This window comes from Quercus robur, chromosome 3, assembly GCF_932294415.1.
Source record: "Quercus robur chromosome 3, dhQueRobu3.1, whole genome shotgun sequence".
NCBI classification, from domain to species: Eukaryota; Viridiplantae; Streptophyta; class Magnoliopsida; order Fagales; family Fagaceae; genus Quercus; species Quercus robur.
This window is the reverse complement of record NC_065536.1, coordinates 32196042-32340220: the sequence shown is the minus strand read 5'-3', so window position 1 is coordinate 32340220 and position 144179 is coordinate 32196042. Positions and strand designations below refer to the sequence as shown.

Genomic DNA, 144179 nt, shown 5'->3' with positions numbered 1-144179 from the left:
GAATTGATTGAGAGACCACATATCTTGAGCACCATGTGCTCGCTGCTTGTTTTGTATGAGATACAATACTATGTTTTCCAACAATTGATTCCCTTGCTTTCAACCCCAAATGTCTACTAAACAACATTTCTAAGAAACCGATATTTACCTGTACCGAAATATGTCATTCTCTTAGTCAAACTAAAACAAGTTTTAACACTAAATTGATTCTATTGCTTTCAACCCCAAAATTCTACTAAACAACTTTGACATGTGAAAACTCCTGGGCAAAATCCACCAATTCCTTTGTAATAATGTCTATTTATTATAGGAATTTAATCTTTTCATTAATGGATAAGGAATGCATAATTACTTCTTCAACAAAATAACATTTTTCCTTCCATATAAAGGAGAATCATACCACTGCTCACCCTTGGTGTGGTGGTCACTCCACAAGTATAAATGTTTGTGGGGTGTGGGAGATAAGGGCCGGAATTTAATTCTCCAAGAAAAAGACTCGCACACAAATACATTTAGATTAGCTAGGCTAGAGTAAAAATTCTATCTTGTATCAAGGAAAAAATAATAATAATCATTGTTTTACGCACCAAAGAAAATCTTTGTATTTCATACTAGGGAAAAACCTTTCCATTGATGCTAAGGAAATTCAAATAAAATTATATTAAGAATTTGAGGCAATTTTCAATTGAGACAAAATTAAAGAAATATTTCACATAACTAATGATTCTTGTTATCATACGTCAATCGGTACTCTAAAATTAAAGCAAAAATTGGAAGTGAAAACACTATTATTAAAAAAATTGATTAGTAACAAGCGTTGATTGCAACATATATGTAAGATGGATGTCCTATCTCATGTAAACACAGTCATATATGGTCATGGATCTCTATACACACATGGTCATGTACGTTCCCCACCGTCATGGTCATGTATGTTTGATCACCTGATGATGACTTAGTAGTACTCATCACACCCTGCATGCTCAGCTGATATTCGCCTTCACACATGATCTTCTCCTTATTCACACCCTGATCATCAATTTTGGATCCACAAATAGGGCAGGTACTATGCGCCGAGAGCCAAGTGTCAAGGCAATCAGGATGAAAGACGTGCTTACAAAACGGAATCACCTTCACCTTCACGGCCTCGGCCTCATCCTCGCCATTGTTCTCCTCGAACTCAGTGAGACAAATAGCGCAGATGTCAATTTGGTACAAATTTGCGTAGAGGTCGAGTCCTTCCCCACGGCCAGCACGTTTGGTGGTGGGATCCTGTCCTTCAGAAGAATTGGCAGGCAATGTGTTGAGTCGGCCATGGCCATGATCATCAGTACTCTGAGTCTCCGTAAATATTCTGCGGATTATTAACCAAACGTGACACACGTACCAATAAAATAATACCAGCATAATAAAAGCGAAAACCAAAATTCCACTTTCGTTGTTGTAGCTGTCCGGACGTGGACATGGTGCATTATGGTCGAAGGCTATGTTGTTTTGACAAGGTTCCATTGTTTCTTAGATTTGCGTATGACTAATAAAAGAAGACTAGAAGAGAAACTAATTGAGAGAGAGAGAGAGAGAGAGAGAATTAGGGTTGGGCAGTGTGGGAGTGAGTCTGAGAGATCTCTTTATTATATAGAGATACGCCACAAACCGACTTAGAGAGAAAAGGGCATGCCCTAGTCTCAAGAGTACAAGTAATTTAAAACCCTAGTTTCTAATCCTTTTTGGGGACGGAGAAGGAATTTGCAAGTAACTAAAACTCTAGTCTCTAATCCTTTTTGGGGACGGAGAAGGAATTAAATTTCTTAAATTAAACAATTGTTGTACGTTTGTCCAGTGATCATTGTAAAATTACTTTAGTCGGTGGGATGAGATCGCTAGACAATGTGCCATTTATTATTATTATTATTATAGGATGACACTGTTTTTCTAGATTGTCTGGTTAATTAATTTTCTGCAATTGTTTAACAGTTTAAGCAGTAAAAAAGACAATTTGTATAACGAATTTATTGGAGAATAGATGAATGATGTGGGTCATGTACAGTACAAAGTCTTAGTAATAGTGCATAAGTGCATTATTATTATTATTATTATTATTATTATTATTATTATTATTTGTGTGTGTAAATTGACTTGATTCAAAATAGTCATATTCTATGGAAAAAATATATATCGTAGTGTATTTACTAAGATTTAATAGAGATATATCATCTGATGACTGTTAGATATAAATTTTGTGCTAAGACCGGTCTAGTAATTTACAACTAGAATGTTACTAGATTTTTTTTTTTTTTTTTTTTTTGCTACACTGTTTCTACATTCATTGGGAAGAATGTGAGATAATGAACATACATACATTAAAGGAAGAGCAAATTTCCTTAAAAAATATCATTTATGTCCTTGTATATTGTGGGGATATCATCATAAATTATATTTTTATTTATTATATATAATTGATTAGAAGTTGGACTTTGGTGCGACAACAAGTTCCTTCCACCGAAGGTGATAGGTTTCAGATTTGAGTTTAGAAATCAACTTCTTAAAAAAAAACAAAAACAAAAACAAAAACAAAAATTAAGATTAGGGCTGCCTAACTAGATTTCCCCCAAACTCCACAAAACATGGGAGTTTTATGATCTAGATATAACCTTTTAACTCATCATGTATTTGTGGGTTTAATTTGGTCATTCCATACCATTTGTTCTAGGGTCAAGTTTTTCATTGGTTTAGATGTACATGCATATTGGGAAATGCTTGTTGTTCATGGTATTTTCTTCGGGGCTATAACTATGGCAGAAGGCTCACTCCAGCTAGTCTTATGTTTTGGTTCAGTTCCATCACTTTTAGGCTTGCTATCTTTTCTGTAATTTTTTCTTTGGTGGAAGAGATATGGTCAGTCCCATCAGTTTCATAAACGCTGAACTTTCGCTGAATTTTATTAACATCATTTCCCCATTATTATATTAATTAGTCACAAACCCACACAATGCATGGGAATACATAATTATTTTGTAATATGATATAATCCATAATTTTTTCTCTAAAATTTATTGAAGATAATTCATTCTCCTAAAAAATTGAACTATTTCTAAAAGTATTTTCTAACTCTCTATTTCTACAAATATATCATTCTATTATTTTGAGTTATTTATTTATTTATTTTTAGATATGATATTTGTAACCCAATAATGGAGGGACATGCAACACAACATTAGATTTCCTATTTTTCTTCCCACTATGAGATTGTATCATATTTTAGATCTTCTAAATTTTAGGTGCAACCTTTGTACCGGCTAATAAATCCATAATTCCTAAAAGTGATGTCTAGTTAGTTGCCACCAGAAAAGGATAAGGCCACAAAAAAAGAAGTAAAGTGAAGTTTTACAAGTTAGAATCATCATGTACAAAAACTTATTTAAAATAAAATAAATAAATAAAATATGTTTTTAACAAATCTTACTTCAGCAAAATAATCAAATTTAATAGACCCTCACTTATACTAATTTCCATCAAATACCAAATTGTCAAACGGTAACGTGCCATTGATTCCACCCATGCCCACTATACACATTTATCAATGTGTCCATATACAAATCACCCATTTGCCATTAAATTTGTTTTATCAATGTTCTGAATTCCCACAAAGAATTAAAGTAGTGTGTATACGAATTGTAAGTAAGTCACCTATATTGCCATGACATGGTCAAAGTTGGTGGCAAACTTATTGAACTCGGCCAATTGTTCTTGCCTTGGAGAAGATGACTATTAGCATTCTAGTTGAGGACCATTTTTTCGGTCCACGTGGCATTACTTTATTGGCAACCCATGTCACATCAACATATTATTGATTTTTTGGATAAATCTATTTAAAACCCAAAATAAGCTCATATCTCATTCAAATATATGGATTGGGCTCACATGGCCGCGAGATCCTTACTTCAAGAGGCGGATTCATGGTCTACATTTCCTCTTCAACAATTGGGATCATAACTCTACGACATCATCAACATCAACATATGGATTGGGCTTAAGCAATGAATTAAAGCTCACGGCCCATATTACCTCTCTTACACTCATGGCAAGCGACTTCTTCAACAAGAGCCCATATATATACAAAATAACAACAAAACCCGAGGTACGTCATCTCATCTTCGGCTTATGATCCAAGCTCATAAGTCTCTTTGGGGAAACTTTGGGAGTCGTGGTTTGGAGGGCCAAGAGGTATGTTCAGTAAAGCTCCAGCGGTTTAAAGTTAATAAAAGAGACATGTTTCTTGGCGTGTCTTCTCCAACTCCCTTAACTCTAACGAGTTTGTGTGTAGCGGGTAACATATGGTAAGCATCTCTTATCACATAGCACTTTACATGATAAAATTTCTCATTGCTCTTTTCCTAAAACTTGATATTCATCATGTGACAAATACTCAATATCTCCAGCCATCTAACTGCTGAGAAAATAACTGTTCATTCAATCCCCAGCTATTACCATACAAATTTAGAAACTTCATTATATTATTCTACATAAATCTTATTGCTTCTTTTAGCTAAAATCCAACTCAAACACATGGCCTAATCTGATTGGCTATTTTTTGTCTCCAAATATATACAAAATATTCATGATATCTCTGATACCCAGCTGCTATCTGCCACAATCAGACCATATATTCCTTTGCCAGCTGCCAAAGCAAAGCATTAAATTTTCTTCTTCCTCACCAAGATTATTGCACAACACAATGAGACCTTGACTAAATCTCTAAAGCTTCATTAACTTTCAGCCAATCCTTCTATTACTTGCTAGAAATGTGTTGTAATGGAACCTTGCACAAAAACATAAACACCCGAAAAAGGAAACATTTCCGGCACTTGACACCTGGCTGGAAGTGATATCATCAGCCATTTAATGCTGAAATCCCAGTAACCAGCTGCTATATCCAAAATAGCAAGATACCCTTCAAAGAGATCTTACCATTTTCAGCCAAATCCATAAAATAAATGCTAAATGTCCTCTTCAGTAGTCTAAAATCACCCAACTGACCTCATTTGCTTCTGCCCAAAGCAAACTTCTGTCTTATGACAGCTATGACAACTATCTTAGGATAGTTGTCACAGCTTTTTCTTGACAGCTGGGATAGCTTTTTCAAAACAGCTGTGATAGCTGACCCAACAGCCTGAGCATTACTGATTTTTTCACATTTGGCTAAAACCAAAACCAACTAAAGAAACTACCTTTCTCTTGCTAAAATACCTTCCTTTTCTGCTACTCTTTCCCCAGCAGCTCTTACCCAAAACAGTAAGAACACCTTAAAGCTAAACATACCATTTTTGGCCAAATCTTAAGATGGATTTTCTGAAGATTCATTGCTAGTTGGGATAGATTTTGGCTGATATTCTTTGCTAAAATACCCCTTTAAACTCAGCTCTAAAGGGGACCCTTCATCAACACCTCAAAGGGGGGGACACCAATGGAAGAGAACTCTCTCATAAAACTTCCCTATTCTTTCTCCCTTTAATTATCTTCTTAATCTCTTAATGAAGTACTGAGCTTCTGAGTTTTTAGTTTCCAAATTAGGAACTAAACTCTTCAGCCCTTACCTCATAACTACCCTTCATAAGCCCTCATACATCCTTCGGCAGAAAATCCCAGTAGCATTACTAAACACACTACAACACCATTACTCTACTCATACTCATTCTCTCACTCCCCATGTTCAGAAAATAACATCTATCGTACAGCTCCTATCTCCAAATACCTAAACATATCTCCATACTCTTCTCTTACAAAATCTCTCCTCTTGGAAAGCAATCTCTATAACTTCTCCAGCGGTTATAATTTCACATTTTTACTATCTTTAATCTCCATATCTCTCATACTTCCATATATCATACATATAACAAATACTATATCCCACAAAATATCTATATCTTTTACCATTTCCACACTTCTCAAGAGATATCAAACACTTATACTAAAAATCCTTCTCATGGAAGGCATGAACTTCTATTACTAAAGCCCTTCTCCTAGAAGGCACCAAGATCTTATATCAAAACCCTTCTTTTAGAAGGCACAACTACTTCTTACAAAAACCCTTCCCTTAGATGGCACAAATTACATCTTACAAAAGCCCTTCCCATGGAAGGCAACACTATTCATAACTTCACAATAATTAAAAGAGTATTGTCAAAGGGGAAACTCATTTAAGTGCATGATAAGAGAGGCAAGCTTAACCGGCCCCAACACACAGCTAGACATACTCTCTCTCCCTCTAGTTGCACCCATTTTTCCCCTTCAATCACAAAGTTATCATGGAAAACTGTCTCTCTACCACTGGAGTCATTCTGTTGGAATCCTATCAGCTCATTGATGCTACACAGCTGGAGCTACAAACCATACAAAGATAAGTGACTTTGCTTCCTTATCTTTAAATTTACATCATTGAGTATATGATTACTTCACATTAAAATACATATTACTTTATTCCAACTACTATTACAACTATTAACCAAGGCTTAAACTCATTTAAATGCATGATAAGAGGGGCAAGCTTAACTAGCCTCTACCGCTGGCATTCTGCTAGAATCCTATCAGCTCACTGATGCTACACAGCTGGAGCTATAAACCATACAAAAATAAGTGACTTCACTTCCATATCTTTAAATTTACATCATTGAGTATATGATTACTTTATCTCTAAATAAATACTACTTTATTTCAACTGTTATTACAACTACTAATCAAAGCTATCATATTAAACACATATTATATATTTATTCGACCATTATCATGATTCTTAGACTTTGGCTTTAATGGTTTTGTAGGGCTTAAAAATACACTGGTAGCCATTGGACCATGTGGCCCAATGTTGAGTTCCGGACGCAACTCCCCAAACAGATGCTGGGCCTAGGAAAGTCATCCCTCCAACAGACCACACGTGGCTGAGCAACCAAAAAATGACCCCGAACACCAGGTTATGAACTTTAAATGGCTATGGGAAATCATTAGATTGTATCAGTTACTATGACCAAAAAATAGCAATTGCTTCTGCCTTCATTAGATCACATTAGCTGTATCATATTGTGTTTGATAAGAAAAGAAATAGTAAAATCCAAAAGAAGTAGTATTGTTAATTTTTGTCTAAAACTCATGTACACTATATTCTAGATATTCAAGAGAAAAAAATTATAAAAAGAAAATTCAAAATCTAAAACTAAAAGCTCAACTATTATTCATGTACACAATATTATAGATAAATATTCAAGAATCAAGAATCAACTAGTTTTTCCATCCACATAACAATTAGCTTAAAGCTAGATACTAATATAATTTAAAAAGAATTCAGTTCTTTGAATTTCCTCACTCCTAAAATACCAAACAATTTCTTAGAAGCTAAATAATCCCCAAAGTTATTCCTCAACTAGGCAGGCCAACTAAGGTCCAAAACACAAAAATTATAGCCCCAACACAATAGTCTACTTAAGTTGATGTACTTTTAAGAATTAGAGTTTCCTTTAAAAAAAAAATTAAGAGAAAAAAAATTTAAACGTTTACACCCTAAATTCCATACAACAAAAAAATTTAAGATTCAAACTCTACTCTCTTTTCTCTTCCATTTTTCCACAATTTCTGGGACACCAAACAGTCAAATTAAACAATAAACAACAAATTATTAGTATAAGGAAATGAAAATCTAATATAACTAATGTGTATTGAACCAAAAAAAACAAATTATCAAGCACCACCCAAGAAAAGCAACAAATTTATTCCCCTTTCCTTCAAAAGGTTCTAAGAAAAAAATGGTTACCAATTGATTGGTATCACCTTCAATAGAATAAAAAGCTTCTAGTGATTATGAGGCTTGATCGTTGACATTTGTTGAGGAATTGACAAACGAAACAGAGATAAAAATGAAATTTAGTTCAGCACATAAACAAGGTTTTGAAACCCGGACCGTTCATTGAACCGTAAAAAGGACAGGTTCAAGGTTTTTGAGGTCGAACCAAGGTTGAACCGGGGTCGAATCGTGATGATGTCTGTTGAGGTACGGATTTTCGGGCCCTAATTTCATTAGCCCACTCCTTAAAAAATCCCACACAAGCCCATAAATTATTTTGAGCCCATATAAATATTCCCCATATATTACCCAAATATTCTTCATGTTATTGGGCTCCAATAAATATTCCCTATATAAGCCCCATAAATTGCCTTGGGCCCTCTCACAAATATTACCCATTATATCCCACATATTATCCAAATTGGGTTTTTACAAAAAAACTCACCATATTGCTACCAAAATTGGGCCACAAAATTATGCTATCTCCACAAAAAAGCCCAAAATCATTTAAGTTGTGGGCAAAATCTGAAAAATCCCAACAAAACCCGCTCTAAAGCCCGTTACGATACGGCACCTCTAAAAGCTTGTTACGACACGACACCCCCAAAGCCTAAATATTAATTTGGCACCTATTTTACAAAGCCCAAATACTATTTTGGCAATATTTCATAAAGCCCAAATGCTATTTTGGCACATGCCTATTGTACGACACTGTGATACCCAGGCCCAGCTGGGCCTTGGATCCTGACTCAACAGTGTGGCCCATGGCATCAACCTCTTTCTTCCTAAGGCCACAGCCCGAGCCCACAAAAGTCACTACCCCAAGCTTCACATTGCCCGAAAGCCTGAGGAGTGGATAATTTCAATTAGCACACACCCTCTTCCGCCACCTGGGCATTGCTCGGCAAACCACATCCCGAGCAAGTAGAAAGGCGCTCGGGGACACCATCTCTTGTATGTTGGGCAGTGCCTTGCTGAATATCTCTGCCGAGCATATCTACTGAAGTGGGAACCATTTCCAAAGCCACTCTCACCACACCCCACTCCCACCTAAACACCCACTTACAATTAATGACTTTGGACCTCCTATTGCACTCACGTTGGAGGTAATCATAGTCTCTCCACTAATTATTAGGCTATAAATATGAGAAGCTGAGGATGAAAAGGGGTGGGATGGTTGATAGAAGAAATGGGGAGTAGAGGGAGAGATAGAAAAGAGGTTGTAGTGAGAGAAGAGGAATTCTTAAGGGAGGTTACTATGTTGGGTCTCTGTGCCAGGAACTACCCAAAGTAGGAAATCCAAAGCCCATATCACAAATAGATTGTGAGCCCAAGTGAGGACCAGCCTGCCAACCTCGTTTTTGGCGCGCATACCTACAAAGCCTAAACATTATTTTGGCAACTATTTCATAAAGGCCAAATGTTATTTTGGCTCAAACTTACAAAACTCAAATATTATTTTTGACACTTGTTTTACACATACTAAATCCCTCACTCATGGGAAATATAATTACCTATCTCTCAAGAAATACCTCTCTTACAAGATTTATAAAAGCCCATGTATATCACCCATGGCAAAACTATTCATTCTTGTAGGGATAATCAAGCCCAAAGAAGCTCAATTGTAAGGCCCAATTGACCTAGCCTAGCTTACATGCAAATCCCAGCAACTGAGGCTCACGTGAGCTGACTAGCTAAATTTCAGCACAACTTAATAGTTGGAGCCCATTGCCATCAAGTCCCAGCTTGTCCAATTAGATCAGAAGAAGACATGTGTCCATCAGGGGTTAAACCCTTTCTTCACAAGCTAAAATTCCGTCATTTCTCATGTGACATAAAGCTGAAGTGACATGACAGAAAGTTGAGAAACTTCAGCTAGCTGTCCCTCCTTTCTTCTCCAACCCATTCGATCAATAACCAAGAGCAGCCATGATCAGGCCGTTAAAGCTCCTAAAACAACTTGAAATCAATTCATTTTCATATTAAAAATGTGTATTCTCTAGTTCATGGACCAAACACATGAACCTCAAATGGGAAAACTTAGGGAAATGTTGTTTGGAGAGCACTAAGGGGATCCCAACAGAGTTTCTAGAAAGGGCTCCAAGATTGACACCTGGCTTGGGGTGATACAATCTGCCCTAGGGAGCTTTTATTCTAGCAGCAGCATAACCAAGATCATTAGCCTAATGCATGCTTTAATCCCATCAGCAAAGGCCAATGTTTACAACAAGGCCACGAAATCAAGGGTTTTTGTCAAGGGAGAAATGGTTTTAAAGGCAGTTGATCATATCAAGAGGAATCTCTTAGCACCCTCTAAGTTTTCCCCAAGTTGGGAGGGGCCCTATCTCATAAGGGAAGCCAATGCTAGCGGTTATTATCGTCTAGCTACAGCAGAAGGTGAAGGTCTCACGGAACCTATTAATGGCAAATGGCTTAAGTTGTTCTATGCTTAACTCAAATTTCAAGTATGTACAAAGTAACTCTCTTTTGTATGGTCTTAAACCACTACTATGCGAATAAAGAATTAAACATTGCCTTTTGCCTCAAATATGAACTTCTTATATTTGCAAGTACGCTAATGTTACTTTCCATGCATAAACACACATACTCTAAACTATGAATAAAGTTACAGCCCTAACAGCTGGGCATCTTGAACCAAAATAGTCATGAACACAATAAGTATTTTCAAAATTATGTATATGATTCCCATGACTATATTTTAGCTTGAATATACTATTCTTTGATAAATAAAGCATTTTTCACAAAATAAATTCATGTACTTGTGCATAAACAAAACACAGCTTGTACAACTGGGGAAGTATTGAGTTACCACATAAAGTTCACATGGCTGGTGCACCTTTGCACAAAACACAGCCCGCATAGCTAAATAAACCCAGAATGTGTAACATGTTTCATTACATCATAATTTAAAAACAAACTATCCAAAATACCAAGCTACTAATAATGATAAAAAAAAGCTAGTCAAATAAGCCATCACCAAAGGTTTCCGCTGAGGAAGAAGCACCTCCAGCTGACGAGGACCACATCATTTCATCTCTCTGACTCAACAAAAGTGAAAGCTCAGCTCTCTTTGTTGGAATTTCTCTCTCAAGATCAGCTATCTTCTCTGTGAACTCGTCATCTCGAGCAATACAAGCCTCGGCAGCAACTCGAATCTTATCAAGGATGAATTAAACTCCAAACTTCATGAACAACAAGTCCTTAAGAGCATTTTTCCACTCAAGTGCTTTCTTCAAGTTTGAACTCTCAAGCTTTGTACAATGCATATCCAACAACACTGCAACAAGCAATTGTAGTTTGGATTTCCTAAATGAAGCACCTAGCTTGCATCCAGCCATGAAGTGTGGGTGTTTCCTTACAATTGCTGCCAGCAGTGGCTAAACTTCTGCAGGAATTTCAGACTGCTAGAACATCACTGTATCACTTGAAAGGGGATAGAAGTCAGTTGCCACTTTTTCATTCTCTTCATCTTCTACAAATTTCTCCAAGAATTCTTCAAGGCTCATTCCCTTGATGGAAGCACCAGAAGACTCAACCCGTAGCACTGCAAAAAAAAAAAAAGAGTCGTGGTTATGTCCCCAGCAGTAACAGAAAAGCATTCATACAGCCAAGTATTATTGAACAAGAAGCTTGCTTTACTATTTACATAAACAACTCAAATGCATCATACCTGGAGGTTCTTTGCTTTGGTGAATGTCATGAACAGTCGAAGAAACAACATGTCTTTGGCTGGGCACACTAGCAACAGCTTCCCCAGCAGTAACGGTAATATCAGGGTCTTTGCCAGCAAGCTCTTCACTGGAATCCCCAGCAGCAGCTTCTCCAATAGTGACAGCAGCAGTAGGACTCTCACCAGCCATCTTTATATCTTCATCATTTGGTCCTAGAGAGCAAAGGATGTCAATAGAGGAAACGCGAGAAAAACCGAAGCGAGGAACTGTAGTTTACCGAAGTCAGCAGCCGTATACTCAAAGTCATACCCCTCTGATCGTGTCTCTTCACATTCACCAAACTGTTGCAGCCATGAAAACACATAGTTAGCACCAAAAAATGAAGATAAAGAAGAAAAGAAAAAAGCAAAGAGAGATAGAAAGGATGTAAGAAGATAAGGGGTCTGTGAGGATACCTCTTCTGAAGATTCAAGAGCCTTTATTCTACCAGCACTGGTCTTCCTTCTGTATTGCTTTAACGGTGAGGATGAACTAGTAGATGCAGTAGTTGGGACACTGGACTTAGCAGCTGGAGCTATACCAAAACTAGACTGGACAACAGCTGGGGGCTTAGGACTACGAGCCTTGGACTTCTTCACACTAGCTATCTTTCGTCTTACTTTTTTGGGCTTGTCTTTAGAGGAAGGTGATTTGCCACAAGATCCCTTGGGTGCACCAGTGGCTGGGTTAAACTCGGAGGCTTTTGCTATGACATTTTTCTCACTCTATTCTATGGGAACATTGCCCCTATGAACCACCCAACCATTGAGATCACTCCCACCATTCAGCAAATCCCAAATTCTATCTAGTGACCCATGCTGAAGCTGCTCTTGTATTTGGAATAAGTCAAGTGTTGGAGGAAAGTTCCCTTAAAGGAGGGTTTATCACTATTTGCTCAACCTCTCGATTGTTCATGTAATCCACAAAAGTGCTCATCACTCTTCTCCAATACCACTTCATTTTTGTGGTAGCATACCCCTTACGGTGGCTACTTGGAACCAAGATTCTCTCTACCTTGTTAGCCCAATACTCTATTGTTGTATCATAAACCAGTGGCTTCATTGCATCGGTTAAAGGACATCCTGTGGTATTAATATCCGGAACGTCTTGATCAAACCCAAATTGGCGCAAAACTCTATGGGGACTATATTGTGTCAAATCAAACCCGGCACCACTTGGATACGAAATGAATGAAGGGGATGTAATGAGCAATAAATTGGGAATTTTCTCATGATTGTTCAACCTAAACTCTTCAGATCCGGGTCTGGCATTTGGAAAAGGGTTTGGGCAACAAAACCCAGCTGCAGCATAGGAATAGGGCTTCCAGGCAAAATGAGCCCTATCATCCAGTAGTGTAATTGAAGGGAGATTCCACACCTTCAACCCCATCCATTTCATTAACAAAGGAAGGCCATCTTCAAAGCCAAGAAATTGGAGCTCACCATTGGGACCAACAACTCCGACCACCCAATTGGTCGCTTTCACATCACCCACATCCTTACCAACATCAATGTAATTTTTCGAATGTTCCCATATGAAGGTTTGTAACAATACCACATTAATACTGGACTCAATAATGTGGTATGGCAACCCTTCAAGCTCGTCATTACGTAACCTATCAAGCTCATAATAAAGAGTGCCTAAACATAAAGTACCTAAGGGCAGGGACACACCTTTGTATAATACTACAGCTAAAGGAAAAGTAAAAGGTTTCATAAATTGAATTGGGTCAGAATTGAACACACACTTGCTCATCCACAAGGCTAAGAAAGCAGCTCTTCTTGTATCAACATCCTCAGACTCCCTAAACTCAGAAATCCAAAAAGAAAATCTAGCTCAATTACCTCCCTAAGATGCAGAGATACCTCCGAAAGTCTCCAGTAGCTTTCCGGCAATCACAAACTCCTCATCAGACAACCCTAGCTCTAGCAGGTTCTCGTCTTCCATGCTAGGTAGCAAACAGATCCTTTCTATATCTTCAAGGGTGACCATAGTCTCACCCCAAGGAAAAAAGAAAGTATGGGTATTAGTATTCTAGCGGTGCACCAGAAAGTGAAGCGCTCTCACATCTCTGTATATGTTCCACCCACGAGATAAAACCACAGCTTCAAAAATCTTGGCATCCTTCAAAATCTAACAAAATCCTTCATTAGCAACCTCTTACTCTACCCAATCTGACCAACCAACGATTGTGCCACAAGGACACAAAAACTGAATAGGGGCTGGCAGAAGCTCTTTCCGCTAAAACTGCAGGTCTAGTATGCTAGAAGCAGTCGGGACCCATGCTGTCTCATGACTAGGGGCTTCACCTTTCAATATCCACTTCTTTGGCACCTCGGGTGGGTTGACCTCAAGAGCCCCAACTGCTAGGAACAGAGAAGATGAACAATACCACGGGTCTTGCAGTGGCAACAAGGGCTCTCCTAGCCTAACCTCCACATTGTCATCCCCAGCAACTGCCTCAGACATGCCTCGAGCCGTAGCCTCATTCTCTGGCACAGCTACCCCAACAATACTAGCATCACCAGAACCCAGCGATTCTTCTCCTTCAGCCACAATTCACAGAACTAGAAATATTTTTTTCTCAAGAACAAAAAAGAGGCAGAAGAATACTCACTGCCACCACGGGAAGCAAGAGAAGTTATGGGTCTTTCTCTCACTTGGTTGAAATCAACAAGGGAAGAGAGAAAAAACTTAGTTTCCCTTTCAACCCTGGTCGAAGCTCTCTGTTTTCCTCACTCTAGGCCAACGGCAAGGACAAGGAGAAAGAAGAAGCTCTGTTTCTCTCTCTGTTTTGCTAAGAATCTCTCTCTCTCTCTCTCTCTCTCTCTCTCTCTCTCTCTCTCTCTCTCTCTCTCTCTCTCTCTCTCTCTCTCTCTCTCTCTCTCTCTCTCTCTCTCTCTCTCTCTCTCTCTCTCTGTGTGCCTTGGTTGAAGTGGGTATTACTCTCTCACTCTTGGCCGAAAATAAGAAGAAGAATAAAAGGTGCTCTCTCTGCCTTAATCTCTCTATTTTTCGATCCAAGAAAGAAATAAAAGGAGTAACCAAGGCAAGCCTTTTACTAGTAAACGTGAAAGTTGCAAGTGACAAGACATGGGGAAGAGACCAGCATTTAATACAAGAAACCTAGGGGAATAAATTGAAAGTGCTGGACGTGGGGAAGTTGTAGAAGCCCACTATTCATAACTGCCACCAAAATTTTAAACTCGCACGTGTGACCAAACAGAAACTACTCACACGTGACTCAGGGGGCTAAATATTGAGGTACAGATTTTCGGACCCTAATTTCATTAGCCGACTCCCTAAAAAATCCCACACAAGCCTATAAATTATTTTGAGCCCACATAAATATTCCCCATATATTACCCAAATATTCTTCATGTTATTGGGTTCCCATAAATATTCCCTATATAAGCCCCATAAATTGCCTTGAGCCTTCTCACAAATACTACCCATTATATCCTACATATTATCCAACTTGGGGTTTCACAAAAATACTCACCATATTGCTACCAAAATTGGGCCACAAAATTATGCTATCTCCACAAAAAAGCCCAAAATCATTTAACTTGTGGGCAAAATCCAAAAAAGCCCAACAAAACCCCCCTCTAAAGCCCGTTACGATATGACACTTCTAAAAGCCCGTTTCGACATAGCAGCCCCAAAGCCCAAATATTAATTTGGCACCTATTTTACAAAACCCAAATACGAATTTGGCAATATTTCATAAAGCCCAAATGTTTTTTTGGCACACACTTACAAAACTCAAATATTATTTTTGACACTTGTTTTACATATACTAAATCCCTCAATCATAGGAAGTATAATTACTCATCCCTCAAGAAATACCTCTCTTACAAGATTTATGTAGTACAAATCCTGTATTACAATAAATCATAACATGTGTATATATAGTAGACTAAACCCTAGACTAATAGACTTCTAGTACAAGTAGGAGACTTGGCTTGCACACAAAATAGAATTAGGCTTGGGCCTATGCTAATGGGCTAATATATCTCTAATAGGTTCAATGGGACATGCCTAAGGAAACGGGCAACACGAGTTCAACATATGCGTTGAGATCCACTAGGAACTATGTCAGGGAGTCGAATGATCTCAAGATAGATGATGTAGTGCAACTTGGTCATTCCGTGTTGACAAAGTAGCTTGTGATGATGTTTCTTCCTTTAATACAAACAAAGGCGGACTCTGTTTTGCGCTTGTGTTGGTTCAGAAGGCAAAGGATGAACAATCAATGACATGAAGCTTTAGTGTTCAAATATTGCAGTGGTTTTTCCCTAGATTTTAGTTAAGTATATTGTGTTTCTTCAGTTTGTTTGAGACATCCACTAGGATTGTTTTTATGAATAAGTTGTGTCTGTCACATGTGGTGGCACATAAACTATGACCATTAAAACTGTCTTCTTTTATTTTTCATTTTTTAATTCATTTCTTGAATATAAATCTGTCTTGTTTAAGTTGCCACTATGGGTATGCTTATATAGAGCATCATATGCAAGAAATTTGTTTGATAAGCACTAAATATCCTAGTCCATAAATTATAAGGCTCCCTTAAGGCTTAAGTATTTAAGTATTTAGGCTTGCTTCTACCAACTCTAGCTAGCAATGTTGCAAAACATTTGGCCAAGGATTAAATCAAATGTGAATTAACGTGATTTGTACCAACCATATGCATGTTATAAAATTTGGGAATTTAATTAATTTTGTGATGTTGTAAATTCAATTTTTATTGCAAAATTGTAATTCAATTCTTTTATAAGCAAATTGAGATTGAATAAGCGCTCCTAAAATTTTTTCTCAAAGGTGTTTAAAGTAAGTAAATAGAGAGTCGCATGAATTTGAAGGAATTATTTTCTTTTCTTTTTAAATTTCATGTTACAAAAAAAAAATCAAAATAAAGATAAGTCTAAATATCTATAATCAGTGGTAAAATTAGGATTTTTTTTTTTCAAGTGGAGCTAGGCTAAATATATCAATAATTTTTAAATAAAAAAAATAACACGCACATGCTTGCACATACATGTGTAAAATTTACATTTAACATGATTAAATATATAATTTTCTAGTATATACAAAAACTTCATCAAATCAGTTTTATATAATTCAAGACAAATTCTTTCATTTATTAAGTTATAACAATCCTTTAAATTATGTTTATGATTTATCACATTAATATTCTTTAAAAAATTTAAATCATTAGTGTTGGTTAAATAAAATAAAAATTACACATCGAAGTATAATGATAGGTTTAGAAAACATAAAATGTATATAACAAAAATATGTAGTTTATAAAATATGTAACAACATCATAAGTTCATAAAAAAAAAATAACAATAATAATAAAAAAATCGAAAGTTGCAAAGAATTGCACTATCCGAATTACACAAATCATAGACATTGCATAGGTATTTGATAACTCAAGCCTCAGAAGCATTTTGAGCCAAATACTTTCATATTTGGCTCAAATTATTATCCCATCTAATAATTAATTAATGGTGAGACCACTATCAGAGATAAACAGTAAGGCCCTTTTAAAATGGGAATCAAGTAATGAGCTAAAGATATATTTTAGTCTTTTGATGAAAGAAGAACGCCAAAATTTTAGTATTATTATTATTATTATTATTATTTTTTTTTTTTTATAAACTACGGACAGAGGTGTTACATCAAAACAACGTAAGAGACCGTCTAGGGTTACATGGAGCTATTATTTAAAGAGGTGTTAGAGATGCTCGTTTTCAACTAGTTGATTATATATAGGACATGCAGTAGCAACTACTACTACTCACACTTCAGGGCAGAAATCTGACTAGAATGTAACAAGTAGGAGCTAGCTGACCAGGTGTTGAACCATAAAGGGAAGTGATCGAAAAGGAGCAAGGTCATCCAATGAAAAGCCGAGTTACACTCTAAATTCACAAAGTTTTGCACACTATGTTCAGATGCAACTCAACGGCAATTATAGCACCAAAATGTATGAATGAAGTTCACAACAAAACAGTGAAAACATTACATAACACTTAAACAATAATTATGTACACAGGTATTCTCTCTCTCTTTTTTTTTTTTTTTTTTTTTTTTAAGTAAATACACAAGTATTCTAGTAATGCATCACTTAGAGACAGTGGTGGAGTCAGGAATTTATTTCAGGGTGGACAAGATAAACACTATAAAATTCTTAAATATTAACAAAAATAATGATTGAAAACATTATTTATTTGACAAATTAACTATAACTTAATAAAGATGTGTCATCTTTCATGGCATTAAAACCATTTATAATTGATTTTGAACTAAATTCTTTAGAAATCATTCACTCAAAAACTCAATGGCCATCTTGTTACGAGGCTTCATCCTAACAAGTCTATAAACAATAATTTAATTTAATTATCCAAGCCACTACTATTAATTAAAAAAATAATTTAAAAAATTACTTTTATTAAATTATAATAAGTTCAATTTAGGGGTTAACTAGGCTTCAGTATGACACAATCTGTGGTTGCTTTAAGTATTTTATTATTTAATTTTTGGTTTAAATTAGATTGTTGCTTAGCTGGAAACCATTAAGTGTTAATGTGTTGTGCAATGAAGTGTCATTGGTGGTGGTGTCTTGCCTTTTCAAACTTAAAGTACAAATATTTATTGTATTGTAGTGTGTTAAGTCCAAAAAAGTGAAAAAACTACTCTCATTCTTCTTCTTAGTCTAAAAACAATACAGTTAAATTTGTAGACAACAAAACATAGATAGAGAGAGTGACAAACTCATACTAGACCAAAGATTGTAGCGGAGGCGGAGCTGTGGAGGTGGCGTAAAATGTCGAGTGGGGCTAATTTGTTGGTGGTTGTCATGGCCACTTGCTCGGTTGCAACTGGCAGCGTAAAAGTAATTTTTTTTCCTATACAAACAGCAGTGAGCCTCCTGAAGTTTGGATCTTTTTTTTTTTTTTGGTAGAAAAGGAATTTCAATTAACAACTAAGAAATAGCATTACAAACAGTAACAAGGCGCTCATAACACGCACCAGCTGAGTCCAACCTTAGCAGAAATTCCACCTCTGTAGGAGGATCTAACAAAACAACAAATTCTTGAGAAAGATAAGCTCCCCTTCTAGGAAGGGAGTCAGCGCATTTATTCGCCTCCTGATAGCAGTGCTGGATCTGAACCATAGGAATTTCCTAAAGCCCCGCTTTACAATCACTTACTAAAGCTCCTTTACCATTCGGATTACCTTCTCCTTTCTGCAGCAAATCTACAACGATTTTCGCATCGAGTTCAAAAATCACAGCTGGGATTTTTAAAGCAATACAAAGTCTAATGCCGTCCCGGAGGGCCCACAGTTCAGCTGCCACGCTCGTTGTGCAGCCAATTGCTCTCATGTAACCTCTAATCCAAACGCCCTTATCATTGCGAATCAAACCTCCACCTCCCGCTAGTCCGAGCTGACCAAGAGCCGAGCCATCTGAATTTACTTTGCACTAGTTCAAAGGCGGCCTGCACCACTGGACTTGAATTAGCTGGTGGGTCTAAGTTCTTTTACCGTTGATACCCACATAAGCAAACTCCGTTGCCTTTGAAATCACTTCCTCCCTCACATTTCGATTTGGTCTCACACCCCTAAACACAACTCCATTTCGCCGAAGCCAAAGGGTCCAAATCCCAAAAGAAAACACAATCCCCCAATTCAGATTTGCCGCTACATAATTCTTCATACTACCACAATTCAATCTCAACCAATCAACAAGTTGAGTTTCATAAAAAACAACCGCCAGAAAAGGGGGTGGAAAGGAGTTCCAGAACTCACGGGCAACACAGCAATCTCTAAGAACATGTAAAACACTTTTAGGACCTTTATCACACAACAGAGAGGAAACAAGCACCTCCATTCCACGGCCAGCAAGCACAGACTAGACAGGAATGCTATTGAAGTAGCATTGCCATATGAAGCAGCAAATTTTAGGGATAGTTTACACTTTCCAAATCCACTCACCATTAAACCTACAGGAAGGCTTACCCATTTCCTCCATTCTTGCTAATTTGTAAGCTTCCTTCAGCTCAAAATTTCCACTACGATTGGATGACCAGGTGATCCGGTCTAAGTTCTGAGCAGAGAAAGAGATAGGCGTCACTTTGACCTCCAAAAGAAGTTGTTTAGGGAGGTTGAAAGTACAGCCCTGCCAGTCCCAACCCGAAAAACTCACCACATTTTTCAGCTGGATATGCTCTTCTTCGCGACTTAGGGGACCTTCTATCAAGCTTCTAAGCTCTCCCTTATCCAACCACTTATCATACCATAGAGACAGACAGCTATCTCTCCCAACAATCCATTTTGACCCTTTCTTAAAAATCAGCTCTCCTTTTCGAATGGCTGACCACGTAACAGAGCATGTCCTAAAGGGGATGCAAGGGTTTAAAAGTCTCCGAGGAGTTCGATATTTCTGAGTTAGCACCTTTGCCCACAAAGAGTTGGGTTCTGTAGCAAGGCGCCAATTTAATTTAGCTAGAAGCGCAATGTTTTTTGCTTTTGCGGCCTGAATGCCCAGCCCACCCTCCTTCTTGGGCCTTGTAACCTTGCTCCAACCAACTAAATGAAGCTTTTTCTTGTTATCGAATGAACCCCAAAAGAAGTTACGACTAAGCCTATCCAGATTAGAGGTAATTTTTGCAGGAAGAGCACTACATTGCATAGCATAGTTCGGGATTGTGGTTGTCACAGCTTGAGTAAGAACGAGCCTCCCCACAAAAGATAGCAAGTTGGCTTTCCACCCCGCAAGCCTCCCTTGCACCCTTCCAAATATAAACCCAAAATCCTGTGGCGTGCTTGGGTGTTTAATTGGGAATCCAAGGTACTTACCAAGCATCGGAGTTGACCAAAATCCCAAAATATTACACAGGTCAGACCTACTATCAGCTGAAACATTGGGAGAAAAGAAAACTCGAGACTTCTCCTGATTGACCTTTTGTCCAGAAAGATCACAAAAGGAGTCCAGAACTTCCCTCACAGCAACACAATCTTTCCGATCCGCCCTTGCAAAAAGCACCAGATCATCTGCGAAAAACAAATGAGAAAAGGCCATCCCACCCTGAGAAGCCTTGACCGGATTCCACAACTTGGAACTACATTTTTCAGCTATCATGGCACCCAACACCTTCATACACAGAATAAAAAGATACGGGGACAACGGGTCACCTTGCCTAATACCTTTGGAAGGGAGAAAAGGCTCAAGAGCACCCCCATTGAAGAGAACGAAAATTGAGGATGTGGAAACACAGCTCATAATCAGAGAGACCAGCTGACTTGGAAACCTGAAAAAGTTAAGGGTATCTCGAATAAAACACCATTCCATCCGATTGTAGGCTTTTTCCAAATCTATCTTGATTGCCATGTACCTACACCTCCCCCTTGCTTTAGACATGGAGTGGATAACTTCCTGGACAATTATGGCATTATCAACTCCTTTCCTCCCAAGAACAAATGCTGTTTGGAGCGGAGAGACAAGGTTTGGAAGGAGAGGCCGAATCCGAGCCACAATGATCTTGGAGACAATATTGTAAACTATGTTACACAGACTAATAGGCCGGTAATGATTAAAGGATTCTGGGTTACCACATTTCGGAATAAGAGTGACAATAGTTTGGTTAAGGTACTCGGGCATCCTACCGGAAATAAAAATCTGCTTCACTTCATTCCTGACTGAATCCCCCACTAACAACCAGAACCGCTGGAAGAAACCAGCATGAAGACCATCAAAACCGGGAGCCTTAAAAGCCTTAAGAGACCAAAGCCCTGCTGATATGTCTTCATTCGAAACAGCATGAGTTAGAGAAACTGACTCCTCCTCTTTTAAAACAACCTGCCAATAAGGGAGGTCCCATTTGGCAAGGGTAGAGAGGCTGTGACTTGAGGAGAAGAGATCGACATAACCATTATTAATAAAATCCGCTATTTCCTTATCTCCTTGAATCCAATTACCAAATCGATCTTTCATGCAAGTGATACAATTTCTTCTACGATGCACCAAGGCCGATAAATGGTAGAAGCTGGGATCTTTGAAGTTAAGAAGTTTGGGCTGTGTTTTTGTGTATTTATTCAAATTTTGGAGTCCTAATTTACAAGGGATTTGAGTTTTTTTTTTTCAAAATTGTTTATGGGCTAAAGAATGGGCTGGGTTTTTTAGAACTGAAATTGCTATATGTATTTTTTGTCAAAAATCTTAGGGGGCTGGTGATTAAGTTTTTCCTAATTTTTAAGGTTTTTTTTTTTAATTTTTTTTAATTTTTTTTTATTATTATTACTACTGTTGGAGAAATTTTTGAAAACTCCCAGGATAGCTCCACCCCTACTTTGAGATATAGTTACAATATGGTTAGTCTAGGATTTTATCTCATATATATATATATATATATATATATATATATATATATATATTGTAACGCAAAATTTGTAATACACTCTTAACTAATATTTAACATTAAAAATATTACATATGACTCAAATAATAATTATAGAAGTCAAATTCAGTTAATGCATCTTTAATTGCATTATTACAAGAGAATGTCAACATCCCTTTTTTTTTTTTTCTTTGGTCACTAGCAGTGGTGTTCATCAAACCGTACAAACTGCAAAAACCATATTAGAACCGCCCGCAAACTGGCATAACTGCACTGTACCACAAGTAATAGTGCACTGCACCGCACCACACGGCATGGTGCAGTGCGGATTGTGGTTTTATAATAAGAAAATGCACAAACTGCACCGCACTGCACCCTTTCTATATATTAATATATTTATTTATTAATTTATTTTAATATTAAATATATTATTAATAGTTTAGTAACCCTAATTAACAAAAAATTTGAAAACTCTAGCAAGTTTTGACTAGGAAAGCCAACCCAAAATAAAGAAATAACTACCTTAATAGTTTAAAACTTGGCCCAAAATAAAGGGAAAATTATTTTTGGTTTGGGTAGGAAAAACCCAAAATTTGAAAAATATACTTACTTCAGACTGCATCTTATACACTGCACTACACATGTGATTGCAAAAATGAGGTGCAGTGCGATTATGGTTTTGGCTAAACTCTAAACCGCACCGCACCGCATATGTGACTGCAAAAATAAGTTGTGGTGCAGTTATGGTTCTATCTAAATCGCATTGCAAAGTGCAGTGCTAAAAATAACAAAAAACCACATCGCACCATGAACACCCTGGTCAGCGGACACAAATTTAGGTAAGCATCCAAAAACTCCCTCAAATAACCAATAAAGTGCAAAACTATAGCTAATCATAAAAATAAAATAAAATAAAAAATCGACAATTGCAAAGAGTTGCACTGTCCAAATAACTCAAATCATGGTTGTTGCATTGGTAGTCGATAACTCAAGCCTTAGAAACAGTTTGATATTTTATTTATTTAAATTCATTGACCAGTTGATCCGGTTTGGGTATAAAAACAATGTTGTTCCCTCCCCACAAATTGATCGGTATGGCCTTCAATGGAATAGTTTCTTGAGTGTTTTTTTTGTTCTTTCGGTTATGGCTCAAGTTCGTCTACCAAAACCCAATCAAATGAGTGCAAGAGACAAAGAGTGACTCTAGAGCTAGTAGACAAAACTAAAGCACATGAGAGGTGAATATTAGTAGCCCAAGTCCAAAGGGTATGAAATTAAAATGAGTTTTGTTATTTGTATTATTCTTATTATTTATTTATTTCCATCTTATTGCCAGAAAAAAAAAATGTAATTCAAATTTGGAATTTCATGATGAACAAGATTGAGCTTTCATGGTCTCAAAAATATTAAATTTTATATATTTTTTCTTTTTCAAAATTGATTTGAGTTGGGCATTTGATCATGTTTGTTATAAATTGCTTTATGATTGGTCTTCTCTAGACTATAGGAATGTTACTCTTAATATGTTTGCTATAATGTTTGATAATTAACTTCAATGTGATGTTTTCTTTTTGGTCTTCGTTTTATAGTAAGAGTGTTATTCATTTTCACCAAAGAGAAATTGCTATTGTTCTCTTTTTCCTGTCTTCTTATGTGCATTGTTTTCAGACCCGGATTGGATCTGGAAAACAGGAACCAGATTGAAATCCAGTTTTTTAAGCATAGAGAACTGGGCATATGTGGCAATTTCGTGAACCTCTAAAACCAGGGTTGGACCGCATAGTTCATGTAGAATCGGTGGCAAGAACCGTGAGGTCCAACTCCTTAGAAATTAAAAAAAAAAAACAACAACAACAACAACAACAACTTAACACAATTTTATTCTACTTAATTAAATTATCCATCTCTTAAAAGTAATAAAAAATTTATAATTAAAATCCTTCAAAGATATTCAACTTTACTTCAAAAATTAATCATAAATTTTAATGTTTTCATGGTTATTATTTTATTTTATTAACTTTCTTATTTAATTATTAAATATATGCTTGAAAATCATTAAATTTCCCTCACATATATAGATATATTAGTCAATGTTTCTAGTTTTATAAATTTAATATCTATATTTAGGCTTTAATTAATTATGACATTGTTGAGGGCAAAAAAGTTTTCCTTCCGACAAATGAGATTTATATTGGGTTGGGGGCCTAAACCAAAACTCGACGATGGGCTTGATGCACGACCCAAAGGTTATCGGTGAAGATACAAAGAATTCATTGTATTTTATGACTTGGGCCAAGATTGAGACTAACGAGAATGGCCCATAAACAATCCCTACAGTAGACATGTCAGTATGGTTAAAAAACATACTGTAAGAAATAGCCTAGCAGTAAAATGTTTCTACAGAAAATAGCCCAGCGGTAAAATGTTTCTGCAGAAGATAGCCCAGCGGTAAAATGTCCCAACGGTAAAGTGTTAATGGAGAGTTTCCATTTATAGTTGAGTTTTAGGGGGTAATTAGCAAATAATCTCTACTAAATCTTTGTCAATCTTTAGAAAATTCTTAGAGAATCATTTCTAAGATTTTAGCTAAGAGTGGTAAGCTCAACTTTTAGAAGGTTCTTGCTGTTTTTGGTAATAACAACTAGGATTCTGACTTAGCATTGAATGCTGATTGGCCTTGGCCAATGGGATTAAAGCATGCATTAGGCTAATGATCTTAGTTATACTGCTGCTAGAATCAAAGCTCCCTAGGGCAGATTGTATTACCCCAAGCCAGGTGTCAATCTTGGAGCCCTTGTTGGAAACTCTACTGGGATCCCCTTGGTGCCCTCCAAACCACATTTCCCTAAATTTTCTCATTTGAGGTTCATGTGCTTGGTCCATGAACCAGAGAATACACTTTTTTAGTATGAAAATGAATTGATTTCAAGTTGTTTCAGGAGCTTTAATGGCCTGGTCTTGGCTACTCTTGGGATCGATGAGTCACACTCGGATTTCTTGTTGTGCTCTAAGTTCCTCTTTCTCTTCCTCAATCAAGAAATATGTCCTCACTATTTGCCTCAATGGTATTGAAAACCGACTATTACCCTTAGTTATGTCAGTCTTGAAAAGCTTTTTCTATATCACCAACAGTTTGTCACGCCCACCCATTGCTTCAATCATATCACTGAACTTTAGAGGCAGATCAGGTGGTGGGTTTGGACCCAGTGGAATTGCAGTCTTGATTGGCAATCTTGATTTCCATGATTACTTCTTTTTCTTGGTTTCCAAACACCATTCTTCTTGATCTCCCAATCTTACTCTCTTTGAAACAGGCACAGCAGTGGTCGTGGTCATGAAGGCCTTTTCTTGCTTCACAAGGTTTGGCATGTTATTCTTTGTTTCCAATTCAAAACAATCCAATTCAAAACAACAATCTTGATCATCAATATCTTGGTCTCCAAATCTTGATTGCTTGTTTCAAACAGGCAAAGTCACAACAGTAGGGGTTTCTTCCACAGAGAGTGGCTTCTTGAGAGACTTTTCTTGGAACAGCCTACGAAACTTGTGAAGTTTCTTTATGGCTACGATTGAGACCTCAACCAATGCGTCAAATGGAGTCCAATTGGGAGCAATAGTATGGCCCTCCATATCATGAATACCCATGTTCTCTAACAAAGACAAATCTGTTTTCATCTTCTTCTTCTTCATCTCACAACTTTCCCTTCTTCTTGTTGTTGAACCCATAACTATATAGAAAAGTAAATACTAAAAACAGAGAGAGAAACTATTATGGCTTTCCTTTAATTTTTTTTTTGCTTTCTCAAGAGCAAGAGAGTAACGTTTTGGTATGAGAATCAGGGGCTAACGACTAGCAATATATATAGAGAGGGAGAGAGCAATAAGTAATTATTTCCCATTGAAAATCGGAATACCAATTTCCTAATCCTTTTTGGCAAACGAAAAAGATTTAAACTAAAACCCTTTTAGTCTCAAGTCTAGCCATTGTAAAATTACTTGGGTCGATAGGGATGGGATGGGATGGGATTCCCCAGATGCCGAGATGCTGATTTTGTTATTATTATTATGAAGTTAAAACGACACATTGTTTTATGAAATAGCCTACCTGATCAAGCTGCAATTGTTTAAGTAGAGAAAAACGACAGGTCATAAAGAAACAACTTTACGACTCGCCGTATTGAGGATGAATGATATGGGCGGTGTTCTGTACAAACTGAGACTACAGCAAATGGAGCCCAACCAACTAACAAAAGCTTCTTTCTTTTTCCTCTCTCTCTAGAGAGAACCAACAAAAGCAACTTACAACTCTGTAGCAACAATTTCCTAAGATGACAAAAAACTGAGAGCTATCAAGAGAGGAGGAAGCTGAGCTCTCTGGGAGCAAGAAGAAGGTAAAAGAAGGACATCATGCGGACTTTAATGATGGCTTAAGTGAGAGTGGACACTCTCAGGGAGGCCAGAGCTCGTGGGGGGCTGCTAAGAAATCTTTCAAAGACAAGTTGGTGGGTGAGATTCTAGGAGCCTATGCTAAGGCATTTGATTTCTCGGACCTCTTAAACATGGAGGTAGATTCTGACGAGGAGGTGGAAGATCTCCAAGAAGGGGTTAGCAGCAGTTAAGCTCATGAGAGAAACTAAGCTCCGAATCAAGAAATTGTGGTCCAATGCGCTGATTATTAAACTCTATGGCAGAGCGATAGGTCTTAGTTTCCTTTAGAGCAAACTAAGCTCACTGTGGAAGCTGTCTGAGACATTGGTCTGTGTGGATCTTGGAAAAGATTTTTATTCCGTTCGTTTCTCTTTGAAAGAAGACATGGATGCAGTGCTTAAAAATGGGTCGTGGTTCTTTGGGGGGCACTTTTTATCCATTAGGCCATGGGAGCTGTTCTTCAAGCCGGCTAGTGCAAGTGTTTCGTCTATCGCGGTATGGCTTCGGTTGCATGAACTACCTATGGAGTTATATGAGTTGGAAGTTCTCAAACAAGTTGGGGAAGCTATAGGGAAAGTCCTTAGGATTGATTCCTATACTGGCATGGAGGCTAGAGGAAGATATACAAGACTTTGTATTCAACCAGATGTCACCAGGCCACTTATTGATACCGTGCTCATAGGTAGGTTCGAACAACCCATGGTTTATGAAAGGATTCATAGGCTATGTTTCTCGTGCGGGAGGTTGGGGCATAGGAAGGAATCATGTCCCTTCACCATTAAAAAACCAAAGCCAACGGTGAAGGGTGGTCCGATGAGTGCTGGAGAGGGTAGGGCATCGTACCAAGGAGAGGTGCCGCATGGTTTGCATGATTCGTCCTGCACTGACACAGGTACTGGAACGATGAAGGACAGGGGTGGCATGGAGGAGGACAGGTACGGTCCTTCGATGCTTGTGACACGTAGGAAGCCTGGACAAAAGAAAACAAACCTTGGTGTTATGTTTGGGGACCATCCATTACACAGGCTGGGCCAAGCTAGTCATAGGTTTAGGAAGGAACAAAAGGATGATACAAGGGATTGGGCTTTTTTTGATAAAGGAGCTGAGAATGTTGGGCATTTAAGGGTGGGTCGAGAACCAAATTTTGGTGTAAAAATGCTGGATAAGCAAGTGGAATTCCATTTCAGCCCTTTAATTAAGGGCACAAGGGATTTAGCTAGGAGTAAAGCAACTAAGTGGTTGACTAAAGGGGATACAGGGGGAGTGGGTAAACACCTACCAAACACAACGGCGACTTGGGGTCCTCGGGGTAGAAATGGAGATGGTGAGTGCTCCGGTGAGTCTTTCCAATTCTCAACAGGTGGACGGATTGAGATGGACAAGCAAGCTCGAAGGCTGGATCATGTCTTCGGAGGTGGGTATGGTGGTGATCAGAGCGAAGCAAACGGTTGTGATGCAATGGATCAGAGCGAAGTCAACATGCGAGATGGTGGTCAGCACAAGACTGGCTTTACTACCACTTACCAATCCAAGTCTTCAAATGCTCAAGAGCAACCAAGCCATGGCGAAGGAGATGATGTTTGGAGTGATGGACTTCTTGTTGGGTCTGTGTCCAGGGAAAGGAAGGATAATGAAGTGGTTGGCATTGATGGGATGGAGATGGAAGAGGGAAGCAGAGATTTTTCCTCCTCCGTTTGATTGTACCACTCCTTTTTTCTTTATCAATAATATGAATATCATAGTTTGGAATTGTAAGGGCTCTCTGAAGCCCAATTTTCAAAGTCATGTTAAGGAGCTGGCTAGGAATCATAATCCTGCCATTCTAGTTGTTATGGAAACGCAGGTTGGGGGAGATAGAGCAAAAGAGATTACTAACCCTCTCCCTTTTGATGGTGCTATTTTAGCAGACACGGTGGGTTTTGCGGGTGGCATTTGGCTTTTGTGGAAGTCAGATAGAGTGGAGGTGGTGCATCTCGTGAGCACGGAGCAAGAAATACATGTCGAAGTTAAGGTATTACCCTCTAACCTTTCTTGGATTTTTACTGCTGTGTATGCTAGTCCTAGAATTGTGGAGAGATAGGTGTTGTGGGAAAATCTCTCTAAAGTCGCTGATCTCCATGGTAAACCTTGGATTATTGTGGGTGATTTTAATGAGCCCCTTGTAGGGGCTGAGAAGTTTGGGGGTAGGCCGATTAGCATTAACAGATCACGTTTAAGGACTGCCTTGATAAATGTAACATGGTGGATATGGGTTTCAGTAGGCCTAGATATAAGTGGACGAATAGAAGGGAGATCAGTGTCGCACTTAACTAGATGTCACTCAGATCATTGTCCCGTGTTGATGGAAACCAATCCCAAAAGGCAGCTGCATCTCACAAGGCCTTTCAAATTCCAATCCTTTTGGCTATCTAACCCATCCTTTCCGAGTGTGGTTAGCCAGGCATGGCATCACCCGAGAAAGCTTATGGAAGCAATTGAAGCCTTCTCCAATTAGGCCAGGTTATGGAATAAAACCAGTTTGGTAATATCTTCCAAAAAAAGAAAAGAGTTTTGGCTCGGCTTGATAAGGTGCAAAGGGCTTTGGCCAATCAACCTTCTTCCTCCCTAGTAGCCTTGGAGAACCAGCTTATCAAGGAGCTAGATGTTGTGTTAGAGCAAGAGAAGGATCTTTGGGCTCTTAAATCTAGAATTAATTGGATGATCTTGGGAGATAGGAACACATCCTTCTATCACGTTTCAGCACTTGCTCATAGGAAACGAAACTTTATCATTGCAATTAAGAATGAGGTGGGGGAGTGGTTGACTGAGGAAAGAGAGGTTGCAAATCATTTCAGAGAAGGTTTTAGAAAAATCTACACTACAACTCAGGAGGCAACAACCCGTGACTTTAACTATAATTTGCAGTGGCAACCAAAGCTCTCGAGTGAAGAAAAGAATAGTATTAGCCACATGGTGACAGAGGAGGAAATTAAATCTGCCCTCTGGTCTTTAAAAGCTTTTAAAGTCCCCGGTCCTGATGGGTTGCATGTTGGTTTCTTCCAAAGATTCTAGCTTGTTGTGGGACGATCGGTGAGTGAGGAGGTGCATACTGTTTTTAGAGAGAAAAAAATCCTCGAGTACCTAAATAGTACAAAAATTGTGCTCATTCCGAAGACCCCAGGACTTGAATTAATTGGTAGCTACTGCCCCATAAGCCTGTGTAACTCAGTTTATAAGATTGTGTCCAAAATTTTGGTTGGAAGAATTAGACCCTTGATGGATCAACTTATTTCCCCTTGTCAAGCAGCGTTTGTGCCAGGTTGGAGGGGAGTTGATAATGCTATTGTAGTGCAGGAGATTATTCACACCATGGGGAGAGCTAAGGGAAAAGGTGGTTATATGGCTCTAAAAATTGACTTAGAGAAGGCTTACGACAAACTCGAATGGAGCTTCATTAGGAGTATGTTGATTAGATACAATTTTCTTGAAAATCTTATTGAGATAATGATGACCTGCATATCAATTGTTTCAACATCACTTCTGTTTAATGGAGGGAGCTTCGAACCTTTCAGGCCTTCTAGAGGCATAAGGTAGGGAGATCCGTTGTCCCCGTACATCTTTATCCTTTGTATGGAATTTTTAGGTCAGCTTATTCAAGAAAAGTGTAAGGCTAAAGTTTGGTTCCTGATCAAATCATCTAGAAGTGGTTTGTCCTTCTCTCATCTTTTCTTTGTCGATGATCTTGTGCTTTTCGCTAAGGTGAATGCAGATAATTGCAGTGCTATCAAAGGGGTCCTTGATACCTTTTGTAGGTGCTCTAGTCAAACAGCGAGTGATTCTAAGTCTAGGGTCTATTTTTCTCCAAACATTGATCATGATGATAGGGAGGCTTTCAGCGACATCCTTGGTTTCCGTCAAATAGAGTGCTTAGGGAAATATTTAGGTTTCCCTATTAAACACCAAGGAAGTAATTGTCAGGACCTCGGTTTTGTTTTGGATAGAGTGAAGTGTAAGCTTGCGGGTTGGAAGGCCAACCTCCTCTTTATGGCCGGAAGAGCTGTCCTGATTCAAGCCTCTTCTTCAACTATACCGGCTTATCTTATGCAATGTAACTTGCTGCTTGGGAAGGTGTTGGATGGTATTGATAGAGTAAATAGAAATTTTCTGTGGGGTTCAATTAAGGATAAGGGGAAAATGCATTGGGTGGGCTGGAAGAAGGTTACAAGATCTAAAGAAGAAGGGGGTTTGGGGCTTCAAACAGCTAAGGGCAGGAATACAACATTGTTAGCAAAGCTGAACTGGAGGTTCCATACTGAAGACAAAGCCCCGTGGGCTAAGGTTCTGAGGATGAAGTATTGCAGCCCGCAGAGAATCAATTCGAGAAATGCTAGTAAGCTCCCTAGTTTTAGAATTTGGAAGGGTATGTTGCAAGGTGAAGAAACTTTTAAAAAAGGAACTAAGTAGCTACCAGGCTTTGATAGTAATCTGGATTTTTGGAATGATATTTGGACTAATCATGGTCCTTTAAGAAAGATCATTCAGGGGCCTTTTTCTAGAGAGGCCACCAATCTAAAGATTAAGGATGTGGTGGATTATTCTGGCAGATGGGATTGGTCTTCAATTCAAATGACCTTACCGAAGGAAGTTTACAAAGATATTAAGGCCATTCCAATCCCCTTTTATGTCAGATTAGAGGATAGGTTGACCTGGAAGTATTCGGCCAAGGGTGATTTTGAGTTTAAAAGTGCATATAGGCTTTCCACGAACCTTTGAGGGAAGCTCCTTTGAAAGGGAAATGGATTTGGAAATTGAAAACTCTTCCGAAAATTCAAATGTTTGTCTGGAAGTGTATACACCATAGTATCGAGGTCAAGCATTGCTTGGTGGCTAGAGGGTTACAAGTTGATGCCTACTGCCCTTGGTGTCATGCTGAGGAAGAATCTATTTTACACATGTTGCGTGACTGTCCCTTAAGCAAAAATGTATGGTAGCAGCTGGGTGGGCGGGTTAATAATTTCAATTTCTTTTCTTTGGGCATTTAGGATTGGTTGTTCACCAACGCCACTTCCAATGGCTACCACCGATCTGGTCCTCTGCCTTGGAATCATGTCTTCTTATTTGGTATTTGGCTGCTATGGAAAGAAAGGAACCAATGTATCTTCAAAAAAAAAAAAAATCCAAACCCCAATCTTGACAAAGATGTTGTGGATTGTGCTTCGGAGTTCTTTTTCTGTGCGAACAATGGCCTGGTTACCAAGCAGAAAATCCTGAAGTGCATTAGATGGGAGAAACCGAGGGCTGGTTAGCTCACTTTGAACACTGATGGTGTGCCAACTGGCAACATCGGTCAGGCAGGTGGAGGTGAGCTAATCAGAGAGGACAATGGTGTTTGGGTGACAGGTTTTGCATGAAGGATCGGGAATACAAACAGTTACATGGCGGAATTATGGGCTCTTCGCGATGGTTTGCAGCTATGTCTTCAAATGAATGCTCAATCTGTTTTTATTGAGTTAGATGCTAAGGTTATTGTGGATGCTCTTAACTCTCCCACCTCTTCAAATTCTTTTATTTCCTCTATCTTGGAAGATTGCAGACATATGGCTAACAGGATTTCGTAGAAAATATTTAGGCATATATACAGGGAGGCAAACAAGTGCACTGATTTTTTGGCTAGAATAGGCTTGCTGCTTGACAGTGATTTTGTTGTGTTTTCTAGTTCGCCTGTGGACTTAACTAGTATATTAGAGGCTGATGCCAATGGTTTGTATGTTAATAGGCTCTGTTCTGAGCCTTTGTTTGTTGTTTAGTTTTTTAATGAAATTCCCTTTCTACAAAAAAAGGAAAAAAAAAAAAAAAAAAAAAGACTACAGTAAATGGTAAATACGTGTACCTAGTCTCTCTGCTGTTTTTGGGATTTTTACCCTGGCGGCCCTACTAGTATGTGAGGGTGGTCCTAGGTCCACCCTCACTTGTCAAAAAAAAAAAATTATATATGCAAAAAAAATTTATATAAATAATTATTTTAAATTAATATATTCTGAGACAACCCTAACTTGAAAATATTGTGTATATATATATATATATATATATTTATACACTTTAAAATAATATATTATTTACTAAATTAACCTATTTTGACAATCCTAATAAAAATGTTGAACACTTTTTCTTGAGACTCATAAGAATTTGAGTTCAATAAATATAAGGGCACGTTTAATACATTGTAATGATTATTACATGGGAATAGGAATAAGTATTACAAGGAATACATTAAGTTGAAATATAATAAGTATTACTATTCATTAATTTGGTGACCATTTAGGAATTGAATTCTAAATATGCATCCACAATTTAGTAGAGTATAAAAAGAAGGTGTAATTAAATTATTTTTAAATCAAATTTCCTAAAATACACTTATTTTAGAGTGTTTAAAATTGAGCTAATAATTAATAAGAAGGAAAATTTATTTTCTTTCCTTTAGAAAATGTGGCAACTAATGGTTTTTTAAAAAAAAAAATTTAAAAAGTTATTACATAAGATGAAGAAATAGATATTCAGTACTTTTGATAAGGAATAATTATTCCTCATTTTGAAGAATAACTATTCATAAGGAATAACTATTCATTGTAATAAAAATATAACCAAACATCCGAATAGTTATGTCATAGGAATATCTATTACATTATAGTGTCTATTACAGTTTACCAAACGTGCCCTAAGAGTAATGCTATGTTCACAACATTTTCACAATAAATCTTATGTGATAAGCTATTACTAATTCTAATTCGGGTTCAATGATAACATGTTTTACCTACCAATAACATGCTAACAACTGGTTCCGGCTCCCCTCCTGTTTAAACCCTCTATTTTTCTCCAGTTTTTATTTTGATGAATGACACCTGGCAAGCAAATGATCCAACGGCTATAAAATAAAAGCAAGTCAATCCCATCTTCTTTACCACTTTCCTTCTCTTTTTTTGGATTTTTTTAAAAAAATAACTAAATCTTTCAAACAATTTTATTAGTTGGGCAACTTTCCAAACTATTTGCATTTCTAACAAATCGAGTCTAATAGACTCGATTTTGCCCTTTGAAAATACGCTTGGAAATCGAGTGTGAGACACTCGAGTTTGAAAATCGAGTGTTTCACACTCGATTTCCAAGCGTATTTTCAAAGGGCAAAATCGAGTCTATTAGACTCGATTTGTTAGAAATGCAAATAGTTTGGAAAGTTGCCCAACTAATAAAATTGTTTCGGATTTATAGTTATTTTTTTTAAAAATCCTCTTTTTTTCTGCAACATCACCTTCAGTATGAGAGTAGCCCTTCAAAGCACACCATCGTCACAAATTCTAATGAGCTTCTTTTCAACAAGCTAGTGTAAGTGTTAATTTATGTTTTCCTCTTTTGAAAGCCCCAAAAAAGAATTCTGCTATGAAAAGGCTTTATTGTTTCTTGCTAAGTGCTAAATTGAAATCAGTCTCTCCAAGATCCATTTCTTTGTTTTCTTCCTTCTTCTCATTGTTAGCATTAGAACACAGAGGCCCTTTGTATAGAATTATATATAGATTTAAATTGAAAGTAGTGGGCTTTTGGGATTTGAAAAGTAGTGACTGGCTGGTGGAGGTCAACGGGGTTGGCTCTTGGGCTCTTGGCATTGGGTTTCATTGTGTCGTTACCACCTTATAGTTACCAACTTTTCTTCATCCTCTCTCTCTCTCTCTCTCTCTCTCTCTCTCTCTCTCTCTGTGCAATGAGATTTGAAAATTCTCATTTATGGCATTAGTGACCTTAAATTGCACAATTGATTCAGTCTATTCGTGATTATTTTTTGGGGATGTGCTGGTACAGACTTTTGATGGAATAGACTTTTCTCATGCTCTGGCGGTGATGTTGCGAGAAGAGGACTTGCCTTTATAAAACTATTGGGTTCTTCTCATACTGTTGGTGATGTTGCAGAAAAAAGAGGAGGTCCAGGAGGATAGATTAGAGACAAAAAAAAAAAAAAAAAAAAAAAAAAAAAAAAAAAAAAAAAAAAAGATGAGAATGAGTTGCTTTTATTTGTAACCGTTGGATCATTTGCTTGCCAAGTGTCATTCATCAAAATAAAAATTGGAGAAAAATAGAGGGATTTAAAAAGGAGGGTGCCAAACCCCTAATAACTTGTTACATAAGATTTATTATGAAATTGTTGCGTGGTCACTTTATTATTTTTGTATCAACATTTTCAATTTACACTTCATCTTTTATTAGTCTTTTTTTTTTTTTCTTGTTGTCTTTATTAATAAAAAAAATTGAAATATTTCATGTATTTGCATTTTTTTTTTTTTTTTTGTAATATTGATATATTCAAATTTTATTTTTATTAAATTTTTTATAATTTAAGCTTTTTAGCGACCACCCTAAAAATAATTTTTAGAGTCGCCACTGGATTTTTCCTGAGGGACATTATATATACACAAAAACCCACACACACACACACATATATATATATATATATATATATTACATATTGTATTAATAAGAAACTTAATTTTGAACTTCCAAGAACAACTTTTAAACACACACACAAAGGGTAAGGCTTTGGTTATTTTTCATTTTCCTAATCTAATTGAAGTTCATGTATGTCTTGTGATTTTGTGATCTATGCCTTTCTAACTCGTTAATTTATCTGAATGTCTCTTCAACTTTACATTGACCTCACTACATGCATACTTACTGGTCATCAACAATGGCCCTCAGATCTTCTGCATCAGATGTGATATTTTTGCAGTGTTGAGGATCATCTTGTGTAATTCCCATTAGCTTTGCACTAGTCACATTGCTTATTTTTGACCCTGCAGCATACTCAAGATTCAATGAAAAGTAGCAGTTCAGATGAGGAATCAGAAGAAGATCCGGATGAATCTGATGAAGCAAGTGAGGAAGAACCCTCCAAGAAAAATGTAAATTTACCTAACCTGTAGTTGTGTGTTTCTATATGTTCGTGTTTTGGTTGGATGAAATTGTTGAAATCTGTAGTGAAAGAGGAGAACTTAAGGATATTTTTTGGAAATATTGCCATGCTTGGAGTCCAAACTGAAGCTACATGTATTCATGAACCTCCATGCATGCATGTGTAGCTTACCAAAAAAAAAAAATAATAATAATAATAAAGCAATGGTTAGGGATAATTTGCTTAATTGTAATTGTAGGGACACGATTTTTGCTAACCCGGTCCTGGACGTTCAGGCCTTGGCCCAAAAGGTCCCACACAATGAATTTTTGTAGAGTGTGAGTTGAAGAACTCGGTCCCAGTTGGATCAAACAGTTCATTGCATGGGCTCAGGCGATATAGAAACACGAATCTAGAAAGTGGATGTGAAGGGGGGAATTTTATTCATGGGCATGTATGCGTACAATGAACCTTTGCTCCTCCATTCACTCTCTCTCTCCGTTTTTCCTCCGTCCCCCTCTCTTGAGGGACTCTTACACATTATATTGGCTCTCTTTTATCATCTGGGCCTTACACTTGTTGATCATCCAAACCCCTACTTGAGCACCTGTCCCATCAGACGCCCTTACTAGTTCTTTGTGAGTTGCAGTGACCAAGACAGTACTGTTCAGGGGTCTTCTCTTCATTAATGCGGCCAGAAGAGTAGTTGTGATGCATTTAATGTGGTGGTGACAGCCTTTGCTGGGATATTTTGGGTCTCTTTATTTTTACGTGTTTAGAGTGAGGGCTACAGTAGCTGGGATGCATCGTTGACCTGGGCTTTGGAACATCCGAGGTGGAATTACTCCTCAGACGTGTTCTCCTTGCTCCAGTGGGACTGAGCAGGGATTCTGGACCGCGACGTCTCCTCGGAAAGAATGGTCCTCGGATGGGCCCAAGGCCCAGCCAACCTGTTATTCTGGGCCGGTCCCCACAATAGCCCCTCAAAACTCTGGTTTTGATCTCCTTCCGAGGAGAAAAGCGGGGTTTTGACATTTACAAATGATGGAATTAATGAGGTCTTGGTCCGCGCGTGCGGGCAGTTACTTTTGACGCGCCACAATTTACGAGGCGCGGCCATTTACTCCAGGCAGCTTTATGTCTCCTTTATCCAACGGCGCGATGTAGATCTGACGGCCAGCATTGCTCCTTGAATTTTTGAGCGGGAGGGATTTTTTCTCTCTCCCTCCTGCTATATAAAGCGCCAGAGAGGCTCATTTTTTCTTTTTTATTTGCACATCAGAAGTTCAGAGAACTCCAGAGAACTCCAGTGCCCAGAAGTCCACGAGCACCTCCGTTCTTCAAATTTACATAATCGTTTCCGCAAAGCGTCCTTCCTAGAAAAGATTTTCAATCATCTCACCGGTCATTTGTGAAGATACCCGTAAGTTCCGTTCGTTTCGTCACTTCGAATTTCTCCTCAGATTTTACTTTTCTCCTCGGTCTTTATTTCCATCCCTCTAGTTCAGCTTAGATGGGTAGATTCAAAGACTTAGTAGACACTCCGGTTGCCATGGAGGCCTTTAGGGCAAAATACCATATCCCGCAAGGAGTGGTTCTGCGGTACTGTCCCCCAAAAGGAGTACTGTTAGATAAAGACATGGGTGAAGTGGTCATTCCTATGATTGCCTTTATACAAAGGGGAATGACACTTCCCATACGTAGGATTACCCGGGACTACTTGTTCCACCATAGGTTGACACCACACCAGTACGCTCCAAACATGTTCAGGGTATTAGGCTGCATAGATGTCTTGAACGAGCGAATGGGTCTGGGCCTGACCTGACATGATGTGGTACACATGTACGAGTGCCACTACGTCTAGAAGGAAGGGTATTACCTTAAATCTCGATCCGAGGTGGTTAGGCTAATCTCCTGTCTCCCCATATCCAATAAGACTATGAAGGATGATTTCCTCATTACCTCAAGAGAATGGAGCGATGGTTTTCATTGTCCAACTCGGGTAGGAAATCCAGGTGCGGCGCCTTTAGGCCCATTCCTTTAGGGAAGGGGCTTAGCTCCTCGGATTTTTTTTTTTTTTTTTTTTGCTTGAGTCATAAATTTTGTAATTTAATTCTAATTTCCTTCTCGGCTGTATTGCAGATAGAGCTTTGGTTGCTCCCAGGCTGAGCCACGTGAACGTTCCGACCCTGAACTATCTTCTAAGGTCAGAAATCTACGTTGCCGAGGACGGGCAGCTACGCGCGTGTCATTTGGTTTTGGGCTACCGACCATTAACCCGTGCTTTCCAAGCCATTGGCCACGCCATCAGAGCTGGTAGTCCCAGGTTGGCTAGGATTGACGTGTCCAAGCCTAAGTTTCTGGCCCGAGAAGATCTTAAACCAGTCGTGCTACCTGGTGTTCGGGACCCTCCACTGGCCGTGCAACTGCCTCCACCAAATGACCTTGAAGCTGCTGCGCCAGCTGAAGGAGAGACCGAATCATCTCGTCTTTCCCTTGAGGAGGAAATAGACGAGTTTTATTTTGAAGAGGAGGTTGATAAAGCCTCCTTAATTGAGCTCTCGGACCCTGAAGGAGAGCAGGATCGAAACTCCGTGGCTGGTGCTCTGATTATTATAGCCTGCTCGGAAGACTCTTCGGACGAGGAAGTAGACAACATGGCTGGCAAGGGAAAAACTTTACGAGAATTGATGTACAACCGAGGAAAGGGTCAATCTTCGAAAGCGCCTGCTAAGCCGCAGGCCCAGGACCCTCCCCCAACCGCCCCTCAGGTTCCTTCCGACCTTGGCCTCAAGGTTAACCCGGACCTAAAAAAGAAAAGGCCGGTTGACGTTCCTGAGGAAGGTGAAGTGGCCCCCCGCCCAGCCAAGTAGCAAAAAGCCACTCGGGGGCAGAGGAGTAAAAGGGCTAACTCCGTGGAAAGCCGAGATGAGGAGAATCGGGCTGAAGTGCGCATTAATCCACGCGTATGGAGTCCAAAGCTTGAGTTAGACGAGGTCGCTATCCCCTATACTGCCTCGGTTCGAGAATACAACAGGGGCAGAGCAGGTTACATAGCTGAGGCCCTAGAGCAGCCAGTGCTCCTTCCTCGGGACATGGAGGCCTACAGGCAATTCTCCTAGCCCGAGCTTTTTCTGTCCCTTAAGAGGGACCTCGCAATGGTAAGTCATTCTTCTACCCTTTCGTTAAGTCATCAAACATTGTTGCATTCTTACACAATTTTGGTTTCGTTTTGTTGGTAGATCACTCAGCAGGTGTTTGTGGCTGAGGAATTTTGTCGCAGCAACCGCAGCTTGGCTGAAGTTGAGGTCCAATCTCGGACAGAGGTGGAGAAGACCGTGGGGTCCCTCAAGCAAGAGAACCTTGAACTTACGGAGAAGTTCAAAGAGTCGGAGAAACAATGCCGGAGCACGAAGGCTTGCCTGAAGAGTGCTTAAAACCAAGCGGAGGACCAGCGCCAGAAGTTGTTCGTAACCGAGACCAGGCTTGCTACTGAGAAGCAGAATGTACTGGAACTTAAGGCCGCTCTGCAGAAAGCTGAGGACGAGATACGGCGGGTTAAAGAAGAGGCTCAACTGATTCGGGAGGCTGCAGAGCCTGAAAAGAAAGCCGCTCATCAGCTCGGGATTCAAGAAACGGAGGCCAGGCTCTCCGAGGAAATTCCCAAGGTGTGCAGGGACTACTGCAGCATCTCATGGGCTCATGCCCTTGATGCTGCAGGAATTCCCGCAGATTCGGCGATGAGATTGCCTGAAAAGGTCTTCTATCCTCAGGAGATCCGAGAGAATCCTGATGGCGCCCAAGCAGCTTCTGAGCAGGGCTTAGCTGTGCCTAATGCCATCCCTCTGCTTGATAAAGCCAAGGATCCTGCCAAGGACTCCATCTCCGAGGCTCCTCCTCCTCAGCCAGAGCAGAAAAAGGATCCTCCTGCTGAGGCTTAGCTTTTAGGTTTTTAATTTTTGTACTCTTTTTTTTTTTTTTTGAATGAGAGTTGTCTTGTACCTCTCTTTGTATTGACTTTGGAATATTAATATAGAATGTTCTCTTTGTTTTCTATGGATGTTTACTAATACTATCCCTTTATTTAACGTTCGCAATGATATAAATAAATATAAACGAACGAGAAAGAAGGATGCCGTGCAGGGAATTTGAATAATGGTTGCAATGATGCTAGACTACGCATGCACCTTGAAATTGCACAAGAACTCTAAGTAATAATTTCCCCTAAGTCTATGGTCCGAGGAACCATGCTGGACTTAGGTTCTGTTTAAAACTTGGATAGTTGTCATAAGTAATAATTTCCCCTAAGCCTGTGGTCCGAGGAGCCATGCAGGACTTAGGTTCTGTTTAAAACTTTGAATAGTTGCCATAAGTAATAATTTTCCCTAAGCCTGTGGTCCGAGGAGCCATGCAGGACTTAGGTTCTGTTTAAAACTTTGAATAGTCGGGAATGAACCGGTGGGTACACGATGATCACGGAACAAAACACGGGCAAAGCCATTTTCATTAATAATAATATCTTCTTAGGTTATTTACATTCCACGGGTAAGGTATAGTTTTTTCATCCAAATCTTCTAGATAATAAGCACCTATTCCGGCCACAGATGTGATGCGATACGGTCCTTCCCAATTGGGCCCCAGCTTGCCCCAAGAGGGGTTCTTTACGCTACCGAGAATCTTTCTCATCACGAGATCACCTGGACCTAAAGGTCGCAGTTTAACATTAGCATCATATCCTTGTCTCAGCTTCTGATGGTAATAGGCCATATGGATCATTGTTTTTTCCCTTCTTTCCTCGACTAAGTCTAGGCTTATCTCCAATAACTCGTCGTTGTTGTTTGGGGTAAAGGAGTTAGACCTCAGTGTGGGAAAGCTGTTCTCGATTGGGAGCACGGCCTCAACCCCATAGGTCATCAAAAAGGGGGTTTCACCGATTGACCGTCGCGGCGTTGTCCGATAGGTCCATAAGACGTGCGGGAGTTCTTCCACCCATCTCCCCTTTGCCTCATCCAGCCTCTTTTTCAGTCCATTCACTATGACCTTGTTCACGGCCTCGACTTGTCTATTTCCTTGGGGGTAGGCGAGAGTGGAGTATCGGTTAGTGATCCCAAATTCGCTGCAATACTCCCTGAAGTTCTTGCTATCAAATTGGAGACCGTTGTCCAAGATGAGTGTGTGGGGAATTCCGAAGCGGGTAATAATGTTCTTCCAAATGAATTTCTGGGCATCCACATCCCTAATGTTGGCCAAAGGTTCAGCCTCCACCCATTTGGTGAAGTAATCGGTTCCAACTATTATGTATCGCTTGTTCCCTGCAGCTTTGGGGAAAGGACCGACAATATCAAAACCCCATTGAGCGAACGGCCAGGGGCTGGAGAGGGGGTTGAGGACTCCTCCAGGTTGATGGATATTTGGGGCAAATCTCTGACACTGATCACACTTCTTTGCATATTCTTGGGCCTCTCTCTGCATGTTCGGCCACCAGTACCCTTGGGTGAGCGCCCTGTGTGCTAGCGACCTCCCTCCGGTGTGACTTCCACAAATCCCCTCGTGTAACTCTTCAAGTAAGGACTCGGATTCTTCTGGATGTATGCAAAGTAGGTACGGCCCAGAGTAGGAGCGCCGATATAGTTTGTGGTCCTCCGATAACCAAAACCGAGGAGCATTCCTACGTATCTTCTCGGCCTCCAATTTTCCCTCTGGTAGGGTGTCGTCTTTGAGGAAGTTCTTTATAGGATCCATCCAGCTGGGATTTTTTCTAATCTAATGAACTTGAGCCGGGTCTCTTCTAATGGGACTCACTTGGACTAGATCTTCGACAAGGATCATTCGCGGCAAATCATGCGCCGAGGACGTGGCGAGAGTGGCCAGCGAGTCTGCATGGGTGTTCGCACTCCTGGAAACGTGCGTCAGATTGAAGGATTCAAAACTCAACTGTAGGCGTTTGACTCGTCCAAGATACTCTTGTATTCTAGCATCTCTAGCTTCCAACTCACCCATCACTTGGCCAACGACCAATTTAGAGTCCGAGAATGCTTCCATTACCCTTCCGCCCAATCTTTGAACCATTGTCATCCCTTGAAGTAAGGCTTCGTACTCGGCCTCGTTGTTCATAGCCGAGAACTCAAGTCTCAGTGATTTCTCAATGGCAGCACCGTCCAGCGATATTAAGACTATCCCAACTCCAAATCCTCTTTGGTTTGCCGCGCCATCCACGTAGACCTTCCAACGCGAGGTCCCCCCTGCTGAAATTGTACCAACCGATTTTCCATCCATGTCTTTCTTCTCGGTTATCGTTTCTACAGAGGGTTCAGCGAATTCTGCGACTAAGTCTGCTAGGACTTGACCTTTGATGGAGGATCTGGGCATGTATTTAATATCAAAGGCCCCCAAAAGCGCACTCCATATGGCGATCCTTCATGTGTAGTCGGCGCTTCGAAGCACCACTCGAAGGGGAAGCTGAGTTAGAACGATGACCATATGCACCTGAAAGTAGTGAGGGAGCTTCCGTGTGGCGTGCACTATCGTCGGAATTGCTTTTTCCAAAGGTAAGTATTGCACTTCGGCCTCATGTAATGACTTGCTTACGTAGTAAACCAGTCGCTGCACCCCATTATCATCCCGTATCAGTACCAGGCTTACAGCGTGGGGAGCTACGGCTATGTACGCAAACAGTACCTCGTCTGTCTCGGGGCTGAACATGATGGGTGGTCGCGACAAGTATTCCTTAAGTTGCTGGAAGGCCTAGACACAATCCTCCGACCATTCGAACCCTTTCCACTTATTTATCAAGAGGTAGAAAGGTCGACATCGATCTGCAGATCGTGCTATGAACCGGTTTAATGCTGCGATCATGCCAGTGAGCTTTTGTACTTCTTTTGGATTCCGAGGAACCTATAGGCTGTTAATTGTTTTGATTTTATCGGGACTTACTTCTATTCCCCTGTGGGTTACCATATAACCTAAGAATTTCTCAGATCTGACCCCGAATGACCACTTGGAAGCATTGAGTCGCAACTTGTGCTCCCTTAAGATAGCAAAGATGATTTCAAGGTCTTTCACGTGCTCGGACACCATTTTACTTTTTACAACTATATCGTCTATGTAAACCTCAATGACTTTGCCCAGCTGTGGCTCGAACATCCTGGTCATCATCCTTTGGTAGGTTGACCCTGCGTTCTTTAGTCCGAACGGCATCACCTTGTAGTGATAGTTCCCGATGGGTGTCATGAAAGTCGTCTTCTCCTGATCCTCTAATGCAAGGGGTATCTGATGATAGCCCTGGAAGGCGTCCAAGAAACTCATTCGAGGGTGGCCCACGGTTGCATCCACCAATCGGTCAATTCGAGGTAAGGGAAATGGATCCTTCGGGCACGCCTTATTCAAATCCGTGAAGTCCACGCAGACTCTCCACTTCCCCGTTTTCTTCTTTACCACCACCGTATTTGCCAGCCATTCGGGGTAGAAAAATTCTTTAATAGCTCCTGCCTTCTTCAGTTTCATCACCTCGTCTCTAACAGCACTGGCATGCTCCTGTGAGGGACGTCAGGGTGGTTGTTTCTTTGGAATAGAAGATGGGTTAACATTCAAGTGGTGACAAATAAGGCTAGGGTCAACCCTCGGGGCGTCGTAAGCGTCCCACGCAAACACGTCAACATTTCTTCTCAGGAATCCGACCAGCTCATCTTTTTCTTCAGGAGGCAACTCGGAGCCGACTTGGAAAAATCTCTCCAGGTCGTCGTCAACGATAAACTTTTCTAAACTTTCACACCTTATCTCCTCGGCAGGCTCGTTGTCTTGCCCTGCCGAGGTGGTTGGTTGCTATAAGTTCCCTGGGGTCAAGGACTCGACATGGGACCGATGTGAGATGGCGGCCACCATACACTGCCTGGCCATGGCCTGATCTCCACGAATCTCTTCTACTTGGCCTCTGGATGGGTATTTTACTTTTTGGTGAAGTGTGGAGGATACGGCTTCTAGGGCATGGATCCATGGCCTGGGTACTATCATTGTGTAGGGTGAGTAGGCATCAACCACGATAAAGTTCACCTCCACCACTCCCGATCCAGTCTGTATGGGTAGTCTGATCTGCCTTTTTGGCATAACAGTCTTCCCTTCGAAGCTGATAAGGGGAAAGTCATAGGCCGTCAAATCCTCCGGCCTCAGATTCAGCCCCTTGTATAGATCAGGGTACATTACCTCTACTGCGCTTCTTGGGTCTACCAATACCCTTCTCACATCGAAGCCTCCAATTCTCAGTGTAACCACTAAGGCATCGTCGTGAGGTTAGATAGTTCCCCTCTTATCCTTGTCCGAGAATCCTAGTATCAAAGAGCTTCCCTTTTTAAACCTTTTAGGTTCCCTCTGCCTGTCCTCGAAGGGGAACCGACCAACAGCCAGTACCCTGGAAGGAGATGGCCTAGTTCTTCCTGGTGCGGCGAGGATGACGTGTATCGTCCCGGTGGGGGGTCTTAATGACACATCCTTTCGAGACTCTTGCATTGTCTGACCGGGATGGCCGCTCGAGTGATACAAAAGGTGACGTAACTTTCCTTCTCGGACCAACTGATCTAGGTGATTCCATAGATTCCTGCAATCCTCAGTGGTATGCCCATGGTCCTGATGATAGTGGCAATACAGGTTCTGGTTACATTTTGAAGAGTCTCCAGCCATCTTTCCCGACCATCTGAAGAAGGGTTTGTTCCTTACTTTCTCCAGCACTTGTTGCACTGGCTCCCTGAACACGGCATTCACCGTTTGCATGTTACTCTGTCCAACCTGTCTCGAAAAATCCCTCCTCAGCTGGTTATGGTTATATCGTTTCGACCTGAAATCATTTGCTTTGGGGGGAATGACCTTCTCCTTTCCCTTTCCTTGTAACTGATCTTCTTCCACCCTTTTGTATTTGTCGATCTTATCCATCAACTGATGAACGTTGGCAACTGGTTTACCAGTGAGAGATTTCCTTAAGCCATGCTCAGTGGGGAGACCGCTTTTGAATGTGCTGATAGCAACATCATCATGGTTCTCATCTAACTCGTTATACATCTCCCAATATCTATCCGAATATGCTTTCAAGGTCTCTCCCTCGTGCATGGACAAGGACAATAGCGAACTGAGGGGTCGAGGGACTCTGCTATTTGTAATAAAGCGAGAGCAGAAAGCCTAAGTGAGCTGCTTGTATGAGCCTATGGAATTTGTCTTCAGGCTGTTGAACCACCTCATCGTCATTGGTCCCAAGCTGGATAGGAAGACTTTGCACATCAAGGCTTCATTTTGTGAGTAGATAGCCATTTTCTGGTTAAATTGACTCACGTGCTCCACTGGGCCTGCTCGGCCGTTATAGATGGCAAACGCTGGTTAATTAAAGCGTCGAGGCAACTTAGCCCCTTCAATTCTGTACATGAAGGGTGATCTTGAAATCTGGTCTAGCGCCTTATTCATAGCATCGTTTCCTGAACCCTTGCTAGACGAGCTCTCATATTTTCGTACAAGGCGTGGTTCCCTCTCGTAAGAAAAGGTTTCACTTGGGGGGTTCTCGACCTCCGTCGATAACTCGCGTCCTCCCCATTAGAGGACTCATCTAAGCTAGAGGGAGATCGCTTTCGCTGTACGCGTCGTAACTTCCTTTTCAGGTCATCTATCTCTCGCTGCATGGTCTGATGACTGTTTCGCCTCTGGGACACGTGACTACCTATCTGGGTGTGACTTTGGCTCGTCTGGGTAATATGCACGCTTCCCTCACAATTCCCTCTGCCGCTTGGGTTGGCAGGGTTATTTTGTCGCTAGGACTCAATGGGTTCTGTCTGTTGAGGGTTAGCCTGGTGAGGATTCTCCTGGTGTGGACCTAGCTCTGCCATGCTCGACCGTTGCGCTTACTGATACTTTAGTTCTTTCCCACAGACGGCGCCAATTGTAGGGACACGATTTTTGCTAACCCGGTCCTGGACGTTCAGGCCTTGGCCCAAAAGGTCCCACACAATGAATTTTTGTAGAGTGTGGGTTGAAGAACTCGGTCCCAGTTGGATCAAACGGTTCGTTGCATGGGCTCAGGCGATATAGAAACACGAATCCAGAAAGTGGATGTGAAGGGGGGAATTTTATTCATGGGCATGTATGCGTACAATGAACCTTTGCTCCTCCGTTCACTCTCTCTCTCCGTTTTTCCTCTATCCCCCTCTCTTGAGGGACTCTTACACATTATATTGGCTCTCTTTTATCATCTGAGCCTTACACTTGTTGATCATCCAAACCCCTACTTGAGCACCTGTCCCATCAGACGCCCTTACCAGTTCTTTGTAAGTTGTAGTGACCAAGGTAGTACTGTTCAAGAGTCTTCTCTTCATTAATGCGGCCAGAAGAGTAGTTGTGATGCATTTAATGTGGTGGTGACAGCCTTTGCTGGGATATTTTGGGTCTCTTTATTTTTACGTGTTTGGAGTGAGGGCTACAGTAGCTAGGATGCATCGTTGATCTGGGCTTTGGAACGTCCGAGGAGGAATTACTCCTTGGACGTGTTCTCCTTGCTCCAGTGGGACTGAGCAGGGATTCTAGGCCGCGACGTCTCCTCGGAAAGAATGGTCCTCGAATGGGCCCAAGGTCCAACCAACCTGTTATTCTGGGCCGGTCCCCACAGTAATTTATTCAACCAGTTAGGATCATCAGCTTAGGGCATACCATTTAAAAAGTGGATATAAGTACTTAAGCTCTTTAATATTAATTTTCATTGTAGACATTATTTAGAATTTTATAGTTCTTAAAAACAGCTTTGGTCCTTATTAATGCTCAAACTCATCCACTTCTAGAACAGAACATTGATGTGGAAATGGTGGATGCTATGTCACTGAAGACCAAGCAGAAGATTCAAAATCTGAGAAGAAAACTGTAATTTGCCGTTCAGCTTTTCTTTTTTTGGGAATTGTATTATTAATTTATCATAGATAGATTTTGTTATGATTTCTAATAAATTTGTACAACCCAACTCATGTGCAAAATAGAATTAAATGATCAATTCGAAACTTTTATTACTTGGCTTGACTTGACTCATTTATAGTCTTCAAAAGTTGATGTATGACAAAATTTGCTATTTAATTTTTGTAATTATTTAATTTTGATATTTTTATGTAAAATTCGTTATTTTAGGTTTAGGTTATTTATTTCCTTGTTTTTAGATGCTTTTAATGCTTTTTAAGTCAAATTTGGCTCTTGTTATGGTTAGGTATCAATTAGGAATTATTTTAGAATATATTTTCTTGTCTATTAAGTTTTACGGAGCCCTTAAATAGGCCTCTAAGTCTGTAAACGTTTTTTGATAAATTATTATTAATAAAATTGCAGAGTTTCTCTCAAACTTTTCTTTAGTGGATTCCAGTTTATCTCCTTATGGATTCAGGGAACCCCTTGTGGATTCAAGGTTTACTACCCAGAAACTAATAGTTAATTTAGTTTCTGTCTACCAAAGAAAGTATTGTGTATGCTTTCTTCAGACTTTCGCGACATTAGTTGGCATCAAAGCCTTGACTTACCCTAATCTGATGGCTAACCGACGAGACGGTGACCACCATAACAACGACGTCGATAACACAATCCTCACTAGGGTTGAGTTCCTCAAGTTTCGCAAAGAGGCTCATGATGAGAATCAATAATTTCTTGAAAAGAGTAAGCAAATAATTTCTTGTAGTATATCAATGGCCTAATTTATACACTGGTCAAGAAAAGACAATCAAGACAAATATATATAAAACACAACATAATAAAAAGTAGTCCAAAATAAATTTCATACAACCCATAAAAATCAAGTGTGCGTTTGGGTTATGATGAAAAATGAAAATTATTTCACTATTCAGCTTATATTTGCTACTATTCATGGATCCAAATATACTATTTCAACTAACTTTTACCTTTATCTACAGTATTTTCAGTAATAATTTTTCAATTTCAGCAAAATAAGTGATATCCAAAATAAGCGATATAAAATTAAAAAGTTTTCCAGATCTAAAATAAAACAACCATAGACTAATAAAGCTCATACAAAGAGCCCAATAAAAGTTCTAGTTCTTGCATACAGCAACAATGGAATAAACAACGAAATAGCAAAGCAGCAAAGCAAACCCGGCTTCTGCCTTAAGCAAATAAAAAAGAAATACTAAGAAAAAGTAGATAATAATAATAATAATAATAATAATAATAATAACAAATATTATTTATATACTAGAGTTGTGTTGGTTCAAATTGCAAGCAAGAAATGCGGGACTCCTAATGGCCCTTTAAGTGATATGTCATGTTCTGACTGCAAAAGACACAGAGCTTGGTTGATGAGAGCTTGACATTCCAACCAAGAGTATATGCTAGCTTCAACATAAGACTAATAAAAAATAAGTATGTACTCCCCAAGTGTGAGGGAATGTTGTCCATAGGGATCCTCTCCCATCCCTTGTCGAACTTCTTCATTTTTTGGGCAAATTCGGCATCGTGACTATGATCCAGGAATTCGCTCAGGTTGGCATTATAATGCAATTTTTTTTTCTTTCATGTCTTTTCGAGTAATTCTCTTCAACTACAATATGACAACCGAGGCAAAATTACCGATATTGTAATCCTTGGTTGGGGTAATGTCTAGATGATTTTCAACTGCAATGTCTCATTGACTACACAATACCACACATACATCAGTGGTGGAACCAAAAAGCCAACCACTATTATCAATATTCAATATAAACTAAAATAGAATAGCTTTTATAAGTTACAAGATATCAATTTTTTGGGTTTTGTAATCCTTAATGAATTGTTAGAACAAATCTTATCAAAAAATAGTATCGCAAAATTAGTAGACTCAGAATTAGTGCAACCCAACTGTAAACCATGTAAACCACAAAAGCTAATAGGAACTTAGGTATATTATCTCAACTTCAATGAAATATAGTATACTCACTAAACAGAGTAGTTATTGGATAGAATTCAGCCAAAAAAATACATAGAGCTAAGGGTCCATTTAGTTGGGGTGAAAAGTGGGAGGGTAGAAAATAGATGAGAGAAAACTAAAAATTGATATGTTTGATTGGGAGAGCAGGGGGTGAGAAAACTAAGGACATAAAAGTAATTTTATATAAATTACATTTTCCATTCTCTCACTTTTCTCCTCAACCAAACAAAAAAGTTTTTTATCATTCCACTTTTCCACCCACCCAACCGAATACCATGAGAGAATACTAAAATTTTTTCTATCCTCCTACTTTTCCATCCTCCCAACCAAATGGACCCTAACAGAGGGAGAGAGAGAGAGAGAGGTACCACTATAGGTTGCAGCTAAGCAGATGGCAAAGGCAAGAGGTGAATTTGCATAGAATTGGGGCAAATTTGAGTAGACGACTAGTGGCTTAGGCAATATATAAATATATGGTTTTAGCATGGTTTTAGGCCTTTCTGCTACGTAAGGAGAATTTCTTTCTAGTAATTTACTAAGAATGTTTTTCCCCCTTATTTGGATTAGAGGTGATTTACATTGACCATGAGACCTAAACGGATTTTGTTTTTTTTTTGGTTAATATGGAATTTGTTAATGTTGTTTCTCTATTTATATTTGGAGAGATTATGGACCAAGGAATGAAATCAAAGCCCAAAGGAAATATCTTTGGGTTATTTGTATTTAATTTTTTCTTTCCTTTTTTGAGTTTTTCTTAATTAATTTACAATTTTCGGTTGGTTGCCAAAATGAATTTTGATTAAAGTATGGACAACTCATCAGTATCTTGTTCATTTGCAAAAAATATTTTCTTTGTTAGTGGTGTGTTTTTATGTTAGAACATTTTTTTTTTTGTCCCATGTGTGTGTATGTGTGTTTGTTTCTCAAAAAAAAAAAAAAAAAAAAAATTTGTGTGGCGGTAAAAAATACATGTTTTTTTTGGAGAGAAAATTTCACGAGTGACAAATATCTAACATATTTTCATAATAGTCGGAGAGAGAGAGAGATGTACCACTACAGGCTATAACTAAGCAAATGGTAAGGGCAAAAGGAAAATTTGCATAGAATTGGGGCAAACTTGAGTAGACGACTAGTAATTTGGGTTTTTTTTTTTTTTTTTTTTGGTTAATATGGAATTTGTTAATATTGTTTCTCTATTTGTATTTGGAGACTATTTGGAGAGATTATGGACCAAGGAATGAAATCAAAGGCAATATTTTTTGGATTATTTGTATCAAATTTTTTATTTACTTTTTTTGAGTTTTTCTTAACCAATTTACAATTTTCGATAGGTTGCCAAAATGAATTTTGATTTAAGTATGGACAACTCCTCAGTATCTTGTTAGTTTGCAACAAAATATCTTCTTTGTTTGTGGTGTGCCTTTGTGTTAGAACTCTTTTTTTTTTGCCCCATGTGTGTGTGCGTGTTTGTTTCTCAAAAAAAATATTTTTTATTTGCGTGGCAGTAAAAAATACATGTTTTTTTTGGAGAGAGAACATTTCACAAGTGACAAATATCTAACATATCTCATATATGGCACAACGTTATTAGATGGGAGGACCATTGGATATTCTACTTTGGATTTCTCCCCTCGGATTGGAAATGGATTGGGTCCATCCAACCCTAAGTGGTCCTCTTGCCCCTTTTTTTTTTTTTCCTCTAATTAATATTGGATGAAGCAAACAAAGGCCTTCCATCCCAAACACGATTTTTTTTAATGGGTATGAACATAATTTTGAGTTAATTAATTTGAAAATATGGCACAACATTACTAGATGGGAGGACCATTGGATACTCTTAATGTAGTTATCTTGGTGCACAAAAAAAATATTCAATACTTCTGAGATATAACGATATAGTATCATCTCCTCTCACAATTAGTACCTAGTTGGCAATATTCTGCTGTGAGGGATCCTAGAAAGTGATATCTTTATCACCTTTCATGGTCACTATATATGCTAGTCTTCTCTAGAATGTTGAAGCCTGGTTAGCTAAGACAGTTGAAGCCACAAGAGGTAAAAAATTATGAGTCCGGGATTCATCATCATAAGGTAGTTTTGCTATAAAACTTATGGTTTATAGGTCTATATACGGCTCACAAATTCCAATTTCCGGCAAAGAATCTGTCCGGTAGATTCTCTATCGAGGAAGGAACCAGCTTAATCTGTCTGAGCAGTTACTGGAGCTGTAAACTTGAATGAGTAGATAGAAAAGAGAAAATTACTTGGACAATTGCCATATCTTGCGGTGTTAAAAAGAGCAAAATGGCATAAACTGTTTTGTCAATTCAAAATCAATACCCAAGCATAAGTTTATCTCATGGTTATTGATCCTTGACAGGTATATACCAAAATCATACTAAAATATTATTGGGCTGTATAGACTATAGAGAGTGTACTATGTGTTGTGTTCAAAAAGGGAATAGAATGTAAAGGGCCAAAAATGGCCAAATCCCATCTTTGGCAGAAATGTATGGCGATCTCAATATAATTAGGAATCTATCACTTTTTTTAAAACTCAAGTTTGTCGTGTAACTCAAATTCCTTGAAAAATAACCACCAATTTTTTATGCAACTCAAGTTCCATAAAAAATAGTATGGCAAACTTGAAGGCTATTTTTTCAAAAAACTCGAGTTCCTGGAACTCAAGTTATACGACATTGATTTTCACAAACTCAAGTTCTAAAATAGTGGTACATTGCCAAATATTTCAGCCAACTCGGCCATCAACAGTATTTGGCCATTTTAGCCAAATGGAAAGAATATATGTTTTACTAATGTTGCTTTCTACACTTATTAGTTAACCATACCTGGCCTCCACCGTTTCAGAAAGAAGTTTCAAATTGGCAGTATAAATTCACTTGGATGATAGCACGTAGGAGGAGCAAAAAAAATGCTTTGCACCAGAAAGAAACTCAGTATTCATGACTCATGAGAACAAATTTAGTGATACTCAATTCTGCATCAGATTACGTAGGACATTGGTTTCTTCTCCTTCATAAATTAATTATTCACAAGGGAAAAAAAAAAAAAAAAAAACAACCACTCACACAAGTGGATTAATTAAAATTTAATTCAGCTATTATAATACAGATCATGTCATCAGTTTCATCACATAGAAGGCCTTTAGGCTAGATTATATATATTACATGTGCGCTTATTAAAATACAAAGCTCTGACAAGCAACAGGCAACCGCAACTGCTACAACAAATGAAATACAACCTTTTATTTTTTATATAATTTTTAAATGTAGGCTTTCAAGAACTCTGGCGAAACGAAAGCCTACTTGGTGAATCAATTCTAACTATAATCTCATCCTCAGCTCCGGATTCATCACTTGGGTCATCCACAACACGACTCTCTCTTGGGTAATTAATTTGAAGCAGGGTTGGCGTAATATTTCCTGTGGTCTTTCTCACTTCAAGGTTCTTCCTCATAGTAGCAGATCCTTCTGATTGGACAGAAACAAGGTGCTGGCCGTGATATGAAGTAACTGTTGGAGATGACTGGATATGCGATGGATTCATGAGACTACTTCTTGGAAGACTTCGAGTACGCCCTCGGATATCCACCTTGCAAAAATTAAACAATGGAGTAAGTCAGAGGAGCAGGTTAGACACAAATAATTAAAATAACATTTCCAAAAAACTACAAAGCATAATCAAAAGACAAACCCAGGAATAACTTTCAAATGCCGCTGCCCAGAAGAGGGGACAAAAGGAAAATTAAATGTGCATTGATAATCAGGCAACTCAATTCATTTTTTCAGTTTCTTTTTTTTTTTTAAAGGCAACTGCATAATATATTTAATAACCTGAGAGAGAGAGAGAGAGAGAGAGTCATGAAGGGCTGTATATAATTTATTCGGAGCCAAAAAAGTTCTTTTTTTTTTTTTAACCAAGTTTGCTTCCATGAACCTTCCAAACTCTAAAGACCATGGATGAACTGAACATACCATGCTGCCAAAGATGCTTAGCTGCATTGCCTTCGAAGACAAGCTGTTAGCTTGTCTGTCAATCCCATCAGGGTTCTGCTTATGTCGCATTCGCTTGTTCAAGTTTTCTGGCCAACTCATCAGTCCAAGTTCTCTACTAAGGGTTCTATGAGAATGATCAGCTGAATGGGGTACCGAGGATGATCTTTGTTGGAAAGCATTGTCAGCTTCCAATGCAGACATGTCAAAAATGATTACTCTTGCTCTTGTTTCAACTTGATATGAGGATCCTTGATGAGAAAAACTGGCTCCTGCGGTGCTCGTTATCATCAATAACAGAAAAGTTTATAATTCTTTTGGTCACAGAAGGATCAATAAAAAGACTAGCACTTTTGGAATTCCCCAGTATAACATGCCTCTCACATTTCTAGAACTTTTAGCCAACTTGCCTAAAAACAGAACTATGTTCAGAAAATTAGTTCAATGAAAAGCATATATTTGATCAAATGTTCTGATCACTATCGCAAGCTCACATACTTACAACACAGGATACAGGCCTATGTCAGCTTAAGCTTAAAACTTTCACAATCTTAGTATAAAGATTTCTTAGGGGCCATAAATGAGCCGAAACGACCAAAGCCCAAAGGACTAACTAAGAATAAGAGGTGAAATAAGTGTACTAAGGTTAAATTGCTGTTCTTCAGAGGTTAACAAACATTTATCTAACATGTTTGAGTATTCTAATGCCCATATTAAAAGTTTTATCTTTAATTTTCAAGCCTACACTTCACCTACAAACAAGAGAACAATAAAAAACAACTAGATAGGAGACGATCCCTTCTTTTCATACCTGATGTTTCCAGATTTTGGAAGCTTAGACTCCCATGCGCAGGCAACAGAGCTGCAGGTGATGTAATCAGTTCTTCAACACCTTGGGTTTTGATAAATCCTTCTAATAAAAAGCCAATGGAATGGTGAGGAATGTCTATAGTTTCTCCCCTAAGGTATGGCTTCATTATTGATCTTTCTGCAATAAGAGCCCTTAAATCTTGCATTTCCATTTTCTCAAATATCTGGGGAAGCAACATTTTAACAAGAACAATAGCACTTTCCTGCAAAGCAAGATATATTGAATCAGAGACCAATACTAATACCTTAACAATGCTAGTATATATTCTATCCTCTACATTATCATCTTATCTTTTTTATGCTTCTCAGACACTATAAATATACAGACACACGTCTGTCTTTACCAAATGGCAAGATCTCAATAATACATATCAGATAGCTAACAGAAACATAATCTGTTCCGCCCTTGAGCAACAAAGAGCTTTGTAGCTACATTGATCTTAAATTTTCAATTTTCCGGAAGCTGATAACACATTGATGGAGCTATTCGTGTTATAGCATCATTAATGGTAATGAAATTTACAGTACAGCCATATCTTCATCTCTAGTATAGCCATACCTGCCACAGAAAGTCTTCTACGGAGGAATCTGAACTGAGAACTGAAAGTATTTTCTCACTTTCAATGAAAAAACAGAGGACCACAGAATCTGTGATCATGTCACAAATGTTAGGCTTTCCACTTAGCACTTCGTATAGGCCCAGAGTACTCCCATGTGTAAAAGTTGGATGCAGCGAATGCTTGTTTTTTATGCTCTTACTTGTCCACTGCCAAATAACACTTATCATTTGTGTCATGTTCCACTGGCAAAATAAAAAAAGTAATATATCTTGGACTCATAATCTGAGGGTAGCTTTTTACTTACCTTGATCACCCCATTGGAAATGAGCCAAATACCATTTGGCTTGGAGCCTTCCTTGTAAAGTGTCACACCACGCAGCTTCATTGTTTCCTTGGTAGACCCTTCAAGTGGCGCACAGATCGAACGAGGAATGGCCCCAAATAAAGGATGGAAACTGAGCAAATCACTTATTTTTGGGATCTTAACTAAAGGAGGGTTCCTTAAAAGCTTTTTCAAGTCAGTCTGCACAGAAATAGAAGCAAAATTTCTTGTAAGAATAATAAAGATAAAAAATTTGTGATGTGTAATCTGAAGACAGAAGAAGTGTAAACAACAAAACATCACTGAAAGATACCTGGACAGCATCATGAAGATGTAGCATCTCTTTTTCTTCCAACAAGCCGATCTTCTCAAGATTTTGGACATAATCAATTAAATGGTTCAACACTGAATATGTTACTTGTCTTGTCTTCACAACCCGTAAAACCTGAAAATTGCCCCAAATAAATAGTAATAAAATATTATTCCCAAAATTACACTATATATCAGTGAAACTCCAGTTAGGATCTACCACAACTGATCATCATAATTCATAACACATCCAGTGGGGAGTTTTATGTTACAAACCTGCGGAAAAGTTACACGAACCTCTTCCAAAAACATTTTTGCTTCTTCTCCTTCTACCTCACTTTCATTGACAACAGTAGAAGCAATATCACTGTCACCTATATAGTATGTGTGTATAAGAAAGAAATCATTTTTCAGCATAAATGGGGCTACCCACTATCAAATATCAAGAGCATAAATCCAAATCAGTGGCCCTAGCAGTTCAGAACCATGACCTGTGTTAGAACTTTGTCTCCGCTCTATCTCCCATTTAAAAGGTTAAAAACCACGTGTTGTGTCCCACTTATTAAGGGGGGAGTTTGGGCCCATGAGAGAGACCATTAGAATAATAATTAAGCAATTAAATTCAGCATTTCCTAATAACTTAAACTTTTTGGACAAGTGGCAGTTTATCAACCTGAAAACATGCAAATTTCCTTTCTAAAATTTTACTTTCAGTTCTTATAAAACAAGACCAGAATTCACTCAGAGGAATGGCAGAACAAAGATTCTTTGTGCCAACACCATATATGGTTTAGGTAAAGGAGCTGTTGAGCTTGCATTTACAGAGAAAATTATATAACATTACATACTTGAAAAAGAAGATTTACACGTGGTATCAGTATTGCTAGTGTTAGAAGTAGTAGGTTTATATGTGTAGGCCTATTATTGGAATATTCATGTGTGAGTAGTGTTAGAAGTATATGGTTAAATGGTTAAACCATATCTTAATAGCTTAAGCTTTTTGGACAATTGGTAATTTAACATGGTATCATAGCAAGAGGTCCTGAGTTCAATCCCTATCTCATCCCCTCTACCTCCATTTCAAATCCACGTGTTGGGTCTCACCTATTAAAAGGGAGTTCAAACCCATGTGCAAGGGAGAATGTTAGAAGTATGTGGTTAAATGATTAAATTTACCATATCTCAATAGCTTAAACTTATGGAACAATCGGTAATTTAACAAGTAGCATGGTTGGTCAAGTAGTGAAGTCCCACATTAGATGCTAATAAGAAGAACGGGTGGTTAATATAACATAGAGGGACATCACTTAACCCAAAAGGTTTAAGCCTAATGGGTATGAGCTAAATTATGTTATATTAACCGCTCATTCTTCTCATTAGTATCCAATGTGGAACTTTACTATTTGACCAACCACTCTACTCACATGTGAATAATCCAACAAATCTCCCCCTTCACGTGTAAACCTTCTAAGCAAGTCACTTGTGTCACTTCGGTTATACTCCCACTTGAACGGAAGCCTTTTTCTTGAGAATCTAAGTGGCATGCATCACCAGCACCAATAGCGTTCCCTTTACTTAACCATGCTTAGGGCGAACATAGGAATCTTCCTTGCACAACTACAGGAGTCACCAATACGCAGTCATCTTGACTCACCACTAGTAGAACCCTTACTCAACCATGAGTGGAGACATCAGAGTCTTCCTCGTTCTAATCAGTGAGACCCACTAACGAACATTTGCCTATTAGATTTTATGATAATATATGGAGAAAGAGAATATAGAGAGAAGAGAGAGAACATAAGGTTTATGTGGTTTGGCCTAACGACCTACGTCCATGAAGAGAAAACCTTGACTGCCACATCTTCACTGTACTCTTAATTCACAGTTACAATAACCCTAAGTAGGGTTTATATAGGGAGAGAGAGCTAGGGTTAGGTATACATGGGCCTACAAATATAAACCTAATATCTAACAATTAGAAACCATCAATCCTAGAGCTTAAGCTATTAGAAAGTGACAAAAAAATTTACATGTAGTATCGGCATGTTTGTTAGCTACACATAATTTGTTTTCTCACTTTATAATAGCTTAATCTCTAGAACTGATGGCATGTCAATACTAACAATAATTACTAGCTAAATTTTAAGCATATATGCGGAAATAACATGCAAGAGACCATCAGTCCCAAAAGCTTAAGCTGTTTGGATGGAAGCCAACAATCTATATCAATCTCATAAACATACCAACATTGACAAGTATATTATAATATTGAAGAGATTTTCACTGCACAGATTATTGAAAATTTGACACCATAAATTACTTAAATTAGGGCTTGGAAAATAAATTTGAATTACTAAATTCAGTAATTATATATATATATATATATATATATATAAGTTATAGCAGGAATATGTCTTAATATCATATCATACATTCTTCTAATATTATCATTAAGCAACATCTTCGTTACTTAAAAGGAAAGAAAAATGTAGTGGCGGTGGTGTTGTTTGCTGCCTTGCTAAAACCATCAAGGTTTTCTACCCTCTTGTCAATCTTACAATCAAGTTTATATAGTATTTTTCATTACTTATATAGAAAGGGAAAAAAAAGGAAAGAGAAAAGAAATACCACAAGATCAATAATGATGCATTAACTAGAAAAGCATAATTGACAATGAACAAGGAAATTTTTGTTACCTATAAAGTCATGCAGTTGCCGTCGTGCGATTCTATGGGCACGAAGAAATGCAGCACAAATGTAACATTGGAATTCCAACCTTTCCACAGTGAAATACACAACCAACTTTTGTGGGATAATTCTCGTTTGAAGCAACTTGTAATAGCTTGGGAAATGAACATTAGCCTTTAAACCTTTCCAATCACATAAAGGCTCATCTGAAACCAAGTCAAGTGCTTCATCCACTGATTGCATCAATATATTTGCAGTATTTTGTGTAATCCTACCTTCATCAAGCATTCCCCAGTACGCAGCTTGGACACCTGATATAAGAAATGCTTCTTAAATTAGCGGAGGAGGTCACCTTCAAACAGAGCAAGCATTGGATTCCATGATAGCAGCAGCGGGGTGATCAGGGCTGGCACCATAAAATTTGAGGCTTATGATGACAACTTTAAGTGAGGCCTTTTAATATGTAAATTGAAAATTATTTTTAAATTATTTTTTATTTGAAATCCCTTCCTCCCACTTTTTGAGAAAAAAAATTACTACTTAGTATTTTTTTTTTTTATTCAAACTAACAAAATTTACCAAGATATCTTTCTTGAGATCCACTTAATATTTTGTTTCTATTTTTTTCTTTTCTTCTCTTGTTTTCCCCTTTTTTTCTTCCAAGTTTTTCATATCCATATTTTAAAGTAATATGACTAGAATAATAACAGCACAACTAGTTGCAAAGGCACACTTAACCAAGAGGTACTCAACTGCTTGCTTGAAATCAAAACTGAAATGAATTCTCAAATCAATGCATAAAGCAAGGAAAATTCACATATTGTATTGAAAGCCCAGCAAGAGAGAGAGAGGCGTGGATCATGATTTCTAGAATAATATCCCATCTTACATTAACCTACAAAGCCTACCAAGATCATCATCAATTAATATGCAAAACCCTAAAAGTATGGGTACTGCTTGCAGATACTAGTAACAGCACCTGAACAGAACCTCTGTTTCTTTGTCTTCTTGTGTTACTCTAAACCCTCCATAATCCAAACACATTGTTGTGTTATGTGTTCCCTAAAAACATTTTTCTAACCCAATATTTGAATACTTTTTTCATATTATTTGGAAAACAAAAACATGAATCCCCTTACCAAACAAGCCCTAGCCTTCTCAGCCATAAAACTCTAAGAGCATTCACATCAGTGGGTGTATAATAGAAAAAATTCTCATTCTTTCATTTCTCTCTCTTCCTCTTTCTCCGTTTCACTGTGTCTCTCAGATATACACAGCCATCACCAACCAGACAGCACCACCACCACATGCCACAAACCATTACAAAAGTGTTCATCCTATCACAAAACTCGATTGACCCATCAACCGGAAAACCCAAATCAAACCCATCAAAAACCCAAATCAAACCCAATGGAGATCCAAAATAAAATCCATCACCATAACCCAGCACGAAGACCCAGCAAAGAAGAAGAAGAAGAAAAACGTAACCCAGAATTGCAACGCAGAAGAAGAAGAAGAGAAGTGGCAGAAAGCTGAGAGAAATCTGAGGGAGAAGCTTTTTTTTTTAAGAACTGAGAGAGAGAGAGAGAGAGTAGTGTTTTGATGTTGGTAGGACCGTAGGAGATATAATAAAAGAAGAATAAAAAATATTATTAAAAGAAAGTAAAGTGTATTATAGATAATTTGATGTGGGAGTTTTTGCAAAGTGGTTATGTAAAATAGAAAAAGTAGGTTTTTATGCTAAAATATATGGAAAATTTTAGACGAACTAATGTGAATGCTCTAATCTCTTATCTCTAGAACATTTAGCCACCATTATTGTTTGTAGACGATGCTAATCACTAAATTAAAGGGCCTTTCTACATAAAATTACTTTGGTGTCCTCAAGTCACAGGCGAAAGGGCCTCCAATTACTCAATGCCATAAATCTTGTGTAGTCTTCAATTGCTTACTTTGCCTTTCACCTCTCAACAGAGACATTAGCCCTTCACCAATGTAGTTCAGTAATCAGTACATACACTCTGAATAATCAGTCTGGAAAAAAATTATTTAATGCTATTGCCTTCTGAGGAATAGATGTGCCATATGAATATTGTCTATTGTTTTCCTACAAGCAATGAAATGGTCCACTTTGAAAAGCGACAAACACCAAATCCATACCCATTGGGGTATCCAGCTAGACCAAGGAGCCTACACACTGCAATTTTTGTTGCTACACAGTAAATAATAAAAGATCTAATACATTGACAACCTATAGAGATCTATGACCATCTTCCAGCAACATGGTACAACTACAAGACATTAGGCCTAACTCCTAACAAAAATGAAATCTCATTCATAAACAATAGCAAGGTCCATTTGTATGTAGGTCAAAACATATGCTAAGATTTTATAAAAATAAGGAAAGTTTAGAGTTCGTGTCAAAGAAAATATGCTAGATGGTTGAAGATCATTGCATAAACAATAAACAATTAGTAGGACAAAAATGAAACATAAAAATAAATATGCCATTAGCCACTTTGTGCATCTTTGAAATTCATAGGATCTAGATTGTTATCAGTTTCAGATTCACTTACATAATTAATATACCTTAAAGGCAGTTTAGGAATAATAAATATGCAATTATGAGCTGTAATGCTCATTGCTTTAAAATAAAAATACACATGTCAATAATTCATTAGTGTGCATGCACAAATTTATATTGGTTGTGTATTTTTCTGGATTTTTTTGTACAGTTTGACTTTATTTATTGGAAAGTGCATAAAAATATAATTTAATTAAATTCACCTTAACTTGTACTTATTAACAAAAGTCCTAACATGATAAGAAATTTACCATTCAGAAGGCGTATGCGTATATCTTCCAAATTCATCACATCCAAATTATTATTATCTTCAGGTGTACTATGAGGGTGCACACGTTCCCCTTCCAAATTATTTAAGCATGTGATATATCTTTTCACAGTAGGCCAGTCAACAGGCCCAAGTTCCTCATCATCTCCAAGATCACCAAAAGCCTCTAATGCTTTGATCAACATTTCATGCTTTGTGTAGTCCAGTACGCGCCTCTGTTATAAGATAGACAAATATAAACATCAAACACAAGGGGAGAAAAGGAAGAAGAAGAAAAAAACCAATTCCCACAACCAACAATGCTGTTTATGCAAGCACAAATTATAATAATGTACTTTGTTCAAAACATACAGAATATTGTCCTAGTTAATAACGTTTATCAAAAATTCTACCATGCAAGAATAAGCCCTTGTATAAATATGAATAATATTCTCATTTTGAACTTCTAGTGATTCTAATAAATTCCAGTTGACAGTTTAGACGCACTAGATCAACTAGTGTCGCAAAAAGTCATTTGGAACTTCCTTGCCCTAAGAAGACTGATCTAATAAAAACTCTCCTGCTTTCATATATTCTTAGTCTCAAAGTTAGATTCTTTTCTTCCAAGGTGAATTCAAATACGTTTGCCTCAGTACCAAAGAACCTCGACTCTTCCATGTTGAATAGGATGTAATTGACTTTAACAAAGGCGATTTGTTGGACCTGGAACACTACTGCCCCTCCACTGGGAGGACTGCCAAAGTTCACTGTTGGTCCAGTGAAGGAGGTACGGTGAAGTTATTGGTGGTTCCCAAAACAGAGAACACTTTTTATCTCTGGCATCATCAACTTTTAATGAGCATGGCCTTCTCACAACACTCAAAAAAAAAAAAAAAGATATGGTTGTGCTATTATATTGTACGTCTTTTGCTGCCACCTCAACAGTTGCTCACATAATAGTTTTTAGATGGTTAATGGTCTGCTGCATACTCCATATTATAGATATTCTCAATGCCATTACTCATATTTAGAGGTAAAGGAATTCCATCATAACCTTATATGAAAAAACTGAAGCTAATAAGCAATTAAAGTAATGCAATACTATATTATATGGTCTAGCTACCGTAAAAAATAAAAAATCTACTCTGAAATTATTCAAATCCCCACCTTTGCAGTTGATAGCTTATCCATATTCAAAAGATGTAAAATGAACTGTGTTGTTGAACCATTCACAATAAGCGTCAAGAATACAATTCCACCAGTGAAGAAAACAAACTGTGGAGGTGAAAAAGATTGTGTAAATATATCAATGAATAAAGGAAATTAATTTCTGGTTTCTTAAGCCCCCTTCAGCTTCCAAGATAAATGACATGGTTTTATTTGCAAATCTCTCAAACCAAAGATATAATCAAGATACTTGCTTCAGAAACATACCAGAGTTCCAGTTTTGGGACTGATTTCGGGCAAGCTGTCACTAGATTGCTGAAAAAACCACATAGTAGATCAATCAGAAGCAACATATTGTATAAGGCCTAAAAAAATGCATAAAGTGGACACTGAAATTCTTTAAATAGACACAAAGTGACCAGAAACTACAAATCCAATTTGCTTTTTCTAAACAAAATAAATTGCCTGGCATGGATGCTTTTTAGAAATGACCATTGGCTGTTGGACTTTTCTTATGTTAATGACCCACAGTGGTAAGGGTGTGCCAAGCAGAGTTTTAAGCATAGTTTTCTTAATTGTATGCTGACTCATTTTCTAAGAATATAATAGAGTACAAAATCATAGAACTTTCACAGGGCAAAAGACATGCCTTTTGGCTTCAATATGAATTTCTAAAGAAGTTTGGCTTTTGGCATTTTCACAAACCACAATCAAAAACAGGTCCAAACCTTTTGTAACTTGATTGAAAACCTTACACCTTAAAACATATCCCAAAATAGAAAGAAAGAAATTTAACTTAAGGAAACTTCATATACTTCTTGATGCACTTTAGACACCTTAAACATCAAGATATCAAGGTACACCTTCCTATGGTTGATTTTCACTTCAATAAATTCAAACAACTCACATGCTCTGTAAATCACTTTTTCTATACGTTTGACAGTTAGAGAAACGATATTGAACTGTGTTGTATCCAATCTCTTCACAGTTCACACACTTCCCAACGACATTCAAATGGCTAGAAATCAAGTATCCAACCTAAGTGTTCACTAATGTCTAGATATACAGATAAAGGCAATATAAAAGAGAAGCAGAAAGAGAAGGAAAGGACTGCAAAAATTAATCAAAGTGAATAATCTTATGGCTCTGATAGCAATTAGAAGGAAAAAGGAAGAAAAATAGAATTTTACAGAGGAGCTAGAAAATATTATCAGCCCTTCAAGAGAGGTTGATTTGTTGAGCTTAGGTACTAGGCATGCTTGAACTTGTATGGTATATTTCTGGTTTCTTGGTAATAAACTAACTTAAGATGAGGGATGCATAAGGAAATATTTATTTTAAATTAAACTTATTTAATTTTGGAGTCAATTGTAATTTTTGTTCAACTGTATTCTACTTTAGACCCTAGTTATTAAATAAGTTTATTAGTATTTTTATTTAAAGTTAAGGTTATTTTTATAGGAAGTCAATTAAGGTTTCCTATAAAAGTTAGAATTAGGGTTTAGCACTCTTACATAAGCGAAGTATTGTGCTCTATGCAAGGGAAATTATTTTTATGACTAAAGTTTCTCCTAAAATTGATTCTATGGTCTGGTGCTGAATCCAGAAAATCCTAGATTCCTAGGTGCAGACTCCTAGAGGTTTCTCTCATGCTTAGTGGACTCTTTTTACTGTTCGTTAATTTTCATATTGCATTGATTTGGTTTTGGTTTGTTCTGCATCAAATTTGGTATCAAAGCATAAATTGGTCCTTTGAAGCTTCAACGTGCATTGAGCCCAAAAAAAAATCACCATTGCTGTAAAAGGGAGTCAACTTCCCACCAAAGGCTGCTTCGGTTTGGCCAAGAAAACGAAGTATTTCAGTACCAGTTGATACCGATGTACTGTTTTGGGATTGCCGCTATATATATATATATATAAAACGCAACTTTAAATTACGTAAAAGATGGACCTCCTTCTGAACTTATGGACAAAGTAACCATACTCTTAAAGATTAGGACACCACTAGGGTTAACAATGTTGTGGGTCCAGCCCACATCTTATTAGAGCCCAAGTAGACAGCGTGTGGGACACACCTAGATAGCCACAAGACAAGAATTCTATTTCAAATAGAATTTGAATCCATGTGAGCAAGCCTCTAGAAGAAAAGAGAGAGACTGGAGAGTGCAAATAAATAGTGCCGCATGGAGTGAAAAAGGAGGAGTGCAGAACAAAGAAAACAATGAGATTTTCTTTAGCCGTGAGATTTTTTCTACAGATAAGTTTTTTAGGTGCTACAACCAAGGAGAGTTGTTGTATTCATGTGAGTGAAGATCTCAAGTGAGTTCACATAAATTCCTAGATTTGGTGCCAACTCCTAGAGGTTTTTTTTCATGCTTGTCATTTTACCAAATTAAAGACATACTCTCACAAAAAAAGAGAGGGGAAAAGGGCAATAAAGAAAAAGAAAAGGAGGTAGTTTCCATGTCAGTTTCCTACTTTCAATAACTTCTAACATAACCAAAGCACAACCTAATTCTATATTTTCAGTTCAACAAAACCCACCTTCATTCTTTCAAAAGAATATCAAGTAGAATAACCAATTTATGTCAGACAATCATTATTTCGAGAATTTTGCAAAACATTTACAATGAAAACCCATACACAAATAAGCATATTGATACCAAAATATGATTAGAAAATACCAAATCTAGAAATTTCCAAATGTTTGAGGATGTAATAATAAGAACCTCAATTACCACGGTTTTGAAATTATAAAATACAAATCGATAGTTCAAAAACTTGCCTTAACTGAAAGGGAAAGTGCCAATGCAACAGCCCCTCGCAAGCCTGACCATATGAGAATAGTAGCTTCTTTCCAATCCAAACCATAACCAAAATACTTTAGAAAGGGATACAAAACTCCAACAACGATGAACCGGGAAACTTGCACATAAACATAGAGGAGAATAAGATATGCCCATGAATATCCTGGGGAGAAAAGAATAAGTGATAAGAGTTATGGATTTACCCATAACCAAAAGTAAGAGACCTTCGTACAATAATGGTTATAGATTTCACATGCCAAAATCCTCTCTGAAAGGCGCAACAAATATTCTTTCTAAAACAGTTACAGTTTCTGTCACTGTTCACTGGGGATTTCATTGCTTTTCTAAAATCCTATTTTGATAGGAGTTTTTTTTTTTTTTTTTTAAATAATATAAATAAATAAATAGGTAGGAAGGGAGCGAGGGGAGAGAGAATAAAACAAAAGAGAATTTCTGGTATCCAGAAAGGTAGTAGAAAATCAACTGGAAAAAGTTAATTTCTAGAACAGTCAACATAAGAATAAAGAACCTAAGTACATAAACAATAAAGTAATGAATAAGAAAACAACTATATAGGATAAAGAAGGAATATAAGTTGGACAATTGATTCCCATACGCTTTTATATTTTCAACAGAGAGATTATATCTTGTAGATTCTCTTTTTCCTTTTTTTTTTGTCAATCAATCTTTCTTTTTATCCCCTTTTGTACATCTTAATTACCAAACAATTGGGATGCTTATAACGATAGCTTTTTTGTCTCGAGTGTATGTCCATTATTGTATGGATTATAGATCACAGAAGCAGGAAACTACTTGAAAATTCAAATAATGTGTAACACATGTTTCCATAAAAGAAGAGACAGAAAATATTATATATATAAATATATATATATATATATATATCACTTATCAAAAAAAATATATATATATATATATATTATTTTTAGCCAAACAAACATCAGTAAGTCAATAAAAGAGAGGAAAAAGGGGGCCCTATCAAATAAAAATTTTGACAAAACTGGCATCTCTATTTCAGGGAGCACCATGTTCACATTGTATATATGCAAAAAGCTAAAGGCATCCTTGGAAACCTACAAAGGGTAGCAGAAATACAGTTTCATTTATAATTTACATTCCAAAACTGAAAAATAATAATAATAAAAAATAGTTAAACATAAAAAAAGAAACTATATAAATATATTTAATAACATAAACAACTTTTACAAAATATCAAAGGACTTGCTGAGATTTAAGTCACATATATGAAGAAATAACCATCAAGCAGATGTTACAGCTAAATGAATTTTTATGGTCAAACCATACAGACTATTTGTAGTTAAATAATTTGCCTCTTAAGATTGAATTCATATTTCACCCACCCAAACACTAATTTCATCACTCCTTCCCCCCACACCCCCCCCCCCCCCCAAAAAAAAAACCCAAGTTCAACTTACACCCTCATTTCACCCAAGTTACCAATGTTTCCATTGTTTGCACCCAACCAATCTCATTTTTTGCTTCTCCCTGTATATAACAGTATATAGAGAGTTCATATTATAGCATAAATAAGAATAGATGAGGGCTACCATTTTCAAAAATATTGTCACCACTGAGAATGCCTTCAGCTATAACAACACCGCTGCACAAACAGTAGAAAAGCACAGTTAATGCAAGCAACAAATTTTATGAGAGACAAGATTCGAACTGGAGTCTAAGAACCAACTTCTTGATATCTTTACAATGGCATTACGTAGAAATTGTCTACAGTCTATTTGTTCCAAGTTAGGCTTATTATATCACATATAAGCTCCAGCTTGAAGGGGAGAATTAGAGAAATAATATCGTATTCCTCTGCTAGTATGTAATGTACTCTTGAAATGTGTGGGTTGGTCCAAGAGCAGTATTTTTTAGGTAAATTCCTATTATAAGGTTCTTTCTGATGGATCTAACCACTCCTTTCCATGGAAAAGTATTTAGAGGGAAATAGCTTTGACGCAGAACAACCAAGGCTTCCCACCTAGATTAGTCCTACCGTAGACCTTAGGCTTCCTACCTAAGGTGTTTGGATTCACCACCAAACAAACGCAATGCAATTTTTGCAAATAATCTGAATAATAATAATCATAGTCTAAATACAAAGGAAATCATCTAAAGCTTTATTTACAGCTTTCAGGAATCACAATGACAAAGACAAACTCTCCTACTACAAATCCTAAACAATCTCATATACTAATCCGATAATCCTAAATAATTTCTTTTTCTTTTCTTTTTTTGATAGGTAATCAGAAAACTATTATTAATGAAAAAATAAAGAAAAATACAAGTTGTTCATGATGATGAACAACAGGAAATAAAAGAACAAACAGCACAGCAAAACAAGTAATCAGGAAACTAAGCTAAGGGAAGACATAAACTCAAAGAGAGAAGAACAATTAGTAAAACCCCAACAATGAGATCACTCCAAAAGACTACAATGGCATAAAACCTTTAATTCATCCAACATCTTCTCATTATCCTCAAAGGAACGGCGATTTCGTTCCAACCACACAATCCACATTAAGCATCCTAGAACCAAATTCCAAATGTCCGAATTATATTTCCCAAGCCACTGATGCCAACAAGATAACAAACCCACCACAGATCCTGGCATAACCCAATGGATACCAAAAGCCTGAAGCATAAAGGTCCATAGAGAATGAGTAATAGGACAATGAAGAAGAAGGTGGTCTACCAACTCCCCATCACAACAACACATACAGCACCAAGTAGCCAACGGGCAACCCCTAAGCATTAGATTATCCAAAGTGAGGATCCAACCATGAGCAGCTGTCCACAAAAAAAACACCACTCGCCTAGGAATCGTTGGTTTCCAAACACCCTTCCAAGAAAACAAAGAATTTGAGGCACCCCGAATCACATGGTAAAAAGATCGGGTGTCAAACTTACCATCACCTTTTAACCGCCAACAGAAAGTATCACTCCTATCACCCCAAGGAATACAAGTTTGAATAAGCTAGAATAGGGAATAAGATGCAACTAGCTCCCAATCTTCAAAAGCTCTATAAAACCTTAAATCACAAACTCTAACAGTATCCCCTTTTGGAATCCACAAAACCTCAGAGATACAAGCATCCTTGACCGCTAAGCACACATAGAGCTCAGGATAGAGATCTTTTAGAGTATTATCACCAATCCACCAATCATGCCAAAAGCGGATACGAGTGCCTTCACCCACTACAAAGGACAGATGCTTAAAGAAGCTCTCCCACCCTTCATTAATGCTTCTCCATAGGCCACACCCATGAGTCCTCCTGCACACTTTAGTACACCACCCTCCTTGACCCTCACCATATTTTGTGGAGATAACTCGCCGCCGAAGATTGGTAACTTCATGACCATATCTCCACAACCATTTCCCTAATAAAGCTTAATTAAATGATACCACACTTCTTATCCCCAAACCACCCATCTCGACGGATAAACACACCTCTTCCCAAGCCACCAAGGGATACTTGAAACTCCCCTCAGAAGACCCCCAAAGGAAGTTCCTCTGAATACTTTCCACTCTAGCAGCCACAGATTTAGGAATAGTAAAAAGAGATAAAAAGTACATTGGGAGGCTTGAGAGAGTACTCTTAAGTAACATGAGCCTACCACCCTTAGATAAATAGATGCTTCCAACCAGATAGCTTCTTCTCCATTTTCTCCAAAATAGGATTCCAAATCGAAGCTGACTTAAAGGAAGTCCCCAGTGGCATCCCCAAATATTTCATAGGCAAACTTCCCACTCTACATTGAAGAATATAAGCCAGTGCATCTAGATTATTCACCTCCCCAACAGGAACAATCTCACTTTTCCCAACATTGACCTTCAAACTCATAAAAGCTTGAAAACAAGACCGCACCAACCTTATGGCCAGTAGCTGTTCCCTAGAGGCATCACAAAATAAGATAGTGTCATCCGCAAATAACAGATGGGAGATACTCACACCAACGAAATTCATAGAGCCCACCTAAAAACCCCGAATAAGATTACACTTCTCTGTCTTCTTCAATAGTCTACTCAAAACCTCCATTATCAAAAGAAACAGAAGCAGGGATAATAGATCCCCTTGTCTCAATCCACGAGAACTTCCAAAAAAACCTTCAAGGAAACCATTTATCAGGACTGAAAAACGGACAGAAGTAACACAAACCTTAATCCACCCCCTCCATTTCAACCCAAAACCCATCTGGCCCAACAGATAAAACAAGGCCTCCCAGTTCACATGGTTATAAGCTTTTTCAATGTCAAGCTTGCAGACCACACACGGTAAACTGCTCTTCAACCTGCTATCTAGACATTCATTTGCAATAAGCACTGAATCCAGAATCTGCCTTCCGCCAACAAACGAATTTTGAGACTCAAGATAAAATTATCCAAAACCACCCTCAACCTATTAGCCAACACCTTGGATAGCAACTTGTACACGCTACCCACCAAACTAATGGGGCGAAAGTCCTTAATGTTAACAACATTACACTTCTTGGGAATTAAAGTAAGAAATGAAGCATTCATAGACCGTTCAAACATAAGTACCGATGAAAGTAATTAAAGAAATCCATGACATCCTTTACCACAACACTCCAACATTTGTGAAAAAAAAGCCACTGTGAAACCATCAGGACCAGGGGCTTTATCACCCTCCATCTCCCTTAATACTTGGAAGACTTCCTCCTTCGAGAACTCCTTCTCTAAGGACAATCTCTCTTCCTCTTCAATGCATGCAAACTCTAACCCATCCATAGTAGGATGCCGAACCTTAGTTTCCTCATACAACCCCTGGTAAAAGAGAACTAGCTAAGAGTGCACATCAGCCTCATCCTCATAAAGGACACCATCCACCTCTATCCTCTTAATTAGATTAGCATTTCTATGGGAATTTGCTAATCTATGAAAGAAACGAGTATTATTATCTCCCTCCTTCACAAACAAAGCACGAGACTTTTGTCTCCAGGAAATCTCCTCAAGAGAAGCCAAATGTTCTATGTCCCCTTTGAGCTAAATGCGACAATTCTGATCCTCATACGATAGACCCACTGACTCCTCTCTAGCATCTAAACCCAAGAGTTCAGTCAGCAAATACTTCTTTCTAAAAGCCAAATCACCAAACACCTCTCTCTTCCACTTTTAAAAATCAGCTTTCAAAGCCTTCAACTTTTGTGCCAAAATATAACTTGGGGAGCCCGTAAAACTGTAACCAATCCACCATTGCTGAACTCTATCAACAAAACCCTCAGCTTGCAGCCACATGTTTTCAAATTTAAAGGCACTTCGGCCTCGTCAAACAACACCAGCTTCCAACAAAAGCTAACAGTGATCTAAAATAACACGAGGAAGCACCCGTTGGGATATATTCTCAAAATTTTCCTCCCAATCTAGAGAAACCAAAGCCCTGTCAATTCTTGACATAGAGGGGATACGAGAATCTCTAAACCATGTAAAGGAAGCCCCCTCCAAAGGTAAATCAACTAAAGAATTACTCTCTATAAAGTCTGAGAAGGCAAACATAACAGGGCTAAACGACTCACAGCCAAGTCTTTCACTTAGGTACCTAATAATATTAAATACCCCTACAAAACACCATGCCATGGGCCACTTGGCGCGCACCCGTAATAACTCCTCCCACAAAAAAGGACCACTAACCGTCATCATTGGGGCCATATACACCGGCACAAGCCCAAACAAAGTCATCCACTACCCCTCTCAATAAGACACTAACAGAAAATTGACCGACAATAACATCCATCTTTTCAAAAACCCTCTTGTCCCAAACCAGCAAGACCCCACCCAAAGTCTGGACAGCATCCAAAGCATCCCAATCAATGAAAGGACTTCCCCATAAACTTCGAACAAAAGCAATGTCGATAGAAGCTACTTTCATTTCTTGAAAACAAACAATATCACATTTCCACTCTTTTAGAAGATTCTTACATACCTATCTCTTCCAGGGATTGTTAAGCCCCCTAACGTTCCAAGAAAGTAGACGTAAATTCATTTAAAACTACCAACTACCCCCACAGCATTCGAAGAAGCTCTGCTCCTACTCCTAGAAGAGACACCATCATAATTAACATTAGAAATAAGCCCCTTAAGCTCCCTAAGACCACGTGACCTTGAGTTTGTAGGTTGCTTAGGCACCCCATCATCGATCACCTTGAAACATCCTTGTTCAAGAAGGTGAAACAAAGCCAAACATTGAACTTCATGTTTCACAATAGGAAAACCCACCATATTACAAAAATCTTTCATCAGCTGGGACTAAAGATAAACAATTAATCCTAACCAAACTCAAATACTAATCTAAACTAAACAAATAACTACGTTACAATTTAAAATTATCCGCTGAAAATCTAAAATGAAATATTGAAATAACTTTTGGTTATGCTCCTACATCAGGCTCCCTCAAAAGTAGCTTTCCGCACAACGATGAATTATCTTTGGAAGAGAAATATCAGTATTGTAGAGTGGATTTCCATGAGCAAGAGAAGTGAGGAATCCATAAATCACCTTCTCCTTCATTGTGACTATCCTTATAATTCATTGCCCTTGGCGCTTTGTTTGTTTGGACTCCTTTAGGTCATGCCTAAGAGAGTTATAGATGTTCTAGCTTGGGAGCAATTCCATTATGTATTTTGTGGCCTATTTGGAGAGAACGCAATCCAATGTACATTCGAAGGATTTGAACATTCATCCTTGGAGATATCATTGTTGTTTCTACATTGTATATATGATTGGATGGCTACATTGAGTGTGTTAGAGACATATTTTATATAATTGACTAATCTTTTGACAAAATGCACTTGTAATTGGATAGATCTAGGATAGGTTTAGAACTTCAAGAAACATGTTATTCAAGTCAAGTGTTAAAGTCATGAAGATTGGACCCAAAAACAAGTGAAGAAAAGTTATTTATTAAAGCTCGACAGAAACAATATCTATTGAGATTTAAGAACAAAGCTTGACAAAAGCTAAATCTGTCGAGATCTACAAAATTAGAATTTCCAAATCTGATTTTTGGTCCTAGCTGACATGTATGTGTAGGGTTTCTTTTCTCACAACCCTAGACATATATAAGGCTTATTTTAAAGATCGTTACATATGGAGAACACATGCAGGAAGTGACCTAGTGCCTTATTCTCTCTACAAGAAGTTATTGTGTCTTTTGCGCCTTAGGGTTTTGTAACCAAGTACTTCTTGATCTTCATTATTGATGAAGTGAAGAACTTTGCAGCCAACATCATCTTCAAGTTGCTAGAGTTAGTCAAGTATTGGGATTTGTGCAAAGGAATTTAGTCACGTATTAGGATCCATGCATCGTTGGTGGCATTCATATACTAGAGAGTTTAGAGGTTCTGAAGCGATAAAAGGTTTCTGCAGTAAGTTCATCTAGGAGTTTGTACAATCTAGGGACAAAAGTTTTGTACTAGATCAGAAACTTCTTTTTACTATAGTGAATTGCTTTTCGGGAAGGTTTCCCCTCAGGTTTTTAACTGTGAAACTAGTTTGTTTCATTGGCTTTTCTAAGTCATCATATCTTGTCTTATTTACTCTTCCGTTGTGCATGATATTGATGTTTGCTTGTTTTAACTAAGTTTATTCATAATAGATCTAATTAACAACTTGAGTTTAAAACTTGTTAATTCTATCAACCGGGGTCTAAATTTTCCAACAGAGTGCTCACTATATTTCTCGTTTGGAATATTTCTAGGTATACGTTAGTTTATTTGTAGTTTTCCTAGTACACTTCCTGTGTACTCGAGGATCATTTCCTTTCCTTTTTTTAATAACTTTTTCAATTACTTATTAAAAATAAATAAATAAATCTATTGCAGTGCATACACACAAATTATTAGGATTTACTCAACCAGAATGCTACATATATCTCATTGCCACTTCATCATCATCAAAGGTAAAAATTTCAAGAGTGATTAATGAAGCTCTTACCTCAAGATGAAAATTAACGTATTAGCAATATAAGCGACCATTTCCCTGAAAATCAATGAATAACACAATCAAGGTGAGGATGATGCAAGCTCATTGAAAATTTAAGCATTATATATATCAACAAAAAAAAAAAAAAAAAAAAAAAAAAAAAAGAAAGAAAGAAAGAAGAAGAATATAAATCTGTCTCAAAGCGTCACATACATTCTCTTGTGAGTGTCTGTAGCTATCATTTTTTAAAATTCAGTTTGAGGATAAATCTTTTATTTGGGTCTAGAACATTAAAATAACTTTAAAATTTATACCCAAAAAAATGAATTTTACAATTTATTGAAAAGAAGAAACCTTTATTTAAAGAGGGAGGCAATGGCTTAGGGACAGGTAAGTGATTCTACACTCTACAGTCAACTTACTATTGTTGACAAATGAGTGCCCAACTGAATTTTGTAAGACTTCTAGAGTAGTTGGACAAGGAGATCCTCCATCTCTTTTATTCATCCAAGTTATGGAGGCATTGAACTGGATCGTTCCCAAGATGGTGGATGGTGGAATACTCAATAGGGAGATCATGTTTTAATCTCTCATTTGTTATTCATCAAGGAAACAATTACTTTTTGCATAGCTGATGCAAAGCAACTAAATTTTTTTTTTATACAAGAATAATTTTACTAGAGACTACTTCATGCACAAATGACATGAAGGAGCCTAAAGAATTACAAAGGAAAGAATTATCTACATATGTAATGACTCTATGATTGATTCAACAGAATCACCATCCATAAGACCCAATGCAGCACTCATATAAAGAACTATTGAAGATTGCTAGAAATTAAGTCCTCATGCATTCCACATCTTCAAAAATACGTTGATTCCTTTCCCTCCATATAATCCACAACAAATATAAAAGAACACAATTCCAGATATCTGAAGAATGATTAGCTCCCCATTCTGCCACCCACATAATTGGTCAAAAGACCTTATCTGCAATACCCACTAAATCCCAAAGGACCTGAATACGTAACTCCACAACTCAAATGCCACACTACAATGTATCAAAAGATGGTTCACCGTCTCCTCACTACATTTGCACACACAACACCAACTCATAATAGAGTAATCCATCTTGAGAAGGTTCTCACAGGTAAGAATTTTCCCCAAAGCTGTCATCCATACAAAGGAAACTCACTGAGGAGCCTTAACCCCCCATATAACTTTCGAAGGGAAAGACGTGGGATAAGCCCCTTGTTGTCACCAAATGTGGTAAAAGACTGTTAAACAAACTTTACTGGATAATTTCTGGTCTCTGAAAAGAGTACAATATTCCCTTTTGTTTCTCTATCCATTGTTGTCATATTATTTCAATACATACCTGCAATACTCTATGTGTGTGTGTGTGTTATGTAAGACTCCACCCATCACTTAGACTGCTGAAGACATAAATCAGAAAAAGCAACTTCAATAAAACATATAACCTCAACAAAGGCATACCAAAAATGATGTAAGCTTTGTTGACCATCACCCTTAAAAGCAGTCTTCGCAACCGCAGCATAAAACCTGTTGACAAATTTTAATATCAACAGATATCTATATTCCAAGTAGCAATGAAAATTTCTGACACAATTGAACTTACATTCCTAGAGTCATCACTGTCAAAACACCAGAGACATCAACCCCCTCTTGAGCCTATCATACAAAAATAAATAAATAAATAAAATAAAATAAAAAATAAATAAATAAACCTTTTCAGTATTTCCATCCACCAAAAAAAATAAATAATAAAGATCAAAATATCTTGTAATCTAGATCAAGACATGAACCCATGAAAAAGAATAGACTAAGAGATTTATCTAGATTTAAAAAAAAAAAAATTATATTTTCCAAAAACTATAAGATTAACTTACTAAATTCCCTTTTCTTTCTTTATAATATTAAATTACTAAGGCAGTTTCAACTTATGCGAATTGAAAGTCTTGATTCCATTATTCACTTTGTTGAATTTTATAACTTCACAAAGTGGCACACAAATTTATATGTGATGAAATGATGTGAGTGCTAATTAATCATGTGCTAATTTACTGCACAAAGTGGCACAAAATTCATAAATGTCACTAGATGCATACCACATCAACCAGATATAGCAAAGAACTGAACTTCAAAGAATGTATTATCTTAAGTTTGGAAATAGACACCGAGAAGAAATCAGCCAACCTTCTCTGTCAAGTGACGCTTTAATAAAAGAACCATCTGAAGCATTTATCATTGAATGACTGTGTTAAAAAGCATGAAGTCCAAAAGCTTAAGGGGTTGTTTGGTTGCGATTTTTAAAAACAATTTATGGTTCTTAAAAACAAAAAAACATCAAAATCCTGTTTGGCTCGGGTGTTTCAGTTTTCTTGTTGAAAAATCTTATTCTCAAAAGCACTGTGCAAACTGGTTTTTAGAATACTTCTAAATGATGTTTTCAGTTTCATTTCTATGTTTTATAATTGCTGCAATGGCAGACTTAAAAGTAAACATCCCCTTCAACACCTGATAACGCCATTTCCATTTAATTCCTCCTCTTTTCTTTGTCTTGTCGCCCAAAGCTTCATCAGCCTAAACACTGGATGGCCTGAACCCCAAGTTTTGGATTTGTGAAGGGTTGATTTGCAGATCAAACTTTGAATTTGTTGCCCATCCAGTGTTAGCTAAAATACCCGACTGAATGGGATTGTTGATGTGTTTGTGTTCTTGTGATAATCTTTTGGGTTTTGGTTCAAAGAAAAAATGTAGTGGATTTTTTTTTTTTTTTTATCAAACAAGATTTCAACATTTTTATTTTCTAAAAAAAAAAATAATATAACTTTCCATACACATTTTATTTAAAAAAACACCATTAAATAATTTTTTTTTTTTAATTTCAATTTCAAAAACAGGTTGTTAAAGAGTTTTTTAAGCATTTTTTAAATAATAAATAAAATTTTAAAAAGGGCTACCAAACAGGAACTAAGTGTTAGGAAGTGGGACACAAGTTATAAAAAAATAAACTAATAGACAGTTTGGAATAATATATTTTTTTGGCAGATTTCTCCAACATTAACATGCTGTATACATCAATCAAAGATTCAAATATAATAAATGTACATGGATTTGGAAAAGGAAGTGCCCAAGATCAGTAAGGAACGTACAGTGAAGTAAGCAATGTAGCTCACAGCAAGTGTCAGTGTGATCTCTATCACCGTGTCATTAAAAATAAACCCAAGCCACAAAACAGAGACTATTCCAAAAGCAAGACCAATGCCTACACTGGACCATCAAAGGGTCATATAACCAAAATAATTTTGTCAGCATTGCAACAAAAATAAGTGATACATACGCCCCAAGTGAGACTTGCGTGAGAAATTTGATGATGGCAGCCCAGCTATAGCTCTGTCCAAGGACCATTTGATAGAATAACTGATAAACCACTATTGCTGTCCTGGACATGGAAACCAAGCAAACTCAAAGTAGGCCAAATATGTAAGACATAATATATCGAAGTGATTCTCACTATCCATGATAGTATTAAAATCAATGTTAATGATAACTATGATGATGGCAATGATAACTATATCATCACTGTAATCATCATCATCAAACAATAAAGTAATAATTCCTCAATCCCAAATCAAGTGTCTTGGTTTGAAATGGCACCGTTCTCTTTTTTTTGATAGGTAAGATATTATTGAAAAATGAAAAGCAAGAACAAAACATAAGGTTCACAATAGTGAACAAAGAGGAAACAAAAGTAAAAATAAACAAAACCAACACTAAACTATTCTAAGAGATAAAAGAAAATCCATAAGTGTAGAGTAATCCGAGAGACCCCAACACCGAGACCAATCATAAAAGGTCCGATGGCATAAATCTAACAATTGAGCCAAAGATTTTCTAGTATCCTCAAAAGAACGCCAATCTCCTTCATTGTCCTTTTGCTTCGGATCTATGGTCTATGGTTTTGGGTCTTTTTGGAGTTTCTTGGGTTATGCCACACTCTGTTTTGGGGCTGCTGCGATGTTGGCAAGGCAGCTTTGGTCATCATCGAAATGGTTTTATTTGGTCTATCATTCCTCATTGCTTATTGTGGTGCCTTTGGAGGGAGAGGAATAGTAGATGTTTTGAAGATTCTGAGAGCTCTATTCCGAACCTCAAGCTTCTCTTTTTTAGAACTTTAAGGGATTGGTTGTTTGCTTTGCAAAATAAATCTTTCCCTTCTTTTATTGTTTTCCTAGACTCTGGCAATTTTTGTATTTGATTTCCTTTCCCTTGTTCACTTCCGGTGCACTTGGGTGTTCCTTTTTATCAATATATCTTATTACTTATCAAAAAAAAAAATTATATTTCCCAAGCCAATGATACCAACATAAAAATAAATCTACAACTAAACCTGGCATGACCCAATCAATCCCAAATAACCGAAGCATATCCATCCACAAAGAATGAGCTACCGAACAAAAAATCAGCAAGTGATTCACAGATTCCTCATTACAACAACACATACAACAACGATTCACTAAAGTGTGACCACAGAGCATAAGGTTATCCAAAGTTAAAATCTGACCATGAGCTGCTATCCACATAAAGAAAGCCACCCTTTTTGGAACCTTTACTTTCCAAATGCCCTTCCAAGGGAAAGCAAAAAGAGTTACATTTCGAATTTTATGATAGAAAGACCAAACATCAAACTTCCCACTTCCATTGAGTCGCCAACAAAGTTTGTCACTACCTCCACCCTAGGAATCCAAGTTTGAATGAAATGAAGAAGGGAGTAGGAAGCCGCTAATTCCCAATCATTAAATTCCCTATAAAATCTTAAACTCCAAACTCTATCATTATCTCCAACTAGAGGACTTAACACTTCAAAAATACAAGCTTCCTTATTGGCTAAACACACAAATATATGTGGGTAAAGAGTTTTAAGAGAATTGTCCCCAGTCCACTTATCATGCCAAAAAAGAATACGAGAACCATCCCCCACCACAAAGGACAAATGCTTAGAAAAGTTTTTCCAACCTTCACTAATACTTTGCCATAAACCACAACCATGAGCCCTTCTACAAGCTCTAGTACTCCACCCCCCTGTCCCCTCCCCATATTTCATGGCTATGACCCTCCACCACAAATAAGTAGTTTCATGATCATACCTCCAAAGCCATTTCCCTAATAAAGGCTGATTAAACAACACCAAATTCCGAATACCCAAACCACCCAACTCACGCAATAAGCAAACCTTTTCCCAAGCCACCAAGGGGTATTTAAAGCACTCAACGGAGGAACCCCACAAGAAATGGGAATAACCTTTTTGATAAGTACTTAAGAAATGGTAATAAGTATAATAAAGTTACCAACACGACCAAAGGTAAGCACAACTTCAATTAGAGTTTTGGTAGTTTTTTGAGTGGCCAAGGACAAAATGAGAAACATAGATAAATAAATAGTTTGAGTTTTTGAAAGTTGACATTCATTTAGAGACATCCCAAAAAGGAAAGTAAGACACTACTTATAGGACAAGGACAGTATATATGTATGTAGATATATGACAAAGCAATCATCTGGTTTTACATGCTAAACAGTCAGAATTCTAGGGAGATATTAGATACAAGAAAAAAGTGGTAAAGCATCGAATATAAATACCCATCATTCATCAAGGACTCCCCTTCAATTATAGTACTTAGTTTTTTACTCGCACCAAGCTCTTTCAACAGAGCAACAACAGCCACGGGATCTGTAGCACTCAGAAGTCCCCCAAGCAACAATGATGTTTTCCAACTCCAGTCATACGGGAAAGTGAACTGCAGTATTATATTACAGATTTGATTACGTGACACAAACACCGGAGTCTAAACAGCAAGGTGAAGGATACCTTTAAAGCAACTCCAAGAAAGAAGGTCGAAATCAGAACACCAGGACCAGCAAGTAAAATCATTTGTACTATGCATCTCTGCAGAAAAAATGGACAAACCAGCCAAATCATGTAAATTATGAAAACGTTAAAAATCATCATTAGATAACCTGTATGAAGTTACAATTGCTCCAAACAAGTAAATATATGTACATAAAAAATTATACAAATCAAGGAGCTAAATAGGGTTTTTTAAATTCTTTGAAAAGTTCTATACTGTTAAGGTGCAAATAAAAGTTGAGATTATGATGGTTTGAACAAGTCCCAATGGAATCTAGAGAGTTGTGGAATATGGTTTTTTCTTTATTTGGTGTTCATTAGGTTATGCAAGGCAATGTTGTGGATCTTCTAGCAACCTGGTCATATAAATGTAGCAGACATAAGTCCTTGGGGATTTGGAGTATGATTCCTCATTGTATTATGTGGGGTATTTGATGGAAGAGGAATGCTTGTACTTTTGGAGGATGCGAGAGATCAACTCATGATATGAAGTTGTTTTTTCCTCAATCTTTGCTAGAGTGGACAAATGCTTCGGGTGTTTTTCATTAATTGTTTGACAGATTTGTTAGATAGTCGTTCTTTCTTTGATTTATAGTTTTTTCTGTTCCTTAGGACACTGCCTGTGTGCTTTGGTTTTTTTGTATTGTTTTCTCTTTTCAATGAAGTTATATTACTTATCAAAAAAAAATAATCCTTGCCAATTTCCTCATCAATCCGAGACAAAGTATATTGCCAATAGGAAGCAAAGGCCATTGACTCTCTAGAAGTTACTTTGCTATGCGTACAACAGTTTATAATTGTCTGATAGTAAATCATTTTATAAGCAAACATTAGTTATCCCATATTGTAACAACCCAAGAAAAAGCGCTAGCCACATCTGCATTATACCTCAAAAGGACTAGTCACAAAACAGCAGGAAGATTTCCTTTGCTTGTTTTTTTCTCACTCTCTTTTCCTTTTAATAAGAAGAAGAAGTTTTAATAACCAATTTATGTAACAACCCAAGGAAAAGCACTAGTCACATCTGCGCTATACCTCAAAAGGACAAGTCACAATTGAGGTTCTTGTAATTGTTAATAAAACTCAAATCTACCCAGTAAATATCCGATGTGGAACTCATCACACACCCACACAAATCACACAATCAATCAAATTGGGGCATCACACATATAGATGCCAAAAGAAAACAAAAGTTAAATCATTGGATCACTATCATATGAGGCAGGCAGCCAAGAGTTCCAGGAAAAAGCAAAAGATTAAATACCAAAAGATTCAAATATTGTGGTCTAATTTCCAATTTGGACATTCAATTATTCACTAGCACCATCCATAGGCTCACTTTTTTTTTTACTAATGAGTCTTAGGTTAGAAAGTAGTTAGTTTAGTTTTGATTAAGTTTTACCAAAAAGGTAGTATTTTGTAATTTCCAGATTTTCTGGAATGCATTTGACAGACAAAATTGAGGAATTTTCCTACAAGTGCTTGAGGTGGGTTAAGGTTTAAAAGGATTTGTGGATAAAATTTTAGGACTCAAAATTGGCTAGGGTTTGATGAGTTTATTGTGGCTATTTGCTAGAAAAAAGTACCTGAGGTTTTAGGGTTTATAAAAGTTAAGAGGAAGGGCATGACTTTGGGTTGCAAGAGAGAAAGAAGAGGAAGAAATTTAGAGAATTATGGTGTGTTGGCACCCAGCAACTTTTGTCTTCAGCATCCCTTCAAGTCTTTATGGGATGGATAACACTGCTAGTATATCCACCTCCCAATCTTAAATAATCTAAGAAAGTAATGTCCCAATGAAGATGGCCTACACTCAAATTCATAAACTCCGCAACAGCAACGTCCTTATTTTGAGCAATTTCAAACATTCCAGGAAATGCCCTTTAAGAACCTCATCCCCACACCTTAATCATTGGTGATGACAAGAAGGGTATTGAAGATTTGAAGAGATACCTTTAAAATTCCTTTCAAACTAAGGATTTAGCCAAACTTCATTATTTCTTAGGTATTGAGGTAGCACAAGCTAAAGAAGACATCATTTTATCACAAAGAAAGTATGCATTGGTATTTTGAAAGAAACTGGCTTATTAGGATCTAAACCAGTTATGACCCCTATGGATCCTAATGTCAAACTATATGAAGATCAGGAGGAGCTGTTATATCTAATCCTAAGAGATGTTTTCGTCTGGTTGGTAAGCTAAATTATCTCACAAATACTAGCCTAGATATATCATTTGCAGTTAGTGTTTTGAGCCAATATATGAAAGGTCCTTTCCTTTCACATTGGGAAGCAGTTATTCAAATTGTGAGGTATCTAAAAGCACATCCAGTTCGTGGTCTTTTGTATAAAGCTAACAGTCGTCCACAGGTAGAAGCCTTTACTGATGCTAATTGGGCAGGATCACCGTCAAATAGAAAATCTATTACTAGATATTGCACTTTTCTGGAAGGAAATGTGATTACTTGGAAAAGTAAGAAACAAACATTTGTAGCCAAATCTAGTGCAAAGGCTAAGGATAGAGCCATGGCACACACATCATGTGAAGGTGTCTATGAATATGCATTGTGATAATCAAGCAACAATTCACATTGCTTCCAATCATGTGTTTCATGACCAAACTAAGCATATAGAAGTAGATTTCCATATTACTCGGGAGAAAGTAGAAGATGTAATTGCTACTCCATATATTTCTACAAGAGTCCAACTTGCTGATATGTTTACTATAGCTTTATGTAAGACTTGTTCGGGTTTATTATATAACAAGCTAGGATTGTATGATATATACTCTCCAACTTGAGGGGGATAGGGAAAATTGTAATATCATTTTACTCCTTTATATATAAATAATATTTTATGTGTTAGGGTTAACTTATCAAACCCTAAACACTTTTACTCAAATAACAATAACCAACCTCAAATTTGATGAAGCTAGAAAATTTACTCCAATCCCTTCTAATATGTTTCCATAGATAAACTCTATGAGTACCAACCTTCAACCACCCCACTTGCTACCATATTTTATAGCCACTAATTTTTTCCAAATAGCATATTTGTCAATAGCAAAACGCCATAGCCATTTACCTATTAAAGATTGGTTAAAGGATACCAAGCCATAGCCATTTACCCATTAAAGATTGGTTAAAGTATACCAAGTTCCGTATACCCAAACCTCCATATTAAATTGGCTCACAAATTTTCTTTTATTTACCAGATGGAACTTAAACTCACCTCCTAGACCACCAAATAGAAAATCCTTTGCAACTTATAGATGGGCGAAGCGATACTAGAGGGAACAGGAAAGAGAGAAAGAAAGTAGACAAACTTGATAAAGTGCTATTAATTCATGTACGTCTACCTCCCTTAGACAAGTTGAACTTCTCCCACTCTGCCAACCTCCTTTCCATCTTCTCAAATATAAGCCTCCAAATATCCCTATATTTTAATATAGAGCCCAAAGGTAGGCCTAGTTATTTCAGAGGCAGGTTGAAAACCTTACACCTTAGTATTTGCACCACTGCTTCCACATCTGGTACATTATCAACCAGCACTAATTCAGATCCCCTAAGTTAATTTTTAGACCAGAAATTTCCTCAAAAAACAGTAACACATGTTTTAAATAACGAATTTGTTATGGATTGTCTCCACAAAAACCTTGAGCTTCCAACCATATTCCTAACTGATATTATCATCCATCTTATAAATTCACATGGTGAATTTCTACATCTTCCACTCTAGGACTTGACAATTTATTCATAATTTCAGTCATGATCCCATATCTCCCTTGAGCACAAAGAAAAAAGTAATTTTGGAGCCATGTGTTATATCAATATGTGTGGGTAGGAAATGTGTGTTGTGTGGGTAGGGGAATGGTGGGGAGGAAGGGGTAAATCTGCAAGTCCACTATTTGGATGGTGAAGCAGAAGTCCACTATTTGGATGTACCAAAGAAAATTTCCAATAACCAAAACACAAATGACTGGTACTAAAAGATAGAGAAATGAAACCTTTATTTGGTGCACCTCCATTGAAAATGAACTCTCAAAAAGAAGTGCAGGAAGAAAAACCGCCAATAGAAGGTTAGGATCAATATTTGCCCCTGCATATTAACAACATTAAACCCTTTCAATGGCCAATATTTTCCACTCAGAAAATAAAATAAAATAAATGGCCAATACTTGAACAATAAGAGAAAACTCGTGTGTCAAAAACTGTTTCACAAAGCCAAGCCTATGTTATGTGTTACAGTGCTATATTAAAAATATATTCTGAACTTACAAATTCGAATGCCATCCCCAATCTTTCCGAGTCGATGGTGCGTCCCATATTCTGCATGATAACCCATCATTGATCAACTTGAGTTACCATTAATTGCAAAGAAACAATAACTTCAAACACACCTAAGGAATCAGGCAAATGATGCACAGTTTTTTACAGTTGAAAATCTTATGGCCTGTTTGGATAGAAGGGGGAAGGAGTGGGAGTGGAGGGGAGTAGAGTAGAGTTGGCTAAAAATAAGCTAATTTTGTGCTAAATCTTCTCTACTATACTCCTCCACCCTCCCCCTCAATTCAAACGGACCATTAAGGAAAAAATATATCATCTAAATGAGCATAAAATATGGTCTTTGTTCAGAAGTTTGAAAGTCTAATACCAAAATGGTATTAACTCTATATACATCGAGAATATTAACTTAAAGACACACCAAACTACTTATCAGCATAGCACAGAAAGTAAAATGGAGCAAGAGTTTGTAAGCCATAAAGGAATATGGGCAAGGGGGGAGGTATTTGGTGCCTATTACTATACCTTACTCATCAAAGTATTCATCCTTTCAGTTGGCCTTTCCAGAGATGTCTGTTTCTACCCTAAGCCAAGGCCAAACCCAACTTTACCTGCAAAAGCTCACCGTTACCACTAATCCCTTTGGGCGTTTTATGTATTCATGGCCAATCATTCCAAAGTAGTGCTCAAATTTAGTGAGTCAATGATACTAGTAATAAAAACAAGCTGATGAATTTATGTCCCTTTTTAGTGCAAATACCAAGTTAAGAGAGTTCATTTGTCATTCTCCACTTCTACGCTTATGTGATTCATCCATACTTTTATAAGTTGGTCACTACTTTGACTTCCTATGGATTTTCGATCATTCGGCAGATTCTCCGGCAGATTCTCCATCCATTTTCCACAGTTTTGTGCTCAATGGTGGGGTTTTGGACTTGTAACCAAAACAAAGTGTGTTCAAACCCACACCACTCACTCCCCTGTCCCACCAGAATGAAAATTGACCACCTCTAGCCTCTACCCCTCAATTTAGTCACCACAACGTAACGCCCAAATGCGTTAGAATTTCTATGAAACTCAAAGGCTTTGATCCCTTGTTCTCTTCACCAACTATTGTTGTTGCCTATCAATCACCACCTCTAAATTCTTCCATAACCACAAAACCCTTTCGCATAAAGACAAACCATAAGAAATATTTTCCCTCTCATAGATTTGAAGGTGTATACCACTCCCCCACCACCCCCTACTCCTTCTAATTTGAGTTTTGACTCCACATGGAATGATCTTAAGCCTGCCATCCCCACCAATAATTGGTGGGGGAAATTTTCTCTTTGGTCAAGTTATTATTAGGACAAATTACAGTAAACTCACCGATGATTAGGCCCATTTTCACCTTGCCTACCCCTAGTTTAAAACTTAACACTTCATCCACCTGAGACTACCTCTATTTGTCTCCCATAATCCACCTCTAGCTTTTCCGTTTAAAAAAAACTTTTACTACAAAAACATAACATAACAAAAATCAAAAAACTAGATTTTTTGCAAAATAGATGAACATTTCAAATGAAATTCCAAACAATTACAATTCAATGACAACTTTTAGATTAAATTTGGAACCGAATCCAGGCTCCAGCACTTTTGCATTTAACCTTTATTTTTTTGAGAAGAAGTTAAGCGGTTCTATTCAATTCAAATTTTGAAGCAGACCTCTCTCTCTCAATAAGACAATGAAATTTTTACCAATTGAAGTAGCAACAGCCATCATTGCAATCGAGATGCCCCTAGCAAATTCAAATTTAACCAACCCATTAGACCAAACAAAGACATTGTTAGCTAATTATCAAATATAGAAAAAACTTAAAAAAGGAAGAGACGAAGCCAAGAATCCTATCCAGTTTTGGGAGAATTTGGCAACTAATTATCCAAGTTGCTGGTGTGAGGAACAAACACAAAAGGCTTAACAGGGCAAGGTATGCAATCTAAGCAATTGCTAAAGATGGGAGAATGATCTTCAAAGGAGTCAAAAGCCTACAAGCCCAAACCACCCAAGAGACTATCCTCCTTGCTGTTCGAGATGCAGTAATTGCAGCAAAGACTTTGGGTTACAAACAGCTCATATTCCTCAGACAGCATGGACATTGTGTAGAAGTGAATTACAAACAGCTTTTTGTCTGTAGCTGGTTGATTGTCTTTGTGTTTTGTTCTCTAGTAATTGTTATTCCCCAGAACTTAGTATGAATAAACCCAGATCTCCTCAAACTAAGAAACCCATCAAATAGAAAAAACCCCATTCAATCAACTAGCCCCTCAAGCCAAAAAAACTAATTCAATCTAACTAGCCCCTCGAATTAGAAATACTTTAAGTAAACCCAGCCGTTCATACCAACAAACATCAAAAACCCAGTAAAAACCATTCAAACACTTCAAACCCAGCCATTCAAACCCAAAATATTCAAAGTAAACCCTTCAAACTCAGCCAACATTTTGAACCTAGCTTCCAACAAACATCAAAAACCCATTAAAAACCATTAGCCACCAACCCATCAAAGCGACCCAGTGACATCTTGAAGTAGACAAATCTATTGTAGCTGGCAGCCCAGCCATTAATCAAAGGAGTTCGAAGCAAACACATTGACCTCAAACCAGAAAAAAACCATCACACCTTTCGAGCTCAACACTACATAAAGTCGATCGAAACAAGTAGTTTGTCATTGAGATGGCAGAGTAGTTTTCATTGTCTTCAAATTCATTCTTTGATATAGTGTAAAAATTGGCTTTAGATCCTGCTTTTTGATCCATTTGATGTGTATAAAACACACAAAAATAAGATCCAATCCTATTACTAAGATATTGTGGGTTTTTTGTTTGATTTTGCTGCATTCTTGTAATTGTTGCTAGGAGTTTTGAATATAGGGTTCCAAATATTAATTTTTACAAAACCCTCACCTTTTGTTCTTGTTTTCTCTTTTTAGTTTTTTTTTATTTATTTTTTTAGAGAGGAGAGATACATAAAAGGGGAGAAATTACAAATTTAATCCATTTTTAACCCCTAACAGAGCTGACCTCAAGCGGATAAAGTGTCAAGTTTTGAACCACAAGAACACAAGGTGAAAATGGGCCTAACCACAAGTAGATAAATTGTAATTTTTCCTTGCTATTATATAGAATACTTGCTCAAATTTGCCAATTTATTTCATGTCCCTTTTCACTATGCTAGTAAATGTTGCTAATAGACGAAGAAACTACAACAGAGTTCCTATGGGAAGGTAAAGAGGAGGAGAAAAAAATACCATCTAGTAGAATGGAAATTGCTAGCACACCAATAAGCACGGGAGGGTTAGGTGAAGTGTATGATGACTAAGACGGTGAAAAGATTGCTTCAATGTTAGTGACATAGTTCAAAGACTATCAAGAATAGAGTTTAAAATGTCGGTCCTTGTTTATTGTGGCATATATGGAGGGAGAGAAATACAAAAATGTTAGAAGAATAGGAACTTTCTATAGAGAGAGATTCAAATCTCAATCCATTGAATTGTTGCTGTTTTGGTTGTCCTTGAAAGCATGTAGACCTCCCAAGATGTATGAATTCATTGATTCATTGTACTTGTTTACAGCCAAATCCGTTGATTCATTACTTTCTTGCAAAGTTCTTCATGAATGTACCATACATAGCAAGCAGAAGGTGCACTATGTTCAGCAACTAAAGAAAGAATTGGAAAAGTGATGGCTTTCTTCTTGCTTTGGACCCATTAAGGATAAAATATTTTTAGTGCCATCAAGACTTTTTTAGTTGTTAATTTTTGTAACCAGTGGTTGTAATAGTATAAAATTTTCATAAATGGACATTACTTATGCTTTGTTTTTCTTAAAATTAAATCTTTTGATCACCAAATTCTCCTTGCATTACTTTTATTTCACATTTAGATAAGCAAACATTACTCTACCTGTGCTTGTGCTTAGTGACATAATTTTAGCCCACAGCCAGTCCCAAGCCCAGGTAAAGGAGGAGGGTTGTGGTAGGTTGACGGTCAGCGTAAAATTTAGTCACTCGCTTATGATATGGATCTAATACATATAAATGTTGGAGCGTCCCCTACTATCATGTGGCCAACCCAATCTAATCCGTTGAATATCCATAGTCAACCCCAAATTTTGGGACTAAGACCTAGTTGTTGTTGTTTTTGGTGGTGGTGGTGGTGGTGAGTTACAAACGCACCCGGTGAAATTTGACCCAATAACCTCACCCTCCACCCACACTAATGAGAATAAAATGTGGCATTTGAGTAAGGCTCATTAGTTTTACGAAGAACCTAAAAAGGAATGCCCTCAATTATTTAGGGTTTAAAACCAAATAAATCTTAAAATTAAGGAATCACCCATATTTTACACCTAAATTTTGATAACGATGACAACTTCATAATCCTTTCTAAAGAAAATTAACGATGAAAATGAACATATCAAAAAATCAATTAGGCATCATTACTAAAGGAGAACAGATTATATATATACCATGGACTAAATAATATTGAATTTCTTTCACGCTCTCTACTTGTTTGATTGCTTAAACACAGAAATTCAATTCCTTATACTTTCCACATACACCAAAAGATAAAAAGTTAAAATATTGTTGTTGGAAGAATAATTCAGAGGCAGAAACAACAATCAAAAAAATAAAAAGTAGGGAACGGAGAGAGATACCGATGGAACCGAGAGCAATGCCGAGGATGAGCAAGGCGGCAGTGTAGGGAACCCTAGTCCCACGCAGTAAATGCCTGCAAGCGATTCCGAGCACCAAACTGATCCCAACGAATAACACCGCGTCGGTTGGGTTCCCAGTTTCCTCTTCCTCCAATATTATTCTGTACGGTACCGCCACCATCACCTCCTTCACACTCGCCATTTCTCTACCACACACCTAGTTGAGAAGAAGTTCTGGACGAAGCACCATTTAAGCATCAGTGTCTGTAGGTGAATGTGTGAGACAGAGGGTCCGTTTGGACCGATCTTATTGAACTTATTTCTGCGTTTTGCGTCACTTTCACGCGTTTCAGCTTTTTTTTTTTCTTTTTTTCTGTGCCGTGATTGCCGACTTAATATAATATGAACAATACATTTCAGTAACTTTTACAACACCTTCTAATCAATTTTTTCAACAACTTTTCGGTTATAGTTTCACAAACTTCACTTTCTATTAACTTTTTCATTAAAAAAAAATTTTATAATATTATTTATATATTTAAAGATTATTTTACTACTACATTTTCAGTTTTTTATTTCAACGAAAATAAATTTTATCCAAAACGAATAAATACGAGTCTTGGGTGAGATACATATAGAAAGAGAGAGCGGGAGAAGATGCTCTCCCTGTCTTTTTCTTTCTATTTTGTATTTCTCTCTCTTTTTTTTTTTTTTTTTTTGAGTTGGTAAAAGGTCAATTCCTTTTTTTTTTTAATAAGTTTAGTGCCACTAATTGTGGTACAAGAAATGCTACAACTCGCTCATAGGGAGTTGTAGTTGGTCTAAGGGTGTTAGTGGGTCCATATGAAAACGCTCATCCGTCAACTATAACTTATCATATGGACGAATTGTGACATTTGTTATGTCACAATGCATGACACTAGACTTATCTTTTCTTTTCTTTTCTTTTTTCCTGCCAACGTCATTGTATTTGACAACTAGAGGTACTGATAAGAATACCGTCCACACACATCAAAGTGGGTGACATTATTGTTTGATAATTTTATCTAAGTACCAAAAGTTTGTTTGATTCTTTTCAAAAAAAAAAAAAAAAAGTTTGTTTGATTGTAATATTTTTGGTCTTTTAAGTTTTATAATTTTTTTTTTTTTACTATCCTTCCGTTCATTACTCCATTAATTATTGTGGGTTCAAGTTAGTTCAGCTAATAAAGTTTTTAATAGTTGATTAAGAGATTTGAGGTTCAATCTCTTCCTACACCAAAAACTAATTGGTGTCTTAATCTGATGATAAAGAACTATCTTCAAAAGCGGACATCATAGGTTGAAACTCTCTAAAAAAAAACTCAACTAATTATTAAAAATTAAAAATTTTAATACTAAAAAATTATTATAAATGTAAAAAAAAAAAAATACAAATTACATCTTTTAAGTTTTGTGAATTGTATATATATATATATATATATATCTTTTTTTTTTTTTTTCCATTTTCGTCTTGTAAGTTTATATTGATTGTCACCGTCAATCCTTCTAAATAGTAACTTTTTTGACGGAATAGAAAAGGATTAGACACAGCAAGCAGTTGGGTCAGGTCAGGTCATTTGGGTTGCAGGCCATTTTAAATGGGCTGAAAACGGGTTGAGTCAATCGGGTTGGGGGCCGGGTTGGCCCACATTTTTCACATTAACAAAAATAATAATAAAAATAAATGCCAACTTTTTAGAGAGAATGAATCAAATCAAATAGTTAGATTATTTGTTACTAATTTACTATTATACGTGTGATGTGAAAGGAAAAAAAAATAGGCAAACCAAGAAATATAAAGATTTCTATATCCTTGCAATTCAAACAATTTTGACTTTTGAGCAGGACTAAAATTCTTTACATACTTCACATTCAAAGTTCACTAATGATATCATTTCCACAAAAGAACCAAAATAATAATAATAATAATTACAAAACTAAATGTTATGGACCATGTCAAGTTATCAGCCTTCTTAAGTGCACAAATCCCTGTTACACTTAAAATAATAATAACTTTAGATTATATAGAAAGATAAACTAAATATAAAATAGTAAAAAAACCTTTAAAAATAAACATAACAATTTAAGTAAAGAAGAACAAGTAAATATTTTATAAGAATTATACCTCAATCTACTCAATGTTGGTAGTAGATTAAGTACTACAAATATTCATACTTGCGAATTGTAACTCAAGTTGGCCAATTTCATCAATATCTTCATTTAAAATACAATATTTTAATACAGCGTAAGTGTATCATGAAAGCAAATCAAAACTTATCAAATAAAGAGTTAAAAAAATGTATAATATATATGACTCTTTTAATAAATTAAATACCTTTAAATTCGTATAACTAACTTTTAGTGCACAATGTAGCTTCCACATTCTCAGGAAAAAGACGTGCTTGATACGGAGTAAGAATTCTTTTTCCTGTACTAAAACTTGATTCAAATACTTTTTTTTTCCTTGTGCTCATGAGATTTTGTGCCACTAAAAAGAGTTCTAGAAATCGGTTGTAATGTTCTTTCCACCAAGAGAGAACTTCCAACTTCGAATTTTGCTTTTTGCTAAGTCTAGGCTTTTTACAAGAGCTTTCATAATGCTCAAATTCCTAATTATTAAAAAAAATTGCAATTATTTTGTTTGAGTCACTATTGAATTATTTTGTTTTGCTTACTGTTTGTCACTTTGTCAATTGTCACTGACTCATTGTGGCGGGGTTTGTGGCTATGTGCTAGTTAGATACTTAGATTAGATAGATATTAGTATATTACACTATTACTATTAATACTATATTAAACTTAAATAAACAAACTTGGATAAAAAAAAAATTAAAAAAAAAAACTTGGACATGTTAGATACTTAGATAGATATTATAGTATATTTCTATTCTTTTTGTATTTTTTTTCCCTTCATTTAACTCTTTATTTTTTTTTTTAGTAAATAGGGGCAGAATTGCTAGAACACACAAGTTCATTGTGCGTTTTATAATAATGTTATGTACCTAGGAGTAATCTAGCACACATTGCCATAATGCCATATAGTTTTTAAATATTTTTTAGGGAAAAAAAAAAGTTAAAAAAATGGGCGGGCTACGGGTCGGCCCAAAAAATAGGCGGACCTCGGGTTGGCCCATATTTAATTTGAAACAAAATGAGCAAGTTCAAAACGGGCATTTTCAGGTTAGGCCAACAAATTTCAACTCCTTTCACCATGTCTACAGAGGATTAACAATGAAAATGCAAACTTATAGAATTAATAATTAAAAACAAAACCATAAATGACCTACCAACGCAGTTTGGAGTCTCTTTGATTTTTACTAGTGAGCATCTTGGTGCTCATGCTCATATTTTTACATATTTCCCTAAACCCATAACTATAATGGTTGCCACCCTCCTTTCCTCCGCTTTTTCTTTTGCTTTAAAAAAATTAAAAATGACCTAAATGACAATATACCAAGTTTATCATAAATATCTAGTTAGTTTGTGCTATATGGTAAAAGATGACAGTGGCGATCTGAGCAGGTGATATCCAGGGACGGTTACTTGTAAGGGCGGGCTTTCTAAGATTGACGAAAGCAAAAATAAATAAAAATTGAGCTCACACACCTCTAACCTGTACTAATTAGATTAAACAAAGAACTGGCTAATCATAGATGTTTAATTAAATTGAATTTTAATCACCGGATTAGGAAGGAAGACCAGGAGATTCTGATGGTTACTGATTAGCGTTCATGAAGTCAACTTTGTGCTGGCATGTGTCTCCACCATATCTGTTTGATTATGAGAAAGCAAAGATTTGATTGATCTCATTCATACTTATCAGTCTAGTCAGTTGAGGGGAGAGTCAATTTTGAATTATTTCTTTTGAAATAGAACTATCTTAATTTCACCATGAAATTTGTGATTACAATAAATGTCATAAAGTTATCACCATGAAACTATTGATTGAATAGTCATTACCCTTACTTTAATATGCAACTTTTTGTCCTTATATCAATAAATAGAATTTTTATTTTGGCACGGTAGACTTTTAGTGATGAAGACTTCAATTGCTAGGCCTTCAGCTACGTCAAATACAAATACTTGGGATGGCTGAGTTGGGATGCGCATGGCAAAAAATATAATTAATGTGGGCTCTTCTGAAATTGTTGAACTTCTTTCTTCTTCAACCAATAGCCTAACACAGCCACTGGCGGCTAATGCAGGGTCATTCTCCAAGCTTTCCATCAAATTCATCTACTACACTGCTTCAAGGAAGTCAACAAAGCGGCTGACTCATTGGCAAAAATCGGCAGCTTGCAACAGGAGCTTTTTGTTTATTATGTAACACCCCACTAACTATTATGGATGTATTAGAGTATTAGTATTGGTGGTGCTAAAAGCATTCACATCAAAAATCTCAAAAAATTTAGCATTTAACATCTCAAAATCTACTTTATCTATTTTAACAACTTAGTTTACAACATACTCAGCATCAGAAATTTTATATTTTTTATCAATTCATTAAAATATTACTTCTTTTATTATTTTTTATTCTCAATCTCATCTCTTCCACTACCCGCAAAGCTACTGCCCACAGTGTTTGTTTCTCAAAAAAAATATTTTTTATTTGCATGGCGGTAAAAAATACATGTTTTTTTTTTTTGTAGAGAGATAACATTTCACAAGTGACAAGTATCTAACATATTTTCATAATAGTCGGAGAGAAAGAGAGAGAGAGAGAGAGAGATGTACCATTGCAGGCTGCAACTAAGCAGATGGCAAGGGCAAGAGGCGAATTTGCATAGAATTGGGGCAAATTTGACTAGACGACTAGTTGCTTAGGCAAACCACACACACACACACACACACACACACATATATATATATATATATGTGGTTTTAGGTCTTTCTATTGCGTAAGGAGAAATTCTTTCTAGTAATTTACTAAGAATGTCCCCCCCCCCCCCCTATTTGGATTGGAGGTGATTTACATTGACTATGAGACCTAAATAGATTTGGGGTTTTTTTTTGGTTAATATGGAATTTGTTAATGTTGTTTCTCTATTTGTATTTGGAGACTATTTGGAGAGATTATGGACCAAGGAATGAAATCAAAGCACAAAGGCAATATTTTTGGGTTATTTGTATCAAATTTTTTCTTTCCTTTTTTGAGTTTTTCTTAACCAATTTACAATTTTCGATAGGTTGCCAAAATGAATTTTGATTAAAGTATAGACAACTCCGCAATATTTTGTTCATTTGCAACAAAATATTTTCTTTATTTGTGGTGTGCTTTTATGTTAGAACCCTTTTCTCTGTCCCATGTGTGTGTGTCTCTTTCTCAAAAAAAAAAAAAAATTTTGTTCGCGTGGCGGTAAAAAATACATGTTTTTTTTTAGAGAGAGAACATTTCTCGACTGAAAATAAAAGTTTATTTAAAAAAAATTAATATTGTATGAGGCACACAGAGGCCTTCCATCTCAATTATGAATTATTTTGTAAAAGGGTATGAATAAAATTTGGAGTTAATTAATTTGAACATATGGCACAACGTTATTAAATGGGAGGACCATTGGATACTCCACTTTGAATTTCTCCCCTCAGATTGGAAATGGATTGGGCCCATCCAACCCTATGTGGTCCTCTTGCCCTTTTTTTTTCCTTAATAAGAGTTTTTTTTTTTTTTTTTTTTTTTTCTTTTTTAATTAATATTGGATGAAGCACACAAAGGCCTCCATCCCAATCACGATTTTTTTTTAATGGGTATGACTAGAATTTTGAGTTAATTAATTTGAAAATATGGCATAACATTATTAGATGGGAGGACCATTGGATACTCTTAATGTAGTTATCTGGGTGCACAAAAAAAAAAATATTCAATACTTCTAAGATATAGTGATATAGTATCATCTCCTCTCACTATTAGTACCCAGTTCGCAATATTTTGCTGTGAGGGATCCTAGAAAGTGATATCTTTATCACCTTTCATGGTCGCTATATACGCAAGTCTTCTCTGGAATGTTGAAGTCTGGTTAGCTGAGACATAGTTAAAGTTACAAGAGCTAAAAAATTATGAGTCCGGGATTCATCATCATAAGGTAGTTTTGCTAGAAAACTTATGGTTTATAGGTCTATATACGACTCACAAATTCCAATTTCCAAAAAAGCATCTGCCCAGTAGATTATCTATCGAGGAGGGAACTGGCTTAATCTTTGTCCGAGCAGTTACTGGAGCTGTAAACTTGGATGAGTAGATAGAAAAGAGAAAATTACTTGGACAATTGCCATATCTTGGGGCATTCAAAAGAGCAGAATGGCATAAACTGTTTTGTCAATTCAAAATCAATACCCAAGCATAAGTTTATCTCATGGTTATTGATTCTTGATAGGTAACTACCAAAATCATACTAAATTATTATTGGGCCATATAGCCTATAGAGAGCATACCGTGTGTTGTGTTCAAAAGGGGAGTAGAATGTAAAGGGCCAAAAATGGCCAAATCCCATCTTTGGTGGCAATATTTGGCTATCTCAAAATAATTAAGGATCTATTACTTTTTTGAAACTCAAGTTACAGGAACTCGAGTTTCATGAAAAAATAGCCTTCAAGTTTACCATGCTATTTTTTATGAAACTTGAGTTACATGAAAAATAACCACCAATTTTTTATGTAACTCGAGTTCCATAAAAAATAGCATGACAAACTTGAAAGCTATTTTTTCAAGGAACTTGAGTTTACGTGGCAAACTCAAGTTCTAAACAGCGGTACACTGCCAAATATTTCGGCCAACAGCAATAGATTGCCAAATATTTCGGCCATCAATAGTATTTGGCCATTTTAGCCTTATATGTTTTACTAATGTTGCTTTCTACACTTGGTTCGCCATACCTGGCCTCCACCGTTTCAGAAATAAGTCTCAAATTGGCAGTATAAATTAAATTGGATGATAGCACGTAGGAGGAGAAAAAAAAAGGCTTTGCATCAGAAAGAAACTCAGTATTCATGACTCACGAGAACAAATTTAGTGATACTCCTCAATTCTGCATCAGATTACGTACGACATTGGTTTCTTCTCCTTCATAAATTAATTATTCAGTAGGTAAAAAAAGACAACCACTTACACAGGTGGATTAATTAAAATTTAATTCAGCTATTATAATGCAGATCAAGTCATCAGTTTCATCATCTAGGAGAAGGCCTTTAGGCTAGATTATATATATTACATGTGCGCTTATTAAAATACAAACTCTGACAAGCAACAGGCAACTGCAACTGCTACAACAAATGAAATACAACCATTTAAAAAAAAAAAAAAATTTAAATGTAGGCTTTCAAGAACTCTGGCGAAACGAAAGCCTACTTGGTGAATCAATTCTAACTATGATCTCATCCTCAGCTCCGGATTCGTCACTGGGGTCATCCACAACACAACTCTCTCTTGGGTATTTAATTTGTAGCTGGGTTGGCGTAATATTTCTTGTGCTCTTTCTCACTTCAAGGTTCTTCCTCATAGTAGCAGATCCTTCTGATTGGACAGAAACAAGACGCTGGCCGTGATATGAAGTAACTGTTGGAGATGACAGGATATGTGATGTTGTCATGAGACTATTTCTTGGAAGACTTCGAGAACGCCCTCGGATATCCGCCTTGCAAAAATTAAACAATGGAGTAAGTCAGAGGAGCAGGTTAGACAAATAATTAAAATAACATTTCCAAAAAACTACAATGCATAATCAAAAGACGAACCCAGGAATAACTTTCAAATGCTGCTGCCCAGAAGCGGGGACAAAAGGAAAATCAAATGTGCATTGATAATCAGGTAACTCAAATAATTTTTTCAAAGCTTCTTTTTTTTTTTTTAAAAGGCAACTGCATAATATATTTAATAACCTGAGAGAGAGAGAGAGAGAGAGTCATGAAGGGCTGTATATAATTTATTCTAAGCCAAAATAGTTCTTTTCTTTTTTTACCAAGTTTGCTTCCATGAACCTTCCAAACTCTAAAGACCATGGATGAACTGAACATACCATGCTGCCAACGATGCTCAGCTGCATTGCCTTCGCAGACAAGCTGTTAGCTGGTCTGTCAATCCCATCAGGGTTATGTCGCATTCGCTTGTACAAGTTTTCTGGCCAACTCATCAGTCCAAGTTCTCTACTAAGGGGTCTATGAGAGTGATCAGCTGAATGGGGTACCAAGGATGATCTTTGTTGGAGAGCATTGTCAGCTTCCAATGCAGACATGTCAAAAATGATTACTCTTGCTCTTGTATCAACTTGATATGAGGATCCTTGATGAGAAAAACTGGCTCCTGCGGTGCTCGTTATCATCAATAACAGAAAAGTTTATAATTCTTTTGGTCACAGAAGGATCAATAAAAAACTAGCAGTTTTGGAATTCCCCAGTCTAACATGCCTCACATTTCTAGAACTTTTAGCCAACTTGCCTAGAAACAGAACTATGTTCAGAAAATTAGTTCAATGAAAAGCATATATGTTATCAAATGTTCTAAGCACTATCAGAAGCTCACATACTTACAACACAGGATAAAGGCCTATGTAAGTTTAAGCTTAAACCTTTCACAATCTTAGTATAAAGATTTCTTAGGGGCCATATATGAGCTGAAACAACCAAAGCCCAAAGGACTAAACTAAGAATAAGAGGTGAAATAAGTGTACTAAGGTAAAATTGCTGTTTTTCAGAGGTTGACAAACATTTATCTAACATGTTTGAGTATTCTGATGCCCATATTAAAAGTTTTATCTTTTATTTCCAAGCCTACACTTCAGCTACAAACAAGAGAACAATAAAAAAAACAACTAGATAGGAGAGGATCCCTTCTTTTCATACCTGATGTTTCCAGATTTTGGAAGCTTAGACTCCCATGCGCAGGCAACAGAGCTGCAGGAGATGTAATCAGTTCTTCAACACCTTGGGTTTTGATAAATCCTTCTAATAAAAAGCCAATGGAATGGTGAGGACAGTCTATAGTTTCTCCCCTAAGGTATGGCTTCATTATTGATCTTTCTGCAACAAGAGCCCTTAAATCTTGCATTTCCATTTTCTCAAATATCTGGGGAAGCAACACTTTAACAAGAACAATAGCACTTTCCTGCAAAGCAAGATATATTGAATCAGAGACCAATACTAATACCTTAACGATGCCAGTATATGTTCTATCCTCTACATTATCATCTTATCTTGTTTATGCTTCTCAGACACTATAAATATACAGACACACATCTATGTCTTTACCAAGTAGCAAGATCTCAATAATACATATCAGATAGCTAACAGAAACATAATCTGTTCCGCCCTTGAGCAACAAAGAGTTTTCTACCTACCTTGATCTTAAATTTTCAATTTTCCAGAAGTTGATAACACATTGATGAAGCTATTCATGCTATGGCATCATTCGTGGTAATGACATTTACAGTATGGCCAAATCTTCATCTCTAGTATAGCCATACCTGCCACAGAAAGCCTTCTACAGAGGAATCTGACCTAAGAACTGAAAGTATTTTCTCACTTTCAATGAAAAAACAGAGGACCACAGAATCTGTGATCATGTCACAAATGTAAGGCTTTCCACTTAGCACTTCGTATAGGCCCAGAGTACTCCCATGTGTAAAAGTTGGATGCAGCGAATGCTTGTTTTTTATGCTCTTACTCGTCCACTGCCAAATAACACTTCTCATTTGTGTCATTTTCCACTCGAAAAAAAAAAAAAAAAAGTAATATATCTTGGACTCATAATCTGAGGGTAGCTTTTTACTTACCTTGACCACCCCATTGGAAATGAGCCAAATACCATTTGGCTTGGAACCTTCCTTGTAAAGTGTCACACCACGCAGTTTCATTGTTTCCTTGGTAGACCCTTCAAGTGGCGCACAGATCGAATGAGGAATGGCCCCAAATAAAGGATGGAAACTGAGCAAATCACTTATTTTTGGGATCTTAACTAAAGGAGGGTTCCTTAAAAGCTTTTTCAAGTCAGTCTGCACAGAAATGGAAGCAAAATTTCTTGTAAGAATAATAAAGATAAAAAATTTGTGATGTGTAAACTGAAGACAGAAGAAGTGTAAACAACAAAACATCACTGAAAGATACCTGGACAGCATCATGAAGATGTAGCATCTCTTTTTCTTCCAACAAGCCAATCTTCTCAAGATTTTGGACATAATCAATTAAATGGTTCAACACTGAATATGTTACTTGTCTTGTCTTCACAACCCGTAAAACCTGAAAATTGCCCCAAATAAATAGTAATAAAATAATATTCCCAAAATTACACTATATATCAGTGAAACTCCAGTTAGGATCTACCACAACTGATCATCATAATTCATAACACATCCAGTGGGGAGTTTTATGTTACAAACCTGCGGAAAAGTTACACGAACCTCTTCCAAAAACATTTTTGCTTCTTCTCCTTCTACCTCACTTTCATTGACAACAGTAGAAGCAATATCACCGTCACCTAAATAGTATGTGTGTGTAAGAAAGAAATCATTTTTCAGCATAAATGGGGCTACCCAGTAACAAATATCAAGAGCATAAATCCAAATCAGTGGCCCTAGCAGTTCAGAACTATGACCTGTGTCAGAAACTTGTCTCCGCTCTATTTCCCATTTAAAAGGTTAAAAACCACGTGTTGTGTCCCACTTATTAAGGGGGAGTTTGGCCCATGAGAGAGAACATTAGAATAATGATTAAGCAATTAAATTCAGCATTTCCTAATAACTTAAACTTTTTGGACAAGTGGCAGTTTATCAACCTGAAAACATGCAAATTTCCTTTCTAAAATTTTACTTTCAGTTCTTATAAAACAAGACCAGAATTCACTCAGAGGAATGGCAGAACAAAGATTCTTTGTGCCAACACCATATATGGTTTAGGTAAAGCAGCTGTTGAGCTTGCATTTACAGAAAATATTATATAACATTACATACTAGAGAAAGAAGGTTTACATGTGGTATTGGTATTGCTAGTGTTAGAAGTAGTAGGTTTATATGTGTAGGCCTATTATTGGAATATTCATGTGTGAGCAGTGTTAGAAGTACGTGGTTAAATGATTAAATCATATCTCAATAGCTTAAGCTTTTTGGACAATTGGTAATTTCACATGGAATCATTGCAAGAGGTCCTGAGTTCAATCCCTATCCCCTCCACTCTTCCTCCCATTTCAGATCCACGTATTGGGTCACCTATTAAAAGGGAGTTCAAACCCACATCCAAGGGGAAATGTTAGAAGTATGTGGTTAAATGATTAAATTTACCATATCCCAATAGCTTAAACTTATGGGACAATCGGTAATTTAACAAGTAGCATGGTTGGTCAAGTAGTGAAGTCCTACATTAGATGATAATAGTCCCATCAAGGTTTTCTACCCTCTTGTCAATCTTACAATCAAGTTTATATAGTATTTTTCATTACTTATACAGAAAGGGAGAAAAAGAAAAGAGAAAAGAAATACCACAAGATCAATAATAATGCATTAACTAGAAAAGCATAATTGAAAACGAACAAGGAAATTTTTGTTACCTATAAAGTCATGCAGTTGCCATCGTGCGATTCTATGGGCACGAAGAAATGCAGAACAAATGTAACATTGGAATTCCAACCTTGCCACAGTGAAATACATAACCAACTTTTGTGGGATAATTCTCATTTGAAGCAACTTGTAATAGCTTGGGAAATGAACATTAGCCTTTAAACCTTTCCAATCACATAAAGGCTCATCTGAAACCAAGTCAAGTGCTTCATCCACTGACTGCATCAATATTTTTGCAGTATTTTGTGTAATCCTACCTTCAACAAGCATTCCCCAGTACGCAGCTTGGACACCTGATATGAGAAATGCTTCTTAAATTAGCAAAGGAGGTCACCTTCAAACAGAGCAAGCATTGGATTCCATAATAACAGCAGTGGGGTGATCAGGGCTGGCACCATAAAATTTGAGGTTTATGATGACAACTTTAAGTGAGGCCTTTAAATATGTAAATTGAAAATTAATTTTAAATTATTTTATATTTGAAATCCCTTCCTCCCACTTTTTGAGAAATTAAATTACTAATTAGTATTTTTTTTTTTATTAGCAGTAACAAAATTTATCAAGATATTCTTGAGATGCACTTAATTTTTTGTTTCTATTTTTTTCTATTCTTCTCTTGTTTTCCCTTTTTTTTCTTCCAAGTTTTTCATATCCATATTTTAAAGTAATATGACTAGAATAATAACAGCACAACTAGTTGCAAAGGCACACTTAACCAAGTACTCAGCTGCTTGCTTGAAATTAAAACTGAAATGAATTCTCAAATCAATGCATAAAGCAAGGAAAATTCACATATTGTATTGAAAACCCTGCGAGAGAGAGAGAGAGAGAGAGAGGCGCAGATCATGATTTCTAGAATAATATCCCATCTTACATTAACCTACAAAGCCTACCAAGATCATCATCAATTAATATGCAAAACCCTAAAACTATGGGTACTGCTTGCAGAAACTAGTAACAGCACCTGAACAGAACCTCTGTTTCTTTGTCTTCTTGTGTTACTCTAAACCCTTCATAATCCAAACACATTGTTGTGTTATGTGTTCCCTAAAAACAGTTTTCTAACCCAATATTTGAATACTTTTTTCACATTATTTGGAAAACAAAAACATGAATCCCCTTACCAAACAAGCCCAAGCCTTCTCAGCCATCAAACTCTAATCTCTTATCTCTAGAACATTTAGCCACCATTATTGATTGTAGACAATGCTCATCTCTAAATTGAAGGGCCGTTCTACATAAAATTACTTTGGTGTCCTCAAGTCACAGGAGAAAGAGCCTCCAATTACTCAATTCCATAAATCTTGTGTAGTCTTCAATTGCTTACTTTGCCTTTCACCTCTCAACAGAGACATTAGCCCATCACCAATGCAGTTCAGTAATCGGTACATACACTCTGAATAATCAGTCTGAAAAAAAATTATTTAATGCTATTGCCTTCTGAGGAACAGGTGCCATATGAATATTGTCTATTGTTTTCCTACATGCAATGAAATGGTCCACTTTGATAAGAGACAAACACCAAATCCATACCCATTGGGGTATCCAGCTAGACCAAGGAGCCTACACTGCAATTTTTGTTGCTACACCTTAAATAATAAAAGATCTAATACATTGACAACCTATAAAGATCTATGACCATCTTCCTGCAACGTGGTACAACTACAAGACATTAGGCCTAACTCCTAACAAAAATGAAATCTCATTCAAAAACAATAGCAAGGTCCATTTTTATGTAGGTCAAAACATATGCTAAGATTTTATAAAAATAAGGAAAGTTTATAGTTCGTGTCAAAGAAAATATACTAGATGGTTGATGATCATTGCATAAACAATAAACAATTAGTAGGACGAAAATGAAACATAAAAATAAATATGCCATTGGCCACTTTGTACATCGTTGAAATTCATAGGATCTAGATTGTTATCAGTTTCAGATTCACTTACATAATTAATATGCCTTATAGGCACAAGTTTAGGAATAATAAATATGCAATTATGAGCTGTAATGCTCATTGCTTTAAAAAAAAAATATACATGTCAATAATCATTAGTGTGCATGCACAAATTTATATTGGTTGTGTATTTTTCTTGATATTTTTTGTACGGTTTGACTTTATTTTTTGGAAAGTGTTTAACAATATAATTTAACTAAATTCCCCTTAACTTGTACTTATTAACAAAAGTCCTAACATGAAAAGAAATTTACCTTTCAGAAGGCACTTGCGTAAATCTTCCAAATTCATCACATCCAAATTATTATTATCTTCAGGTGTACTATGAAGGTGCACACGTTCCCCTTCCAAATTATTTAAGCACGTGATATATATTTTCACAGTAGACCAGTCAACAGGTCCAAGTTCCTCATCTTCTCCAAGATCACGAAAAGCCTCTAATGCTTTGTTCATCATTTCATGCTTTGTGTAGTCCAGTTTGCGCCTCTGTTATAAGATAGACAAATATAAACATCAAACACAGAAGGGGAGAAAAGGAAGAAGAAAAAGACCAATTCCCACAACCAACAATGCTGTTTATGCAAGCACAAATTATAATAATGTGCTTTGTTCAAAACATACAGAATAGTGTCCTAGTTAATAACATTACAAAAAGTCTACAATGTAAGAATAAGCCCCTGTATAAATATGAATAATATTCTCATTTTGAACTTCTAGTGGTTCTAATAAATTCCACTTGACAGATTAGACGCACTAGATCAACTAGCGTCGCAAAAAGTCATTTGGAACTTTCTTGCCCTAAGAAGACTGATTTAACAAAAACTCTCCCTCTTTCATATATTCTTAGTCCCAACATTAGATTCTTTTCTTCCAAGGTGAATTCACATACGTTTGCCTCAGTTCCAAAGAACCTCGACTCTTCCATGTTGAATAGGATGTAATTGCCTTTAACAAAGGCAAATTCATCGACCCGGAACACTACTGCCCCTCCACCGGGAGGACTGCCAAAGTTCACTGTTGGTCCAGTGAAGGAGGTATGGTGAAGTTATTGGTGGTTCCCAAAACAGAGAACACTTTTTATCTCTGGCATCATCAACTTTTAATGAGCATGGCCTTCTCACAACACTCAAAAAAAAAAAAAAAAAAGGGAAAAAAGATATGGTTGTGCTATTATATTGTATGTCCTTTGCTTCCACCTCAACAGTTGCTCACGTAATAGTTTTTACATGGTTAATGGTCTGCTGCATACTCCATATTATAGAAATTCTCAATGCCATTACTCATATTTAGAGGTAAAGGAATTCCATCATAACCTTATATGAAAAAACTGAAGCTAATAAGCAAATAGAGTAATGTAATACTAAATTATATGGTCTAGCTACCATAAAAAATAAAAAATCGACTCTGAAATTATTCGAATCCTCACCTTTGCAGTTGACAGCTTATCCATATTCAAAAGATGTAAAATGAACTGTGTAGTTGAACCATTCACTATAAGCGTCAAGAGTACAATTCCACCAGTGAAGAAAACAAACTGTGGAGGTGAAAAAGATTGTGTAAATATATCAATGAATAAAGGAAATTAATTTCTGGTTTCTTAAGCTCCCTTCTGCTTCCAAGATAAATAACATGGTTTTATTTGCAAATCTCTCAAACCAAAGATATAATCAAGATACTTGCTTCAGAAACATACCAGAGTTCCAGTTTTGGAACTGATTTCGGACAAGCTGTCACTAGATTGCTGAAAAAACCATGTAGTAAATCAATCAGAAGCAACATATTGTATAAGGCGTAAAAAAATGCATAAAGTGGACATGAAATTCTTTAAATCGACACAAAGTGACCAGAAATTACAAATCTAATTTGCTTTTTCTAAACAAAATAAATTGCCTAGCATGGATGTTTGTTAGAAATTACCGTTGGCTGTTGGACTTTTCTTATGTTAATGAGTCATAGTGGTAAGGGTGTGCCAAGCAGTGTTTTAAGCATAGTTTTCTTAATTGTATGCTGACTCATTTTCTAAGAATATAATAAGTACAAAATCATAGAACTTTCACAGGGCAAAAGACATCCCTTTTGGCTTCAATATGACTTTCTAAAGAAGTTTGGCTTTTGGCATTTTCACAAACCACAATCAAAAACAGGTCCAAACCTTTTGTAACTTGATTGAAAACTTTACACCTTAAACATATCCCAAAATAGATAGAAAGAAAGAATTTTAACTTAAGGAAACTTCATATACTTCTTGATGCACTTTAGACACCTTAAACATCAAGATATCAAGGTACACCTTCCTATGGTTGATTTCCACTTCAATAAATTCAAACAACTCACATGCTCTGCAAATCACTTTTTCTATACGTTTGACAGTTAGAGAAACGATATTGAACTGTGTTGCATTGAATCTCTTCACAGTTCACACACCTCCTGACAGCATTCAAATGGCAAGAAATCAAGTATCCAACCTAAGTGTTTCACTCATGTCTAGATATAAAGATAAAGGCAAAATAAAAGAGAAGCAGAAAGAGAAGGAAAGGACTGCAAAAATTAATCAAAGTAAATAATCTTATGGCTCTGATAGCAATTAGAAGGAAAAAAGAAGAAAAATAGAATTTTACAGAGGAGCTAGAAAATATTATCAGCCCTTCAAGAGAGGTTGATTTGTTGAGCTTAGGTACTAGACAATCAACATTTCAAGAATTTTGCAAAGCATTTACAATGAAAACCCATACACAAATAAGCATATTGATACCAAAATATGATTAGAAAATGCCAAATCTAGAAACTTCCAAACGTTTGAGGATGTAATAATAAGAAACTCAATTACCACAGTTTTGAAGTAATAAAATATAAATTGATAGTTCAAAAACTTGCCTTAACTGAAAGGGAAAGTGCCAACGCAACGGCCCCTCGTAAGCCTGACCATATGAGAACAGTAGCTTCTTTCCAATCCAAACCATAACCAAAATACTTTAGAAAGGGATACAAAACTCCAACAACGATGAACCGGGAAACTTGCACATAAACATAGAGGAGAATAAGATATGCCCATGAATATCCTGGGGAGAAAAGAATAAGTGATAAGAGTTATGGATTTACCCATAACCAAAAGTAAGAGACCTTCGTACAATAATGGTTATAGATTTCACATGCCAAAATCCTCTCTGAAAGGCGCAACAAATATTCTTTCTAAAACAGTTACAGTTTCTGTCACTGTTCACTGGGGATTTCATTGCTTTTCTAAAATCCTATTTTGATAGGATTTAAAATAAATAAATAGGTGGGAGGGGAGTGAGGGGAGAGAGAATAAAACAAAAGAGAATTTCTGGTATCCAGAAAGGTAGTAGAAAATCGACTGGAAAAAGTTAATTTCTAGAACAGTCAACATAAGAATAAAGAACCTAGGTACATAAGCAATAAACTAGCGAATAGGCAAAAAACTATATAGGATAAAGAAGGAACATAAGTTGGACAATTGATTCTCATACGCTTTTATATTTTCAATAGAGAGATTATATCTTGTAGATTCTCTTCTTCTTCTTCTTCTTCTTCTTTTTTTTTTTTTTTTTTTTTTTTTTTTTTTTTTTGTGTGTGTGTGTGTGTGTGTGTGTGTGTGTGTGTGTGTGTGTGTCCATCAATCTTTCTTTTTATCCCTTTTTGTATTTCTTAATTACCAAACGATTGGGATGCTAATAACGATAGCTTTTTTGTCTCGAGTGTATGTCCATTATTGTATGGATTATAGATCACAGAAGCAGGAAACTATTTGAAAACTCAAATAATGTGTAACACGTGTTTTCATAAAAGAAGAGACAGAAAATATTATATATATATATATATATATATTATTTTTAGCCAAACAAATATCAGTAAGTCAACAAAAGAGAGGAAAAAGGGGGCCCTGTCAAATAAAAATTTTGACAAAACTGGCATCTCTATTTCAGTGAGCACCATGTTCACATTGTATATATGCAAAAAGCTAATGGCATCCTCAGAAACCTCCAAAGGGTAGCAGAAATACAGTTTCATTTATAATTTACATTCCAAAACTGAAAAAATAATAATAATAATAATAATAAATAAATAAATAATAGTTAAACAAACAAAATGAAAACTATATAAATATATTTAATAACATAAACAACTTTTACAAAATATCAAAGGACTTGCTGAGATTTAAGTCACATATATGAAGAAATAACCATCAGGCAGATGTTATGGCTAAACGAATTTTTATGGTCAAACCATACAGACTATTTGTAGTTAAATAATTTGCCTCTTTAGATTGAACTCATATTTCACCCACCCAAACACTAATTTCATCACTCCTTCGCCCCCAGCCCTCCCCACCCTCCAATTCAACTTACACCCTCATTCCACCCAAGTTACCAATGTTTCCATTGTTTGCACCCAACCAATCTCATTTTTTGCTTCTCACTGTATATAACAGTATATAGAGAGTTCATATTATAGCATAAATAAGAATAGATGAGGGCTACCATTTTCAAAAATATTGTCACCACTGAGAATGCCTTCAGCTATAACAACACCGCTGCACAAACAGTAGAAAAGCACAGTTAATGCAAGCAACAAATTTTATGAGAGACAAGATTTTAACTGGAGTCTAAGAACCAACTTCTTGATATCTTTACAATGGCATTACGTAGAAATCGTTGACAGTCTATTTGTTCCAAGTTAGGCTTATATCACATATAAGCTCCAGCTTGAAGGGGAGAGTTAGAGAAATAATATTGTATTCCTTTGCTAGTATGTTACTCTTGGGATGTGTGGGTTTTTCCAAGAGCAGTATTTTTTAGGTAAATTCCTATTATAAGGTTCTTTCTGATGGATCTAACCACTCCTTTCCATGGAAAAGTATTTAGAGGGAAACAGCAGAACAACCTAGGCTTCCCTCCTAGATTAGTCCTAAGATAGACCTTAGGCTTCCCACCTAAAGTGTTTGGATTCACCACCAAACAAACACAATGCAATTTTTACAAATAATCTGAATAATAATAATCATAGTCTAAATACAAAGGAAATCATCTGGAGCTTTACATACAACTTTCAGGAATCACAATGATAAAGATAAACTCTCCTACTACAAATCCTAAACAACCTCATATACTAATTTGATACTAATCAAATGCTAAAGATAAACAACTAATCCTAACCAAACTCAGATACTAATCTAAACTAAACAAATAACTACGTTATAATCTGAAATTATCCACTGAAAATCTAAAATGAAATATTGAAATAACTTTTGGTTATGCTCCTGCATCAGGCTCCCTCAAAAGTAGCTTTCTGCATAATGATGAATTATCTTTGGAAGAGAAATATCAGTATTGTAGAGTGGATTTGCATGTGCAAGAGAAGTGAGGAATTCATAAATCACCTTCTCCTTCATTGTGACAATCCTTATAATCCATTGCCCATGGCGCTTTGTTTGTTTAGACCCCTTTGGGTCATGCCTAAGAGGGTTATAGATGTTCTAGCTTGGGAGCAATTCCATTATGCATTATGTGGCCTATTTGGAGAGAACGCAATCCAATGTACATTCAAAGTATTTGAACATTCATCCTTGGAGAAATCATTGTTGTTTCTACGTTGTACATATGATTGGATGGCTGCATTGAGTGGTCACTATGTTTCTTGTTAGGAATATTTCTAGGTATATGTTAGTTTATTTGTAGTTTTCCTAGTACACTTCCTGTGTACCCGGGAATCATTTCCTTCCCTTTTTTTTAATAAATTTTTCAATTACTTATTAAAAATAAATAAATAAATCTATTGCAGGGAACACACAAATTATTAGAATTTACTCAACCAGAATGCTATATATATATATATATATATATACATCTCATTGCCACTTCATCACCATCAAAGATAAAAAAAATTCAAGAGTAATTAACGAAGCTCTTACCTCAAGATGAAAATTAACGTATTAGCAATATAAGCAACCATTTCCCTGAAAATCAATGAATAACACAGTCAAGGTGAGGACGATGCAAGCTCATTGAAAATTTAAGCATTACATATATCAAGAAAAAAAAAAAAAAAAAAAAAAAAAAAGTCTCAAAGCATCACATACATGCTCTTGTGAGTGTCTGTAGCTATCAATTTTTAAAATTCAGTTTGAGGATAAATCTTTTATTTGGGTCTAGAACATTAAAATAATCTTCAAATTTATACCCAAAAAAAATGAATTTTACAATTTATTGAAAAGAAGAAACCTTTATTTAAAGAGGGAGGCAATGGCTTAGGGACAGGTAAGTGATTCTACACTCTACAGTCAACTTGCTATTGTTGGAAAATGAGTGCCCAACTGAATTTTGTAAGACTTCTAGAGTAGTTGGACAAGGAGATCCTCCATCTCTTTTATTCATCCAAGTTATGAAGGCATTGAACTGGATCGTTCCCAAGATGGTGGATGGTGGAATACTCAATAGGGAGATCATGTTTTAATCTCTCATTTGTTATTCATCAAGGAAACAATTACTTTTTGCATAGCTGATGCAAAGCAACTAAATTTTTTATTCATTTATTTATTTTTATATATACAAGAATAATTTTACTTGAGACTACTTATGCACAAATAACATGAAGGAGCCTAAAGAATTACAAAGGAAAGAATTGTCTACATATGTAATGACTCTATGATTGATTCAACAGAATCACCATCCCTAAGACCCAGTGCAGCACTCATATAAAGAACTATTGAAGATTGCTAGCAATTAAGTCCTCATGCATTCCACATCTTCAAAAATACGTCGATTCCTTACCCTCCATATAATCCACAACAAACATAAAAGAACACGATTCCAGATATCTGAAGAATGATTAGCTCCCCATTCCGCCACCCACATAATAGGCCAAAGACCTTATCTGTAATACCCACTGAATCCCAAAGGACCTAAATACATAACTCCAAAATTCAAATGCCACACTACAATGTATCAAAAGACAGTTCACCGTCTCCACACTACATCTGCACACACAACACCAACTCATGATAGAGTAATCCATCTTGAGAAGTTTCTTACAGGTAAGAATTTTCCCCAAAGCTGTCATCCATACAAAGGAAACTCTCTGAGGAGCCTTAACCCCCATATAACTTTTGAAGGGAAAGACATGTGGGATAACCCTTTGGCGTCACCAACTGTTGTAAAAGACTGTTAAACAAACTTTACTGGATAATTTATAGTCTCTGAAAAGAATACAATATTCCCTTTTGTTTCTCTATCCATTGTTGTCATATTATTTCAATACATACCTGCAAAACTGTGTGTGTGTGTGTGTGTGTTATGTAAGACTCCACCCATAACTTAGACTGCTGAAGACATAAATCAGAAAAGCAACTTCAGTAAAACATAAAACCTCAACAAGGCATACCAAAAATGATGTAAACTTTGTTGACCATCACCCTTAAAAGCAGTATTCGCAACTGCAGCATAAAACCTGTTGACAAATTTTAATATCAAAAGATATCTATACTCCAAGTAGCAATGAAACTTTCTGACGCAATTGAACTTACATTCCTAGAGTCATCACTGTCAAAACACCAGAGACACCAACCACCTCTTGAGCCTATCATAAAAAAATAAAATAAAAAAACCTTTTCAGTGTTTCCATCCACCAAAAAAACAAAAAATGATCAAAATATCTTGTTATCTAGATCAAGACATGAACCCATGAAAAAGAATAGACTAAGAGATTTATCTAGATTTAATTTATTTATTTATTTATTTATTTTTATTTTTTTTATATTTTCCAAAATCTATAAAGATTAACTTACTAAATTTTCTTTACTTTCTTTATAATATTAAATCACTAAGGCAGTTTCAACTTAGGCGAATTGAAAGTCTTGATTCCATTTTTCACTTTGTTGAATTTTATAACTTCACAAATTGGCACACAAATTTATATGTGATGAAATGATGTGAGTGCTAATTAATGTATGTGCTAATTTACTGCACAAAGTGGCACAAAAATTCATAAATGTCACTAGATGCATACCACATCAACCAGATATAGCAAAGAACTGAACTCCAAAGAATGTATTATCTTAAGTTTGGATATAGACACCGAGAAGAAATCGACCAACCTTCTTTGTCAAGTGATGTTTTAATAAAAGAACCATCTGAAGCATTTATCATTGAATGACGGTGTTAAAAAGCATCAAGTCCAAAAGCTTAAGGCGCTGTTTGGTTGTGAATTTTAAAAACAATTTATGGTTCTTAAAAATAAAAAACGTCAATATCTTGTTCGGCTTGGGTGTTTCAGTTTTCTTGTTGAAAAATCTCATTCTCAAAAGCACTGTGCAAACTGGTTTTTAGAATACTTCAAAATGATGTTTTCGGTTTCATTTCTATTTTTTCTAATTGCTACAATGGCAGACTTATAAGTAAACATCCCCTTCAACACCTGATAACGCCGATTCTATTTAATTCCTCCTATTTTCTTTGCATTGTTGCCCAAAGGTTCATCAGCCTGAACACTGGATGGCCTCAACCCCAAGTTTTTAATTTGTGAAGGGTTGATTTGTAGATCAAACTTTGAATTTGTTGCCCATCCAGTGTTAGCTAAAATGCCTGACTGAATGGGATTGTTGATGTGTTTGTGTTCTTGTGATAATCTTTTGGGTTTTGGTTCAAAGAACAAATGTAGTGGAGTTTTTTTTTTTTTTTTTAATCAAAGAAGATTTCAACTTTTTTATTTTCTAAAAAAAAATTAATAAATCTTTCCATACACATTTTATTTTAAAAAACACCATTAAATAATTTTTTATTTACAATTTCAAAAACAAGTTGTTAAAGAGTTTTTTAGAGCATTTTTTAAATAATAAATAAAATTTTAAAAAAGGCTACCAAACAGGACCTAAGTAGCGGGACAAAAGTTATATAAAAATAAACTAATAGATAGGTTGGAATAATATATTTTTTGGCAGATTTCTCCAACATTAACATGCTGTATACATCAATCAAAGATTCAAATATAATAAATGCACATGAACTTCGAAAAGGAAGTGCCCAAGCTCAGTAAGGAACGTACAGTGAAGTACGCAATGTAGCTCACAGCAAGTGTTAGTGTGATCTCTATCACCGTGTCATTAAAAATAAACCCAAGCCACAAAACAGAGGCTATTCCAAAAGCAAGACCAATGCCTACCCTGGACCAGAAAAGGGTCATATAACCAAAATAGTTTTGTCAGCATCGCAACAAAAATAAGTGATACATACGCCCCAAGCGAGTCTTGTGTGAGAAATTTGATGATGGCAGCCCAGCCAAAGCTCTGTCCAAGGACCATTCGATAGAATAACTGATAAACCACTATTGCTACCCTGGACATGGAAGCCAAGCAAACTCAAAGTAGGCCAAATATGTAAGACATAATATATTGAAGTAATTCTCACTATCCACGATAGTATTAAAATCAATGTTGATTATAACTATGATGATGGCAATGATAACTATATCATCACTTTAATCGTCATCATCAAAACAATAAAGTAGTAATTCCTCAATCCCAAATCAAGTGTCTTGGTTTGAAATGGCGCCGTTCTCAAGAAATGGGAATAACCTTTTTGATAACTACTTAAGAAATGAGAATAAGTATAATAAAGTTACCAACACGACCAAAGGTAAGCACAACTTCAATTAGTGTTTTGGTAGTTTTTTGAGTGGCCAAGGACAAGATGAGAAACATAGATAAATATATAGTCTGAGTATTTGAAAGTTGACATTCATTTAGAGACATCCTAGAAGGGAAAGTAAGACACTACTTATAGGCTATGAAACACGGGTGCATTTCGGGACTCGGGTGCGGGTGCGGGTGCGGGTGCGGGACTCGGCAATTTTTGAAAAAGGTGGGTGCGGGTGTGACAGGACTCAGCGATCAAAAAATTATTAAAAATATTTTTATTTATATTTTTAATATATTGCAAAGCATACTTTTTCACATTATATAAACATATACCAAATTTAAGAGCAATAATAGATAATAACTAAAACATGATGTTCATAAATTAAATACAACCCACAAAATTGAAACTAAAACAATCCATGAAACTAAAACATTCCACAAGATTGAAAGCTAATTTCAGCTAATTTATCAATTTCAAGTCTAAATATCTATCCAATAATTATAATAATACTATTAAAACAATTTTACTATTAAAATATTCTTTAAAAAAATAACTATTAAAAATGCAATATAAAGGCTCAAGTTAAATATTAAAATAGTTTTATTATTCATATATTAGTATTACGTGTGGGCCCATAGAAATAAAGCTTCTGTCAAATCTCTTTATCATTTCCAACACCCAGTCACGTGCTAGGTTCACAAAACAAAAAGAAAACATAAAACAAGGCAAGGAAAATTTAAAATAGAATTGAAAAGGATGAGCGAACAAAACGAAGAAAGGAGAAGAAGAAGAAGAAGAAGCAGCAGCAGCCGCCTCTGCCATGGCCTGGGTTCATTCTAGCAACGGTCGACGTGTTGGAAAACTGCTCTAAGGGGATGAGTTCGCCAGTTTCGCCCGATAAGGCCCGATTCAGCGCGAATCGGCCCGAGTCTGAGTGGTGTCGGCACGAGTCAGCTAAAAAAAAAAAAAAAAAAAAAACACGTGGCAGGACGCGGCCCGACGCGCGGGCAGCGACGTCCCTCGCGCATCACCGGGTCGGACGCGGGTGCGGCTCCTCTGGTGCCGCGTCCGTGCTTCCCAGCTTATAGGACAAGGACAGTATATATGTATGTAGATATATGACAAAGCAACCATCTGGTTTTACATGCTAAACAGTCAAAATTCTATGGAGATATTAGATACAAGAAAAAAGTGGTAAAGCATTGAATATAAATACCCGTCATTCATCAAGGACTCCCCTTCAATTATTGTACTTAGTTTTTTACTCGCACCAAGCTCTTTCAACAGAGCAACAACAGCCACAGGATCCGTAGCACCCAGAAGTCCCCCAAGCAACAATGATGTTTTCCAACTCCAGTCATACGGGAAAGTGAGCTGCAGTATGATATTACAGATTTGATTATGTGACACAAACACTGGAGTCTAAACAGCAAGGTGAAGGATACCTTTAAAGCAACTCCAAGACAGAAGGTCGAAATCAGAACACCGGGACCAGCAAGTAAAATCATTTGTACTAAGCATCTCTGCAGGAAAAATGGACAAACCAGCCAAATCATGTAAATTCTGAAAACGTCAAAAATCATCATTAGAGAATGTGTATGAAGTTACAATTGCTCCAAACAAGTAAATATATGTACATAAAAAATTATACAAATCAAGGAGCTAAATAGGGTTTTTTAAATTCTTTGAAAAGTTCTATACTATTAAGGTGCAAATAAAAGTTGAGATTATGATGGTTTGAACAAGTCCCAATGGAATCTAGAGAGTTGTGGAATATGGTTTTTTCTTTATTTGGTGTTCATTGGGTTATGCCATGCAATGTTGTGGATCTTCTAGCAACCTAGTCGTATAAATGTAGCAGACGTAAGTATACCTAGTCGTATAAATAGCAAAACGCCATAGCCATTACCCATTAAGGATTGGTTAAAGGATACCAAGCCATAGCCATTTACCCATTGAAGATTGGTTAAAGTATACCAAGCTTTGTATACCCAAACCTCCATATTAAATTGGCCCACAAATTTTCTTTTATTTACCAGATGGAACTTAAACTCATCTCCTAGACCACCAAATGGAAAATCTTTTGCAACTTATAGACGGGCAAAGCGATACTAGAGGGAATAGGAAAGAGAGAAAGAAAGTAGACAAACTTGATAAAGTGCTATTAACTCATGTACGTCTACCTCCCTTAGACAAGTAGAACTTCTCCCACTCTGCCAACCTCCTTTCCATCTTCTCAAATATAGGCCTCCAAATATCACCATATTTTAATATAGAGCCCAAAGGTAGGCCTAGTTATTTCAGAGGCAGATTGAGAACCTTACACCTTAGGAATTGCACCACTGCTTCCACATCTGGTACATTACCAGCCAGCACTAATTCAGATTCCATAAGTTCATTTTTAGTCCAGAAATTTCCTCAAGAAACAGTAACACATGTTTTAAATAACAAATTTGTTATGGATTGTCTCCACAAAAACCTTGAGCTTCCAACCATATTCCTAACTGATATTATCATCCATCTTACAAATTCACATGGTGAATTTCTACATCTTCCACTCTAGGACTTGACAATTTATTCATAATCTCAGTCATGATCCCATATCTCCCTTGAGCACAAAGAAAAAAGTAATTTTGGAGCCATGTGTTATATCAATATGTGTGGGTAGGAAATGTGTGTTGTGTGGGTGGGGGGGAGGGGTAAATCTGCAAGTCTACTATTTGGATGTACCCAAGAAAATTTCCAAATTTCCAATAACCAAAACACAAATGACTAGTACTAAAAGATAGAGAAATTAAACCTTTATTTGGTGCACCTCCATTGAAAATGAACTCTCAAAAAGAAGTGCAGGAAGAAAAACCGCCAATAGAAGGTCAGGATCAATATTTGCCCCTGCATATTAACAACATTAAACCCTTCCAATGGCCAATAGTTTCCACTCAGAAAAAAAATGGCAAATATTTTAACAAGAAGAGAAAACTCGTGTGTCAAAAGCTGTTTCACAAAGCCAAGCCTATGTTAGGTGTTACAGTGCTATATTAAAAATATATTCTGAACTTACAAAGTCGAATGCCATCCCCAATCTTTCCAAATCGATGGTGCGTCCCATATTCTGCATGATAACCCATCATTGATCAACTTGAGTTAGCATTAATTGCAAAGAAACAATAACTTCAAACGCACCTAAGGAATCAGGCAAATGATGCACAGTTTTTACAGTTGAAAATCTTAAGGAAAAAATATATCATCAAAATGAGCATAAAATATGGCCCTTTTCCATAAGTTTGAAAGTCTACTTATCACCACAACATAACGCCCAAATGCGTTAGAATTTCTGTGAAACTCAATAGGCTTTGTTCCCTTGTCCTCTTTCACAAACTATTGTTGTTGCCTATCAATCACCACCTCTAAATTCTTCCATAACCACAGAACCCTTTCGCATAAAGACAAACTGTAAGAAATATTTTCCCTCTCATAGATTCGAAGGTGTATACCACTCCCCCACCCCCCTCTAATTTGAGTTAAAAGATCTTTTGACTCCACATGGAATGATCTTGAGCCTGCCATCCCCGCCGATAATGGGTGGGGGAAATTCTCTCATTGGTCAAGTTATTATTAGGACAAATTACAGTAAACTCACTTGTGATTAGGCATATTAACGATGAAAATGAACATATCTAAAAATCAATTAGACATCATTACTAAAGGAGAACAGATTACATATACGATGGACTAAATAATATTGAATTTCTTTCACGCTCTCTACTTGTTTGATTGCTTAAAAATTTTCAAAAATTTAGGTATGAAAAATGAACTTTTCAATAGTTTTATAAAAAAGAATTTTTTAAAGTTCGATGAAAAATGGTATTTTGGGAGGGAAAAAATAGAACGAATCATATAGTCACTAGGCTAAGATGCTAAATTTTCCTCAGAAACAAACAGAGAGAAGAAGAGTATGAATTGGAAGAATAATTCAGAGGCAGAAACAATAATCAAACAAATAAAAAGTACGGAACAGAGAGAGATACCGATGGAACCGATAGCAATGCCGAGGATGAGCAAGGCGACAGTGTAAGGAACCCTTGTCCCACGCAGTAAATGCCTGCAAGCGATTCCGAGCACCAAACTGATCCCAACGAATAACACTGCATCGGTTGGGTTCCCAGTTTCCCCCTCCTTCACAATCGCCATTTCCCTACTACACACACAGTTTTTTTTTTTTTTTTTTTTTGAGGTTATACTACACACACAGTTGAGAAGAAGTTCTGGACGAAGCTCTATTTTTTTTTTTTTTTGATTTTAAGAATATATATACCGTCCAACGAGAGGTAACGATCAGAATACCGTCCACACATACATCAAGGCGGCTATGAATACCGTACGGCGTCCGCACATACATCAAGGCGGCTATGAATTCCGTCCACACATACATCAAGGCGGCTATTACATTATTGTTTGATAATTTTAGCCCACTACCAAAAGTTTGGTTGATTGTTTTTTTTTTTTTTCTTTGATCTTTTAAGTTTTATAATTTTTTTTTTTTTAACGGCCCTTCCGCTTATAACTCCACTAATTATTGTGGGTCTAAGTTAGTTTTTTTATTTTTGTCTTTTAAGTTTATGATGTTTGGATAAGAGATTTGAGGATCAACCTCTATTTATATCAAAAATCAATTATTGTCTTGACCTCATGATAAAGAGTTATCATAAAAAAACGAATCACATAGATTGAAATTCTCTCAAAACTAAAACTCCCTTAATTATTAAAAATTAAAATTTTAAGACTAAAAAATTATTATAAATGTAAAAAAAAAAAAATACAAATTACATCTTTTAAGTTTGGTTAATTGTATTTTTTTTTTCATTTTGGTCCTGTAAATTTATATTGATTATCACCATTAATCCTTCTAAATGGTAACTTTTTTGGCGAAATAGACAAAGGACCAAACATGGCAAATAGTTGGGTAAGGTCATTCGGGTTGTAGACCAAAATGGGGCAAGCCAAAAAATGGGCCCTACTAAATAAGTTGAAAACCGGACGAGTCAATCGGGTTGCAGATCAAGTCAGGTTGACCCATATTTTTCATATTAACAAAAATAATAAAAAATAAATGCCAATTTTTTAAAGAGAATAAATCAAATCAAATAGTTAAGACTATTTATTACTAATTTACTATTATACATATGATGTGAAAGGAAAAAAACAGAAAAACCAATAAACATAAATATTTCCATATCCTTGCAATTCAAATAGTTTTGATTTTTGAGCATGACTAAAATTCTTTACATACTTCAAATTCAAAGTCCACTAATGATATCATTCCCACAAAAGAACCAAAAAAATAATAATAATTACAAAACTAAATGTTATAGACCATGTCAAGTTGTCAACCTTCTTAAGTACACAAATCCCTATTGCATTTAAAATAATAATAACTTTAGATTATATAAAAAGATAAACTAAATATAAAATTTAAAAAAAAAAAAAAAAAAACCTTTGAAAATAAACACAACAATTTAAGTAAAGAAGAACAAAGTAAATATTTTATAAGAATTATACCATAATCTACTCAATGTTGGTAGTAAATTCAATACTACAAATATTCATAATTGTGAATTGTAGCTCAAGTTGGCCAATTTCATCAATATCTTCATCTACAATACAATACAACGTGAGTGTACCATGAAAGCAAATCAAAACTTATTGAATAAAGAGTTAAAAATGTATAATTTATATTACTCTATTAAAAAATTAAATACCTTTAAATCCATATAACCAACTTTTAGTGCACAATGGAGCTTCCGCATTTTCAGGAAAAAGACGTGATCGATATAGAGTAAGAATTTTTTTTCCTATGCTAAAACTTGATTCAAATGCATTTTTTTTTTCTTGTACTCATAAGATCTCGTGCCATTAAAGAGAGTTTTTTTTTTTTTTTTTTTTTTGATAGGTAAGAAACATGTATATTCAACGAACTGCTAAATGCAAACTAGCACTAGCAAACCAAAAGTACAAGAAGAGATAGAAGAGCAAAAACAAAAAAGGAAAAAAAACACTAGTAACAAAGAAGAAGAGAGATAAGGAACAAAGAAAGAGAATCATTAGATGTGAATCCCCAAGCCTTAGCCCAATCAAAAAGGGAACCAGAAAAGAGAGCAAGCATTTGATCATCGAATCTAACCAAATCCTCAAATGTCCACCGATTACGTTCCTTCCAAATACACCACATCAAACACAATGGGACTAAATTCCAAATGTGAGAAGAATGCTTCCCCAACTAATTCCACTAGCCAAAAAGAAGATCTGACAACGTACGTTAAGGGACCCATGAAATCTCAAAGGTTCTATAGACAAAGCACCACAATCGATAAGCCTTTCCACAATGTAACAACAAATAATCCACTGTCTCCCCACAACAATGACACATAATACACCAATCAATGAAGTCGAAGCCCTTAAGCCTTAAATTATCTCCTGTGAGAATCCTATCCCAAACCGCTGTCTAAACAAAGAAAGAGACATGCCAGGGTGCCTTAACCTTCCAAATACATTTCCATGGAAAAACAACGGAAGAAGAACCATGTAACTTATGATGATATAAGCGTATAGTAAAATCCTTGTTCTTTGTCAATTTCCACCTCATACGATCACCATCAGTCACTAGAGGTAAATTGGATGCCAAGAATTGAAAGAAATCGTCCATCACATCTGCCTCCCAATCATTAGGACCCCGAATGAAACAAACATCCCAAGTTCTCCTATTTCCTGCTCCTTGGCACATCAAAGATGTTTCTACAGAAGCTTCTTTGTTTGCAACAATATTGTACAAGATCGAAAAAGCCAAATCGAGAGGAAGATCTCCACACCACCTGTCTATCCAGAATTTCACTCTATCCCCCACCCTAACCTTAAACTGGGCATATTGGTGAAACACTTCCCAACCCATCCGAATACTTCTCCACAAACCACACCCATGAACACCCCTTCCCAACTTAGAGGTCCAACCCCCCATTCTTCCCCAAATTTCAAAGCTACCACCCTCCTCCAAAGCCTATTATCCTCGATCCCAAAATGCCAAAGCCACTTTCCAAGTAAGGCTTTATTGAAAGTGGTCAACTTCCTAATACCCAAACCGCCCTTAGCAATAGGCATACACACCTTATCCCAACCCAACAAATGAGGCTTAGAGTCACCTCACAAGAAGTCCCTTTGCAGCTTCTCAATTTTGTTCGCCACATGTGTAGGAATTGTGAACAAAGATAAGAAATAAGTAGGGAGGCTAGATAGCGTGCTTTTAAGCAATGTCAGTCTGCCACCTTTTGACAAAAACAACTTCTTCCACCCTGCTAACTTTCTTTCAAATTTTCTAATATAGGGTTTCAAATAGAAGGGGACTTATGGGACGCCCCCAACGGCATACCAAGATAAGTCATTGGCAAGGCCCCAACCCTACAACCCAATATCTCTGCCAAAGCATGCATGTTATTTACCTTTCCTATAGGAACCATTTTGCTCTTAGCTACGTTAACCTTTAAACCGGTCACAACCTAAAAACAAAGTAGCAACAATCGAACATATAGGATTTGCTCCACCGCTGCCTCACAAAATAAAATAGTATCATCCACAAACAGCAAATGTGAAACACATTCCCCTCTGCCCCTCCTACCATCTACCCTAAAGCCATTAAGTAAACCTAGCCCCTCCATTCTCTTCACCATCCTACTAAACACTTCCATCATAACTAGAAATAACATGGGAGACAACAAATCCCCTTGTCTCAGAACTCTAGAGCTACCAAAGAAATTAGCTGGAGACCCATTGACTAACACAGAAAACTACACTGTAAATATACAAGTTCGAATCCAGCTGCACCATTTCTCCCCAAAGCCCATTTTCTTCATCAACTTTAGAAGTGCCTCCCAATTCACATTATCATATGCTTTCTCAATATCTAACTTACAGAACACCCCAAGCATCTTACTCTTCGTTCAGCTGTCAACACACTCATTGGCAATGAGAACAGAATCAAGGATTTGTCTACCTCCCACAAAACTATTCTAAGATTCAAATATCAGTTGATCTAATACCACTTTCAATCGATTAGCCAAAACCTTGGCCAAGATCTTTCACATGCTCCCCACCAAACTGATAGGTCTAAAATCTCGAATGTTAGAGGCATCATTCTACTTAGGGATTAAAACAATAAAGGTAGCATTTAGGGATTAAAACAATAAAGTGCTATTAACTCATGTACGTCTACCTCCCTTAGACAAGTAGAACTTCTCCCACTCTGCCAACCTCCTTTCCATCTTCTCAAATATAGGCCTCCAAATATCACCATCTTTTAATATAGAGCCCAAAGGTAGGCCTAGTTATTTCAGGGGCAGGTTGAGAACCTTACACCTTAGGATTTGCGCCACTGCTTCCACATCTGGTACATTACCAGCCAGCACTAATTCAGATTCCCTAAGTTAATTTTTAGTCCAGAAATTTCCTCAAGAAACAGTAACACATGTTTTAAATAAAGAATTTGTTATGGATTGTCTCCCCAAAAACCTTGAGCTTCCAACCATATTCCTAACAGATATTATCATCCATCTTATAAATTCACTTGGTGAATTTCTACATCTTCCACTCTAGGACTTGACAATTTATTCATAATCTCAGTCATGATCCCATATCTCCCTTGAGCACAAAGAAAAAAGTAATTTCGGAGCCGTGTTATATCAATATGTGTGGGTAGGAAATGTGTGTTGTGTGGGTGGGTGGGTGGGGGGGGGGAAGGGGTAAATCTGCAAGTCTACTATTTGGATGTGCCAAAGAAAATTTCCAATAACCAAAACACAAATGACTAGTACTAAAAGATAGAGAAATGAAACCTTTATTTGGTGCACCTCCATTGAAAATGAACTCTCAAAAAGAAGTGCAGGAAGAAAAACCGCCAATAGAAGGTCAGGATCAATATTTGCCCCTGCATATTAACAACATTAAACCCTTCCAATGGCCAATAGTTTCCACTCAGAAAAAAAATGGCAAATATTTTAACAAGAAGAGAAAACTCGTGTGTCAAAAGCTGTTTCACAAAGCCAAGCCTATGTTAGGTGTTACAGTGCTATATTAAAAATATATTCTGAACTTACAAAGTCGAATGCCATCCCCAATCTTTCCAAATCGATGGAGCGTCCCATATTCTGCATGATAACCCATCATTGATCAACTTGAGTTACCATTAATTGCAAAGAAACAATAACTTCAAACACACCAAAGGAATCAGGCAAATGATGCACAGTTTTTACAGTTGAAAATCTTAAGGAAAAAATATATCATCAAAATGAGCATAAAATATGGCCCTTTTCAAGAAGTTTGAAAGTCTAATACCAAAATGGTATTAGCTCTCAATACATCGAGAATATTGACTCAAAGACACACTAAACTACTTATCACCATAGCACAGAAAGTAAAATGGAGCAAGAGTTTGTGAGCCATAAAGGAATATGGGCAAGGGGGGAGGTATTTGGTGCCTATTACTACTACCTTACTCATCAAAGTATTCATCCTTTCAGTTGGCCTTTCCAGAGATGTCTGTTTCCATTCGGTCAATTCTCCATCCATTTTCCACAGTTTTGCGCTCAATGATGGGGTTGTGGACTTGTGGCCAAAACAAAGTGTGTTCAAACCCACACCACCCACTCCCCTGTCCCACCAGAATGACCATTGACCACCTCTAGCCTCTACCCCTCAATTCAGTCACCATAACCTGACGCCCAAATGCATTAGATTTTCTATGAAACTCATAGGCTTTGTTCCCTTGTTCTCTTCACAAACTATTGTTGTCTTCCATAACCACAGAATCCTTTCGCAAAAAGACAAACCGTAAAAAATATTTTCCCTCTCATAGATTCGAAGGTGTATACCACTCCCCCACCCCCCCTCTAATTTGAGTTAAAAGACCTTTTGACTCCACATGGAATGATCTTGAGCCTGCCATCCCCGCCAATAATGGGTGGGGGGAAATTCTCTCTTTGGTCAAGTTATTATTAGGACAAATTACCGTAAACTCACCTGTGATTAGGCCCATTTTCACCTTACCTACCCGTAGTTTAAAACTTGACACTTTGTCCACCTAAAATTACCTCTATTTGTCTCCCGTAACCTACCTTTAGCTTTTCCGTTTAAAAACAACTTTTACCACAAAAACATAACATAACACAAATCAAAAAACTAGAATTTTTGCAAAAATAGATGAACATTTCAGATGAAATTCCAAACAATTACAATTCAATGACAGCTTTTAGATTAAATTTGGAACCGACTCCAACACTTTTGCATTTAACCTTTAATTTTTTGAGAAGAACTTAAGTGGTTCTATTCAATTCAAATTTTGAGGCAGACCTCTCTCTCTCTCAATAAGACACAATGAAATTGGTACCAATTGAAGCAGCAACAGCCATCATTGCAATCAAGATGCCCCTAGCAAATTCAAACTTAACCAACCCATTAGATCAAACAAAGACATTGTTAGCTAATTATCAAATATAGAAAAAACTTCAAGAAGGAAGAGACGAAGCCAAGAATCCTATCCGGTTTTGGGAGAATTTGGCAACTAATTATCCAAGTTGCTGGTGTGAGGAACAAACACAAAAGGCTTAACAGGTCAAGGTATGCAATCGAAGCAATTGCTAAAGATGGGAGAATGATCTTCAAAGGAGTCAAAAGCCTAAAAGCCCAAACCACCCAAGAGACTATCCTCCTTGCTGTTTGAGATGCAGTAATTGCAGCAAAGATTTTGGGCTACAAACAGCTCATATTCCTCACAGACAGCAAGGACATTGTGTAGAAGTGAATTACAAACAGCTTTTTAAGAAACCCAGATCTCCTCAAACTAAGAAACCCATCAAATAGAAAAAACCCCATTCAATCAACTAGCCCCTCCAGCCAAAAAAACCAATTCAATCTAACTAGCCCCTCAAATTAGAAATATTTTAAGTAAACCCAGCCGTTCATACCAACAAACATCAAAAACCCAGTAAAAACCATTCAAACACTTCAAACCCAGCCATTCAAACCCAAAATATTCGAAGTAAACCCTTCAAACTCAGCCAACATTTTGAACCTAGCTTCCAACAAACATCAAAAACACAGTAAAAACCATTAGCCACCAACCCATCAAAGCGACCCAGTGACATCTTGAAGTAGACAAATCCATTGTTGCTGGCAGCCCAGCCATTAATCAAAGGAGTTCGAAGCAAACACATTGACCTCAAACCAGAAAAAAACCATCACACCTTTCGAGCTCAACACTACATAAAGTCGATTGAAACAAGTAGTTTGTCATTGAGATGGCAGACTAGTTTTCATTGTCTTCAAATTCATTCTTTGATATAGTGTAAAAATTGGCTTTAGATCCTGCTTTTTGATCCATTTGATGGGTATAAAACACACAAAAATAAGATCCAATCCTATTACTAAGATTTATTGTGGGTTTTTTGTTTGATTTTTTTGCATTCTTGTAATTGTTGCTAGGAGTTTTGAATATAGGGTTCCAAATATTAACTTTTATAAAGCCCTCACCTTTTGATCTTGTTTTCACTTTTTAGTTTTATTTATTTATTTTAAGAGAGGAAAGATACATAAAAGGGGAGAAATAATACAAATTTAACCCATTTTTAACAAAGGTGGGTTACGAAGCCTCTAATAGAGGTGATCTCAAGCGGATAAAGTGTCAAGTTTTGAACCATGGGTAGGTAAGGTGAAAACGTGCCTAAACACAGGTAGGTTTACTGTAATTTGTCCTTGCTATTATATAGAATACTTGCTCAAATTTGCCTATTTATTTCATGTCCCTTTTCACTATGCTAGTAAATGTTGCTAATAGACAGAGAAATTACAACAGGAGTTCCTATGGGAAGGTATAGAGGAGGAGAAAAAAACACCATCTATAGTAGAACGGAAATTGCTAGCACACCAATTAGCACAGGAGGGTTAGGTGAAGTGCATGATGACTAAGACGGTGAAAAGATTGCTTCAATGTAGTGACATAGTTCAAAGACTTTCAGGAATAGAGTTTAAAATGTTGGTCCTTTTTTATTGTGGCATATATGGAGGGAGAGAAATACAAAAATGTTAGAAGAACAGGAACTTTCTACAGAGAGAGATTCAAATCTCAATCCATTGATTCGTTACTGTTTTGGTTGTCCTTGAATGCACGTAGACCTCCCAAGATGTATGAATTCATTGATTCATTGAACTTGTTTACAGCCGAATCCGTTGATTCATTACTTTCTTGCAAAGTTCTTCATGAATGTACCAAACATAGCAAGCAGAAGGTGCACTATGTTCAGCAACTAAAGAAAGAATTGGAAAAGTGATGGTTTTCTTCTTGCTTTGGATCCATTAAGGATAAAATATTTTTAGTGCCATCAAGACTTTTTTAGTTGTTAATTTTTGTACCCAATGGTTGTAATAGTATAAAATTTTCATAAATGGAACATTATTTATGCTTTCTTTTTCTTAAAATTAAATCTTTTGATCACCAAATTCTCCTTGCATTACTTTTATTTCACTTTTTAGATAAGCAAACATTACTCTACCTGTGTTTGTGCTTAGTGACATAATTTTAGTCCACAGCCAATCCCAAGCCCAAGTAAAGGAGGAGGGTTGCGGTAGGTTGACGGTCAGCATAAAATTTAGTCACTCTCTTATGATATGGATCCAATACAGATAAATGTTGGAGCGTCCCCTTCTATCATGTGGCCAACCCAATCTAATCTATTGAATATCCATAACCGACCCCAAATTTTGGGACTAAGGCCTAGTTGTTGTTGTTGGTGGTGGTTGTGAGTTACAGACACACCCGGTGAAATTTGACCCAATAGCCTCACCCTCCACCCACACTAATGAGAATAAAAGGTGGCATTTGAGTGAGGCTCATTAGTTTTACGAAGAACCTAAAAAGGAATGCCCTCAATTATTTAGGATTTAAAACCAAATAAATCTAAAAATTAAGGAATCACCCATATTTTACACCTAAATTTTGATAACAATGACAACTTCATAATCCTTTCTATAGAAAATTAAAACAAAATAAACGATGAAAATTAACATATCTAAAAATCAACTAGGCATCATTACTAAAGGAGAACAGATTACATATACGATGGACGAAATAATATTGAATTTCTTTCACGCTCTCTACTTGTTTGATTGCTTAAACATTTTCAAAAATAGTTTTATAAAAAAAGAACTTTTTAAGTATGAATTGGAAGAATAATTCAGAGGCAGAATCAACAATCAAACAAAATAAAAAGTAGGGAACGGAGAGAGATACCAATGGAACCGATAGCAATGCCGAGGATGAGCAAGGCGACAGTGTAAGGAACCCTAGTCCCACGCCGTAAATGCCTGCAAGCGATTCCGAGCACCAAACTGATCCCAACGAATAACACTGCGTCGGTTGGGTTCTGGACGAAGTGTTATTATTATTCACACTAGCCATTTCTCTACTACACACACAGTTGAGAAGAAGTTCTGGACGAATCTCTATTTAAGCATCAGTGTCTGTATGTGTGAGAGAGACTGAGTGAGTCTGAGTCTGAGTATGAGTCTAGAGTGAGAAACAGAAAAAGAAAGAGCGCGAGATGCTGCTCTCTCTGCGTCTTTTTCTTTCTATTTCGTATTTCCCTTTCTTTCTTTACGTTTTTTTTTTTTTTTTTTTTTTTTTTTTTCTTTTGTCACCGTCACTGTATTTGACAACTATAGGTAACGATAAGAATACCGACACACATAAATTAAAGCGGCTATGACATCAGTGTTTGATAATTTTAGCCAAGTACCAAAAGTTTGGTTGATGATTGCTATTTTTTTGATCTTTTAAGTTTTATATATATTTTTTTTTTACTGTCCTTCCGTTCATAACTCCATTGATTATTAAAAATTAAAATTTTATGACCAAAAAATTATTATAAATGTAAAATGAAAGTATAAATTACACATTTTAAATTTGGTTAATTGTATATTTTATTTTATTTTTCATTTTGGTCCTGTAAATTTATATTGGTTGTCACTGTTAATTCTTCTAAATAGTAACTTTTTTTTGGTAGAATAGACAAAGGATTACCAATGAAAATGCAAACTTATAGAATTAATAATTAAAAATAAAAACAAAAACAAAACCTTAAGGCCGGTTTGGTAATGTAGTTTTAATAACGATGTTTAAATATTTTGAAAATACGTGTAGGTGAAAAAATGTTGTTAAAATACGTGTAGGTGAAAAAGTGTTGTAAAAATATGTTTTGCATTGTTTAAACAATATTACACGTATTTTCATACACTTTTTCACCCATACAAATTTTTAAAAGATACAAACAACATTACTAGATATTTCTTACAAAACGGGCCCTAAATGACGTACCATAGCAGTTTGAAGTCTCTTTAATTTTTACTAATGAGCGTCTTTTTTATGAATACTAGTAAGCATCTTGATGCTCATGCTCATATTTTTACATATTTCCCTAAACCCATCAACTATAATGGTTTCCACCCTCCTTTACTCCACTTTTTCTTCTGCCTTAAAATAAATAAATAAAAATGACCTAAATGACAATATACCAAGTTTACCAAAAATATTTAGTTAGTTTGTGCTATACGATAAAAGGTGACAGTGGCGATCTGAGCAAGTAATACCTTGGGGGGGGGGGGGGGGGGGGGGAGGAGGGGGGGGGGGGGGGGGGGGGGGGGGGGGGGGGGGACTTTTGAGGGCGGGCTTTCTAAGATTGAGGTAAGCAAAAATAAATAAAAATTGAGGTCACACGCCTCTCACTTGTACAAGTTGTACTAATTAGATTAAACAAAGAACTGGCTAATCATAGATGCTTAATTAATTAAATTGAATTTTAATCACCGGATTAGGAAGGAAGACCAGGAGATTCTGCGTGGTGATTAATGGTTACTGATTAGCGTTCATTAAGTCAACCTTTTTTTTTTTTTTTTTTAGTTTATCAAAAAAAAAAAAAAAGTCAACTTTGTGCCGGCATGTGTCTCCAACGTATCTGTTTGATTATAAGAAAGTAAAGATTTGATTGAGCTAGTTAGTTGAGGGAAGATTCAACTTCGAATTATGTTTTGAAATGGAACTATCATAATTTCACCATGAAATTTGTGATTACAATAAATGTCATAAAGTTTTCACAGTGAAACTATTGATTGAAGAGTCACCATCTTTGGAAAATTATTATGTACTTCCAAAATATCATAAATACTATAAATACGTATTTTTTCCTCTCAAATAAATGGTGGATCCTATCATAAATTTAATTAGTGGAACTCACCATTCATATGAAAGGAAAGACAACATATTTATAATACTCCGAAAGTACCTAATAAGTTTCCATTATTCCTTACTTTAATATGCAACTTTTTTCCTTATATCCATAGATAGAATTTTGATTATCGCACGGTAGACTTTTAGTGATGAAGAATTCAATTGCTAGGCCTTCAGCTACGTCAAATGCAAATACTACGTCAAATGCAATACTTGGGAAGGCTGAGTTGGGATGCGCATGGCAAAAAATATAATTAATGTGGACTCTTCTGAAGTTGTTAAACTTATAACTTCTTCCTTCTTCAACCATTAGCCTATCACAGCCACTGGTGGCAAAATGCAGGGTCATTCTCCAAGCTTTCCATCAAGTCCATCTCCTACACTGCTTCAAGGAAGTCAATAAAGCGGCTGACTCATTGGCAAAAATCAGTAGCTTGCAGCAGGAGTATGCCCCCACTATCTATTTTGGATATATTAGAGCATTAGTATTGGTAGTGTTAAGAGCATTCACATCAAAAATCTCAAAAAATTTAGCATTTAACATCTCAAAAACTTATTTTATCTATTTTAACAACTCAATTTACAGTACACTCAACATCAAAGGTTTTATATTTTTTACCACTTCATTAAAATATTGTTTCTTTTTTATTATTTTTTATTCTCAATCTCATCTCTTTCACTACCCACAAAGCTACTGCCCACACCCATTGCCACCAATCACCACCGCCCACAGCCACCACACCCACTGCCACCAGCCACTCATCTATTTCATTCAGATTTTGATGTTGGTGTTCTAGAGATCTTTCTATTAAAGCCAACATGACTGTGTCGTCATCCTCATTTGCCTCACTTTACAATACACTCAACATCAAAAGTTTTATATTTTTTACTAGTTCATTAAAATATTATTTCTTTTATTCTCAATCACATCTCTTTCACTACCCACAAAGCTACTACCCACTGCCCACACCCATTACCACCAACCACCACCGCCCACAGCCACCACACCCACTACCACCCGCCATTCATCTATTTCATTCAAATTTTGATGCTGGTGTTCTAGAGATCTTTCTGTTAAAGCCAACATGACTGTGTCGTCATCCTCATTTGCCTACAAAACATAATTACCAAGGTTGTCAAAATCGGAATCTTACGTAGGATTGTGGGAGGTAGGTGGGATCGTAGATCGTAGATTGTAAGATCGAATCGTAGATCGTAAGATCCTACATTATTTGAGAAAAAAACAAAAAATACGCATTGGTATGTTAAATAATCACATAAATTATACGTTCATTAATATAATTACCATACATCACTACATCCATTTGCAAGCATCATTTAAAAAGGCCAAAAACCTCAAAATGTGACACTATTGGAATATTTTTTATTTGGGTTTAATTGACACTCTCTCTACATTAGAGTGGAAAAACTTGGTCTATTGGGATTTTATTTTTCATTTAGGTCCAACTGAACCTTTTGTCATGTTAAAGAAGATTACAAAAAATCAAAGTCGTTTGAGATCGTCAAAATCATATGATTCTACCAATTTTGAATGATCGCAAAGATTCTTGAAAGATCTGGATCGTTTTAGGTAGGTGGGATCATAAAATCATAAGATCATAGAATTCAGATCAAGATTTTGAAAACCATGATAATTACACTTCAACATAAAGAGATGAATCCCCCACCTTTTTTTTCTCCTTTGACCAAAATGAAGAAACAGAAAAAGTAAACCACTAAACACAGAAAGCAAAAAAATGGGTAAAATCCTAGTAATATTCCTAAGACAAAAACAGATACTGCACTTAAAATAGTACAAAACATTAAATCAAAACCCAGGAATATATTAATAAGAGCAATTTTTATTCAAAGATGAACACCAGTTGAGCATATGCAGACCAACCACCAAAATCACAAACCCAAAACCAGAACAACATCCACCACCCAAAACCCACCACAAAATCCGATCTGAACCCACCACAAAACCCTAGCTAAAACCCACCCCAGCCTCTTCGATGACCACCATCCCAGTAGCCCAGCCTCTCCGGTCTCAACCCCAGCCACGAACACCGACCATGCCGTTTCAAGAATGCCGACTCAACCCGATCTGAACGCTGACTTAAGAATTCCCTTGAAGCTTCAATTTTGAGATAACAACATAGAGTAGATGGGTTTCAAGCTTGGGTTTTTGGGTTCGATCATAGAGAGAAGAGAAGAGCTTGGCTTGAAGGAGAACCAGAAGAGAGAAAGAGGAATGCATGTGAGAAAGAGAGAATGAGAGAAAGGGCACGTGTAGGGATTAAAAAATAATATTTAGTTTTAACACTCAGCTACAATGAGCTGCTAGAGATGGCAGTTCATTGTAGCTAGGTGTCAAAAATTTTAGCATTTGACTTCTTTGATGTAGTGTGTTTTTTCTGTGTTGGTTGTTATTAATAGCATTTTAGCATTCTTGATGTGAATGCTCTAAAAAGCTATATTGCTATTTTTAGTACCACCAAATACAAAAATATGGCTACATTGGTGGAGCCAAAGCCAAATAATTTGGCTCCACAGCTACATTGCACAGCTACTTTTGACAGTGCATTATAGTTCATAGGTAAAAATATAAATATATATATATATATATTTTTTTTTTTTATTCACGTGTTCACACTGTTAGTATTAAAAAAAAAAAAATCTCTTTTTCTCAAGGTTTTAAAAACCGGTACGATGAAAGAACCAGAAAATGAACTAATTACAGGTTTTCTGGTTGGACCGAGGTCCGACCGATGGTCGCACCGATGACGTCAAAAATAATTTAATTATTATTTATTTAAATTATATAAATAATTAATAATTTTTTAATATACTAAAACTAACAAACCAATAGTAATAAATATGTTTCCTTACAAAAAAATATACGAGTATATAACATCTTTTTAAAGAATTTAACATAATAACAATACAAAACACTCATCCTTAACATAATAAACTTTCAACAAAACCAAATAAATAAGTTCATTAGTCATTACATTTACATCCAAATGGCAAATAGCAAATAAGTTCATTACATCCAAATAGCAAATAAGTTTTAAAGTTTCAAACAAACAACTACTAAGTTTTAAGGTTCATTTGATAACACAAGCCTCATTTGTAATGAAGAAAATTGAAATCAATATCATCATGGGAACCAAATGCTCCACCACAACATACACAAAATCACAAATAAACTAAAATGCTATGCTAAACTAATAATTGAAAGAATAATTAATGATACCAGTGAAGTCATGGAACGGAGAACTTGAGATGAAGCCGAGAACATGAACGAAGAACCTAAGATGAAGCCGAGAGAAATGGAAAAAAAAAAAACAGAAGTCGAGAAAATGATCAAATGAAAGAAAGAGAATCAAGTAATCAAAATCAAAATTAAAAGAATCAATACCTGATGAAGCCAAGAAGTAGAGAGTAGAGCACAGAGGGTAAGATCGAGATAAAAACAAAAAAAAAAAAAAACAAAACCCCAGAAGCAAAGGTAGATTTGAAGTTCAGACGCAGTGAGGGTTAGAAGGAAAAAAAAATTGAGAGTGAGAGAGATTTAGAGAGAGGTGTGAACTTGAGTGAGGTGAGGTGTGAGCTTAAGTGGTGAGACCGTGAGAGTGAGACAGAGAGGCATGAGAGTGAGACAAAGAGGCGTGAGGGTCTGAGAGAGGCATAAGGGTCTGATATGAGGCATGAAAGTGTTTAGAGTTAGTTTTAGTTTAGGTTCCCTCAGTCCAAATCGGTGTAGTTTAGGTTCCCTCATTAACTAGTTCGATCATGCCGATTCCCGATTTTCAAATTTTTGCAGTTTTTAAGTCATTTCTGATTTTTACCCATAACCGGACCGGATTGAAGGCCGATTCCCGGTTGAATCGACTAGACTGGCCGGTCCAATCCGGTTTTTAAAACCATGCTTTTTCTCCTTTTTTTTTTTTCTCTCTCTCTGAAAATCCTCTGCCTCCTTGCCTTCACCAAGCTCAACAAGCCCAGTGCTCCATCACCGACAAGCCCAATCCTCTATGGTGGCAATTTGGTTGGGTTTCATGGGTTTGTCTAGCTTTCATGGGTCAGTGGTGGCGTGGCTATGTTGGTGGTGATTTGTGTGATGGTTTTTGGCCAATTTGGGTTTTTGACAGTGGTTGTTGTAGACACCGCATTTTGTACCCTTTACGACTTGAGCCCCTGTTCCCCAATGATGCTAAATTCTAAGACCCAAGGTTGGTTTAAGGCCCAATCAGATATTAAATTGACTTGAGAAATGTTAAAATAGAAAATATAACTTTTAATAAGCAAATAAATCTTTTTTTGGAAAAGTGAGGCCAAGGAAACCTCGTAATGCGCACGCAAAAATCAGCCTCTACATGCAGGCATGATATTGCGCATGCATAGTGAATTCTAGAAACATAAATAACGCACGTTTTCTGCATTAATGTTGAGGTTTGGAATGAAACCCACATTATTTGAGAGTTGTTCCAAACCCTTATTTTCACAGTATAAGTAACCTTACATGATATATTTTCAAAACACACAGAAATCTCATGGGAATACACTAAGATTCACTAGAAATAGTGAATCAAAGAGGGAGTTTTTCATAAAACATCCTCAAGTCAATTCTCTTTCTATTAGGGCCTTTTATGGTCTTGATCTTTAAGTTTAAGATTGCTAATCACTATTTTATTGAATTTTGAATAGATTTGATTGAGGGGAACGATCAAAAATCAATCTTGAAGAACTCTTTTTTTGAGGTATAGTTCTAAACTTTTTCTTTAGTTTAATTCTGTTTTTGTTTGTTTCTTTGCTTGTTTTATGTGTTAAGACATATGTGATTCACTTGTTAGGAGTATATGTCATTATTTTTTTGTAATTGGCTAATCTTTTGACAAAACGTACTTTACTTGTATTTCGGTAGATCTAAAATGTGTTTAATACTTCAAGAAACCTTGTTTCAAGTTCAAGTGTTAAAGCCATGCAAGTATGTCCAAGATTCGAGTGAAAAAAGTGTTATTAATTAAAGCTAGACAGCTAGCATCTATTGAAGCCTAGAAGAGTTGTTTCAGCCCGTGGCTCAACAGTAGCTCGACAGATAAGGTATTTGTCGAGGTTTATGAAGTTCAATTTTTCAGGACTGTTTTTCATTCAATCCGTGATTGTATGTTTAGGCTTTCTTTTCTCACAGCCCTAGATATATAAAAAGATTATTTTATGGGCCATCAAAGGTGACATAAGTTGCACAAGTGTTAAGCAAAGTTTGTTCAAGAAAATTGTGACTGAAGACAGAATTTGCTCTAGTTCATCTTTCTTGTGAAGAAGCTACTGTGTTTGTGCATTGTAGGGTTTTGTAACCAAGGAGCTTCTCGATCTTCATCGTGTGATGAACTGAAGAACTTTGCAGCCAACAACCTTCTCTAGTTGGTGATTAAAGTCGCGAACTAAGATCCGTGCAATTGGTTAGTCACGTACTGGGAGCCGTGCATTACTAAGAGAGATTGTCACTACAGAATAAGTCCAATTGGGTATTGGGGTAAGGGTTCAACTGTAGGTTGGTATAAGGTATTGAGATTCCTTTACTTGTAATCGCTTGTTTTGATAATAGTGGATTCTCGAGAGTGATGACCTTAAAATCACCTGGTGGGGTTTTTGCCGTGTAGGTTTTCCCCATTCGTAAACAAATCACCGTATCAATTTAATTTCCGCTGCATACTTAATTTAATTGGTGATTTTTTTGTGCTGCCACGTACATTGCATGTTAATTTGATTAATTAATAAACTTGGCTAATTAATCAACTAATTCATCACAAGGGGTCAATTCGTTTTTGGCCTATCATTATGTTTTAATATGTTTATGTAGTCTAGGTTTACGTATTTGTATGTCTAAAAAGCATGTTAGGATGTTAGACTTAGCATTTTAAAGCTTTGCTGTGTTTCTAGGGTTTCTGGGCAGAAACCCACGTGCGCATAATCTTGCCTGCGCACGCAGGCTTGATTATGTGCACGCAGGGTTATTCATATGTGTGCTTGAACTAGCCCAGAAACCCTAATTTTATTTTCTCTTTTCCATGCTTTCATGCTATTAAGCTTTTGTTTCACATGATTAATTATTGGTTGGTCCCTCACATGTTAGAATTAGGGTTTATCTTATGTTGTCTTATTTTGATGCCATGAACATGCATTCACATGTTCATGCATAATGCCATAGGTGTTGAGTTGCTACAAGATAAGTGAGGTAAGTCATGCATTAGTATGAACATGCATTTTAATAATGTATGTGTTGTTTGATGCCTAATTTCATGCTTAAGAAAATGGAATATATGTTATGACCTATGTTTGATTGCCATGCCCTTTTGCTGCCTTGTCTTTGTTGCTGCCTTGTTTGATGATGATATGTTATGTCATGAGTAGATGAATGCTAGGATAATGTGACATGCATGCTAGATAAACGTTAAGAGATGTCATGCTAGATGAATGTTAGGGTTTGTGATGTGATGAGATGATTGATTAGATGAATGTTAAGCTTTGGTTGACAAGCATGATAGATGTATGGTTAGGGATGATTGATGTCATGTTATGTGTTTGGTTGCATGTTAGTGTGTATGTGTGAGTAAGATAACAATATTGAATATGATTTTAATAGGGTTAAGACATAAGACATAATAAGAGGAAGCCAACCTTAGGGTTGGGCAGTTTTGGATGCCTAACACCTTCCCAATACCGTACATTAACTCTGAACCCATATCTCTGGTAGTAAGATCAATGGTTCTTCCTCGAAAGGGCGTTATATATATGGTTTCTAAACCATTGCAAAAACTAGGTGGCAACTCACACTCCATTGTGTCCACAATTGTGAGTTGGGTGTTGTTGGGTGGATAGGTTTTGGACGGCTATTGAGTATGATTGGGTTTTGGGTGCTGTGGTTGTTGGTAGTTTGTGTCACCACTGTAGCCCAGATTATTTATTGTAGTGGTTGTTGTTTATTATAGTAAATATATTATTTTATTGTGTTGTTTATATTATTTTATTATGTTGAAAGCTAAAATAAAACCACTGATGTTGAATGCTTTGTAAAATGAGAAGGTAAAATAGATAAAATAGTTTTTTTGTGGAACCATATTGTTAAATTTATGGCTCCACCAATGTGGATGCTCTTAGCTTTTGACAACTCTTGTGACAGTTCTCCTATATCTGATTCTCGCATTCCTACAGTGTAATTTAAATGGGCAAAACTTAGATACAGTACCTTAGGTATTGTTCCTTAGGTACCACTTTTAAAATTCCACCACCTGTCTAGTCACTTAAGTTTGCAAACGGCATTTGGTTAACCATTGTATCTTTCTTTTTACTTTTCTTGTTCTCCCTATTAAAACCCAACCTGCCATGAAAGAAACAAGAAAACCTCAAATCTCTCTCTCTCCAAAGAAAAAGAAAAGTTTCACTAAAAGAAATTCTCTATGGACGACTCCATATGTTCAAATGTCACCCATCCAATGAGCTTTGAGAACCCTAACCCCCTATCTTCCTCTTCATCTTCACAACTGAAGTGGCAACACAACACATAGAGAGTCTTTTAAACTTGAACTAACACATAGAGCTGTCAAGAACGATCTATTCAGATCGGTTCATACCCAATAGATCTAAGTCAAATTTTGAGCTTTTAGACTTTGTTTCGCTGAAGGCCGGGTTAATTTGGATTTGGAATTTATGAATTAGGTTTGTCGGATTTATGATTTTTTTTTTTAAAGAAAAAAGAGAGAATTTTTAATTATAAATAGAAAAGCAATATACAATGGGGCCCTTGACTTAGCAACAACGTCCAACCCAAAAAAGATGAAACCACAAAACAATGGTCTTACAAGAACAGAATAAACAAAATGCAAACTAAGATTTTTGGGTTTTTTTTTGGATGTGTAGGTTTTGGATGCTCTAGCATTGCAGGATGATTTTTATCTCAATCTTATAGATTAGGTGTGAGAAGTTGGGGTTTGGGGTTTTTTGGAATTCTAAATGGGTTTTCACAGGAGAAGAGAAAAAAGAAAAAAGATATGGATGGTTAACCTAACACTGTTTACAAACTTGAGTGATTAGACAGGTGACAGAATTTTAAAAGGGGTATCTAAGGAACAGTACTTAAGGTAATGTATCTAAGTTTTGCCCAATTTATATTATGACTCTCTTTTAACCAAAAAAAAGAGAGATGGTGTTGGTGTGATGTTGTTAAGCATTTTTTTTTTTCTTTTTCGTAAATAAGAATATTATAACTAAGACAAAAAGGGAGAAGAGGGCTTGAAGCCATTTCTAGGACTAGGGAGGAGATCCAATTGAAGAAAGACTAGGGTCCATCTCACTTACAATTAGCAACCAAATAGGCAATGTTATAGACGAAGAAATTAATATATTTGCTTACAATACAAAAATTTGAACAAGCCAAAGAGCCTAAAGAAGCCAACACATTAGGCACAAAAGGAGTGAGAAAATTTGGAGGGTTGGAGGACGACTATTGGAGGGCTTCAACAACATATTTGGAATCTCACTCAAACATAATAAAAGAAATATGGTGCTAAACTACTAGTTTGAGGGCCAAAAGAGTATATTGAACTTCTCCTATAAGCATTCTAATACCTAAGTTAGTGTCCATTTAGGAACATCTAATCTAGCTTTTTACTGAAAACTTCTTGTTAAAAGTACCGTAGATAAAGGCTAAAAACAAATAAAATAAGTTGGTTGATGTTTTGCCAAAAGTACTATAGCCAAAAAAGAAGAAGTTTAAAGCCAGCATATAATCTAGTCCCAAGATTTTATACTTCACTCTCTCAAAGATGTTAAGGGTTTATATAAACCTTGGTTTTGTTGGTTAGGGGATATAAAAGATTTAATTTCTTTATGTGTGTTTGGTTTGGAGAAAGAAAAAGTAGAGAGATTGAAAACTCTTTTTATGTGGTTAAGAAAAAAAATGAGAGGATAAAAAATGTAGTTTATATAAACCCTTTATTAAATTAAAAACAAAGTAATAGTTTGTAAGCATATTAGAAAATAAAAATTGAATGTTACTTTAAAAAAAAAAAAAAAAACAGAAGAAGAAGAAGAAGAAGAAGAAACTAGAAAGGAACCAACGTTGGAAGGGAGGAGAAGGACAAATTAGTAAATTCTCATCTAAGTGCCTCTCTCTCCCTCATTTTCTCCCTAAGTCGGGGAGACACAAAAATCACCCAAAATCATGGTAGACTCAAGTAGAAAATATCTGGGCCTCTCCAAAATCACCCATTCCTCTTCTCTCCCAACCAAACACACAAATCATCCCTATTTTTTTCTCGTCATTTTCCACCCCCCACAAATCACCACAACTAAACACACCTAGGGATAATGTGATTCACTCATCCACTTCAACCATTATCTTGCTAGTGGATGAGGGAGTGTAGACATCGCATTTTGTACTCCTTACAACTCAGGCTCCCGTTCCTCAATAATGGTAGTACTTTAAAGCCCAAGGTTGGTTTAGGGTCCAATCTCATGAAAATTGACTTGAGGAAAGTGTTTGTGTAAAATATAACTTATTTTTGGAAGAATAAAACTATTTTTCGAAAAGAAAGGCCGCTAGAAACCCTAAAGTGTGTGTAGGTATACACTCATACACGTAAGCATACCAAAGCCATGTGTACACATGCTTATGGCATGCGCACACATACATGGGCATGCGTACACAGTTAGGGTTCTAGAAACTATGTAAGGAAAGTTTTGTGCACTTAATTCTTGTTTGGAACAAATCTTACATCATTTGAGAGCTGCCCCATACCCCTATTTTACTACTATATAAAGCCATAAAAGGCACTTTTTCATAGGAGGATGAAAACAGTGGCAAAACACACAAAATTCACTAGAAAATGGTGAATCAAAGGGAGTTTTCAAAAAACATCCTCAAGTCAAATTTTACTTGATTGATACCTTTTCTAGTCTTGATCTTCGAGTTCTAAAGTTTACTAACCCATTTTGATTTGGTTGTGAATAGATTGATTAAAGAGAATGGTCAAAATCAAGCTCTAAAGAGTTCTAATGTTGAGGTAAAGGTTCTAATTTTGGCTCTTCACTTTTCTTTGTTTTTGTGTTTGTATATATATGTTTAACATGTTTGGTTAGTTTTGGTTTACTTAGTGTTTATGTTAGAAGCATGCTAAGTTGTTAGATTTCTTGTTTTCTTCATTTTTCTATTCTGAGTTTTTGGGTTAGGGTTTCGGGTGTGTATGCGTGTGCATGCTTCATGCATGCGTACGCATACTCAAAGTGTGCGTATGCATACAGTTGGGATGTGTACACATGCCTTATGTATGCGAATGCACACTCGTGCCCAGAAACCTTGATTTGTTTATGTTTGTTCTTTCCTTGTTTTCTTTACATGTTTAGCCTCTGTTTAACTTGATTTTCATATCTCTAAGTCTCTGTCTTTTTGTTCTGTTTTGTTTTATTTTGTTTTATCTCTTTGATGCTTATTAGGGTTTTAGATTGTTTGAATACTATGAACATGCATATGAATATGAACATGCATTGATGCATAGGTGCTATGATGTAGTGAGGTAAGTGGGGTGAGCCATGCATTATTACATAAACATGCATTTTTGGATGATGAGCATGATATGGTTGATGAACATGAATATGCTTGGTTGAATGCCATGAGTTTTGATGCTTGGTTATCTAGACATGCTTGTTCAGATCTGTCTTAAGTTATTCCTGCCCTTGGTTATGTATGCTTAATGCCATGATAGATGAATGCTAGGCTTGGAGATGATTATGCCATTTTTTTTTGCTTTTAGATGTTTGTTAGAGTGTGTGTGTGTGTGTGTGAGTTAGAATAACATTTTAAATATGCCTTTAACGAGATTAAGATTTGGAACACAATGAGTGAAAGCCGACCTACAGGTCGGGTGGGGTTGGGTGCCTAACACCTTTCCATCCCTATACTTAAACTCCGGACACGTACTTTGGTAAAGATCAATCATTCCACAAAGGGTACTATATTTATGATTTCTAGACCTAAACTAAGTGGCGACTCCATTTACACCATCCGCCATGGTCCACCCTAGACTAAGACGTACTCATCCAAATTGCGATCATGAGTGCTTACACCCATAGGGAGTATCTCTAGTACTAATGTTGGTTTCGGCCTTATGGCTGTTACCTCCATGATATAGGTGCTTCATGAATTGCACATTTCTATTTAGAGGTTATCCTAACCAATGTGGTTGTCCAATTGCCAAACTTAAGCACTGGGTCACTTGCTCTTTTGGCCCACATCTTGGTCAATGTCTTGGTCAATGAATGAGTCCAATTCTTCCATTCACAATGTTAATTTATATTTGACAAAAGCCTTTGACAATCTCATTCCCATTAATTTCCCTTCATTTTGAGTTTGTCTCAAATGGGCATGTGTACGGAACAAAATTGTTGAGCATTAATGACATTTTGCTAATTTCATGTAACTTTCGAGGTGTAACTTTTTGTTAGTGTTACCTCACTCAATATATTTTTTATTGGTTTAATATATTCAAAATCGCATTGTTAGAATGCACATATTTATTGTCCTTAACTCACATGTTAAATTTCATGTTAATCAAATGTTACTTACTATTTGATTAAATATTTTACATATAAAACAATTATTAATCTTTAATCATCTTAATATTTTGCAAGTATGGAGAATATAAAAAAGCAATGTAACATCAGACCAACAATTTGCATTTTTTTTTAAAACTCATTTTAGTGACATATTGTTAGGTTTTTAGACCCCTTAACACAATATGTTTAACCTAATATTAAGCCAAGTTGATTAACAAGTTTGTTATTCAAGTCTAGGTTAAACAAATATAAGCAAAACAAATATAATGCGGAAAGTAAAGAACACAAAGAACTAATGACCTAGGAAAACCAAACCGGTAAAAAACCTAGGAGAATTTGAGCTAGCTATCCTCAAGGTAAAAACAGATCTACTATGAAAGAATTGAAGTTTTACAAAAGGACTTCGACCACTAACATCCTAATGCTACCTCGTGTAAAAAAATTTACTACTACGACCACATGACAGCTTCGAGTCCACAAACTACTTCTTTCCTTGAATCTGCAACAAACACAAGTTATCCTACTTGTGACTTTAAGACTCCACTCAAAGGTTTTATTGTTCCTTGAATGTTCTTTATGCAGCAACTGAAACAACCATTAAGTTCTTGATGTGAATCTTGATCTTGATAGCTCTATGTGTGTGTTTGAAGGTACAAACCTCTCAGATATCACAAAAAGACTTAACACACAACTCAACCAAGACTTCTAAAACATAGCAAGGGATTTTCCTTTTATACTAGGAGTGAAACACTTAACCCTACACGTCATTTGGACTTGGGCTGCGTTTGAAATTTTTGCAGAATTTTCTAGGTTGCGATTCTCAATCGATCGAGCCTTATTTTCGATCGAGTCTTGTAATTTTACACAGTAATTCCTGCAAAACACTCAATTCAAACTTACACTTATACAAGTGAAGGTGGTCCTAGGACTATGAGAGACCCAAAAATTAGGTGCTCTCAAAAAAGAGATTTTTGGGTGTTTTTTCAAGACACCTCCCTTTTTGGGTAAGTGGTGTGGAGTCGCCACTTATTTTTTATACAAAAAAATAAGAAAAAATTAAATACAACTTTACATGACTGAATTGTTCCATTCTCATTGATTGAATAAAAAAAAGTACTCCCTCCGTCCCACTTTGTTTGTCCTCTATTCCATTTTGGGATGTCCCAAAATATTGTCCTATTTCTAAAAATAAAGTCATTAGTTTACTTATGTTCCTATTATACCCCTATTTTATTAATAATTCAATTTTTTGATAAATTTATTTAAGGTTAGTTTTGAAAACTTATACATTTTTAAAAGGTAGACAAGACAATAAATGATGTTCCCTTAAAAAGTTTGACTTTTTAAACAGGACAAACAAAGTGAGACGGAGGGAGTACATATTTGATAAATTGAGTATTACATAGCTTTGGGTCCTAGTTACAAACTACCAAAGATATAGCTTTTTATCCTAGTTACAATCTACCAAAAAAAAAAAAAGAGATAAAGCCTAGGTCTACCTATCCAAAGACACTAAATTCAAAGGCTAGGTTACAGAATGGGAAGATGTTAGACACCCATTCCGCCCAGACAGAGTTTGGTCTTTTAGACTCTCATGACCAATGTACCCCGTTATGCATGCTATGAATGATATGTTGTACACATGAAACACTTTAACCAAACTAAGTCACATAAGTCTATTTATGAGCGTATCCTCTTCTTTTTTAAAAAATTCAGATCTGTCTTGTAATAAATAAATAAAAATTGATTTGGTTTTTGGTAAGTGTTTGGATGATCAAAAAATCAAAGAAAGGAAATAAAATGAGTAAATGGATGAATCTGGAAAGAATTGATGGTTAGAAGTGTGGGTTGTTACTTCGAGGGTAACTACCTCCAGAGTGAGATTAAGACAGCTCAGAGAAGAGAAGTTTTGGTTAATTTCTTTCATGCCCTTTATTATTCAATCCTGTAGCTTATATACAACACCTGTCAACCATACCTCTCCTAATTGACTCAATAGCCTCACTAACTAACTAATTGCTTTACTAATTAGCTCCCATGTTACTAATACAATACATCATACCGTGCTTACAGTGCTGGTATAGTGAGTACAACTAGTGCTGTGACCATACAGTGCTGATACAACAGTGAGTACAGCTAGTGATGTGATCATACAGTGCTAATACCGTGAGTACAGCTAGCTAGTATCTTAACAAGAAAAAGGCCACCCGTGGATGTTCATTATCATAGTTTTGGATGCCCAAATCTTGGTCTCATGGCTACCTATGGGATCTAAACATATTGGAAAACAGATCTTTCAAAAAGTGAATAAGATTTTTGTTAAAATTAATTTGTTAGTTTTCATGGAAGATATACAATTGATTCTGAAAACCATAATAAGCATATAAATTAGATCAAAGTTAACAAAAATAACTTAAACAAAAGGCCACCCGCACACAAAACATATTCAATTTGATGAAAAAAAAATAAAGAAGGGAATTTTATGAAAAAACAAAAGAAGAAGGCAAATACATACATGCAAGTTTCATAGGTAAGGTAAGTATGAGAAGGAAAGAATACATCAAGAAATCGTACAGTAGGAAAAGGGAAAAATATACCAAACAGTATATATTCCTGTAAGGTTGAATTTAATCAACCATTGTGTTGGCTTTATTCCGTGCCAATTTGCTTGTAATTCAGCATTTAGAAATCCTGTATTTAGGTGGGAATCATGTAAGGGTAGTGTGTGAGATACTGTGAAGAAAAGTTCAGAAGTGTGCATTCTGCAGGGACTCGTGACTGGATCTCGTGAGTGACTCGCGGCTGGCAAGTCACCAAAAGAGGCACACATGTGAAGCATGCAAAGGAGCTGAAGGGTAATGTGTAAGAGAGTGTGAAGAAAAGCTCAGAAGTGTGCATTCTGCAGGGACTCGCGATTGGATCTCGCGAGTGGTTCGCGGTTGGCAAGTCGCCAAAAGAGGCACATGTGTGAAGCATACAGAGGAGCTGAAGAGTCATGCCAGCTGTTGCACTACAGGACAAAAGTCCTAGGCTGGCCAAGTAGTTAGCTCGCGACTTGAACTCGCGACTCAGTCCAGTCACGAGGCCAAGTTGCCGGAACACTCTGTTTGGGAAAAACTGACCTTTCGCATTCCAAACACACACCAGTATAAATACCCCTTATACCCATGAAATGTAGAGAGCTTCTAGAGAGAATTTTGAGAGAGAAACCCTAGAAAAAAACAAGATTGACTCATCCACAATCTTTACATATTGATTCTCCAAATTTCTCAACTCTCACCCTCTTCATTGTTACATCCTTGAGAGGTTCATTAACCAAATCATTTTCTCACCATACCCATATCTGTGAGAAGGCTTTTTGGTGCTTGGGAAGCAGTTAGGAAGGGACCAATTGATATTGGTTAATGCTATGGGTTATAGCGGAATCCGATAAGCTAGAAAAGACAAAGGTTCGGTGTAACCTCGTTGGAGTAGGAGCTTGGAGGGCTTAGGTACACTGGATAGATTAGGCTTCGAGGGTCTTCTGCTGTTCATGTATCCTAACTTGATTTTCTAATGGATTATTGACTGCTTGGAGGGCGGCGGAGAGGTTTTACGTTGAGGGCTTTGGTTTCCTCTTCGATAACACATCAGTGTGTTGTCCTTGTGTTTGCATCTCTCTTCCCTTAATCTTTGCCATTTAATTTCTGCTGTGGATGTTATTTTATTTGGTTTAGATTGTTTATCAATTCTGTTCTAAGCTTATGTTCATATTCCGCACATACATTGTTTGATAATAATCTTGAATTGGTTATTTCTAATTTGGGAGTCTAAACGTTCATAGTGTTTTATACACTATTTGCACATTCAATACCCCCACTTTTATATTAGATAATTTTAAGTTGTGAAGAAGTTGATAACTTGATAAGAACAGCAAGAAAATTGAGTTTACGTAATTAAGAAGTTTATGTTAATTACATATTATTATTATTATTATTATTATTTTTACTTTATCCCAAAAAAATAGTTAATGTTATTAGATTGTAATTAGATTTTTTTTTTAAGTTTACATTAAAGTTAATAAATATTAGCTATTTTTTTGTTATTTATTCCAAAAGAAAAAAAAATTGAGAAGAAAAAATAATCCTTTTCAATTTGTTACTTTATTATTAGGAAATAGATGATGTAAGATAAATGTTTATTCCAAAAAAAAAATAAATAAATACTAATGTAAGCCAGTAAAATTGTTACTTTATAATTAAAAAAAAAAAAAGAAAAAAAAGAAAGAAGAAGTTCATTAGAACACTTATTGTTACTTTATCCAAAGAAGTTGATAAAGATCAAATTTTTTTTGTTTTTATCTAAAAATTTAAGTGAATGAATTTATTGAAAAATCTAAAAATATTTCTGCAATTTGGTGAAACCACTTGGTGTAACCACGGCTTCTAAGCCCAACCTTTATTATATAGTATATGATATATATATATATATATATAATTTTTGTGCCAAATGAATTGTTTTTAGTTATAAAAAATGGCTCATAAATATAAAATCATTCAAACTCTCTATTCCTCTAATTTTATATGTAGTGTTAGATATATGATTATGTTTTTTATGATTTATTTATATTGGCCTCGTTGTTTTCTACTCTAAATTAACTCATTTGACACAAAAATTAAAAAATTTCGATTAGATAGAACATGTGCAGTAAAATTAAACTCTAATTGAAATCCAATTTTTACATTAAACTAACTAACTTGGTTTCAAAATTTAAAAGTTTTGATTATATGAGACACGTAGCGCAAAATTAGACTTTAATTGAATTCCAATTTGAAATCTAATTAGATTTTCTCTCAGTTTTACCTATTATTGTATATATATCTATTATAAGCTACCAGCTGCTAGTACCGAAGTTTATGAGAATATCGATTTCTTTTTTCTTTATTCTTTTTTTTTTTTTAAAAGTGAAATAGGAAGCTTCATCTGTAACAAACCATATACATAAGATAAGATTGCCAAGTCCACGTTTTAGTAGCCAAAAATAAAAAAATTACCAAGTCCACGGAATCAGCACAAAAAAGTGATTGGTACAAAAACTGGAGCAAGTAAAATGTTGACATGAAACTTCAAGAATGGTAACAAAATTAGACCACTATTGATCACAAAACATATCAGTTTGATTTTGACGGAAAAAATTGGCCTTTGCCCTTTTTAAAAAAACAATCCAGCATTTTGCCCAATTTCCTAAACTAATTAGAAAAATGTCTCTCTTTTGGAACTCGACTTTCTCAAAATCAAGTTAAACCCTATAGTGGCGTTTTAAGGAGCCTATAATGATGTTTTAATGAGCCTATAGTGGCGTTTTGTAACTTGAGTTCATGAAGATCGTGTTACAAAACGCCACTATAGGTCCTTAAAACGTCACTATAGGCTCCTTAAAACGACACTATAGGATTCCATAAATTTTTTTTTTTATTTAAAAAACTCGATTTTGAGAAAGTCGAGTTTCAAAAGAAGGGCATTTCCCTAATTAGTTTTGGAAATGGGGCAAAATGCTGGATTGTTTTTTTAAAAAGGGCAAATACCAATTTTGTCCTGATTTTGACACAAAGTTCATGCGATGTTTTTTGTATTTTTCCCTTTATTTGAGCATTTTTCAAAGTTGAGGAGCTTTAACTGATAAGGATGTTAACGAGTGAGACTTGATAATTATCAAGGTCACAATATATATTCTACCAAAAAAAAAAGTTGCAATATAATTGTTGACTTAATTTCCAGCTGTTCATAATATAATCTACTGATGGGTTCTCGATTAGAATTTCATGACAAATATAAACCTTTTTTTGTTTTTATTTGTAAAAAGTGATTGTTATGTCAAAAAGGGGCAAGTATAAATTGTATAATACACATGCTTTAAGTATAGAATTAGTTCTTTCCCTTAAACACAAACACTTGCTTTCCAGTAGTACTCATTCATACTGCCAAACCTTAATTGATTCCTAACCCAAACACTAGCTGTCGTCTTCAAAGAACCGAATATTATTGTGCAAGATAAGTGTTAATTCATATTGTAAAGTTTAACAATTAAATTGGAATCTAATTCCAGACAAATTAAATTGTCCCTATGCATTTTACTTTAATGGAATATATAATCACATCACAGGCAATGATATTACATCGGAATATATGCTACCATTTCTTCTGGTGGCATCAAGTTTCTCCTTTTCGTGAGCATATGAAAAATGTTAGCAAAAGCATTGATGAAAGGTGAAAAACCCTACTCTTTCTTAATCCTACGTAAGTTGTTAGCAAAAAAGATAAGTGTTTGCTTTTGGCATCTTTCTAAAATCTTCATGGAAGAGTTTATTTATATTATGTGTGAGGGAATAAAGACTCCAAAATTATGGGACAAGATGAACAATATAGGAGATGAATGCATAACCACGACCATTTTTTTAAGTTATGTTTACTTTAGTGGCTGCCACACTTGACCCAATGGGTGCAACGGCATCCATTCAATTCTATAAGAAAAATACAAGATGAACAATATAAGAGATGAATGCATAATCACGACCATTTTTTTAAGTTATGTTTACTTTAGTGGCTGCCACACTTGACCCAACGGGTGCGACGGCATCCATTCAATTCTATAAGAAAAATAAAATCGGTTACACAAAAAAAAAATGGTAGATGATGATGCTGAAAAATCAACAATAAGTCACACGGCCTCACATGCTCGAAACAATGCTTGCACAACAAAAGAGAAAACCTAATAGAGAGCACCGGTGTGGTGCCGGCCAAATACCCTCCGAAGGTCAAGTTAGAACTTCTCACAACTCTAGAGTGCCAGAGTTGGGGTGAATTATGCGGACCTTGGTTAGTGAGGGTATTGGGACTTTTATAATAGTAGAGAGTTGACATCTTTTCCTTGGTTTAGAAGTCTTTTCTTTATAGGAGTCCTTATGTATTTTATAGAACCCTTTCCTTGTAAAAGTCTTTCTAAATGTGGGGCACAAGATATTTCCTTGTATACGCATGCGTGGAGACCAAGTTTAGGTTATGTTAGAACCATTAGCCTTATGCATACCCTTTAGCTTAATGTCGTCAACTTTTCATCTTCGCCCCAGGTTGAATCCGTCAGCTTGGAGTTGTAGACTCCATATTATTGCCATATGTCAATGGATACAAGGCCGATGGGTTTGTCTGGAATGTCGCTCTACACCTCTATATCAGTGAGTATATTTATAATTTTATCCTTATCAGCTGCCTCTACTCCATAACTCCATCAGTCTAAGCTGACAGATTATGGGGTTGAACTTTATTTATTAGTTTTCTTTTCTCAGGAGAGAGGGAAAATCATTTATGGGCGATTCCTCGAGCAGCCTTTATTTAATGCTTGGACACGTGGCGCAACCCA

At 36.4% G+C, this 144179-nt stretch overlaps 2 protein-coding genes across 10 annotated transcripts; both read right to left on the bottom strand.

Annotated features, from left to right (window-relative positions):
• Window positions 1-867: 867 nt before the first annotated feature.
• Window positions 868-1509, bottom strand: LOC126719532 (RING-H2 finger protein ATL39-like). The gene has a single exon (XM_050422072.1). The coding sequence runs from the start codon at window positions 1507-1509 to the stop codon at window positions 868-870; it is 642 nt and encodes a 213-aa protein (XP_050278029.1).
• A 49797-nt stretch (window positions 1510-51306) lies between these two features.
• LOC126717812 (sodium/hydrogen exchanger 7-like) lies at window positions 51307-123479 on the bottom strand. Of its 9 annotated transcripts, XM_050419720.1 has the most exons (25): window positions 118725-118816; window positions 113874-114043; window positions 112907-112957; window positions 112646-112737; window positions 111291-111368; window positions 111062-111219; window positions 109441-109542; window positions 109253-109370; window positions 107736-107788; window positions 107594-107659; window positions 106125-106169; window positions 104695-104747; window positions 103070-103254; window positions 101889-101936; window positions 101622-101729; window positions 100450-100681; window positions 98231-98533; window positions 97068-97165; window positions 96796-96927; window positions 96465-96683; window positions 96156-96362; window positions 95690-95797; window positions 53060-53213; window positions 52231-52520; window positions 51307-51847 (listed from the first exon to the last, which is right to left on the bottom strand). In XM_050419720.1, the coding sequence occupies exons 2-25, from the start codon at window positions 114034-114036 to the stop codon at window positions 51533-51535; spliced, it is 3378 nt and encodes a 1125-aa protein (XP_050275677.1). In that variant the 5' UTR covers window positions 114037-114043; window positions 118725-118816; the 3' UTR covers window positions 51307-51532. The 9 variants fall into 9 exon arrangements, 8 of the variants coding, with proteins under 8 accessions (XP_050275677.1, XP_050275679.1, XP_050275681.1 ...); XM_050419722.1 differs by lacking the exons at window positions 95690-95797; window positions 96156-96362; window positions 96465-96683; ... (17 more) ...; window positions 113874-114043; window positions 118725-118816 and adding exons at window positions 53678-53884; window positions 53983-54201; window positions 54314-54445; ... (16 more) ...; window positions 81979-82029; window positions 86683-87031 and having other exon boundaries at window positions 53060-53321; XM_050419721.1 differs by lacking the exons at window positions 51307-51847; window positions 52231-52520; window positions 53060-53213 and adding exons at window positions 93816-94331; window positions 94713-94996 and having other exon boundaries at window positions 95536-95797.
• Window positions 123480-144179: the final 20700 nt, after the last annotated feature.

Coding starts and splice junctions, on each gene's coding strand:
- LOC126719532 (XM_050422072.1), bottom strand. CDS start 1,509: ATGGAACCTTGTCAAAACAACATAGCCTTCGACCATAATGCACCATGT.
- LOC126717812 (XM_050419719.1), bottom strand. CDS start 86,884: ATGGCGAGTGTGAAGGAGGTGATGGTGGCGGTACCGTACAGAATAATA. Junction 61,311..63,780: donor CACTTTCCCTTTCAGTTAAG/GCAAGTTTTTGA, acceptor TGGTTTTTTCAG/CAATCTAGTGACAGCTTGCC. Junction 57,309..59,832: donor ACGCATACGCCTTCTGAATG/GTAAATTTCTTA, acceptor TTCTTATATCAG/GTGTCCAAGCTGCGTACTGG.